General features: G+C 51.0%; 4 protein-coding genes across 7 annotated transcripts; 2 read left to right on the forward strand and 2 right to left on the reverse strand.

Moving 5' to 3' along the window:
- Nucleotides 1-4,219: 4,219 nt before the first annotated feature.
- Nucleotides 4,220-16,398, reverse strand: SHKBP1 (SH3KBP1 binding protein 1). Of its 2 annotated transcripts, none has more exons than XM_043436808.1 (18): nt 16,259-16,398; nt 15,971-16,024; nt 15,809-15,854; nt 15,629-15,702; nt 15,260-15,318; nt 14,952-15,032; nt 13,829-13,990; nt 13,659-13,749; nt 13,372-13,562; nt 12,401-12,516; nt 11,285-11,372; nt 11,050-11,166; nt 8,522-8,692; nt 7,212-7,367; nt 6,697-6,793; nt 5,465-5,643; nt 4,728-4,839; nt 4,220-4,625 (listed from the first exon to the last, which is right to left on the reverse strand). In XM_043436808.1, the coding sequence occupies exons 1-18, from the start codon at nt 16,342-16,344 to the stop codon at nt 4,394-4,396; spliced, it is 2,112 nt and encodes a 703-aa protein (XP_043292743.1). In that variant the 5' UTR covers nt 16,345-16,398; the 3' UTR covers nt 4,220-4,393. The 2 variants fall into 2 exon arrangements, with proteins under 2 accessions (XP_043292743.1, XP_043292742.1); XM_043436807.1 differs by having other exon boundaries at nt 4,728-4,842.
- Nucleotides 16,399-16,768: 370 nt separating this feature from the next.
- On the reverse strand, nt 16,769-95,348 carry SPTBN4 (spectrin beta, non-erythrocytic 4). 2 transcript variants are annotated; one of them, XM_043437226.1, is made up of 36 exons: nt 95,046-95,348; nt 92,390-92,576; nt 82,125-82,276; nt 80,832-81,005; nt 79,602-79,693; nt 78,473-78,553; nt 76,821-76,936; nt 74,033-74,145; nt 73,747-73,934; nt 73,555-73,672; nt 72,947-73,105; nt 71,908-72,210; nt 70,973-71,123; nt 66,316-67,255; nt 64,673-64,810; nt 60,730-61,480; nt 59,310-59,512; nt 55,510-55,600; nt 51,577-51,723; nt 49,751-50,014; nt 35,848-36,072; nt 34,870-34,959; nt 32,503-32,781; nt 32,271-32,401; nt 31,214-31,418; nt 30,051-30,431; nt 28,522-28,766; nt 24,839-24,977; nt 24,663-24,747; nt 24,114-24,310; nt 22,917-23,542; nt 21,792-21,861; nt 20,878-21,170; nt 19,547-19,720; nt 19,350-19,392; nt 16,769-17,790 (listed from the first exon to the last, which is right to left on the reverse strand). In XM_043437226.1, exons 1-36 carry the CDS (start codon nt 95,181-95,183, stop codon nt 17,632-17,634), a joined length of 7,848 nt encoding a protein of 2,615 aa, XP_043293161.1. In that variant the 5' UTR covers nt 95,184-95,348; the 3' UTR covers nt 16,769-17,631. The 2 variants fall into 2 exon arrangements, 1 of the variants encoding a protein (XP_043293161.1); XR_006263480.1 differs by lacking the exon at nt 20,878-21,170 and having other exon boundaries at nt 17,692-17,790; nt 95,046-95,189.
- A 1,210-nt stretch (nt 95,349-96,558) lies between these two features.
- BLVRB (biliverdin reductase B) lies at nt 96,559-112,602 on the forward strand. Its single transcript, XM_043436445.1, has 5 exons — nt 96,559-96,743; nt 106,432-106,596; nt 106,733-106,822; nt 108,084-108,212; nt 112,338-112,602. Exons 1-5 carry the CDS (start codon nt 96,665-96,667, stop codon nt 112,493-112,495), a joined length of 621 nt encoding a protein of 206 aa, XP_043292380.1. The 5' UTR covers nt 96,559-96,664; the 3' UTR covers nt 112,496-112,602.
- A 2,250-nt stretch (nt 112,603-114,852) lies between these two features.
- SERTAD3 (SERTA domain containing 3) lies at nt 114,853-118,741 on the forward strand. Of its 2 annotated transcripts, none has more exons than XM_043436446.1 (2): nt 114,853-115,402; nt 117,486-118,741. In XM_043436446.1, exon 2 carries the CDS (start codon nt 117,492-117,494, stop codon nt 118,086-118,088), a length of 597 nt encoding a protein of 198 aa, XP_043292381.1. In that variant the 5' UTR covers nt 114,853-115,402; nt 117,486-117,491; the 3' UTR covers nt 118,089-118,741. The 2 variants fall into 2 exon arrangements, with proteins under 2 accessions (XP_043292381.1, XP_043292382.1); XM_043436447.1 differs by lacking the exon at nt 114,853-115,402 and adding an exon at nt 115,607-116,023.
- Nucleotides 118,742-123,079: the final 4,338 nt, after the last annotated feature.

Genomic DNA, 123,079 nt, shown 5'->3' on the forward strand with positions numbered 1-123,079 from the left:
TTCAGTGCCGAGGCGGGTAGTGGCTCAGTGAATCCTGCCTTAAAGGAGAGGCCCCAAGTGTGGAGCTGCTGGGGCTCCTCTTAGTCGATGCGTAGGTGGCAGGCGTGAAAGCTTGCTAAGTCGCTTCAGTCGTGTCCGACTCTGTGAGACTTTATGGACTGTAGTCCGCCAGGCTCCTCTGTCCATGGGATTCTCCAGGCAACAATACTGAAGTGGGTTGCCATGCCCTCCTCCAAGGGATCTTCCCCACCCAGGGATAGAACCTGCGTCTCCTGCATTTCCTGGTTTGCAGGCAGATTCTTTACCGTTGAGACACCTGGGAAGCCGGATTCCCTTAAACTAGACTCCCTCTGGAAGACCTCATCTCTCGGCTCACAGTCCTGGGAGAAATCCATCAGAATTTGCTCCCCGATGAGGTTAGATTCCGGAAGACCCCACGGGTGCCCACTTCTTACAAGAGAGACTCAGGATTCTGGGGGCTAATTTTAATGCTGCACTGAGCTCCAGGTCCGCCCCCCGGACAGTACCCCGACTCTACATCCTCCCACAGGATTGGCCCTTTCTCAAGGCCCTGTATTTCAGGGGTTCCAGACTTAACAAACAATAGCTTGTTCCTAGGAAGGTTGTAGCCTCTGCCTCTCACAGGACCATGGCTGGGCCCCTAATTCACAGACTCCGCTTCCCTTCCAGAGGGCTCCCCCTGGCTCTGCTCCCCTATTTGCACCCCTCTCCACTCCCCCCAAGAGGGTACCACACCTGCTTCCCTGATTGAATTTTTAAAAGCTGAGAGCACGCTCCCAGAATTGCAGACTTTTTCTCCTTAAAGGATTCTAGTCCCAGGCCTTCTCTGGTGGCTCAGTGGTAAAGAATTCGCCTGCCAAAGCAGGAGACACAGATTTGATCCCCGATCCAGGAAAATTCCACATGCCTCGGAGCAATGAAGCCTGTGCACCACAACTATTGAGCCTGTGCTCTAGAGTTCGGGAGCTGCAGCTATTGAGTTCACATCCTGCAACTACTGAAGGTCGCGTGCTATAGACCCTGTGCCTCACTAGAGAAAAGCCCATGCAGCAATGGAGACCCAGCACAGTCAAAACTAAATATAATTGAAAGGCAAAAAAAAAAAAAAGAATTCCAGTCCCCTCCCTTTCTAGGGACCTCTACCACTGGGAGCACCAAGCCACAAGGGGCCTTAGTCCCCACCTGCTCCCACTTTAGTGGTTTTAGGGCTCCAAGCCTTGCTCACAACCCTGCAACTCAGAGGGTGTCAAGCCCAGCCCAGTCCTTTCATTATAAATTCAAGGCTCCACTTTTCTTGGAATTAAAAACCCCGTCTCTCTTCTTCCAAAGGCATCAGCACTTTAGAGCCTGAACCCCAGTTCCCCATCCCTTCTTCTCTGAGTTTCAGACCAAATCCTTTCCCACAAGAATTAGGCTGAGGCTCCACACTTAGGGTGCCAAACCCTACCCCCTTCTCGTTCCCCCTCCAGGGGTTCCAAACCCTAAGGTTTCCAGTTCTGTAGGCTTAGCCCCACCCTGAGTAGATCCCAGGCTCCACCCACACAGGGTACCAGGCCTGACCAAAGGGCTGACCTCAGACTAAGAACAGCAATCAATTCAGCTTCGACCTCATCCCCAACTCCTTCTTCCAAGGGGTGTGCAAGGGGGACAGAGGGTCTCTTCACCCTCCCTCCTTACCTTGAGGCATACGGGCTGACTCACACAGCCACACGCACACAATCACCGCCACCCACAGTCTCCACCCAACACTGCCACCCAGAAGTCTGGACTCACACACACTGTCCAGGACACACAGCCTCTTGTAGCAGTAATGATGGCACTCAGGCCCCACTCAGGGACATCCGTGGGCTGTCCCTGCTCAATGATGGAGTGCCCGGCTCTGCCCACTGAATGTGCTGTGTCCCTGTCTTCGTGTGGCTCCCGTGATCCCTGCTAACATGGCCCTGCAGGACGATGTGGCCCTGCTCCCGTTGCCCCCCTCCCCATCTCCTACCCTGTAGCTGGAGCATTTGCTGGGGGCGCTGCCGAAATTTCTCCCTTCTGCTTGGGATTCAGGGCATCTTCAATGCTCGTTGCTAGGCAACAGCCTCTGGCTCACCACTGCAACTTCCGGGGATGGCTTTGGCTTCCCCTCCCCCCAGAATTTGGAGTTCCCAGCTCCCAGTCCCTCCCTATCACTGCTACTATCCCCCAGGGTTGTTTCTATGTCGCTCCTAGATCCTGATCTGATCTCAATCCTTCAGAATCTCTCAGAGTTCTAGAGTCCTGGCATTCCAGAAGCTTCCTCCATTGTATGTGCTCACACACAGGGTTTTACCTTGGTATTAAAAACAAAAACAACAAATCTCCTTTGTATTCTAGATTTTCTGACATTCTCACCCTCAATTCTAGGATCACTAGTATCCCAAAGCAGTGTTCTATGTTCCCTGGCATGGAAAAAACTATCTCAATATTCCAGCTCTACGAGCATCACAAAATACCTGCATATTCTAGAGCACAGACATTCCAGAACACTCGTGTTTTAGACTCACTCACCTTTTAGGGCTCCTCTTAATGTTCTATATTCTCTGGAAATCCAGAGCCCATTGACATTATGGATTTCTTAGAATGCAAACCAATCCTCTAGTGATCTAGAAGGGTTGACATTCCAGAATACCCCTATGCTCTAGATTTCCTAGTAATCCAGATTCTTTTCTGTGTCCTACAATTCTCAGCATTCTAGAATCTCTGGCTTGTAAGACATTCCTACTGGGATAGGCATTCTAGAACACTCTTCTGTTCTAGAATCAAATTTCCTGGTCTTTTTTCAGAAACTTCTGCAGTCTGGATTCTTTGATAGGCAGGGGAAAAGCCTAATATTGTTCATCCACTAACACTATAGAATATTCCTGTGTTCTAGATCCTCTAACATTCTGCCAAGTTACATAAGTTCTGGCATCCCAGAAACTCTGGAATTCTAGAACTAGCACACTCTAAAATCCCTTGTTCTTAGTTGACCCACTTTCTCTTTTTTTCATTGACCCAAGGAAAAGATGCAGAAAACTTTCCTGAGGAGCTGCCAGAGGAATAGGTATTATCTGGAGGGAAACCTCAAGGATGTCAGGCTGGGGCGAGCTGATGCCATCACACCCTCTCTGTTATGAGCAAGAGAGGGGTGAAAAACTGGGAAGCCGGGGATATGGATGGGCAAGGTGTTTGCAGCAGTGAGGTTTGGGGCACAAATGTCACCTAGCTGACAGCTTGTGTTTCTGCCAGCCCGTACTTATTCAACCCCGTTTGTGGTAATAGTATCCTGATTCACCTTTAAGGAACTCTTCCTTCACTCTGTCAGCATGGGGCTGACCTCACTGCCTGGCTTGTGAGGATACATGATCCCTGGAAGGACATAATGATTGCTTCAGGAATGGCCAGCTGATTCAGTTTAAACCAATAAGAATCAATCCTGTGATTTTGCTGCTACAAGGAGACACGACAGTCATCATGTACGGATATGAGAGCTGGATCATAATGAAGGTTGAGTGCTGCAGAATTGAGGCTTTTGAACTGTGGTGCTGGAGAAGACTCTTGAGAGTCCCTTAGACAGCAAGGAGATCAAACCAGTCAATCTTAAAGGAAATCAACCCTGAATACTCATTGGAAGGACTGATGCTGAAGCTGAAACTCCAATACTTTGGCCACTTGATGTGAACAGCTGACTCATTGGAAAAGACCCTGATGCTGGGAAAGATTGAAGACAGAAGGAGAAGAGGGTGACAGAGGATGAGATGGTTGGATAGCATCACCGATTCAATGGACATGAGTTTGGGCAAATTCTGGGAGATGGTGAGGGATAGGGAAGCCTGGCGTCCTGCAGTCCATGGGGTCATGAAGAGCTGGACGCGACTTGGAGACAACAACAACAGAGACAAAAAGTTGCTAAGGAGCTCTGTGGAGTCATCTTGGCACAGAGCGAGGAAAATCTGACTGAGAATGATCTCAGAGGAGACCAAAGTCAAAGGATGGAAAGACATTCCGGATGAGTATTTGAGCCCTGGATCCAGCCATGCCTGAAGCCAGAGTGTAAACCAATTCCCCTTCTTCACTTAAACTGAGAGAGACAGATGTCCCTGAATCTACAGCCAAGGACCTGATGGGGTACTGTGTCTCTCTTGCCCTTTCCCTAGGGGTCCCCAAACCCTCTAAGAATGTAACCAAAGCATTGGCAGTGAGAACTTTATTAAGGAAGGGTGACTTTGGCTCCAGACAAGGGAGATGGTGGGGATCTCGTAACAGTAGGAGGCCCTGGCCCTCAACCCAGGGCTCTGACAGGAAGTGAGAGAGGCACCCGAGTCCCCCAGGACCTGGATATCCCAAGGCACCATGGCAGCTGTGTTCAGAAGGAAGTTTCATTGAGCTTCATCTTGGGGGGCGCAAGGGGAGCTCCGAGACCCGAGGAGGGCCGGGGGGCTGGTGTTGGTGGCCGCCGGGGCTCCGGTCCGCTCCGCACCAGTTCCTGGCAGCGTTCCACAAAGCTGCCTCCCCCGCGGCGCCGGGCCTCAGCCTGTGGGGGGCTTGGGCTCCCCCGACGGCTGGACAGGGAGGTGTTGCTGAAGGCTGAGTGGAGACTGAGGGGGTGATGAGGGTCAATGAAGGGGGTCAGGGTGGAGCTGGCTCCCCCTCCCCTAAGGCCACTGTGTTCTGCCCTCTCCCCCATTGGTCATGCTTACCTGGTGAGAGAGGTCCGGGGTGAAGGGCTGGGGAGAGAGCCCCTGGAGGAAGCCAGCGGGGCTAGGTCACACTGTTCCAGCTGTTCCATCAGCTCTTCCTCTGTCAGGCCCCCTGCTGGGGGGCAAGGAAGCAGGGTCAGGGGCAAGACAGGGGTCATAGGCCAAGGGACAAAGGTCATGTGCAAAGACTGAGGTCGGGATAGGAAAAAAGGTCAAGGAACAAGGGTCAAAAGGTCAAGGAACAAGGGTCAGAAGCTAAGACAGGTTAGAAAGCAAGGGCAAGGGGGCTTCCCTGGTGGCTCAGTGATAAAGAATCCGCCTGCCAACGCAGGAGACACAGGTTCAATCCCTGATCTGGCAAGATCCCACATGCCACGGAGCAACTAAGCCCCCGCACCACAACTATTCAGCCTGAGCTCTAGAGCCCAAGAGGCTCAACGGCTGAAACCAGTACACACTAGAGCCTGTGCTCTGCAACAGGGAGAAGCCACTGCAGTGAGAAGCCCGAGCACCCCAACTGGAGAGCAGGCCCTGCTCATCAAAACTAGAGAAATCCTGCTCGAAGCACCGAAGACCCAGCACAGCCAAAACTAACCAACTAAATAAAAGTGTATTTTAAAAGCAAGGGTAAGGAGGGGTTGAGGGTAAGGGGTCAGAGGGCCAGGGCTTGGGGAGGGCAGTCATGGCAAAGGAGGTTGTGGAGAGGGGTTCAGGGTGAGCCTATGCTGTGGGAGTACCAGGGGCCTGGCCGAGGCCGTCCATGGCGGTGGTCAGGTCCCACATGGCCAGGCTGCCGTTGGCCTGGCCGGTGAGCAGGTAGCGCCGGGGCCGGGAGCCAAGCCTCCGGGAGCCCTCACACTCCAGCACTGTGAAGGCGGTGGTGGGTGAGCCGTCCACGGACCGCACGGAACACACCCTGAGAGGGGAGGGCGCAGCGGTTACCTCGGTCACACCAGAGCCTGGCCTGCTCCCTCCTCTCATCCTTGTTCCCACCCCCAGGCCTCAGGCCCCACCACTGTGACTTCCCCTCCTGCCTCTCCGACGAGCACCCAAGCTTCTCCATTGCTCCCAGGCCTTGGGTTCCAGCCCTGTGGGTCCAGTGGCCTCGTGGATGTCCCCAGCCCCACACACCCATCATGGGGCCTAAATGGGATTCTCCCCCAGACCTGCTGCCCTCCCTGTTCCTGATCCAGGAGAACGGTGCTCCCTCACTTGCCAGCATTACCCACAGTCGGCCCACTCGGCCTCCTGCCTCTCTCCCTTGGCCCTGCCTCCCCTCCCCATCGGGCCCCGGTCAAGCCCTGCCCTCTCCAGCCAGCCGTCTGTCCCAGCCTCCTCCCTGGGCTCTTGGCCTCCTCTCTTCCAACCTCCAGTCCATCCCCCCGAGTGCAGCCTTGGCTCCCAGACCACGCAGGACAGTCTTGTTTCTTCCCTACGATTAGCAAGGCTCCACCCCGCTGCAGCCTCAATGCTCACCTCCAGTTCTGTGCTCCAGGCCCCCAGAGACCACGAGCATGTCTCTGGTTACCCTCTTTGGCCATTCCAGACTTGGCACACGCTGCCCATTCAGCCAGGCACACCTGTCCCCTCCCTCCTTTCTTCTCTTTGCTCCTATTTATCCTCAAGGTCTTTATTCAGAGGCCCCTCTTCAAGAGACCCCCGTTCCCAGGCTGACGCAAGCACTGCCTCTGGGATCCCATGGTTTCCCACCCTTCCCCCATCCCAGCCCTCACCACCCCCGGCCCCCATCCAGGCCACAACTACATAGGTACCTGGGGTTGTTCCAGCTTCACTCCCATTCACACCTGTCACACCGTTGATACCCCCCGGTTCCACACCTAGGGCCAGGCTTGCGCTCCTTCCCAGCCTCAGCTCCTGCTGTGCCCCCTTGGCTGAGATGCCCTTCTGACCTTTGTGCATCCCGCCTTTGGCTCTGACCACCCTCCCTGTTTGACGGGATGGTCCTCACCGCTGACCAGTGGATGAAAGACGCACGAACAGCTGGCTGGCACTTGGCACCACCTTCTGAATGAACACTTGCTGGTCATCTCGCTCGCCGTAGGGGCCTGGGCCAAGTAGATGGGGGCTGTCAGGGCCAGTTGGGGTCTCTGGGACCTCTAGACCCTAAGACTATGCCCCTTTCCCCACAGCTGAATCTCCCAACCCAGGACTAGGTCTCCATCCCCAGGATGCTGGAGCTGGGCCAGGTCAGAGAGGGTCAAGGGTCAGCAAGAGTCAGTGGAGTTCAGGCACATCGGGGGGAGCGTCCTGGGTTGGCAGGGATCAGTGGGGGTAACAGAATCCAACTGTGGGGTGGCTGGGAGTAAGTGGCGGTCAGGAGGGGTCAGGTGGTGGTCGGTGGAGGTCAACTCCATCAGTTGGGTGGGTCAAGAGAGGTCTCCAGGGGTGAGGAAAGGGATCAGTGGAGGCGGGTGGAGGTCAGGCAGGGTCTGTGGGGGTGGGGGGCCAGGGGCTAGGAGGCACCGATGTCATTGCCAGCACTGCAGCCGCCATGCCCGTCGGCCGACTCCAACGCCAGGATCTTGAAGGAAGCGAGTGGGGTGGAACCAGGCTGGGTGGAAATCATGCCGCGGAAGCGAGTCACAGACCATGTCCGCACGTGGTTGCTGTCGGCACAAACTGGACAGCCAGAGGGCAGGAGCTGGTCAGGCCTGGCGGGGGAATGGCCACTGCCCAACCTTCGACCTTCCTGAGCCCCGAGATGACCTCCTTTCCTTTCCAAGGTGTCAGGATTCTGGCCCCTCTGAATTCTTCCCTTTCTTCATCCTCTCTTCCCCAGAATTCTAAAGAGTTACCAATCCTGTTGGCTCTGCCTCCAAGTCATTCCAGAGGCTGATCTTACCTTTCTCTGCCCACTGACCCCAACCCGCCCCCATCCTGGTCATGTCTGCCTCATCTTCTGCCTGGACCATCGCAACAGCCTCCTCCCTGGTCTTCCTGCCCCCCAGCCTGTCCCCATGTGCAGTCAGAGGGACCCTGTGAACACCTGCATTGGGTCACAGCCCTCCTCTCCTGGGAGCCCTCCTGCGGGGCCATCTCACTCAGGCTTAAGGACCAAGTCTTCTGCAGGGGTTACAAGGTCCCCCTGATCTACCCCATCACCTCCACCCTCTTCCTCGCCCACTCTACTCTGGGCTTCCTTAGGTATGTCGATCGTCCTCCCATCTGAGAGCCTTTGCAGTGCCTGTTCCCTCTGCCAGGAATGCTTATCCCCACTGATCTGCGCTGCTCATTTCTGTTCAAAGCGCCTTCATCAGGAAGGCATTCCCGAACCATGCCCTCTCATGACCCTGGTGCTCTCTAGTCTCTCACACAGCCTTGTTTTTATTCGTGGCCCCCATCATTATCAGATAATGATTTATATTTGTATTGATTTATCATCTGCTGCCCCAACTAGGGGGCTTCCCTGGTGGCTTAGAGGGTAAAGCGTCTGCCTGCAATGCAGGAGACCCGGGTTCGATCCCTGGGTCGGGAAGATCCCCTGGAGAAGGAAATGGCAAGCCACTCCAGTACTCTTGCCTGTCAGCTCCACAGGTTAGGGACTTGGCCTGTCTTGCTTATCACGGTATCCTGTGCCTGGCAATAGGGAAGTTGATGAATTCTCCCCTCTCCTGGCAATTCACTCTCCCCCAGACTGCTCCCCTTCTCTGGAGGCCACTCCCCACACCATGTCCCTCCCCAGTGGAGACCCTCATCTGCCTGGCTTCATGCTCCCAGCGGAGCCATCCGTCTTGCAGGGAGAAAGATGCCCGGGGCAGCTGGGTGAGACTCACCCGAGATGAGGTGCTTCTCCGAGAGCATGATCTTGGTGACAGGGCTGCGGTGCACGGTGAAGGTCTGGAAGAGCTGAGGCCCCGAGCCCACTGTCTCGGGGTGCTGCACAATGACCCGCACGCCCCCTGAGCTGGTGCCGTAGGCGATCTCAATCCAGTTCCCACTGTCGCCTGGTGAGGAGCCGGGGAGGAAGAGAGGGACGGGGTCACAGACAGACAGAAACTGGGGCAGACAGAAAGAGTCAGCAAGGAACAGACACGGAGTCAGAAAGTAAAGAGGAGGGGAGAGAACAAGGTGGCAAGACATGGGAAACGGAGGAACAGGAAGGGAGGAGAGGGGGAAGGAGCAGACAAAGAGAACCAGAGACGGAAATGAAGACGGAGACAGAGCTAAGAAGAGTCGGGAGAGAGAGAGAAAAACAGAGAAAGAGGTACAGAAACAGGGAGGGTTATAGAGACAGAGACTGGCAGAGAGAAAGACGGAATTTGAGGAAAACAGAGAAACATGGCAAGGGGCATACAAACAGACAGACAGCAGTGAGAATTCCCTGGCAATGCAGTGGTTAGGACTCAGCACTTTCACTGCCGTGGCCAGGTTTCCATCCTTGGTCAGGGAACTAGGATCCTATAAGCTGCACAGTGGGGAAAAAAGAAAAAAAAAGACAGCAAGACAAGAAAATGCAACCCAGTGTGCCTGAGGGACTCCTCCCCCATCGCCAACTTTCCACAGGGGAAAAGGTATGTTGTAATGTCACAGATTTAATGGGCCATCTTAAGGAATGTGGGTAAAAGGTGGTTTTAATATTTTGTGCAAGAGTTAAAAGCAATGACTTCAGGTGATGCGCAGCAACATGGATGGACATTTAATTTAAGGCAGGATAAGTGAAGTGAAAATCACTCAGTTGTGTCCAACTCTTTGCAACCCCATGGACTATACAGTCCATGGAATTCTCCAGGCCAGAATACTGGAGTGGGTAGCCTTTCCCTTCTCTAGGGGATCTTCCCAATCCAGGGATCAAACCCAGGTCTCCCGCATTGCAGGCGGATTCTTTACCAGCTGAGCCACAAGGGAAGCTAAGGCAGGATGGATCAAAGTAAAATACATAAACTGAGATATATACTCAATACTGTTCATGAAAATTCAAAAACATGTCCATAATATGCATTTTTTAAGTGCACATACAAATGAAAAGATAAATGTTAAACATGCATGACAGAATAGTGGCATGTGGCGAGGAGAAAAGGAGTGAGTCAATGAAATAAGAAAAGGGCCCCTGGGAATTCCCTGGCAGTCTAGTGGCTGGGGCTCCACACGTTCACTGCCAAGGACCTGGGTTTGATCCCTAGTGGGGAATTAAGATCCCACAAGTTGTGAGGCATGGTCAAAAGTAAATAAATAAAGTTTAAAAAGAAAGAAAGGGGATTTATGTGATGCAGGCTGTGAAGTTAAGCGTATTATTAGTTTACTGCTACTAGAGAAAATGTACTGTGACCTCTACCTCACACCGCACATAAAAGTTAATCTGAAGTGGAACAGAGACCTATGTGTAAAAGTGAAATATGCAAAGCTTCTAGAAGAAAATATAGGAAAAAAATCTTTGCAAACTGCGGGGAGGGAAAGACATCTTAAGCTCCAGAAAGCACTAACCATAAAATAAGATTAATCATTATGCAAAGTGAAAAAAGTCAGACACAAAAAGCCACATACTGTATGATTTCCTTTACATGAAACATCTAGAACAGGCAAATCCATAGAGACAGAAAGTGGGTTAGCGGGCAGTCAGGAAGAACTGGGGTGTGACTGCTAATGAGCAGGGGGCTTCTCTTTTGGTGCTAAAAACATTCTGGAATTACATAGTGGTGATGGCGGCACAACTTTGTGAATCTACTAAAAACTACTGAATTGTGGACTTTATGGGATGGAGATTATATCTCAATAAAAACAAATAAGAAACTAATCTATTTCTCTGCATTTGCGATCAAGAAAACAAAACACAAAGACCGTTCCAAGTGAGAGAACTCAGCTTCACCCCGTGTAAGACACATATCCTCTTTTTGTTTGTTTTTATTTTGGATTTTTTTTTTGAGGGGGGGAGTACAGTTTGGCCACACCCTGAGGCTAATGGGATTTTAGTTCCCTGACCAGGAAGTGAACCCAGACCCTCCGCAGTGAGAGCACAGAGTCCTAACAACTGGACGGCTAGGGAATTCCCAAGTGACACATCCTCTGTTTTAGTAGCGTGCAAGCATCATGCCCTAATCACAGAGATGGGAAAGAAACACAAAGAACTACAAGAGGTCGGCTTTGCCCTTGGTGGAGAAGCCTGCCATGGTTAGCACCTAGCACTGTGCTTACATATAAATGGTGCTCAGTAACTGTGGAATGACTGAATGAGCTGAATTTGTCTCCCTCTCAATAAATCTCACTGGCCCATGCTACGCCAAGTGTCAAGCGGTAGGGAGACTGCGTGGGCTGGGGCCGGGGCTGGCTGCTCCTGGCAGAGGGGCGAGGCTGAGCCATAGCTTACTGGTCTTGGGGGTGAGGTAGACGCTCAGGGCTGTGACCCCGTCCTCCGCCGGGTCCCGGTAGAGCTCGCTGACCAGGAGGTCGTTGTCCTTCATGCGCAGGGGGAATTTCTGCACATCTGTGGGCGGTGGGGCACAGAGGATAAACAGGTCAGTTCAAGGCAGCCCAGCCTTTCCTCTCCTCTCCCACCTCTGAGGGGAGGCTCCCGGGTAGCTGGGGTGCTGGCCGCTGCTCACCCACGTAGTAGATGGAGCCGTTGTTGCAGCCCAGGAGGAGGAAGGAGCCTGCAGCATCATAACTGGTGATGGGTTGCACCTCCTGGACCTGGGGGCAGGGAGGGCTGTGGCCAGGGTGGCCCTCCCTGCGGCGCCCCTCCCGGCAGGCCTTCGCCTCTCTGCTCCAGCACCACCCCCAGGCAGGGTTTCTAGGTCCACTCTCCCCCAGCCTTGCCAGATCCAGGTCTGCATTCCTGACGTCTGTCTCTGAACAGCTCTTGCTGGGCACTATCTCTTAGCCTCTCCTTGACTTTGTACTTCTGACATTCCAACATTTCTTTTTTTTTTTTGGCCAGGCTGTGCATTTTGCAGGATCGTAGTTCCCCAACCAGGGATCGAACTTGGACCACAGCCCTGAAGGCTCACAGTCCTAACCCCTGGACCGCCAGGGTATTCCCTGACGTTTCTTTTTCTGTTTAGTTGTTTTTTCTTTTATTTATTACCCCTGGCATTTCTTTATTCATCTCCATCTCTCTGTGGTCCCTTCATCTACCACAATCATTCAGTCCTGGTGTCCCTCCATCCACCCTCTTTCTCGCTCTCTCTCTTGCCTCTGACTTCCTGTTTCTATTTATTTCTCTCCATTTCTGTTTCTTTCTCTCTCATTTCTTTGCTTGTCCATCTCTCTCACCCAACTCACAGTTTAGAAAACAACACTGTAGGTGTATATATATGTTGTACACACACATATACACACACACGCACGCACATTTTACACGCTGGACAGAGCTTGGGGTGAGTGCAAAGAGAATGACAGACGCTTGCACATCTGTCTCTGGGTCTCAGCCTCCTACAGTATCTCCCCTTACCCGCTTGGCCACCCCAGTGCCTGGAGATCCCTCTCTTCCTTTCCAAACCCACCCATCCTTCATGTCAGCTCAGCAGCCCCTCTTCCAGGAAGGCCTCCCAGATCCTCATTAGGCCTTTACCATACTCCACCTCACTGTGATACTGCATCTGGCCCACTACTAGATTCTTTGGTTCTTTGGGTCAGGTGGGCCAGAAAGGAGCCCCTCCTTGGGTCTGACTGGTCTGGACCCCTGGGAAAGAGGCGGCCAGGCTGGCCAGCCCCCTGACCTGCCAGTGCTTGGTGACAGCATTCCACACGCCGATGCGCCCTGTGTGGCTTGTGGCGATGAGCTGGTTCCCAACGAAGAACAAGGCCTCCACAGGCACCCCCAGGTGGAAGACTCCTGCAGAGGGTGAGAAGGGCTCAGCCAGGACCCCCTCTCACGGCGGGAGAAGTGGGGTGGCAGCAAGAACTCGAGAACTTGAGAACTCCGAGGGCCAGAGGATTCAATTCAGTCATAGAGTCTTTACAGACTAGAGGATTCCAGCAGGAATTAGAGAGGATTATGATGGGCTGGATTCCTGCTGGGGTGTGGGACTCTAACAGAGTGTGGAATTCAGCTGAGATTTTCAACAAAGGCAAAAAACCCTATGGGTGGCAGAGGATTCTCACGAGGATTAAGATTGGTCAGGGAACAGATTAGTCTGAGGAGTCAGATTTCTAAGGAGAACAGATTCTAACAGGTTCGGGGATTCTACTGGCATGGAGAATTTGACCAAAGCAAAGAGATTGAACAGGACCATGAATTCTGACAGAGAAGAGAACTGTATGTGGGTGGATTTTTCTACCAGATCAAGGAATGCTAATGGGATACAGAATTTCAAAGGGTTGGCACATTGTAACAACACAAAGTCTTACAGGTATGAGAATTCTGTAGGGTGGCTGTTTCAACAAGCCACAGGTTGGAGCAGGATTATAAAGGGTGAAAGGGTTCTAGAAAAAGCCTGGGGCCATACCTATCTCAGAAAGAAAGTGAAAGTGTTAGTCGCTCAGTTGTGCCCGACTCTTTGGGACCCCATGGACTGCAGCCCGCCAGGCTCCTCTGTTCGTGAAATTCTCCAGGCAAGAATACTGGAGTGGGTTGCCCTTCCCTTCTCTGGGGGATCTTCCCGACCCAAGGATCGAATCCGGGTCTCCTCCATTGCAGGCAGATTCTTTACCGCTGAGCCACCACGGAAGCCCAGGTTCCCTCTCGTACCTATCTCAGAGCCACCGCCTTCCGGCTGCAGAGCCCACAGCAGGATCTCGCTGCCCGTGGCTGCTGCCACCATCTTGTCATGCTCTCCCAAGGCCCCACCAAGCACCCGGGCTGTGAGTGCCAGGCGCTCAATGGGCCAGTCCAGGCGGGGACTGGAGAATACCAGCTGCCAGCCGGAGGCTTCCTTCAGCCTGGAGGATTGGGGGACATCATCAACCTTCACCCTGAGCATCCCCTACCCGCATCAACAGGGCTCAAGGCCTCCTCCCACCACCCTCCCTGAGCACCTATAGCAGACAAGAAACTGGGTATAGGCCACGGCGATCCAGTTGTGGTGTCCACACACCAGGCGCACCATCCCCGGCTCCTCAGGTAGCCCTTAGGGGGAAAGGCAGGGATCAGGGCAGGGTCACAGGGCCCACTGGCTACCCCGATCTCCCATGAGGCAGAAATGTACCCGACGGGGAGGGAGGGGATTTCTCATCCAGCATTCGGCCCAGCAGCCCTGCATTGCCCAGGTTGGGGGGCATCGTGTTGCTCCGTCGGACAGGGGCTGGGCGACCCCCTGCTTGCTGGGGCCCCACCAGGCTGTGCCGGTTCCGCCGCTTCACCGGGAACACTATGGCAGAAAGAAGGGGCAGTGCAACAATCATTGTAATAACTGTAAAAACTGTCACAGAGCAAACACTTAAAATGTGCCAGATATTGATTTTCCCACACAGGTAGCATCATCTCCTAGAGAAAAGATTTTTGGTGGTGCAGGGACGTGGCGTTAAGTGATACTGAATCACATAGTGAGCTGCTCCCTGATCAGTTCCTTTGAGCCCATCACAAAGAATCAGTTTGGGGCTGTGATGATAATGATACCTCTTCAATATTTGCTAATCTTTCTTTTTAAGAAATGGAAGCCTGGCAGGCAACAGCATCTACCCAGAGTTTAATTACACTCTTATATTTCACATCCACTTATTTATGGCATAAAAGACAATGATATAAAGCTTCTATTTAAAATAATAATAAAAAAATATAGGATCAAACTAAGTTAAGAGAACAGTAGGTCTTCATATTTGGTAAACTTCATGAAGGTGACATGTACTGACTGAAGTTAGGGAAATAAAGTCATAAATTGAACTCCCCAACTCTGTTCCTTCTACCAATCAGCAAAGCATAGTAGACTACAGTTCCCAATAACCATTGGGGCATATTTTCCATGACCAGTGGGCTGGCTGCTCCATGGGGATTACAGTCAATAACTCTCCTTTAATATTTCTCCCCTCCATGCAAAGGACACCAGTTCTCCCTAAGACTCTCTACAAGGAAATCAAAACTGGACTACAACTTCCACTGGGCTCCAAGGCAAGCTTGAGCCTCAAGGGGACTAGATTGGCCCACTGCCTCATTGGAAACACAGTTTCCTACTTCCTTTCCAAGCATTAGTCAAAGCATCTGATATAGAACTACAATTCCCACAGTGTCTCAGGGATCACAGCTGAGGCATGCAAGGGCTGCAGCCTTATGGGAAATGTAGTCTTTAATCCCCCACCCTCCATTCCCACCCTATATTCCTTAGTAGTTCCCACCTGGTGGAGGCAGGTAACCATTAAAGAGGACGTTTCCACAAGAAGATCGATCCAACTCTTCAAGAAGCTGTAGACGACGAACTGAGGCAGAAGGACTCACAGGCTGGGACTTGGAGAAGGCTGAGGCAGAACCTTTCCCCCTCCCCGCATCTTTCTCCACAGAATACCGCCCGTCCCCTGATACCCAGGACCACGAAATCCAGTGCTCTCAGCTCTAACCCCACCTTCTTTCAGAAGTGAGGAGAAAGAGGGAGCATCGTTAGAGGGCTGGCTTTCTATGAGGATGCTAAGGGGTTTGGGCCACTTACCCAGAGGAGTCAGCCCATAGAACTGGGCTTCGTGGAGGAGACTGGAACCGTGGACACCCCTAGGTAGTAGAATTGACTAGGTGTCAGGATCTGGGGAGTGGGAGTGGGCAGAGAATTCTGGGGACCAAGTTTTTGAAACTGCAGAGAGAATCTCAAGAGGTAGCAAATGTTGATGGTATCAAGATTCTAAAGAAGAAATGATCTGGGTGGTGAAAATGTGTGTGTGTGTGTGTGTGTGTGTGTGTGTGTGTGTGTGTGTGTGTGTTGGGGAGGGATATTCTAAAGGACTTAAGTGAACATTCTGAGAGGAAGAAGAGACTTCTCAAGGGGTAAAGAAGTGGGGGACTCTCCATTATCTTCCATGCCCACCTAGGGTCCAACTCTTTGGTGCGCAGGAAGTTGAGGATGGGAGCGAAGACGGTGGGGTCCCTGTCGATGAAGATCTGCGGGGAAGGGAGGCAGAGAATAGATGGGGCAAAGAGCGGGGCTGAGTGGGGCTCCTGTTTCTCCTCCTACTAGCCGCCCCGTTTCAGCTCTCGCTCTACTCACGGCTCCGGTCTCATCTTTCAGTGTCGAGATGCGTCCGCTCAGAAGACTGCAGGGAGGGGACGCAGAGCAGGTGTCACGGGCCGGAGTGTGTGTAACGGGGAGATGAGGTCTCCCCATACCCAACCCTCCCGTCCCCTACGCTAAACTCGCTTCCCCAATCACCTGGAGAAGAAGGAGTCTGGGATCCAGGTGAGAGTCTGGCGAGAGGTACTGAATCTGTGTGGGAACGGTGAGCGGACGCGAGATGACGGAGGGAAGATGAAGAATGCGGCCCCCAATCTCAGGACCCGGTAAGTTTCCCTCCCTCCCCCAGCATCCAGCCAGGCTCCCGCGCCTCCAGCAGGGGGCGGAGCAATCCTTGATGGACAGAATTCCCCCCTGGGAGAGGCGGGTACTCCCAGCCCGGTCCCCGGCCCCGAGAGTAGTGACTCAAGAAACTCTTACACTCACCTCTTGCCTCCCACATTCAAATGAATCACCTCTCCAGGAGGCCCTCGACCTGGGACCCCGTCGACTGCAGGGGCCGCGGCCGCCATGGCCCCCGGGCTAGCCGGCCGGCCTGCACCCGCTTCCGGGTGTGCATCCCGCCCCCGCCCCCACCGCGTGCTCATTGGGCTGCAGACTCCCAGAGCAGCTAGCGATTGGGCAAAACGCTCGCCAATTTCGCGGTTCATTTCTCCGCCTCCTTAAAGGGTCCCGCCTTTCCTGTCCTGGACGGGGCGGACCGAGCGGCTCCTTTGGGGAAGTTTAGTTACCACAGATAGCAGACCGTTCCTCCATTCCTCTGGGGTTCCCAATTTAGGAGTGGCATCTAGGTGCTTAATCGGGAACACGAGTTTAGACCTCGAAACTAGTCCACACCAATAGGGACATCTAAATGTCCGCTGTAAAACAGTTTCTTCCTGTCGTTCCACCCAATCCTCCTGGGTGCAGCCCATGAAACGCGAACAAACCCGCATAGACCGTCAAAGCCAAAAGATTTATTATAGGTACATAGAGTGTGCGCCTGCCACACCTCTCCTCACCCCTGGACCAGCGGCTTCTCTAAGTGGCCATGGGGGCTGCCCACAACCCAGTTCCCCCACTCCCCAGGGAGGTGCTCCAGCCAGAAGCATGCAGGGGGGGAGGGCTTCCCCTCCCCCCTCCCCTCACCATGTCGTATTTACAACTGGAGGGGGGAGGAGAGAGGAAGACAGTTTTGAGCTTTGACGCCCCTCCCATTAAAAGCCTTCGCGGATGCGGGGCAGGGGAGGAGGAGGTCGACGTTTTGCAAAAATAAACTAAGGAATTACCGCATGGCTCTGAGACAACGGAGTGCGGAGGCTAGGGCCCCTTTCACGCCCCCTTCCCAGACAGAGATCAAGGCAGCATTGGAAGTGAGGTAAAGGCGGGGAGGGGGCGTCCCCTCCCCACCCCCTAGCACCCTGGATGGTCCAGGGGACCTCACCAGCGCCCCCATGCCCGTCCCTAGGGCGGAGGGTGGGGACGGGAATTATCGCCCCTACCACCCCAGCTTCGTGGGGCAGGGGGCTTGGCTCAGCTGGCCCTTTACCCGCTCCCCGCCCCCCCAAGCTCAGTTATTGCATAAAAATAATAGAGCCCCAGCACCTGGGGTGGGGGTGGCGAGAGGGAAGGGGCCGAGATATGGCTATAGGGGCAGCAATCCCCCCACCATTTCTTGGGGGTGCAGGAGAAGTCCCCTCCTTTCCAGTGCCGGTCATGGCGCATCCTCAGTGTTGGTGGGACTAGGGGCTCCCGCCCCTACGGAAGAGAAAGTGTCTTTGTGCCCACGGTGCGGGGAGGAGGGTCGAGGAGGTGGGAAGTCACTTCCGGCGCCCGCTGGCCCTGCGCTCCCCTGCCTCCCGCTTGGGGTTGCCCTCGTCTGTGGACGACGTGGTGGGTTGTGTCTGGCCCCAGCGGGTGATCTCGGCGTGTTCCCCAACCGAGGCAGCCACAGCCTCCAGCCAGCCGTTCATCTCCTCCTGGAGAGAGAAATAGGGCATATAGACTATATTTGGAAGAGAGGAGACTGAGTAATAGATGAGTCTGGAATCTGACTGCCCACTCTGAACCTCAGCTTCCTCATCTATTAAACGGGGTAATAATAAAAACAACAACAACGATGATGAAGTAAATAGTTACTTAGTACTTATTTTGTGCCTAGCTCTTCCTTAGTGGCTCAGACAGTAAAGAATCCCTCTGCAATGCAGGAGACCTGGGTTCGATCCCTTGGGTTGGGAAGATCCCCTGGAGAAGGGAATGGCAACCCACTCCAATATTTTTGCCTGGAGAATTTCATGGACAGAGCAGCCTAGCAGGGGATAGTCAGTCCGTGGGGTCACAAAAGAGTCGGACACGACTGAGTGATTAACACACACACACACTGTTCTAAGCACTGCTGTGGATCAACTCACTTAATCCAATGCAATTGGATTATATCTAACTCCCACTATAGAGATAAACAACAAGAAGCAATAATATCAGCAGACACTAAATTTCCCAGCTTAGTAAGTATTCTACTTGTATCAACTTATTTAATTCTCACAATAACCCAATGATGGAAAACTATTTCCATTTTAAAGATAAATAAAAGAGAATAAAGGCCTACTTCATAGCCTCTTGGGAAGATGAATGGGTAGCAAGTGTTACTATTTTCAACATCTCTTCAAACCACCTCTGTGCCTGTTCCTCCTCCCCTTGCCTTTCCCCTTAGCCCCAGTCCCAAGGCCCGCTCACATTCCTCTCTCTCACCTGCCTCCTCGACCCCTCCCAGCCTTGTGCTCTCCCGCCCAGGTCCCTGCCCGGCCCACTCCTGTGCCTCACTCCTCCATTCACCCTCTCCAATCTACCCTGCACACTGGTAGCCAAAGGGATCTTTCTTATGCAGCACTGCAGCCTTCCTTTGCTCAAAACTCTGCCACGGCCTCCTCGTGCCCTTAGAATTGTTTTTTTGTTTGTTGTTCTGTTTTTGCTGTGCTGCACAGCTTGTGGGATCTTAGTTCCCTGACCAGGGATTGAACCCCAGCCCTCAGCAGTGAAAGCAGAGTTCTAACCACTTGATTGCCAGGGAAGTCCCTCTCTAGTGTACTTAGAATAAATGCCAGACTTCCCTGAATGACCCACAGTGTCCTTAGAGATCCAGCCTCAGGGAACCTTTCTAATAACCTTCTTCCTTGAACTGTCCTTCAGCACACTTAACCTTTTGCAATTCTGTACCTCTGTTTCCTTGTACTTGCAGTTCCTTTTTTTTTTTTTTTTTAAGCTAATGCCCTCCTAACTTTTCAGTCTCATCTCAGAAGCCAAAGCAAGGAGGTTGGACTTTATCCTGGGGCCTCCAGGCAGCACTTCTGATTCTCCATCTCCCACAGTTAGGCTAGGAACTTCTGAAATCTCGTTGCCATGGGCTTGCCCATTCAGCCCAGGTAACTCTGGCTTGCACTTTCCCTCTTCATAGCCCCATCACTCAGGGCCAGGAGCCAGCCAGCCAGCCAGCCAGCTGGCTCCTGAGGTTGGAATAGGGAGAGAAACGATCGGATCTCACCTCATCTTTAGCCTGGAGCAAAAACTCGCTGCCGTCCTGGGTCCTGTGGGAGAGGACACAAGACTTGGGGGCTCCAGGACTAGGGGCACAGCCCACCCATCCACCCATCTACTGACGGTCCTCCAGGGGAGCAGGGTATTGTTGGGAGGGGGAAGCTGGGTCTGGGACCCTCCCGCTCTCCCATTGACGGGGCTCACTGGAGCTTGAAGACGTGCTTCTTTTTCTTGTAGTCACTAGCCACCTCGCTGGTGGCCTTGTGCAGGCTGAGCAGTGGCTCCCCGCCGTGTGTGCCCCCGGATGCCGGGCCCTTGGCGTCCTTGTAGAAACCCAGCTCCCCCTTGCTGAGCACGCAGTACAGGCTCACCCATGACCTGGGGCAATGAGATGGGGCTCAAGGCAGAGTCAAAGCACTCTGCCTGGGTATTCTTCATTGATACCCTTCGGGGGCTGAATATGCCTGAGTCTTCCTCCCTCTGGGCCTTTGCCCTAGTTGAGCCACACGCCAGGATTACGCTTCCTTATGGCAATTGTGAAGCTGAGAGGAGTGTCCCAGTCTCCGGGAACCAAGCCTTTGCCCAGACTGGCCCCTGCTGGAACTGCTCTTCCTCATCCCCTCCCACACTGAAGTTCCTGAAGGCAACACTTAAGCTGTCTCCTCCACAAGCCTTTGCTTGGGCATGCTCCTTGCTACTCCTCCACCCCTGTTCACCCTCATCCCCAAATCCCCTGAAGGGCTGATCTACTAGCCTATGTCTGAAAAGAGGAATTCTTATCTCCCCATTCAACCAAAGCCCCAACCGAGGAGGAAATCTCCCACAAGCAAAATACCCCCAAGGTGCCCCTTGGTCTCAGCACAAGGAGGAAAGACTAACTCCAGACCCCACAGACAAAACCTCAATCTGTTCTGCCCAACTCATTCTGCTTGTTCAACTCTTCCCTTTTGGGCTCCACCTCTCCCTAGATTCTGACTCCCAGTTGGACAAAAAAGGGTTGAACAGCCCCGAGCTGGACTCCCAAGAGTAGACACATCACTGTCAGGCCCCCCCATCCGGAAGGAAACCTATATGAGGTGCCCCCACTCCTTAGTTTGGGATCAGCCCCTTATCAGACCCTTCCGCAATCTGAACTGAAATAAATTAACCCACCCTACTCATTGGCTGAAGGACCTCTCCAGGCTCCACCTCACAGATCTTGAGAACCCTCTTGACTAGACCCCACATCTAGTTTGCTGTTAGCACTAGTTAACTCTTGGGTTGGTTGATCTGAGACTTGAGTAGCAATAACGTCTTCTTCAGGTCCCGTCCCATCTAAGCTCCGCCGGCTCCCATTGGTCACACTAACCTTAAGCCCCGCTTCTCCGGTTCATTGCTTGACTCTTTGAAGTTAAGGCCCCCTTCTCAGGCCCCACCTACCCCACCACGGGTTGGGCGCCCTAGAGTTTGGCCCCACCCCCTCTCCAGGCCCACCTATTCATTCATTGGACACTGCGCTTGGGACCCGCCTTCCAAAGCCCCGCCCACACGCTCACCGGTTGGACGACTTGCGGTTAGCGTCGAGCTCGCGCTTGCGCAGCAGGAAGCCCTCGTGCTGCACTGTATGAGTGGGCGGTGGTGGAGGCGCGGGGGCGGAGCCGCCCTGGGCCGGGGCGGAGCGCGAGCGCCGGCTTCCCCCGCCCTCACCACCCTCTCGGGGCCGCGGCCGCCGTCTCGGCTTGGGCCGGTCCCGCGCCCGCGGCCGGTCCGGCCGAGGTGTCCGCTCGGGCGGCTCAAGCCCGTTGGGCAGGCGGCCGGGGGGAAGTTCGCGAGGCTGAGGCAGCGAAGGCTGTGTGAAGGGAGGGGGAAGAGGGGTGCTGTCCATAGTGGGGCGTGGGGGGCCATCTGTCTGGGGGAACTCACGGGCCTGGGGGGTCCCATCTGTCTGCAGGGCCATCTGTCTTGGAGGCGAGTCTGGGAGGACCTCAGGGTTGGAGTCCCAACGCTTAAGGGCTCCCCGGATCTTGGGAGTGGGCCTGTCAGGACTCTTATGTTTGGAATCCCTCTAGATCTTGGGGGTAAGGGCTCTGGTCCTATGGAGGTGGGGATACGGGCAGGTGGGTGTCCCATCTATCTATAGAAGGAATCCGGGGCCTTCTTTGTTTGTGTATCGTTGTCAGTAAGGAATATTGAGACTCCTGCTGTGCTTAGAGGAAAGGGTCTAGGACAAATGTGGAAAGTCTGGAATCTGTGTTGTGTAGGGTGGTAGGAATCTCTTAGGTCGGTGGCCTCATCTTTCTAAGGGAGAAAATTTCAGATTGTGGTAGGTGTCTCAGGGCCGCTGTCCATCCCAAGAGTCTCTCTGCACAGTTCAGACAGGGGGCAGGGCTAGGCTCCTGTGTTTCTGGAATCCTAATTCCTGCTCTGAGAGGGGCCCCCATACCCCCACCCATGCCGAGGCTCAACTTACCCCAACAGGGAGCCCTGGGCCTGCCTCTTTCTCCTGCAGTTGCTCCACAATGTCAGCCAGGGTGGCCTTCCTGGGGGCAGGGTGCAGAAAGATTCACTGGGACTGGGATGCCTTCTCCCAGAGACCAGCCTGGCTGGCTGGAGGAGCCTCCACATCTTAGCCTGAGAGGCCAGGTCCCTGTCCACTTCCGCAGCTGCCTGTCTTGGCTGTCTGCCTTACATACCATGGGTGCTCAGCACTGTGTCTGTGAGGTGGACGAAGGAACCTCTCTGCCCTCTTGAGTTTTAAGCAACACAAAGACCAAAATGCAAACCGGTGCCTTCAAGCCTTTGAACACACTGTTGCCTTTTTCCACCCATCCCCTAAGCTTTCAGGCTCCCTGGATTTGCCCCCTCCCAGCCCCTGGTCACTCTGCGTCATACTCTCTGGTGACAAATCTGTTTCTCCCACTGGACTGTGAGCCACATGAAAGCAGGGCTAGAGCTGGTTGGGTCATTGCTCTCCCTAGCACATACCACACACAGAGTGGGCGCTTGGCCAGTGTTCATGAAATACAGAATTTAAAAGGGGTCTGGAAATCACTGTCACTGAAACGTCTTTGACCAAAGGCCTCTTTCTGGGGACACAGCTGATTGAAGTGATCCACATGACACATTCTCATTAATTCTGGATTCTGAAAGCTCTGGGTTCTGGTCCTGTTTCACCCAAACTGAGTGAATTGCCCTCTCTGAGCCTCAATTGCTCCATCCATAAAATCTCCCAGTTTATAAGGTGGAGATGGTGATGAAGGATCTTAACTCCAATCAGAGAGGTGATGGTTCCACCGTTAGCCCCGTGGAGAAACTGAGATGCAGAGAGGATGAAATCCTTGCTCAGGGTCACCCAGGGGATTTGATGCAGGGGTCAGGACCCGGTACCTGACAACCTGCACCTGAAGGAAGCCACTGCCACTGTGGGTTGTTAGGCAGGACTCCTACCCTCTTTCAGCCTCTTTCAGTTTACATCTCTGTTCAATGGGTACCACGAATGTATCCAGGGAGCTAGGCAATTCTGAACCCTCGCCTCTGGGCCTGCGCGACTCCAGGAGCTCTCCTTGTCCCCCTTCCTTCACTCCCTAGGCCTCACCCCTTGGCCAGGTCTCCTCTGATGGGCATCTCCTGTTCGCTAGACTCCTGCCGCTCCAGCCGCCGCTCCCGCCGCTCCCGCCGCCTCTCCATCTGCTCGTAGCGGCCCAGGGTAAGGCTGTGTGCCACCTCATGCTCCGTTGACTCCTGCCGCTCTGGCCGCCGCCTCCGCGCAGCCTCCTCAGCTTGATCGGCCGATTCCTGCCGGTCGGGCCGCCGCCTCCTGGGCAGCTCCTCCGCGCGATCAGCTGACTCCTGCCGCTCGGGCCGCGGCCGGACCTGCTCCGCTGCGACTACCGCAGGGGTCCCGGGGGTCTCAGCGGCGTCCTCTGGTGCCACCGGCTGGGCCGTAGGCTCCACCCTCCCCGGGACCTCGGGCAGCCTGTCGATGCGCGGCTGGAGGCGCTCCGGCTTGAGCTCCTGCCGCACGTACCCCACCCGGGTCCGCACCTCGGCGGAGAGCGTGTCCGACGCCCGGCGGGCCAGGGGCTCCAAGCCCCTCTCATAGCCCCCTGGCCGCAGCAGGGGCGCGGCCTTGGCCGCCAGTTCCGTAGGGTCTCCAAAGAACTTGCGCCCCAGGAGTGGGGTGGGCGGTTGCTTGCTCTGTTCTGCCTTGAGTTTCTCAATCTGGGGACAGAGGGGCCAGGCTCCAGTGGAGGGGCAGGGTGGAGGTGGGGACTGGGAAGGTGGCTCTGGGTCGTCTGCCTCACCGCCCAGTTTATTGGTTCTTATCAGTGAAAAAGCAGGGTTGGCTAGAAGCTTAATTCCTATTTTCTCCAGCAAGCACCTAGCGCTCATTTAATAACTGATTAAATCATCGCTTTCTGTAGGTGCCTTTTCGCTCCCACCCACTGCCTCCTTCCTTCAGGATCTTGAGACTTTTATTACAATGATCTCGTCATTCTTCAAGTATCAGATCAGACTCCTCCCAGGCCAGGACAAGTGCTTCTGGGCTCTCAAGTTCCCCTGTGCTTCCCCCATCCTAGCCCCGGACTGTCACTGGGACAGGTGACAGTCTGTCCCCTCTCCCTTCAAAGCTCCCCTCACCCCCAGGACTGGAAACACGGTGATGGTCTGTCTCAGCCCTCATTCAACACAGCGTGGAGGCCGTGTATTGGCCCATGTGTTTCTCTCATATAGAGAGATGGATGTGGGACCGTGCGGGGGTGGGGTCCGGGGCAGGAAATGGGGTGCTGACCGTGGTCAGGCGCCGCAGAGAGCTGAACCTTTCTTCCCAGGCTGCGGCCGCTTTGCGGAAGGCCTCGTGTCGCCGGATAAGCTGTTCCACTTCGTCCACGCTGCTGCCCAGCTCCCGGCTCTGCAAAAGCGGCTCCTGGGCCGTCAGCCAGGCATCGGCCACCACTGCCTCTTGGGCAAACTGGTGCACTTCCAGCACTGAGGAGAGACATTCAGGGGAAGGGTGCTGGGGGCACCCGGGGGCCCTACCTGGGGGCTGTTTTCTCTGGCCTTCCACACCCGCTCTGGCTTCCTCCATCCCAGCCCTGGCCACTTTGGGCTTTGCAGGAAGGTGAAGGGCTGGGCTATTTCTGAGGACACCAGCTTCTCCCCTAGGTGTTGGGAGTCAGTGCCAGGGCAGCCCCCTTGTCCACTCGCCCAGGCCTTCATGTTTGCCGCTGGGGACCCATGGGGTATGCAAGCATGACTGTCACCCTCTGGGCATTTCCTGACACGCTGGGGCATGATGTCCTTGTGCCCTTGAGCCCCGTGTGTCTGGGCCCACACTCACTCTGCTGCAGCCACTCCCAGTGGCGGTCCCACTTATCCGACACTTCCTCCTTCCTGGTCGCCAGCTTGTCCAGCTGCGCCTGGATCTGGGAGTGGCAGGTGGTTGGGAGAGGCATCAGGGTTGGCCTGCCACCCTGATGGGCACAGAGGACAAAGGGGAAGCCCCGCCCCTCCCACCTCGTCAGCCACGGCACTCTTGTTGAGCAGCAGAGAGCGCCCCAGCTCCTGACACGCTGTCAGCTCTGGCATCCGGGCCTCCAGTTCAGTCTTCAGGCCCTGGTGGTAGTTCATGAGCACCTCCACCGATGACACGTCCCTACAGTGGGTGGCGGGTAAGGATCTGAGCCACGGGCCACCTCCCTCAGCCCACCCCACATACACTTCTTGTGATGAGCCCAGATCCCCCAGGCTGGTGCTCCCCCCGCCCACCTCCCACAACCAGGTTCTGAGGGGCCAACCTTCTTCACTGATTCAATGATTCCGACTTCTCCCAGAGTGCTAAAATGTCCCACTTTGGTGATTCTGAGAATTTCAAGATCCAATTTTTCTAATCCTCTAAAGCTATACTTCTGAAGCTTCCACTAGCCCGTGATTCTAAGTCTGTGCTGTCCCAGAGGGTAACCACTAGACATATGGCAGTCAAGCACTTGAAATGTGGCTACTCTGACTTGAGATGTGTTCAAGAGTCAAGCAGACACCATACTTTGAAGATTTAGTATAAAAAATGAAGGAAAAATATCTCAATAATTTTAATATTCACTTCATGCTCAAGTAATCATATTTAGAGTATCCTTGGTTAAGTAAAGGGCTTCCCAGGTGGCGCTAGTGGTGAAGAATCTGCGTGTTAATGCAGGAAACTTAAACACGGGCGATCCCTGGGTTGGGAAGATCCCCTGGAGGAGGGCATGGCAACCCACTCCAGTATTCTTGCCTGGAGAATCCCACAGACAGAGGAGGCTGGCAGGCTACAGTCCATAGCATCTCAAAGAGTCGGACATGACTGAAGCAACTTAGCACACATGCACGCATAAACGGGTTAAATAAAATGAATTACTAAAATGAATTTTCACTTGCTTCTTTTTACTTTTTCTAACGTGGTTACAATAAAATCTTAAATTATATATGTGGATCATATTTGTGGCGTGTGTTGTATAATTATTGACCATTCTAAACTGTTATATGGCCAAAACAAATTCCAAATTTCTGAAGGTTCCATCAGTCAACAAGTATAGCCCTAGAAGGCTTAATACGTCCAGGGACTTTCCTGGCAGCCCAGTGGTTAGGATTCCACACTCTCACTGCTGAGGACCTGTGTTCAATCCCTGGTCAGGGAACTAGGATCCCAGAAGCCATGCAGTGTGACCAAAAAAAAAAAAAAAAGATTTAATGTTGAATATGTTCAAATTTATTTCTGATCATCCACATTGTAACAATTCCTACCTAAGACTTAGTATGCCTAGAAGAGTCTCCCTGATTCTCCCGTCTCCTGAATGTACCCTCCCCGAAATTCTCTACCTCAATAAATTCACCCATTATTCATCTATAACTCCTCTTTTTCCCCTCAGCTCCAGAACCTAATCCATCAGTCAAGACTGGACATTTATAACTTTAAAACATACTCTGTGAAATGGACTTCCCTGATGGTCCAGTGATGAAGAATCTGCCTGCCAATGCAGGGGATACAGGTTCAATCCTCAGTCCAGGAAGATCTCACATGCCTTCAGGCAAATAAGCCTGTGTGCCACAACTACAGAGCTAGATTTCTAGAGCCCATGAGCTGCAGCTACTGAACCATGCGCCTAGAGCCCATGCTCTGCAACAAGAGAAGCCCCTGCAATGAGAAGCCTGCACACTGCAGCTAGAGAGTAGCCCCTGCTCGCTACAATTAGAGAAAGCCTGCAGTAACGAAGACCCAGTGCAGCCATAAATAAATTTTCTAAAAAATCTTTAAAAAATGTTTTAAAATATACTCTGTGAAATGATACGAAATCTGGTATTTGTTTTAAAATAGCTTAGGGTGGAGGGGGCGGAGGGGAGTACATAGACGAAGACTGGCTGGGTATTCACTGTACACCCGTGGGTTCCCTCTGTTACTGTTACTTCAGTGGAGAGTTGAAATTTCTCATAATAAAAAGTTTTTCCATTTTTTCCTAAAATCGATCACTTCTTCCCATTTCTTCAGCCGCCACCCTGGGTCAAGCCAACGTCACCTTGTGCCCTGGATGATGGCAGAAGCCTCCTGAGCAGCCTGCCTGCTTCGATCCTGGCTCTCCACACTCTCACTTCCCACAAGCACCTGGATTGATCGTTCTCAAATATACACCATATCACATCACCCTCTCCTCCTGCTCTAAACTCTCCGGTGGCTCCCATTTCACTCCAAAAAAAGGCAAACTCCTCACCACGCCCAGCACTCAGTCATGTCTCTTTGAGGCCCCATGGACTGCAGTCTGCCAGGCTCCTCTGCCCACGGAATTTTCCAGGCCAGAATACTGGAATGGGGTGCCAGCTCCTACTCCGGGGATCTTCCTGACCCAGGGATCCAGCCCATGTCTCCTGCGTCTCCTGCACTGGCAGGTGGATGCTTTAGCACTAACCGCCATATGGGAAGCCCGCACCATGCTACTGTCCCTCTAAGCTCATTTCCTACCACCTTCCACTCTCCCGCTCACTCACTCTGTCCAGCCACAATGATCATCTAGCTTTTCTGCAAACATATCTAACTACAACCTACCTCAGGGCCTTTGCCCTTGCTGATCCTTTCACCAGGAAGACCCTTCCCCCAAAACTTTACCCGACTCACCACCACTGCACTCAGGTCCCCTTACTTTGCTTTATTTTTCTTTTATTACTATCTGGAATAATATTAAGTGTTTGTTTATTGACTTATCTGTTTCTTGATTCCTCCCTCAGAACGTAAGCTGCACTGGTCAGGGGCTTAAGCTTGCATGCATACAGTGCGTGCGTGCATGTGCGCTAAGTCGCTTCTGTCGTGTCTGACTCAGCGACCCTATGGACTGTAGCCCACCTGGCTCCTCTGTCCGTGGGATTCTCCAGGCAAGAATACTGGAGTGGGTCGCCATGCCCTCCTCCAGGGGATCTTCCTAGCCCAGGGATCAAACCCACATCTCTTATGTCTCCAGAGTTGGCAGGCGGGCTCTTTCACCACTAGCACTGCCTGGGAAGCCCTCTGGCATACGGTAGGCATCAATAAATATTTGCTGAGTAAATGAATGCAGACTCCAGTCCTCACAGTCACAGAAACAATGCTATGTATCCACTACTCTCTACAACCTTGTTTTCCTGGACACACTGCTGGACTGCTTTTCTCAGAGCCCCTAGCAGACAGGTTTGGACCACTGAGCCAAAGGGATGTGAGTGCAGGTTTAGTCTCTAAAACCTCTGGTTGTATTCTCAGCTCTCTTTTCCTCATTTGTAGCTTGATGCAGAAGGCCCAGCAACTCATGTCAGGGCTGATGACAGAAGGACACTGGTTCCCAACCACTGTGGGAGAGGCTTCTGCTGCATACTCACATCAAGCCATGATGTGAGCAGTAAGTCAGTGCCTACTAGGTCAAGCCCCACATACACCTCCCCATCCCTATCCTGGCTTTAATCCATCCCATGCTGTGACACCCCTACAGAAGCAGAGGAGGCCCTGTGCTCTGAGCTCCATGGCAGGCGTGACAAGGGGTCTTCACACATGAGGAGCCTGTAGAACAATGCATGGCAGGTAGAGAAGCCACGCAGGTATTGGCTATGGTGATTTTTTTTTTTTTTTTTATGGGAAGGGGACTGTGGAGGGGCTGAGGGTGGCTGCCCGGAGGCAGGGAGGAAACCCGAGGTGGGAAGAGGGGCACCTGGGCTTGTCAGCTGCCCCAATCTGGCCGGCGATGCCATCCATCCAGGAGAGCAGGTCTCGGGCCTGGCTGTGGAATCGCAGGGTGTCGGCCGTGGAGCTCACGTGCAGGCGGGCGTCCTCGCAGGCTGCCAGCAGCTCCTTCCAGCCTTGCAGCACCTCCTGCTCCCGGCTGGCGATGGCCTCCGCGTGCTCGCCCGCGTACACCGTCCGCAGCTGGGCTGCCCCCTCCTGCAGCTGCCGTACCTGACGAGCACATGGACCAGACCTCCATGGGGATCCAGGCTCCACCCTCGCCCCCACCCCCCGTCTGCGGACTGGGTGCAGAGCCTGAAGAAGTAAGGAGCCTGCACCCTTGAGATTCCAGTGGGTTCCATTCCTAGACACTGCCCGCTTTCTTTTTGACCTTCACACTCTCTGACTTCTTTTTGACCCACTACCGTATTTCTCTCATGTCTGCTGCCTAATGTTTCTGTGACTGACCTGCATTCTGACTTCTTTTACAGCTACCGTCAGGTTTCTTTCAGTCCACTGTCTGAATTCTAACCTGAGAGCTCTATTTCTATTGGGTCTGCCACCTCGCTTTTTCAGGTCCCCCCTCTGTCTTGTTTCAGACCCATGCAATTTCTTTCGGGAAACCCTTCCTCACCCTGACATCTATTAGACGTGCTGTCCAATTTTTTCAGACCACTCCCTATCACCCAATGTCCTTCAGGATCGCTGTTCAATTACTAGCAGGTCTCCCATCCAATTTCCACTAGCTCTGCTGTGTGAGTTAGTCACTGCTCACTCTCCATGGTTTCAGCCACTTGACTTCTTTCAGAGGACCATCATATTTGTGTCAGATCCACCACATAATGACTATCAATCTCTGCTTGACTTCTAACAATCTTTCATATCATATATATAAAACAATTGTCCAATTTCTACCTTCCACTAGACCTACAACCCTATTTCCTTCAGTTCTGTGGCTTGTGTCCTGTGAGGCCCACAGCTTCCTTTTCACCTGGTTTCTCAGATCTACCTCCTAATTCTTATCAAATCCACTCCCTGATTCCTATTAGCCCTGATTTCCATTCATGAGATCCAACCCCATCAAATTTCTTCAGGGAAAATCATGTGATTTCTATCAGAGACCTGCGGTCTAATTTCTATTTGCTTTGCAACCAAATTTCTCTCAACTTCCTTGCAATTCGTTTTAGATTCTCCATCGGGCTTTGGGTAAGATTCACTCTGCAGTTTTCACAAGAACCCCTGCCCAACCTCCCTTGGAAACACTGTCTGATTTCTATCAGGCATACTATACTGCTTTTTTCTTGTCATTGTTTGATTCTGCGCCCCATGCAATCAGTCCATTTTCTACCTGCCCCATCATATAACTTCTCCCTGTTCTGTGGTCTGTTTTCTGTCTATTCCACCGTCTAATTTCAACGTGGTCCACAGCCCGATTTTTGCCAGGACTGCTGCCCCCGTCCTTTGGCCATGCTGCCAGGCCCTCCCACCAGCCCCTCCTGGCCACCAGCCCCCGACCTGGGACACAAGGAGCTGCAGGTCATGTTCAAAGGCGCGCAGGGTCCGCTGCATGGAGCTGGCACTGGGTCTCGGCTCCGGCGGGGTGGTCAGGCGAGGCAGTCGCCTCCGCTTCTCCTCAATCTGTCCTTGGAGTTCTCGGGCATCACTGAAGAACTTATGCAGCTCCCGAGAGGCAGCCAGCAGTTGGGCCCGCGTGCCCATAAGCTCCAGCAGCTCGGCCCAGGCCTCGTTCAGCCCGTCCTTCCACTCGGCCATGGTGGCCGCCGCCGTGTGGCCACACTCGATCAGCTCATCCACCATCTGGTTCACGGCTGCCAGCCGCTCCCGCCCTGCCGTGCCAGTCTCGCTGGCGAACTCTGAGAATTTCTCCTGCAGCACCTGCCACCAGGGAGTGGGGGGCGGGGGGTGCCAGCATGGGCAAAGTGCCGTAGACACGAGCCCCCTCCAACCCACCATCTTGTGGCAGAATAACAACACTAATGGTGACCATCAGAACAAAATACAACATCCCACACTTACTGAGAACTCACTCTGTAGCAACAATAGTAACAATAATAAAATAAGGTAGCTCAGATGGTAAAGAATCTGCCTGCAATGCAGGAGATCCAGGTTCAATCCCTGGGTCAGGCAGACTCCTTGGAGAAGGAAATGGCAATCCACTCCAGTATTCTTGCCTGGGAAATCCCATGGATGGAGGAGCCTGGCAGGCTACAGTCCATGGGGTCGTAAACAGTGGGACCTGACTGAGCAACTAACAAGACCCTAAGAATAGTAACTAACACTGTGTTAGGCTCTGTGGGTATTCAGTACTGTCCTAAGTGCTTTTTTGGGGTCCTCAACCTCTGGAATCTAACGATGATCTGAGGTGTATCTGATGCAATAAAAATAAAGTACACGATAAATGTAATGTGCTTGAAACATCCTGAAACCATCCCCTCTTCCTCATCCGTGGAAAAATCGTCTCTCATGCAACTGAACCCTGGTGCCAAAAAGGGTGAGGACCGCGGCTTCAAGTTATATTAATCCATCAGTGACTCAGCAGAGCCATGAGGTGGTGCTATTACAATCGCCCTATTATGGATGGGGAAACTGAGACCCCGAGAACCTTAGTAGCAGACACAGTGGACCCTGGATCGCTGTTTATTCCTAATGCTGCTCACCGTGACATGCTCAAAGTCCTGGCCGAGCTCAGGGGAGCCGGCCACCACCTCCTTCTCGGCGATCCAGTGCTCGAGCTCATCCACCTGGCGGCTCAGCTGGTACAGCCAGTACTGCTGCTCCAGGCCCACCCGGCGCTCCTCGCCCAGCTCCTTGAGTGCCACATACAGGCGGTCCACCTGAGACTGCCGCCGGCTGATCTGCTCGCTGAAGGCGACAGGGAGGGGACAGGGAAGGGCAGAGACTTCCAGGACCGAGCTCTGAGCCCCTGCCACCCCCTCCCCTCAGGGCAGGGCTGTGTTTCCTCTGAACCTTCAGGCAGAACTGAGTCCCCCCCCAAACTCCTTCATGCACGACTCTCTCTTCTGCAAGTCTTGAATGCAGCCAACTCAGCACTTGCTTCTCAGGGCTCAAGGAAAATTCTGCTTCCCTAAGCTTGATAAGCTCATCACTCCCTCTCATCCCCTCGCGTGTGCCCAGCCTTCCAGGCTGCGGTCACACACCTGGCCCTTCTAGCGACTTCGGGGGGGACTCCAGACCCCTTACTTGGTTCCCCAGCCAACCCACCTCACCTCCAGTCAGGATCTCCAGGCTCAGGAGGACAGAGGTTGAGCCTTGCGCCTCTGTCTCAGACTTCACCCCTGGGCCAAGGCTCCTAGATGTGGCCCCTACACTTAACCTCAGAGAGGCCACATGACCCGCAGTCCAGGAGGTCTCAGGCCACACCCACTCACTGTGCTCCAGGCTCTTCTATCCTCCCAGACACTGGATAGGAACAGAACCCTTCCTGCCCTGAGCTCTTACTTCTCCCCTCAGTTCTAGACAACTCCCCTTACACACTCAAATCTTAGTGCTCCTGGCCCCATACCTTCAAACGTCCTTTCACAGCGCTCCTCCATGAGGGGACCCCAACCACTTGCCAAAGTCCTAAAGCACCAGCACGGGGCCAAAAGGGACCCACCCCTCCCACCCCAACGTCCAGTCCTGACCCTGCCCCAATTTCCAACCGCGAAGCTCCAGATCCTGCCGGACCATTCCCTAAGAACTGGCCCCGCCCACCTGTCCGGGTGCCCCATCTCCAGCAGCGCCCGGCACTGGCGCGACAGCTGCGCGATGCTTTCCTCGTAGTTCTCCACGCCCTGCTCCAGCTGCAGGTGCTTCTTGAGCAGCTGCAGGGTGCTCTGTTCGTCCTGGGGACACACGGCGCCCGCGATGAGCGGCAGCGGCCGACCCCGGGCTCCAGCGCACCGCCCCCCACCCCCGACCCCCCGCACCGCCAGCCCGGGCGCACCTTGCCCTTGTCCTCACTCATCATGAGCAGCTCCTGCTCCCCCAGCCACGCCTCCACCTCGGCCACGTCGAAGTAGTACTGTTCCACCTGGAAGGCGGCGTCGAGCACCTGCTGCCGCCGCTCGGCCGCCTCCCGCAGCCCGGCCCAGGCGCCCTGCAGCTGCTCCTGGCCGCGGCGCACGGCCTCAGCCTCGGGGCTGCGCAGCGACGCCAGGGCGCCCGCGCGCTCCAGCACCTCCTCCAGGCGCGGCCCGTGCGCCTGGATCTCCCGCCGCAGGCCCTGCGGGTGGGAGAGGAGAGGGGGTTCAGAGGCCCGGTGCCTGCACGGCTGGCACCAACCAGGAGAGAGTGACAAACAGCCCCAGATCGCCGGCCACGGGCCGGATACCACATTTCGCGATTCCTCCTCACTCATCCTCCCCTTGTTGCAGGTGGGAAAATAGGCAGCAGAGGTGAAGTACGTTGGGAGAACAAGCAGCTGGTAAGGGCTGACAGGATTTGAACACAAGAAGCTGGATCCAGAGACTCTGCTTTCAAACAAGATCCTTGGTGATCCATGATACCCGCCTAATGATCCCAACAAAGGCCTAAACACAGGTTGGGGTATAATTTACCCCAACAGTGCACACATCTTAGGAATACAGCTGGACACATTTTACACATTATTACGCCTGTGTACCCAGATCGGGATACAGAATACTTCCATCACCCCCAGAAGGTTCTCTCAACCAGCTCTGTACTTGCTGAGTTCTTTAGCTAACCTCTCCTTTGCCTCTGTTTCCCCAACTGGTAAATGGAGATATTAAATAATAACAAAATAACAACAGTCAACACCCAGTGCCTGCCAGGCACTTTGCTAAGTCAGGGCTTTGCATAATGTAGTCACTTTCTTTTTCTTTTTGCCACACTGTGTGGCATGTGGGACCTTAGTTCCCCAACTAGGGATGGAACCCGTGCCCCCTGCAGTGGAAGGGCAGTGTCCTAACCACTGGACCGCCAAGGAAATCCCTGTAGTCACTCATTTAGTCCTCACTCCAACTCCAGGAGCCAAGCATCATTCTCATGTTACAGATGGGGAAACTGAGGCAACGGGAGGTGGAAGAACTTGCCAAAGGCACATGGCTAGTGGTGGCCCCCGAATATTTACCTTGTGGGGTTGCTGTACCGTGGAGCACTGACAACTGTGCCTGGCGTGCAGTAGGTGCTCAATCAACATTAGCCGCTATTATTTGTTTCACAGCCCCTGTGTATCTAGCAATCTCTCACACACACAGCTCCAGCATCTCCAATTTTAAATATTAAATGCGCTTGACTGATTTCCTCAACTGTGAAAATGATGGGCCGGTTTGTTTGTTCCTAGCATGGTCCACCACCAGCAGTATTTTCATCAAGATAGAAAAACAAAATCGAAGAAAACCGCCAGCCTCTTAAAGAACTTCCCCTAGTAGAGCACGATCACGAATCTTTCCAAAATAATTTGTGTGCCCACCTCCCTACCATTCTTCAGTGCCCTATTCTCCCAAACTATACATATATTTTTATAAAAGGAGGTAATGACAATATCTACATCATAGGGTTATTGCAGAGATTAAATATCTGACATAACCCCCAGGACAGTATTTGATACACAGTAAATCTTTAATCAATGTATTATTATTATTACTATTATATTATTATTTTCCAGCTGCACTGCATGCAGTATCTTAGTTCCCTAACCAGGGATCAAACCCATGACCCCTGTAGTGCAAGTGTGGAGTTTTAACCATCAGACCACCAGGGGAGTCCCTGGAGTTCTTGTTTGTCTGTTGTTTTCTTTTTTCATGGCCCAATAGCCATTTTCCTTACTTCCAGTCACAGGACCCTGATTTTCTTTTGGGGAACCGCCTTGCCTCCATCTCAGCCCAGATAATTAAGGCTGATCTCACCGCAGGTTCCAAGGCTGAGCCCTCAGCCCAGACCAGCCCATTCAGAGCAGTCTAAATCCCTGGCCATCATGATTAGTTCAGAGTGGACACGTGGCTCAAGTTGAGCCAAAAAGAGTTATTCCTGGGACTACTACTGAAATTACTGAGAGCGAGTCTCTTTAGTTTTCCTGGTGGGATATAAACTTGAATCTGTTGCGAGTTCTTTTACCAGCAGAAGAAAAGAGCTGGCCTGAGAACAAAGCTAATAGGAAGGAAAAAAAAAATGGAAATGAGAGATTCATGACCTCTTGGAAGCACCTGGACACCTCTGTATCTGCTGTTCACGGTCTCCTCAGTTACAAGAGCCTATACATTCTCCTCTTCTGCTTTAACCACCTTGAGCATCTTCTGTCATTTGTATCCAAATGTGTCCAGACCCACTCCCTTGCCCTGGCTCTGCTCACCTGGTTCTTTTTGATGTACTGCTGGACGGCCTGCAAACCACTGCCTCGCTCTGTCTGCATGGCCAGTGGCAGTCTCTCCTGGACCCATGCCTGGAAAGGAATCAGGGAACAGGTCAAGGGAAGGACACAGTGAGCAGGGCAAGGACCCCTCCGTCTCAACTAAACTGCAAGAATCCAAGCCTCCAAAGCAACCAAGGGCCTCCCTCAACTAAATGCCTGCTCCTGTCTTCCACCTCCTCCCTAGACACGCTCTAACTGGCTCTCTGCACTTGAGTCAGGTTCCTGCTTACCTCTGGTCTCTGCATAGGCAGGTCGTGCTTCCTGGAATTCCCCTCCCACCCCGTCAGCAGGCTCAGCTCTTGTTTGACGTCTCAGCTTAGGGATTCCCTCCTCCAGGGAAGTCTCTCTGACTTCAAAACTTGGCCAGTTGCCTCCTCTGGGCTCCCACAGTCCCCTAGCTTCCCCCATCACATTCCTAACCATCTTGACTTAGGATAAGTCTGTTTTCCCCTTTGGAGAAACGGAATTTGCTGTGGTAACTCCTGTGACCCTAGCGTCATGTAAGAAAGGGCCGGGCCCAGAACGATCAAGTGAATGAGCAAATTAGTGAATGACTGAATGAGGAACTGAATGGATGAGTGATAAATGAAAAATAAATGCATGATGGAAGGAATAAAGGATGAGGGGATGAATAAATCAATGACTTTATGAATAAATCAACGAGTCAAGTGTTAATGAAATGTGAGAGTGAATGAATGAATGAGTTGATAAGCGAGCGAGTAATGAAAAACTTAAGGGTCTAATGACTGAGTCTATCAGTGGATAGGTCCCTCCGCCATCTCCACCTTTGAACCCTTCTCAGAGCCACGGCCCCGCCCCCACCCAGTCTCCACCCTCTTTGCCCGCTGGCCCCGCCCCACCTCCGCTTGCCCCTCCTCTCATCCGGGCCCCGCCCCAGATCCCCGCGCGGATCCTCACCAGCTCGTCCTCGAGGTCGTGCGCCACCTGGTGCAGCTCCTTGGAGGCGAGCAGCAGGCGGCGGCGCTCCTGCAGCGGCTCGAGCAGGCGCACCAGGCGCTCGCCCACCGCGTTCTGCCGCTCGCCCACCAGCTCCTTGCTCGCCGGCTCCAGGGGCAGCGCTGCCGTCTGCGCCTGCAACTCCCCCACCTCGCGGTACCACTCCTCCACCTGCGACTCCATCGACTGAAGGAAGAAGAGCAGGGTCAGCAGGCCCCGGCCTCCCTCCCGATCCCGCTGTGGCTCCCCAGTACCTTTATGATGACAGCCAACCCCCTGGTCGAGGCCCACTATTCCACTTTCCCCTTGCTCAATTCCTTCCAGAAGCGCTGTCCTCCTTTCTGATCCCTGCAACCCACTAAGCTAGTTCCCGCCTCAGGGCCTCTGCTGTTGCTATTTCCTCTGCCAGACATGCTCTTCCCCGTCAATCAGATTTCAGTTCAACTACTTATTACCTTTTCAATGAGGCTTGCTTGAGTCCCTGGACTAAAGCAGCCCATCAGTTCTCCCAAAAACCCTTCAAGGTTGGTGGTATCCCTGTTTTGTAGAGGAGCAAACTGACGCCCAGAAAAGTTAGGTAATTTATCCAAAGAGTCAATCTTTTCAAATATCAAAAATATATACAGGGACTTTCCTGGTGGTCCAGTGGCTAAGACCAAGCGCCCAATGCAGGGGGCCGGGATTCAATCCCTGGTCGGGGAACTAAATCCCACATGCCGCAACTCAAGAGTTGGCATGCCACAAATAAAGATCCCACATGTACAACTAAGACCTGGAGAAGCCAAATAAATAAATAATTTAAATAATTTTAAATAAATACAGATATAGTGACTTAAATGGTTGATGGCCCACAGGGACAGAAAAGCAGACCCAAATACACAGGAGAATTCATACAGTTTATAGATGCCATTTCCAATCTCCAAGGAGATGGATTATTCAATGAATGGTCATGGGCCAAGTTGCTGACCAATTTCACTGGATCCCTTCCTCACTCTTTATGCTGAAAACAATTCCAGATGGATTAAAGACTTAAGTAGAATAAGTAAATCCATAAGGCATACCAAGAAAATCTGGGCAAATGTTTTTACAGTCTTGGGATGGAGAAAATGTTTCCAAGCATATAAACCGTAAAGGGAAAGATTTATAAACTTGGCCACAAAGAATAGTTTTGTGTCAACCAAAGTTTCTAGATTTGAAGGCAAATGACAAACTGGAAAAACATTTAAAATGTGTTAGAGCAAGGAACTAGTTTCTTTAACAGTAAAAGAATTCCCTTTTATCCAGCTCCCTTTGTCTCGTCAGCACTTAAACACCATCGGATAACTGTCTTTACTCATGAGACTTTTGTTTTTGGTCTGCTTCTAGACTATAAGCTTCATGAGGGCAGAGGCTGTGTCTCTCTTCACCTATGTATTCCCCTGTGCCTAGAACCATGTCTGGCAAGTAATAGGCCTTCTACTGTGGTTTGCCCAATGCACAAATGAATGACATCAGCAAAGAGAGATTGCCCGAAAGAGAAATGGGCAACAGATGTGAACAGGCAACACAAAGAAGAAAAAATGAGCACAGGAAATGATGCCCAATCTAACTAATCATTGGGATAATACAGATTAAAACAAGGTATTCTTTTCTATTCATCACACTGGCAAAATTGTGAAAGATGGATAACATCTAGTGTTGGCAAAGATACAGGGAGATGAGCACACTCAGCCTCTGTCAGTGGTGGTGTAAATTAGTAACAGCCTTTTTGGAAGGCAGTTTGGCAGGTACTATCAAAATGCAGTATGTGTCAAAATGCTTTGACCCAGCACTTGCACTTCCAGGAACGTATTTAAAGAAACAGTGGCATGTATGCACAAAGATGTTTGTACAAGGATTTTCATCATAGCAGAGATGTTTGTCCAGAGATCTCATCATGGGGACTTCCCTGGTGGTCCAGTGGTTAAGAATCTACCTTGCAAGGCAGCAGACATGGTTCAATCCCTGATCGGGGAACTAAGATCCCACGTGCAACTAAGCCCTCATGCCACTACTAGAGAGCCCTTGAGCCGCAAGAAAAGATCCCACATGGTGTAACAAAGATGCCATGTGCCACAACTAAGACTGAACACTGCCAAATAAATAAATAAAACAAAGATCTCATCATAGCAGAGCTTATAATGGGAAAAAATGGAAAAACTAACCTCCATGTCCATCAAGAGTGAAATGATTAAACAAATCCTCATCAATATGGAATAATACTCAAGACTTACTGTTAAGAGGAAAAAAAATTAGAACATACTTATGAATAGATATTTGTACTTATGAATACTATATGAATACTATGAATAGATATTTGTGGTGAATTGCAAATGTATAAAACTTCCCTGGAATAAAGAAGAAATTAATCACAGATGTTACCTACTGGGGGCATGAGAATTTAGTGAATGGGGACAGGGATGAAGGCGAGACTTTTCACATAAGATTTTTTATACAGTTTTTGATGTCTGAATCATTATATTTATTTATTCAAGAATCTCAATTAGGACTTCCCTGGTGGTCCAGTGGTTAAGAATCTGCCTGCCAATGCAGGGGACATGGTTTGATTCCACATGCTGGGGGCAATTAAGCCCATGCGTCACAACTGCTGAGCCATGTGCTGCAACTACTGAAGCCGGAGCCCCTTAGAACCCATGCTCTGCAATAACAGAATGAGAAGCCCATGCACCACAACTAGAGAATAGCCCCCCCGCTCATAGTAATGAAGATCCAGTGCAGCCAATAAATTAATTAATTAAAAAAGAATTGAAGCATGAAAAAAATAAAACCATTAGTAATCCATATAGGTACCTCTATTAACACATAAAGAGAGGTCTAGAAGGATGCATACCAAATAATAATTGAGGTTCTCTCTGGATTGTGGGATCAGGAGGCATGTTGAAGGGAGACTTTATGTTTTACTGAATATTTCTAAGATAGCAGTAGCTTTTAACAAAAGAATATATTTATGTATTACTTGTGTGATTCTAAACAGATGGGGGAAATATAGAAAACAAAATAACAGGAATGAAATTAAGTGGTAACAGATTAAAGCAAAAGACTGCAACCCAAAGCTGGAATCTTAAGAACAAAGTCAAGACTTTTGTTGCAAGGTTCTGTAGTGCGGAGTTGTTGCTTTTGCCTGCCCCAGACTGGTCCTTTCTTTCCTAGCATCTCAAATCCCACTCTCAGATCCTCAACTTCTTGTTGTTGTGTAGTAGCTAAGTCCAGTCCAACTCTTTGTGACCCCGAGGACTGTAGCCCTCCAGGCTTCTCTGTCCATGGAATTTTCCAGGCAAGAATACTGGAATGGGTTGCCATTTCCTTCTCCAGGGGATCTTCCCTATCCAGGGATCAAACCTGCATCTCTTATGTCTCTGGCATTGGTAGGCAGATTCTTTACCGCTGAGCCACCAGAGAGCTTCTTGACCAGCCTTCTACTAAAACCTAGAGGGCCTAAGGGGGCCACAACCTGGCCAATCAAAATACTGAAACCACTGTGGCCACGAGGACTGATCAAGGACGGCCTTATTACCTAAGCTGGGTGGATGAAAACTCTTTCAGCTTCCTGAGGGGATGATGAAAGCCATCAGTCCAAGAAAGGCCATGTGACTCAGGCTTGGCCAATAAGAACACTGAATCACCCTGGCCACAAGGATTGGGTAGGAGATGCCATGTGACCTAAGATCAGCCAATGAAAACTCTTTTTTTTTTTTTCAATGAAAACTCTTCATACTTTTTCTGGAAAAGCCTGTGAGCTGAAAAGAGGTGGTCTCCTCCTCAACCTGTTTCTAAAGCTGGAAGAACACAGGCCTGAGATAATAGGGACAATTTTGCCACCAAGAGAGAACAGGTTCCCCAATGATGAGACCAACACAGAGGAAAGCAGGATGCAGAAACAAAGAGAAACTCCAAAGGACAGAATTTGTGGGACTGATCCAGCCATGCCCCAAGCTCCTACCCCAGGCCCCTACCCCTGGTTCTTCCAGCTATATGAGCCAACAACTTTCAGCTCCTTTTAGCCTAAGTCCTAGGAACCGCACCTTAAGGAGTCCCAGCTGATACAGTTCACAATCTGTAGGAGTCAGAAAAATGGGTAAAAAATCAAACCTTATGACAAATCAAAGTCATATCCAATGGACATTTTTTAAAGACACACAAGTGGCAGAAATCAAAGAAAAATGAAATAGTCATTCCCCAAAACTTTTTTATTAACAAAATCATTGTAGTGATATGTAGAAAATAAAAATACATTAGAATTGAGGAAACTTTTGAATATAGTCTGAAATTTTAAGGTTATAAGTTCCAGTTCCCCATGAAATGAAAACCCCTTCATCCCTCTGCAGCAAGTGGCCATGTAGCCTGAGATGGAATTATTCCAGGGACGGCCATGTTTCTACTTCTAGAAAAATGCCAAGTATTTCAAACACCTATTTAATATGTAACCTTTCTTGCAAACATGGGCAAAGGATACAGAAGTACCTGGTCATTAAACACGAGAAAAGGTATTCGGTCTCCTTCAGCGTCATCTTGTCGTTTAGTTGCTCAGTCGTGTCTGACTCTTTGCCACCCCAAGGACTGTAGCCCACCAGGCTCCTCTGTCCATGGAATTTTCCAGGCAAGAATACTGGAGTGGGTTGCCATTTCCTTCTCCAGAGGATCTTCCCAACCCAGGAATTGAACTTGTGTCTCCTGCACTGGCAGGAGGATCCTTTACCACTGGGCCACCTAGGAAGTCCCCTCTTCAATGTTTAGGAAAATGCAAATTAACATAGCACAAACCAATTATCTTTCACTTCTCAGGTTAGCAGAGGTAAAAGACTTGCTAACAGCTGATGAAGGTGGCCATGTGGGGAGATGGATGGCTGTCATTCTGCAAGTGTGTCCACTGCCTTTTCAGGAGGATATTTGGTAATATTTGTCAAAAAGTTTAGAGAATTCTCTGGAGGTCCAATGGTTAGGACTCTTCATTTTCACTATAGAGGGCACAGGTTGGGGAACTAAGATTTCGTAAGCTGCATGGCCAAAAAAAGGGAAAGAAACAAAGAAATGAGGGGGAAAGTTTAATGCATAAATCTTCTGGTACCAAAATTTTACTTTGATAATTCTTTTCTAATATATATTTCTTATAATATACACATACATATACATATATAAGAAAAGGATACATATTCTCTATATATTATATACATATATAATATAAATATGTATATATAAAACCATCCATCTCCTCACATGGCCACCATCATTAGGCATTTGCAAACCTTTTATCTCCACTAATCTGAGAAGTGAGAGATACTGTTTTGTAGTTATTTTATTTGCATTTTCCTAAACACTGAAGGGGGGCTGCCCAGGTGGTTCAGTGGTAAACATAAATACCTTTGTCTGGCTGTGCCATGTCTTACTTGCAGCATGACAGAGCTTTACTTTTCGGCATGTAGGATCTTTAGTTGTGGCATGCAGGATCTAGCTCCCTTAGCAGGGACTCAACCCAGGCACCCTGCATTGGGAGCATGGAGTCTTAGCCACTGGACCACCAGGGAAGTCCTGAGGATTATTTCTCAAATATTTGTACACAGGCTTAAATACACACAGACGGGGATGTCTGTTGTGACATTATTTATACTAGCAGAAGTTCAAAAACGGCCTTAAAGGTTTCGCAACAGAAGACTGGTCAATGACACTGTCAAACTATCCCCTGGAATATCACGCAACAGTTTAAAAGGACAGGGTATGTCCTACAAGGAGGGATGCCTAGGGTGTTCGGCCAAGGGAAAAGGCAAGCTTCACTGTGGTCTGTATGTCATGTGTACATGTGGGAGTATGCATAGAATATTTCTAGAAGAATAGAGAAGAAACAGTTGAGAGCACTTACACCCCTGGGGAGTGGGACTTGCATGTGGAGGAGAAAGGTTTTTTACTTTTCACATCATACCCTTCTGTCTGAACTTCTTACCATAACAGCAATAATGGGTAACACACCCATGTTTGCTCTCAGCACTTGACAAGAATGAATTAAGTTAATCCTCACAACAGCCCATGAGGTCAGGGAAGATGGGGATGTTCATATTGCTCACAACTGGAGCCCAGCTCCTGGCTCCATGCCTGGCACAGAGTAAATCTCCATAAACATGTGTTGCTTTTGCTTGTTGGATTGGTCGCCATGTTCTTCTGCTTCTCTTGGTATTAAAGGTTAACATTAAAAAAAAAAATTAAACCAGCTTGAAATGTTAAAACCAAAGGAACGACATGGATGACTCTTGAAAACTTTAAGTGAAAGAAGCCAGGAAACAAAGAGAGCCATATATTGTATGATTCCATTTATATGAAATGTCTAAAATGGGCAAATCTGTAGAGACAGAAAGCAGACTAGTACAGAGAGTGACTAAGTATGGGGTTTCTCTTTGCGTGCTCAATCGCTTGGTCATGTCCAACTCTTTTGTGACCCCATGGCCTGTAGCTCACCAGGCTCCTCTGTCCCTGGGATTTCCCAAGCAAGAATACTGGAGTGGGTCACCATTTCCTCCTCCAGGGGATCTTCCTAACCCAAGGATCCATCCCGCATCTTTTACGTCTCCTGCACTGGCAGGCAGATTTATACCAATGAGCCACTTGGGAAGCCCCGCAGGGTTTCTCTTCAGGGTGATGAAACTGTGCAGGAATTAGTGGTGAGAGTTGCTCGACTTTGCAAATACACTAAAAACCACTGAACTATACACTTTAAAAAAGTATATTTTGTGGTATGGAATCATATCTCATTTTTAAAAAGACATTCAAATTCAAGGCAAAAACCAAACCAAATCAACAAAACACAGAGGCACCTATTTCCAAAAGAACCTCAGGTGCTTTGCCACCTGGTGACATGCAAACCCAGATCCCCTATATCAGCCTGATTCCTACTCAGACCCGCCTGCTGCCTTGAAAGTGAAAGTGACAGTCACGTCTAACTCTTTGTGACCACATGGACTACACAGTCCATGGGATTCTCCAGGCCAGAATACTGGAGTGGGTAGTCTTTCCCTTCTCCAGGGGATCTTCTCAACCCAGGGATCGAACCCAGGTTTCCCGCATTGCAGGCAGATTCTTTACCAGCTAAGCCACAAGGGAAGCCCAAGAATACTGGAGTGGGTAGCCTATCCCTTCTCCAATGGATCTTTCCAACCCAGGAATCGAACCCAAATCTCCTGCATTGCAGGCGGATTCTTTACCAACAGAGCTATCAGGGAAGCCCTGCCTGCCGCCTTCCCATACTCCAAATGGGGAAACTGAGGCTCAGAGAAGATTAGTGCCTGGTCTAGAGTAAAAACTGCCAGGACCAGAGTTTGAAGCCAGGATCATGTGACCACAAAACCCTCGTAGCCCTGGGCCACTCTGCTTCTCTGCAATCCGGGATGATGAGGTCCAGAAAGGTGGTGTTAGTCACCCTCAGTCACACAGTAGACAGTAGTAGAATGGGGGTTCAAACCCTGGATGGTGTGGCTCCCGACTCTGGGCCATGCTGAGCTAGATGAAGAAATGGGGGACAAAGACTGAAAAGGGGCAAAGAGGGTGTTTTCTTTCTTTTTTCAATTAATTGGAGGATAATTACTTTACAATATTGTGATTTTTTTTGCCAGACATCAACATGAATTAGCCACAGGTATACATATGTCTGTGCCCCCCATCCTAAACCCCCCTCCCACCTCCCTCCCCACTCTATCCCTCTCGGTTAAAGAGGGTGTTTCCTTGGCCAGAGTGTTTTCTGGCTCAGGGTGGGGTGGGTAAGGAGTCTCTGGGGACTCAGCCCAGCAGCTGCAAAGCCTCCAGTGCCTTTTGCCCTGTCGGGTCCCCCTGAGATGGCAGGAGACCAGCTCCCCCCTTCCCTCCTGGAAGAGCCCGAGGCTGAGCCAGACCAGCTGGCCTGGCCCCTGGGGACTGGGAAAGCAGGGGTTTGGGACTCCAACATATGGCCCCTCAGTTGGGAAGGACAGTTGGAGGAGGCCCCAAAGGAGGACTGGGGGGAGGGTGCCATGTGGCCTTGACCTGGGAGCTGGGGTTCCAGAAAGGCTGCTGCAGAGGCTGGGATGGAGGGACAAGGGGAAGGAGGCGAGGAGGACGCAGGGATGAGGAGCGGTCAAGGGAGAGGGGCAGAGAGGGAGAAAGGAAGTGAAGAGAGAGAGAGCAAGATGGAGAAACTGAGAAAGACAGGTGAGAGAGACAGATGAGAGAGGGAAAAACTAAGAGAAACAGAGACACAGAGGAACTGGGGGAGCAGGACTGGGATTCAGGCCCAGAGCGAGGCAGAGAGGGGAGATGGGGAACTCACGGATCCACACCCCTCAGACCCGGGGCCCCACCTCCCCCAGCCAGCCTGGGTCGGGTGCCCTGAGGGGTGGGGCAGCCGGGAAATGTGCCCCATTGGACCGCCCCCTCTCTGCTGCACAAGCCCAGTGTCTGGGATCTCAGGCAGGCCCCAGGGGTCAGCGGGGGCCTCGGGAGTTCCCTCCCCCAGGGGCAGCTCCTGAGGCCCAGCTGGACTCCGTCTGGAGGCCTCGGCCCACTGAGTCACTCCCCGCCTCGGGCGCCCTCTGCTGAAGAAAGGGCCCAGGAGTCCTGCGCTGGATCCTGCTCATCGCCATGTGACCGCCCCCCCCCCCCAGCCGGGCCCTCATCCCCGCCAGGTCTCAGTCTCTCCCTTAAACAATGGGAACCCCATATCATGCTCTCCAGGGTGTGGGGGGCTGAACCCGCCGCCCTGTGAACCCACCACCCTGTGGAGGGTCGAGCCAAGTCCTCACCTGTCCTGGGCAGAGGGCCCCAAACCCTCCCTCTGAAACCTAAATGGCCAGAAAGGGAGACAGGGGTGGAGTCAAGGTCGCCAGTTCCCCCCTCTAATTGCAAACGCAAATCCCACAGTGAGAAATGCTTCCCATCCCCCAGACTGGGGAAAAATCAGAACATCTGACAACACCAAGTGCTGGCAAGTATGGCTGGAAAAAGGAGCTCTCATTTAATGCATCAAACGGCATCAGGACTTAGGCAAGCTATCTGTCACAACCGGGTGAACTGCAAATGCCTCTGACTTCTCACACTATATTAATGTTTCATATAGTACGTCCCCATCCAAAGACATTATTTTTCTAACTGAATTTTCTTTTTTGGATGCACTGCCCGGCTTGTGAGGTCTTAGTTCCCCGACCAGGGATTGAACCCAGGCCCTCGGCAATGAAAGCCTGGAATCCTAGCTACTGGACCACCAGGAAGTAACCCCCGCCTGACCCCTGTCAAATACATTTTTTAAAAGCTACATGATGGGGGAGGGGGGAAATGCCAAAATGGACTATAATCAGAAACAAATGAAACAACTATTTCACATAGTCAACATCATCTATGGAAGACAGAGAAATAACCCAACTTTCTAACACAGTAGAGTGATGATGTACTCTTTGGTTGAAGACAATTAAAAATTTAAAACCTGTATACAAGTACTGTCTCTTAGATTTGCTGGGTCAGCAATTCTGAAACTACATTATGCATCATTTTTTAATCTTTACATTGTTCACATGAAGTCGCTAATATTATTATGTCCATTTTACTGAAGAAGAAACTGATGCACAAAAAGAGAAATAATTCCAGATGATGCACTTAATAAATCACAGAGCTGGGATTGACCCCAGGCAGCCAGACTCCAGCATACACGGCCTCGACCTTGGCATGTACTGTCTCTCGTAGCCCTGTTGCCACTGAGTGGCTTAGTATTAGGGTCCTCTTCGTTGGACAGAAGAGGCACCAGAGGCTCAGACCAGAGGGAAAGCCATGCATCTAACATCACACACCTAGTAAGTGGCAGAGCTCTGATTCAAACCCATACCATTGAGAGTCGAGTCTGCTTTTATTCACTGCAGTAAGCTGCCAGGAAAGAGTTAGCCAACATTGTAAGACAATGAATAATCCTAGCTGTAGTTGTTACTGAGCTGGAGGTCTTGGTTTGCCCCTCCTGACCACAGTCTAAGCTTCTCCATCCTGCTCTGTGCCCTGGGTGGGTGAAGTGCCCTGTAAGGACCACAGCAATTGGTTCCCCTGCCTTCTGGCTTCCAGCTGGGCTGGGCTTAGGACCAGATACATAATTTGCAGGGCCCAGTGCAAAATTAAAATGCAGGTCCTTTGATTCAAATGTTAAGAATTTCAAAATCAGTAGAGGTTAAGATTCTGTGCTTCCACTGCAAGGGGCGAGGGTTCGATCCCTGGTCGGGGAACTAAGATCTGACATGCCCTGAAGCATGGCCAAAAAAAAATTAATTTCAAAACTAAGGGGGGTAGATGTATTATTTCCCAGCTCCTCCCTGCAGTAGCAGCCATTTTGTGTGTGTTTTTGATTTTCTTTTTTGTAGTCATTCTTAGAAATATATATATGCACATATGTGTATAATTTTATTTATTGATTTTTATTTTTGACTGTGCCAGGTTTTCATTGCTACATGGGCTTTTCTATAGTTGTGGTGAGCAGGGGTTAGTCTCTAGTTGGGGGCACGGGCTCCCGGGCTCCAGAGCACAGGCTCAACAGTTGTGGCACATAGGCTGAGTTGCTCCTCGGCACATGGAATCTTCCCAGATCAGGGATCGAACCTGGGTCACCTGGAAAGCCCCTGTAGCCATTCTTGACTAAGGGTTCCTGCTCTTGTCTGGAGACTCCATGCCGCCCCTCACCCTCCCCCCCGGAAGTGAAGGTTCCCTGCTGCTGGCCTCAAGGCTTCCCCATCGCCTGCTCACACCTTGGACAATACTCTCAATAAGCCCTCTTCAAACTGTCCTCAGTGGAGGATATCTTCTGTTTTCGGTTGGGACCCTGACAGTCACAGATCCCCATCTGTTGGGAACTCACCACACCCTGGTGCACGACTTTCACTTGGGGCCCTAGAGGGCCTGTGTTGAGGCAGGGATGGGATGACAGAAGCTCAGAGCAGGACTACACTTAGGCCCTGGCTGGGATTTGAACCCAGGTCTATCTGCCTCCCCTGCCCAAGATTTCATCTTGCTCTCTCTTCTGTCTGACCATCCAGGCCACCACTTGTCTCTGCCAGTACTCTGGGCGATCCCTCAGAGCAGACCTGGGGCCAGGCCATCGCCACCTGCCCACTGCCTGCCCAGCCAACGCAGTGTGGACCTCAGACAGTGATGGATTTTTCAGAGACCAGTGAGGGGGTCACCTTCCCCCACTGTGTCCTGGGAGTATCAGGGAGGAAGGCGATTGGGAACTAAACGTGGCCCTGAATGGCCACGGTGTGGCTGTGTGGCTTCAGGAGAGTCACAGACCCTGTCTGTGCTGTGGGCTCCTCCCATGTCCAGTGACTATGAGCAGGGCCCCTCCTGGTAGGCCTGCTGGAGAGGAGGGCTGGGTTATCTGTGGCGGGCACAGAGCACAGATCGGTGGTTCTCAAAGTGTGGTCTGGGGACTCTTGGGGATTCCCAAGATATTTTCAAGGCGTCTGCAAGGTTTCAACTATTTTTAAAAAATATTTATTTGTTTATTTGGCTGTGCCAAGTCTTAGTCGCGGCACGTGTGATCTTCAGTCTTCATTACGGCATGCAGAATCTCTAATTGTGGCATGCAAACTCTTAGTTGCAGCATGTGGGATCTAGTTCCCTGACCAGGGATGGAATCCGGGCCCCCTACATTGGGAGCATGACGTCTTAGCCACTGGCCCACCAGGGAAGTCCCTAGGTTACAACTATCATTTTAAAAAAAATATTAAGGTGTTATTTGCCTTCCTCACTCTCATTCTCTCCCAGGTGCACAGCGGGGTTCTGCAAGGACCGTAGGACCTGTGTTATTGGAAGAGATGGAATGCAGAAGCAGTGAGAATCCAGTGCCTTTTTCATGGCATGCAAGATCTCAGTTCTCCACCCAGGGATCAAACCCATGCCCCCTGCAGTGGAAGCATAGAGCCACTGGACGGCCAGAGAAGTCCCTCCAGTGCTCTTTTAAGCCAGGCATGAAACACTGAGAATGAAGACAACCTTCTGCCTCCATTGTTTTGGAAATTATAGCTATTCTTCGAAAAAGAATGCTTTGGGGATAACATGTGATTGACTGATTCCTTACTGTTGTTTTAAAACAAACCGATCATTTAAATATGTCTCAGTTTTAGGGACTTAGCTCAGCTGGTAAAGAACCTGCCTCCAATGCAGGAGACCCTGACTTGATTCCTGGGTCAGGAAGATCTCTTGGAGAAGGAAAGAGTTACCGACTCCAGTATTCTGGCCTGAAGAATTCCATGGACAGAGGAGCCTAGTGGGCTACAGTCCTGCTAGGGGTCACAGAGAGTCGGACATGACTGAGCGGCTTTCACTTTCACTGGTGGTCCAGTAGCTAAGATTCTGTGCTCCCAGTGCAGGGGGCCCAGGTTCGATCCCTGTTCAGGGAACTAGATCCCATATGTTGCAACTAAGAGCCTGCATGCCACAACTAAAGATGCTGCGTGCTGCAACTAACACCTGTACAGCCAAATAAATAAAAATATATTTTAAAAATATGTCTCAGTTTTAATTTTTAATATAGTAAACATCAGCAGACATAACCCACACAAACCAGTTCTTTGGGATTCTCAGGGATTTTTAAGAGGTAAAAGGATCCTGGAGACAAGGCAATGGAGAACCACTGGGGTGGAGAAACCGATAACGACCCTGGCATCTCATGCAGGTCTGTGTTTCTCTTTGCTCCTTTGCCCATCTCTCCACCAGAATGGGAGCCCCACGGGGGCTGCGATTTTTCATGTTTTGCTTACTGCTGTATTCTAGAAAAGTGCCTGGCGTGCTGACATAAGTGCTCCATAAAGATTTGCTGCATAGATAACTGAATAAATACTAACCAGTGTCATGGGCTTTTATTATCAGTTGACTTTTTTTTGCCAGACACCACGTCAAGCACTCTAGAAGCATAATTATGCAGGAGCAGTGAAGAGTTGAGGGACCTGGATTTGAATCCAGGCTCAGCCACTTGCTACCCTGGGCCGTAAGTTCACCCCCCAGAGCCTCCGGCATTGTTCCTAAGATGTACGGGCAGGAGTTGTCACACCTTGGGAGGTGAGACGGACTCAACACCTATATTCGCACCTTCAGTCAGCACATCAGTCAGATAATGAACATCTACTGGCTGCCAGGCTAGAAGCAGAGATAAAGCAGACGTGGTCTGTCTTCTAAGAGCCCCTGCTTTGCGATGGAGACGCTGACTGGCTGTGTGTCCCTGGGCCAGGCGCTCTACCTTCTGTGTCTGTTTCCTTGCTGGTCCAATTGGAGATAACAATAGTACCGATCTTTCAGGATTGTTGGCGGGAGTCAGTGAGAATTCAGCAAGAAGGCTTCCTCAGTAAGGGGAAGTGCTCCATGAACGCCGTTTGTTCTTGTTGTTGTTCGTTTGCCACATGGCATGGCATGAAGGATCTTAGTTCCATGACCAGGAATCAAACCCATGCCCTCTGCACTGGGAGCACGGAGCTGTGACCACTGGACCGCCAGGCAAGTCCCATGAGTGCTGTTATTATTCTGTGTAAAGCCATCCCCCTACCCCGGGCCTTGGTTTCTCTATCCAGGGAAACAGATGTCAGGGTTCTGAGAAACCCTCAGGTGTGCCTGTAATCCACCTTCTTGGCTCTAAATCTTTCCTCTCCCTTTCCTCTCCTTCCCTAGGGGTGGCGGCTGCTTCCCGTAACTAACTAGCTGGACTGCCTCATGTTCCCTTTCTGCTTCCAGCCCTTCTAACACATAACCCCTATCTTAGCCTCTGTCTGAAATACCTCCAGTGGGATCTGACTCTGACTGGGGCCCTACCGTGTTTAGAAAGCCCCCATCCGCATCCGCCAGGCCATACCTGCAGCTTCTTCAGCTGGCTGTTGACAGTGGCCAGGTCCCCACCAGGGTCCACGTCTTGCAGCTGGCTTTCCATGTGAAGGAGCTTCTTGTCCAGCTCCGCGAAGCTCTGCACCAGCTGGTCGGCCTTGCTGGCCTCAAAGAGCTGCCTCGCCTTGGCCTGGGTGGTGCTCTCCAGCTCCGCCCAGCACTGCCGGATCTCGCCCAGCTTCTTCCGCACCGAGGCCGCCAGCTCTGGTTTCTCCTGCATCAGTTGCTGGCCCTCCTGCCCCAGACGATGGGAGGTAGGAAATCAGAGCGAGGGAGTGGATGGTGGGGAGGGACAGAGAAATACGAGGGCAGCAGATCACAGCGAGAGATACGGAGAGAGAGACGGAAGCAAGGAGTTGAGGGCACACAGAGAGACAAAGACACGGGGGTCGATGCAGAGAAAGCACCAGGCGTATATGAAGAGAGACGGACAGACAGACAGAGGTGTGGGGAGGAGACAGACAGAGACACAGAGGCATGGGAAGGAGACAGGGAGAAAATAAAGTGATGGACACAGAGATATGTACCAAGTTACAAACATGGCAAGAGGACCACAAGACAGAGAGAGGCAGAAGGAAGAAAGAGAGGGGGAGAGAGGCAGAGAGAACAAACCTCTGTTAAATTGAAAGTCAAGGAGCGTGGCTTTGCCTCGTGCCACCATTTATGGGGCACCAGTGACCATTTAAGGGTTTAAGACCCACCTGGGTGTTTGAGTTAGAACGGTGGGGGGATACAGGGCTGCAGGTCTAGGGGCAGTTTTGGGGGTTGATGTTTACAGCAAAAATCTTCCTGGGTCCCCCCAAGACTGAAGTCAAGCTCTCATATATGTTGGCCTAGAGCCACATATATCATATTACATATTAAAAATAGTAACACCAAAAAAAAAAAAAAAAGGTAACACCATAGCAATGACAGCTCTTAGGTGCCTGGCCTTGTGTTAAGTACTTTACGTATACAAGAGCCCAGGGAAGTAGTTACAGTTATTATTTCCTTAATTTTAAAGTAGAGCATAATATATATGGCTGAGCCCCTTCACTGTTCATCTGAAACTATCACAATATTGTTAATTGGCTACACCCCAATACAAAATGTTTTTGGTGTTAAAAAAAATAAAATTAAAAAAATAAAATAGAGCAAGGTCTATTGGAGAGAACAGGGTACTATATTCAATATCCCACAATAAACTATAAGAAAAAATATATATACATCTATAATGTATATACATACACATAACTGAATCACCTTGCTGTATACCAGAAACTAAGACACTACTGTAAATCAATCATACTTCAGTAAAAAATTAAAAGTAAAAAATAATAAAAAATTAAAATACAGCAGAGCAAACTGAGGCTCAAAGATGTTAACACAATTCCCTCAAGGCCCCAGAGCTGGTAACAGGCATAGACAGAATGAGAACCCTGGGTTGTCCCTGGAAGTCCAATGTTCACTTTAACCCTAGCTTCCTGGGGCTGCCTCACCCCGACTACCTGACGTCTTATTGCAAATGCTCCAAATGGTGTGGAAGGAAGCCTGGAGAAGAGATTATAGGAAGGGGTGAAATATTTAACAGTCATTCATAAGAGATGCTGGCCATTTTACAGACGGGGGAACTAAGGCTCAAAGAGGTTACATGAATTACTCAAGGCCACAGAGCTAGGAATGGGCATGGAAATGATCTGAAGCAGTTCACAGGTATGAGAAATGCAGGCTGGCAGTGGAGTGTGAAGGAGATGAGACGTGAGTTCCCTGGAGGCCCCTGACCCTGGGTGGGGGCAGAGAGGCTTTCTGCATCCTCACCCTCTCAATCTTCTCCAGCCACTCCTTATTCTGAGCCAGCTCGGCCATGAATGCCTGGTGCCGGAGCCATCTCTTATGCAGCTTGTGGCCGTCCTCCCGTGTGCCGTCCCGCGCCATCAGCATCTTCTCATGGATCCAGCCATCCAGCTGTGCGGGACAGGGGGAGGGGCTCAGCCAATTCTCCACAACCTAGCATAGCCCCCCATCCCCTCCATGATGTCCCCAGTTTGGGGCCTAGGCTTCCAGGACTGGGGAGGGAGAAAACGGTGGGATGGAAGAACCTTTGCAAGTAAGGCCTTCATGGGTGGGGAGGCGGTGGTGAGGACAGCTTAAGCCCTCTTCTAGGAAGTAGAGGATGGATGAAAGGCTCTCCAGAATGCCTCATCTCTTAGCCCCTGTCCTCAGGACAGCCCTTCTCAACTCCCCATAAGCCCTAAGCTCCAAGGCAGGGTTCCTGGACCAGTCTTCCTACCCATAGCCAAATCAAACCTCCAAACAAGCCCTCCAACCTAATTCAGTTCATTCCCAATTCATCCTTGCACCCCACCCCCAGAAATACTTAGATCCTTTGATTCCTCTCACTACCTCTAATAAGGACCAATTCAAGATATCCAAATCATTCCCAAAGGTATCAAGTGAAGGCCCCATATCTAAACCCAGACTCCCGATATGGCTAGATGAACCCCTAAAAAAACTTCCAACTAGTGCCAAGTCTGCGTGCTTGTGTTCAGTTGTGTCTGACTCTTTATGGCCCCCACAGACTGTAGCCCGCCAGGTTCCTCTGCCCATGGGATTTCCCAGGCGAAAATACTGGAGTTGCCACTTCCTGCTCCAGGGGATCTTCCCAATCCAGAGATGGAACCTGCGTCTCTTGCATCTCCTGCACTGGCAGGCGGATTCTTTACCAGTAGCACCACCTGGGCAGCCCCAGTGCCAAGTCTAGTTCCCTCCAAACCATCCCTCCCATCTGGAGTAGAGCTGTGCCCTGCAACCCTGATCCAGCCTCACTAATGAGCCCACAGGACTCCCCAGATCCAGCCTTGAGGATTCGGGCCAAGACTACAGTTTCCCAAGACCATGATGAGTTCTAGCCCCCAACCAAAGCCAACCCCCCAAATGCAAGCATCAGGGCTACCTTCTGGCTCCCGAAATGAGTCTGCCCCAAAGGAGATATTCCAAATCTAGGATCAGACTCTCCAACACGGACCAGAGAGAACTTCTGTAGCCAACCCCCATCCCAAACCAAAGCCAGTTCTAGTGCCCCCAGTCCCCAACAAAATCAGTCATCCAAACGCAAGCAACAGGAGTGGGCCCTTCTCACTACCCTCAGCAGGACCAATCACAAGGCTGCTTTCTGAGCCACCCTTCCCTTCCAATAAGACTTGTCCCTCAAGCAGGAACCTCCCCACTCATGACCAAACCTGGCACCTGGACAGTTTGCTCCTCCCCTTTCTCCTCCCCCCTCAGTCACAAGATCCTCCTCCTCCCTCTTGGAAAAAAAGAAAAAAACAACCCATGGACTCTAGCTTGCAGTCATAGCCAAGGACAAATTCCCAGTCGGCCAAACACCACTCTGTCCCCTGGGCATGTGCTCCCCAGGGGTCCAGGACAGTTTCAGACTCCTTCATACATACACATACACACACACACACACACACACACGCGCACGCGCGCGCACACACACACACACACACACACACACACAAGCCAAGTCAAATGCTGAATCCTCCAACGCTATTCACAGATTCCCGACATAAGCAGGGAAGAGTTTGCCAATGGCAGTCAGCTCACAGGGAAAGCAAAGACCCTGAAGGAGAGGTACTCCGTCATCAAAGTAAAGCCCCCCAAAAGTGACTAACCCCCCATCACTGAAGGCAAAGCCAGAGTCCCAAATAACCTGGGGGGAAAGCCCCCAAAGTCGGAGCACTCCAAACCCAGAGCAAGTCCAAGACCCTCACTGCCCAAGGCAGATCCCGGCAAAAGTGACTCGCCCCCATCATCTAAGGCTAATTCAGACTCCGCAAGAACCAGGGAAGAATCCCTTCAAAGGTTGAGAGTCCCCCAACCTCAGCGCAAATCTCAGATGCCCCACTACCCAGAGAAGAGGCCCCTAGAGAGGTTGGGACCCCCTTAATCCCCAGGGCAAACCCACACTACCCCAGGAGTAGCCTTAGAAGTCCCCTGTCTCCGATACTATCCCTTGGGACCCGTCCCCTCAGTCCCACCCGCAGCAGCACCGCGGACAGCTCCCGGCATCTGGGCCCCTCCCCGGGGCTGGGGTCCCAGAGCCCAGCCGACCCACCCCCGCGCCGCCGACGCCCCTCGCTCCCTCCCGCGGCGGGCGGGCGGGCACGCGCCCAAGCCCCCTCCCCTCCGCCCGCCTCAGCGGGGGCGCGCATCAGCCCCCACCCCTGGGCGCCCCCGAGACCTGAAGTGGCGGAGGCGTTGATGGGGCGTCCCTGCGGCGGGCGGGCGGATTCTCGCCCCTCCACTGCGACGGCGGCGGCAGCTGTGGTGACGGCTGAGTCTCCGGCGGACGCGCGCCCCCTCTCCCGCCCCCGCGCCGCGGCAGCGCGCCCGCCCGCGCGCGCCCCCTGCCTGCCTCGGTGCCCGCCTCCCTGCCGGGCCCCAGATGCGGGTGGAGAAGAAATCATCACCCTCCCTAAAGTGTGGGGTGGGGGGCGGGGGTTCTGCGCCATCTCAGATGATTGGGCTTGGTCCAGAACAATCTAACGAGAGGGGGAAGGGACTCCAGGACCAAATAGCTGCGGAGAGGTTCTGGGGGCTAGGCTGAAGCCTGGCCTACCCCAGCGATGTGAGGGGGGTGAGGTGGGGTGGGCTTCTGAATCATCTCTGATGGGAAGGGGCTCAGATTCCTGGCTACCTCAGCTATACAGGAGTGGAAAATGTGGGAGGGGGCCTGGACTCTTCAGTCCAGAAGAATCTGCCTGTGGGAAAAAGGCAGGGACAGGGGGTTCCTGAACCTGTCTCTAGTGGGTTCGAGTCCCAGACCCATCTCTAATGAACTTGAGTTGGGAGGAGAGGATGGAAGCCCTTAACCATTTTATGGGGGGTGGGAGCGGGGAGTTCCACGGGGGTTCACCATGGGGGAATCAAATCATCTTTAACTGGGGGGACTGGGACCTGGTTTCTGAACCATCTTTGGTTGCAGGAAACTTGTTCTGTGTCTTCGTGGAGGGGTTGCTAATTATCCCGGGTCAGGTAGATAGGTGAGGCCAGGATCATTTCTGTTTGGGATTAGGAAAATGTTTACTCGGCCATCTCTCATGGGGCCATCTCTTATGGGGTCAGAGTCCAGCATAGTTTCTATGGAATTCGAGGGAAGGAGAGAAAGGCAACATTATCTCCTGAGTCGTCTCTAATGAAGAAGGGGATCTAGACCACCTCTGTTTTGGGGAGATCCTAACGGGTGTGCAGATCATCTCCAAAGGGGCAGAGTTTGATTCCTGGACGCTTTAAAGGGGTGAAGTCTTGGTCCTGGACCATCTCTGACCGAAGCTGCGCTCTGGATTTCTGGTCCACCCGCGCCTCCCCGCATACCCCTCTCCTTGTCTCTGGTCCCCCTCCCCAGCAAAGCACTTCTCACGAATCTCCTGCAAGAAAGGTGAGATCAGCGCGCGTCCCCGCGGGACCCTTAGGCGCGGACGCGCGTCGTTGCCAGGGGCGCCCAAGGCCCCTCCCTCCACCACCACGCCCCCCCCTCGCCGCGCCCGCGTGGGCGGAGGGAGCTGAGGAGCATGCGCACTGAGGCCAGGATGCGCACGCCTCCTGCCGGTGCCAGGTGAACATCGCTCCGCGACCCACTTAGACGGGGCGTCCCTGCCCCCACCGCGCCTCTGCCCTGGAGCACTTCCCTCCCTAGCGAAGAAGTCCCCGTGCCCAGCACAGCTGGAGTTCAGCTAGAGTTCCTACCTCGTGGCAGTCTCGGAGGAAATGCTGCAGCTCAAGCTGGTCGTGTAGCTTCTGCATCCATTGCTGGGCCCGTAGTTGATTTTCTTGGCTCCTGGGGATGAGGAGATAAGAGTTGGGGGAAGCCTGAGTTTGGGGGCGCTAGCAGCGGGGCTGTGAGGGCATCGAACTTGGCAGGGCTAGGAACTTGGGGCATATGTACGAGCGAGGAAGAGGAGAGAGCAAAGTGGGGATGTGAGGAAAGGCAAAGAAACGTCAGTGGGGGCAAAGCCAGAGACAGCTAGAGAGGACAGAGGGGAGGGAGAGAGGGACAGAGACAGGTAGATATCTGGAAAGAAAGAAAGAGAGACACTTAGAGAGACACAAACGCAGCCCCATAGAGAGAGATAACAGAGATCTACAGAGTAGGAAATACCGAGGGAGACAAAAACTTAGAGAACAAGAGACACCTAGAGAGAAAGACAGATCAGGAGGAAGAGGTAGATTGACTCAGAGAGACAGAGAAGGATGCAAGGACCTAGAGAGATAAACAGAAACACACACAAGACCAGAGACATAGAGTGATTTCTTGAGAAAGAGTGATTGACAGAGACTCAGGAAAGAATGAGAAAGAGGCCCAGAGATAGAGAAAATAAGAAAAGATAGAGAAAAAGGAAACAAATGAAGCAGGGGTAGTGCCAGAGAGACAGAGAGGAAGAGAACACCATAGACAAGGAAGCAGAGGGAAAGAAAGTGGCTGAGGGAGTCTTGGGAGGGAGAGCCCAGAAAGGGACAGGTAGAGAAGTGGCAAGATGCCACCAGTAAGGTACAGCCAGCCAGCCAGAAGGCTGCAACAGAGCTGGAAAGAGGGATGAAAGCAGAGCATGGATAGAACAGGGCTGGAGCCATAGGGAGGCAAAGTGAGGCAGGCCCTTGGTCTAAGTGAACTGGCCAGGCTGGACCCAGGCCCCGCCAACCCGGAGCCAGCAGGCATCACAGCCCCAGGCAGCCTGGCCTCCAGCCTGCACTGCAGGCAAAGCGCCCAAGAGGCCTGGCAGAGAGGCCTGAAAGGGTCCCACTTTGCTGTGCCTTGAACAAACAACTCCCAGCTCAGAGCGTTGGCTGGCATTGGCTGTTTCCTCTGACTGGAATGCTCTTCCCCTCAAAGTGTACTTAAATGTCACTTTCTTAGCAAGACCCCTCCTGACCGCTGCCCAACACTTTCTGGCTTTCTTTTCTTCTTTAACATTCTCCTTTGCACTTAACACTATCCAACACACTGTATATATCCCCTATTTATCTTGTGTGTCTCCCCCATAGGACGTCATTCCACGAGGGCAGGAATTTTTATCTGTTTTGCTCACCCCTGTATTCCCCAATACCTAAAAAAGGGGCCTGGCACACAGTAGGTGCTCAATACATATTTGATGAGTGAAAGAAAGCAAGAGAGACATAGAGGGGACTTCTCTGGTGGCCCAGTGGTTAAGAATCGGCCTGCTAATGCAGGGGACACAGCTTTGATCCCTGGGCCGGAAAGATCCCACATACCACGGAGCAGCTAAGCCCATGCGTCGAAACTACTGAGCCCTCTATCTAGAGCTCCTGCTCTGCAACAAGAGAAGCCCATGAGCAGCAATGAAGACCCGGCACAGCCAAAAATTAATTGATTTTAAAAGACAGAGAAAGAGAGACAGGCAGAGAGAAAGAGAGAGGGCAGAAACAGAAGTAAAATGTCTGAGAAAAAGAGAGAGGCAGCAGAAAAGACAGATGTAGACGTAAGTAGGAAAAACAGGGAGAGAGACGGAAACAGAGATACATAGACGTACAGAGAGATGGAGGCAAAGAGATGGAGAGTGTGAGGAAGTTACAAAGAGATTCAAGCACAGAGCTGAATGGAGGAACATGAAGGGCCAGAGACAAGCAGAATATGGACTCCCTCCTGCCCAGATTCAGCTCAGGAAACAGGAAATGCCTCTGAAATGGAACTGAATTCAGTCCCTCCAGGCCTTCACCAGCCAGCTTGTCCCAGGGATGAGAGAAACCCTTTGTCTCCTGGAGGGTGAGAAAACAGCTGTGACCTCTGGCCAGTCTGTTCCCCTCTCTGAGCCTCATGTGCCAAATGCAGACAAAACGCAAGAACATCTTTTCACGCAGGGCAGGGCCAGGTTCCAGGCGAGGTGAGCCCCATGGGGAGAAAGAAGTGACTTGCCCTGAATCTCACAGGTTGAGAGGCAGAGCTGGGACTGGGACCCGGCCCTGTCTGACCCCAGGGCTCCCTCAGACCTCTGCACCTCTTCCACCCCAGACCTGCCCATTCTGCCTATGCTTCTCCCAGCCCGGCCCTGACCATTCTTGGTCATCCTTGCCAGATGGCATGAGAGCTCTGTGAGGGATGGAATTGTGTTCTGACCCGGTTACCAGGGCATGCCCAGCACTGCCCCACATGGAGCCAGGAACACAGCATGGACTCAGTCCCTGTTTAGTTGGCTGAGGAATAAATGAATAAACAATAGAATGAAAGGAGCAAGTAATGACTGCGAAGGAAGAAAGGCGTGACTCAAAAGAACAGCCCTCCAGGTTCCTCCTCCTCCTGATTCTGCAGAGCCTGGCAGAGAGTAGATACTCAAGAAATGTGAAGGACTTCCCTGGTGGTCCAGCAGTTAAGAGTCTGCCCTGCAATGCAGGGGATTTGAGTTTGATCCGTGGTTAGGGAACTAAGATTCCCACATGCCTTGGAGCAACTAAGCCTGTGTGCCACAACTAGAGTCCGTGCCACGCAGTGAAGATCCTGTGTGTGGCAACTAAGACCCGATACAGCCAAATAAATAAATAAAACCAATACAATTTTTTTTTAAAGGAAACATGGAATAAAAGAAAGAAGGTGCCAGGCCTGGAGTTGGGGACACTAGATCATGAATTCGCTTCCTCAGGATGAGAATCCCCATACAAGTTTCCTTTAGGAAACTCCACCATCCATTTCCCAAAGGGATTTAGGGGAAAAGGATGCCAGAGCCAGAGAGATGAGGGGCGGGGGTCTCAGGACTCTGGATGGTGGTGGAGGGATGGGTTATGATTTCCATCAGGAGACAGAAGACAGGGCAGTATTAGGCTCTCCTCCTGTCTCATTCATGCCAGAGAGGAGAAAGCTGGGGTCACGAGGATGAGTAGAAACAGCGAGGACAGACAGAAGGAAGCAGGCCTGAAGGAAATCCTATAAAGGACTCTGCTTGGTGCTGTTGTTGTTCAGCCGCTAAGTGGTGTCCCATTCTTTGCGACCCCATAGTGACTCTTCGACTCCATGGACTGCAGCATGGCCAGGCTTCCCTGTCACTGCTTGCAGGGCTAGAATATTCCTTGGGAAAGGGAGGGGTTGCTGTTTTGCCCAGGTCCTAGAATAGTGCTTGACACACAGTAGATGTTAACATTGTAACAACCAGTCCTCCTATTCCAGGCTGAGGGCAGGCTTGGGAGAGAAACTTTTCATTGTATATACTTCTGAAGCTTTGGGGTTATCAACCGCAAGTTACCTTTTCACCAATATCAATTTAAATCAGATCTAAGGCAATATGGAATTAAGTCGAAATCGGAGAGAGACACAGAGAGAACTCCCTGGAGGTCTAGTGGTTAGGACTCAGTTCTTCCATTGCAGGGAGCATGGGTTCGATCCCTGGTCAGGGAACCAAGATCCCACAAGCCTCATGGCTCAGCCAAAAAAAAAAAACAAAGAAGCAGAAATGTGATGGAAGGAAAGGGAATCCTGGCCTGGTCACCCCTCCTCTGTGCTGAATCCCAGCCCCTGGGCCCCTGGGGTCTGAGGGACCTACTTCTCCAGCAGCCGAGTCACAGCCTCCTGGGCCTGCTCCCCGTAGGCGTTGCCCTGTCTCAGCAGGCCCTCGGCAGCCTGCACGGCCAGCTGCATCTTCTGCTGGTTCAGCTCCATCGTGGTGAGGAAATCGCGGTGCCGTTTCAGCGCCTCCTCCACCGACTCCACGGTGCCCGGCAGCTCCTGACCCGACAATGCCATCTCCTGGGGACGGAGGACGGGGAGGCTCCAGTCGGCCCTGCTCCATCCAGGACCTGGGGGGGCTGCCAGCCTGCCCAGCTACCACTTTGCTCTCGCCTGCTCACTAGGTTCTAGCATTGAACGTGCCAGGCGTGACCCCACATCAGGTCCTTGGCCCATGCTGTTCCCTCCAGATATCCCCATGGCTGGCTCTTTCACTTTCCTCGGGTCTCTGACCTCTCCACCCCCCCTAGGTATCCCTTTACCCTGCCTTATTATTTTTCACAGCATATTTGTTGTTGTTCTTTAATCCCTAAATTGTGTCTGACTCTTTGTGACCCCATGGACTGTAGCCCACCAGGCTCCTCTGTCCATGGGATTTCCCAGACAAGAATACTGGAGTGGGTTGCCATTTCCTCCTCCAGGAGATCTTCCCAACCCAGGGATTGAACTCGTGTCTCGAATCTCCTGCGTTGGCAGGCAGACTCTTCACCAGTAGCACCGCCTGGGAAGCCCCTGTTATCTAAAATGATTCCTAAAAGCTGGAATCTACTCTTGGACTATCTGAAAACCAGGTGTTTTATCTTGTCCAAATCCTCAAACTTGGTCCCCATCTCAGAAAGATCCTTGAATTGATCAGCTGTTCCCAGATAACCATGGCACTTGATTCCTCAAGCCATAATAAACGCAGTGACGCTCTGCAGACAATCTGCCATTCCCAAGAAGAAGACAGTCTGCTAATTTAGGCCCCTACAGCCACATAATCCACAATCATTTACTGACCACAAGAATCCCTCAGCCTGAACTACCTCCTGCCATAAACTTCATCCTCTGTTATCCACCCCAAGAGCTTCTTTAAACCCCATTAACCATCACCAATCAAACTCATACTCTTCCTTCCTTCCAGATAACCCACAAACTCGGGAAGTCACTCCAAAGAACCTCCAAGTGCATTACTCACTCAGAACAGTCCACAAACTTAGTCACCTCTAAGAGACTAAGACACCTCCCCCATCGTAATACTCAAATTCTGTTACACACACACCCACACTTGTTCACACCGGATTATTCACAAACCCAGTTATTCATACCAGATACCCGTGCCCCCCCCCACCCCCGCAGCATGAGATACGCCAGGAACCCAGTGGTCCCCGCAAACACACTCCTCCATACAGTTTTCTGTTCCCAAAATCCCCTGCGTCCTCAGACCCCCACCCGTGCCAACCCCCCGAAGCGGGCACCTGGTTGCGTAGCACCGCACGCGCCTGGCGTAGGTCGCGCAGAAAGAGCTGGTAGACGTGCGCCTGGACCAGCGCCTCCCTGCGCGCCTCCCACAAGCCGAGCAGCTTGTGCCAACCAAGTTCGAGGTGTGGCAGCCACTCGTCGAGCGCCAGGCCCGGGCCCAGCTCCGCGCCGTCGCCCGCCAGCAGCGCCTCGCTGGCGGCCACGATGCGCGCGTAGTCCTCCTCTCGCTGGTCCACTTCCTCCTTGAGCGCCGCGTGGCGCGCCAACAGCGCATCTGCCTCTTCCAGGCTGCGGGGCAGGGGCCCCTCGCCGCCGCCCGCTGTCTCCTGGGCGCGCACCAGCCAGTCCAGGAAGGCGTCTAGGTCGTGCAGGAAGCGCTGCAGGCGTCCGGCCGCCGCCACCGCCTCGCCACAGGCCTGAGCCGCGCTGGCCAGCGCGCCCCACTCGGCGCCCAGTTCCTCCGCACCCTGGTGCAGCCGCGCAGCCTGCGCCGGGAAGCGCACAGCCAGCAGGGCCGCCTCCTCCAGGAGGGCCGCCTGGCGCGGCTCTAGAGCTTGCAGAGCCGCCTCCAGGCCGCTAAGGCGCCACTGCAGGGCGCCGCCCGCCCGGGGCGCGCTCTCCACAGCCCTCCGCTTCTCGCGCACCTGGGCGCGCACCTCCGCCACCTCCAGCACGTGGTTCTCCACCAGCAGCACCGCGCTCATCTCTTCTTTGCGCTGTTCCACCAGCTCCACGATGCGGTTCCACCTGCCCAGGAGAAGCAGGGCGGCGTAAGGAAGAGAGACACTCCCTTGGGTGCAGAGGGCCCATCGACCCTGGGAGGAACCCAGCCACTGTGTGACCTTGGAATGTCATCCTTATCTTCCCGAGCCCCAGTTCCTGCCTGTGTAAAATGGACTCTGCCAGGCACATTTGCTTAGAACAGCGGTTCTCAAAATGTAACCTGAGCGAGGGCAAAGCTATCTTCATCAAAATGCTAAGACGCTATTTGCCTTTTCACTTTCATTCTGTGCCGAGTGTACTGTGGAGATTTCCAGAAGCTACAGGAAAAAGACTGATTGCAGAAGCAGACATGAGTACTCAGCTGCCTTCTCTTAAACCAGACATTAACGAGATGTGCAAAAATGCAAAACAGGGGCTTCCCTGCTGGTCCAATGGATAAGACCCCCAGCCCCCAATGCAGGGGGCCAGGTTCCATGCCTGGTGGGGGAATGAAGATCCCACATAGGCAACTAGAAAACCTCTCACCTTAACAAAGACTCAGCACAGCCAAAGTAAATAATTTTTTTAAATGCAAAACAACATCATTCTTCTTGCTACATTTTTTTTGTTTGTTTTGAAAAATAGTCACTTTTTCATTTAAAAAGTTATGTTACCATAGTAAGTTTATTATTGTTATTTTAACGACTTGCTATTTTACATTACTTAGTATTAATTTCTAATATGGTAAATATTGACAGACATAACCCATTAAAACAAGCTCTTTGGGGGTCCTTAATTGCTTTTAAGCATGCAAAGGGTTCTGGAACCAAAGAGTGTGAAACCTGTTGGCTTGTGATGTCAGATAATATGTTGGATGCAATAAATAGTAGTTGAGCATGTACTATAAGCCACGTGCTGAGTCAAACCTATTTTATCCTAAAATAAATTTATGGGACTTCCCTGGTGGTCCAGTAGTTAAGACCACACTGCCAATGCAGTAGGCACAGGTTTGATCCCTGGTCAGGGAACTAAGATCTGTAGGCACCATCAAAAGATTTCTTTTTTTTTAAATTTGTTCTGTGCCCTCAAGCAAGTGATGATACTGCCTGACAGTGTCAAGCTCAGAGTCAGGTCTGAGCTATGTACCCTTTGGTTGGCAACATTCTCTGTGCCTCATTTCCCCACCAGCAAAATGCACACAGTCATAGCACAGTACCAACCTCACAGGCGTGCAGTGAGTCAAATGAGTTATTAATATGATTCGTGAAGCACTTCAAACAGTACCTGCCAGCGAGGAGTGGGGATACACTTCAGGACCACATCAAGCCCCTTTGTGCCTCAGGGCCTTTGCCTTGGCTGTGCTCATGGCCTGGAATGCTTTGTACCCTCCCTCCCCTCCCCCATATATACTCTTGGCTAGATCTTTTTCATCCCCTTTGAGGGCCCAGTTCATGTCATGGTGCACACCAGCCCAAGACAAGATCTAAAATCACCCCCAAGCCCCAGTTATGCCCTACCAGATCACTCTTATTTCCTGCATTGTTTTGTTGTTCAGTCGCTAAGTTGTCTGACTCTTTGTGACCCCCTGGACTGCAGGGGGTCACAAAGAGGGACAGGCTTCCCTGTCCTTCACCATCTCCCAGAGTTTGTTCAAACTCATGTTCATTGGGTCGGTGACGCCATCCAACCATCTCATCCTCTGTCGTCCCCTTCTCCTCCTGCCCTCAATCTTTCCCAGCCTCAGGGTCTTTTCCATTGAGTCGGCTCTTTGCATCAGGTGGCCAAAGCATTGGAGCTTCAGCTTCAGCATCAGTCCTTCCAATGAATACTCAAGGTTGACTTCCTTTGGGTTTGACTGGTTTGGTTTCCTTGCATGAATCTTTACAACTCTCCAAATATCTTGTTCTTTTATTGTTTATTTCTTTACTCTCTCTCTGACCCCTCTAGAATGGACACAGCATAAGGGCAGAGATTAGGACTCTGAAATCAGAAGGGCTCAAGTTCAAATTCTGCTCTGGCTAGATTCACCATGTGAACTTGGGCAAATAATTTTCGTCTCTGTTTTCTCATTTGAAAAAAGGCAGATAATTATGTCCATTTCACTGGGTGTTTAATGAGTCTTGTGGCTAAAGTACTTGGCACATCATCTCACTAACTGCCATAAATCACTAGCTGTCATTATCTTTTTAGGACCTGGTACCCTGGGATTGTTGAGGATACAGAGGCTTGGAAATCACTGGATATTGGGATCTCACAGCACAGCAGTTAAAGGCACAAATTCAACTTTAAATTCAGGCTTGATCCCCACCTAATTTCCCATGGGACCTTAGACCACCTTTACCTCTCTGAGTTCCTGTTTCCTCCTTTCTTATATGGGTATTTACACCCCTACAGAGTTGCTGGGAAGACTGCATATATGTGGTCAAGGGCCTCAGCTCTAGATTCAGGCAGAACTGGGTTTGACTCCTGCTTACTCGATTGAGTAATCCTGGATAAGGAATTCACCTCTCTGGATCTGTGTGTTCATATAAGACTCCTACCTTGCAAGAACTACTTGTAGTATTCTAGGGGGAAAGATTTAATCGGTTACTATTCTTAAAGAGTTCTGAATGCTGGAAACTTTACTATGGCAATTGGGATATTGGGAGATTTAAAAAAGTGCTTGAAAAATTCCTGGCAGCTATTGGATTCTCAATAAATCATTTCTGAACAAGTAAATTAAGAGCCCATTGAAATGTACTCTGTTCTCATTTTACCACATCATAACTAACACTAGGTATTATCATTTTTTTTTCAAGATTTTGCGAATTTACTAGGCAGCCTGAAGCCTTTATTTACTAGAAGGACTGATGCTGAAGCCAAAGTTCCAACACTTTGGTCACCTGATTCGAAGAGCTGACTCATTGGAAAAAGACTCTGATACTGGGAAAGATGGAGGGCAGGAAAGGAAGGGGGCAGCAGAGGATGAGATGGTTGGATGGCATCACCAACTCAATGGACATGAGTTTGAACAAACTCTGGGAGATAGTGAAGGACAGGGAAGCCTAGTGTGCTGTGGTCCAGGGGATCGCAAAGAGTTGGACACAACTTAGTGACTGAACAACAATAACAACCTTATCATCTCAGGAATTTGAAAGGGCACATTCTTGTCCTCTATAGTTGAGTGACTGAGGAAAAGAATGATAGGAAGAACTGGTCTGGGACCCAGAAGGACTTCTAGCCCCAGGCTTCACTTACCTGCTGTTGAGGTGGTCCTGGCAGGAGCGCACCTCATCCGAGCTGGGGTGACCTCCTTCCACTAGTTCCTGAACTGTGTGGTTCACATCCAGGACACGGCCCATCAGACTGTTCATCTCCTGGTCCAGACTCTCAAATCTGCGGAAGAAGATAGACACGATCAGTGGGGCCTGGACCCTGGGGACCTGTTCATTGGCTTCTGTGAAACTGCCTACTCCTGGTTCTCCTCTGAACTCTCAACCTCATCTCTTCAGGCTCCTCTGCTGGCTTCTCTTCTTCTCCCTGTCACTTAAGCATTAGGTCCCTCAGGGCTCTGCCCTGGGCCCTCTCAGCTTTGCCTCACATCCTGCCTCATCCATCTCACCCACCCCCACAGCTTCCGCCCTGGCCCCCGAGCCCGTCAGTCCCACATCTGTCTTCAGCCTCAACATTATCCCTTTCGAGCCTATCCCCCACCTTAAAGCCCATTGTGCTCTTTCTCTGGGCTCTTTGCTGTGACTCACACTCGCTTCAACATCTCCTGCAGTTTGTTCTTCCTCTGGGTCTCCATCCCAGGGACAGCTCCCCTCCCTTCCCCCTCCCCAACCCCAGCCAATCCCTAGGCCAGAGCCCTGGGCTCTGTTTTGGACAAATACTCCCCCCAAGTCTGTCTGCCCCCCATAGCCTGTCCACTTGGGTTCCTGCACTGGTCCAGTCCTGTCATCTCCTACCTGAGCCCCCACCCTAGCTGCCTCTCTTCTCACCCACTTCAGTCCACCCTCTACATGGCAGCCAGGGAGAACAGTTTTAAGCTGGCTATGGTCTTCCCTAGTTTAAAACAATGCCCAAGGCCATGACTTGGGTAACTGTGGGCACAGCAACAATGGGGACCAGGCCTGTGTTTCCAGCAATGCCCAGCCCAAGGCCTGGAACAGAGCAGGGGCTCAATAAGTATCCACTGAATGAGCGGATGGATGAACATGCTCAGAGAGAGAGATGCAGAGGGTCTATCCACTAACTTAATGACCCATCTCTAAGTCTGCCAACAGATAAATCAGTATCTAGTATGTCCCAGGGTGGTAACTGCTATGAAGAAATGTAAAGTGGGGTGAGAAGAGAAAGTGACAAGGGTCAGAACGGTTTTATTAGTTGGGGAAGTAACATCTATGCAAGGGGTAACATCCTTCCCATCTAGGGATGGGAGTCCCGGGGGAGGCATCGTGCTGGGCCATCTCTGGAGGTTAATTTCTGGAGGTTAATATAGCCAGGTGACTATACGTCTCACAGGAATAGCAGGAAACGCCCCTGGAATGCTCCCTGGACCCAGGCATTTGCTAACTACTTTGCACATATGAATTCATTTACTGTTCTCCAGGAGCCCATGAGGTTGGGACCAGTAAGTATCATTCCCATTTTGCTGGGAAGATCCCCTGGAGAAGGTAATTGCAATCCCACTCCAGTATTCCTGCCTGGGAAACCCCGTGGACAGAGGAGCCTGGTGGGCTGTACAGTCCAATGCGGTTGCAAAGAGTCGGACCGGACTGAGCGACTAAGCTCACACACGCTGGTTCCGAGTGAGTGAACATGGGAAAATTGTTGAATCAAGGAAATCGAGACTGCGTGCGGGACGAAGGGGACCGGGAGTCCCACCGGTGCGCGCTCACCGGTGCTGCACCACCTCGACGTCGTCCAGTGAATCGGGCACGCGCATGGCCAGCAGCCACTGCTCCTTCTCCCCGATCCACAGCTCGCACGCGTGCACCTCGCCGAACATGCGGTAGACAGCGAGGGCATCGCGCAGCCACTGGCGCCGCAGCGCAGCCACCTCGGTCACCTCGGCGAACAGCTGCTCGGCCTCCACCACGCGCACCTGCAGTGCCACCACCAGGGGCCCGGCGCCGCTGGCGCCCCCCAGTGTCGCCAGCTGACGCCGCAGGCCGCCCACGGGCCCGCGATGCGCCTCCACCTCCCCAGTGAGCGCGCGGTGCTGGCGGGCCAGGCGGCGGCTGGACGCTTCGTCGTGGCCGAAGTCGCCCGCGGCTGCCAGGCGGTAGGCGTCGCGAAGCCAGTCCAGGAGCCCGTCCAGGTCCGCGCCGAACTGGTGCAGCGCCCGCGCCTCCTGCAGCCGCCGCTCGCGCCTCGCCGCCGCCTCCTCCAGCCGCTGCCAGCGCCGCCGCGCGCTTGCCGCGCGCTCCGCCAGGCCCGCCAGGTGCACCGTCTCGGCGCCCGGACCCACGGCGCCACCGGCCGCGACCAGCTCCTCGCCCCGCCGCAGGGCCTGCTGCAGCAGCGCCCTGCGCCCGCCCAGCTCGCCTTGCAGGATCTTGTGCTGCGCCAAGAGGCGCGCGGTGCTGGACAGGTCGTGTGCGCCGCCCGCCGCGCCCGCTGCGCCAGCCGCGCCGCCGCCGCCCGCCGCCTCCAGGAGGCGCTCCTTGTCGCGGGCCCAGCTCTCGGCTTCCTCCAGCTCCTGCAGCAGCGCCCACAGGCTCCGCGAGGCCTCCAGCTCCGCGCGCCGCCTGGCCGCCTGCTCCTGCAGCTCCGCCAGACAGCCGTGCACGTGGTTCACGCGGTTGCAGATGACCTGCGGATCGCAGGGCTGGTAGCCTGGGCCACAGAAAGGGGAAGATCCCAGGTTGGGCACGGACCAGGAGCCGCCCAAGAGAGGGTGGTACAGGCTATCTGCCGAGTCCTTGGCCCGACTTCATCAGATGTCAGGTTATGCGTCCCCTCCTCCTGGCAGCTTTCCCCAACACCTCAAATCTGGAGCAGGCACCTTACCAGGCTCGCCCAGGCTTGTTTCCCCTATCCCAGCGCGGGCCACTCTGCCTGTGACTCCCTCATCCTACCTCTGACCCCTCTGGGCTGTGGCAAACAGTCTGTCTCTCCCATTGGAGTGGGAGCCCCATAAGGACAAGACCTGGGGCTGTCTCCATCAGACCATGTTCGCACCACTGCCCAGAACATGGTGGAGCCCAGAGCAGTAGCTTAGTGAAAATGGTGCCTTACTGACTGAATGAAGGATGCAAATGGAGACTCAGAGAATCCTAGAATCTTTATATTTTAGTGTAAGTGCCCAGTGTCTTTCCTTCGGAAATTGACAAAATGAAGCCTCTCTATTCTTAACCTATGTATTTGACTCCCCTTTCTCATCCTCTGTCATCTTATCTCTTAACCCAGTGATGACCTAAACTCCTCTTTATCTTCAAATATTTCCTCCTGGACCTCTTAAAGAACCTGCCTGCAATGGAGGAGCAGCAGGAGATGTGGTTTCAATCCCTGGGTTGGCAAGATCTGCTGGAGGAGGAAATAGAAACCCACTCCAGTATTCTTACCTGGAGAATCCCACGGACAGAGGAGCCTGGCAGGCTACAGTCCATGGGGTTGTAAAGAATCGGACAGTACTGAAGTGACTTAGCACACATGCACACACCTGGATCTCTAGTTTGAGAACTGTGAGATTAACTTAATGGGTGGCAGTCAGCATTTCTTTAATGGAATAGAGTAGAAGGAATAGAAAATATGAGAAGTAAGGGGAAGCATTGTTTTCCAAAGGCTTTGTGTCTCTGTGTGTCTGCACATGTGCCTGTGAACTGTGGGTCATGAGGTAAATGTATTTCTTACTGGGTCAAAACAGTGGGCGAGACACTGCCCTAGATGGCATGTGGGGTTTATGCATTGCTGGACATTCACTGAAATTGACCCAAATTCCAAGGCACCCAACTGGTAAAAATCAATGGCATCCATGTATCCAGCCCTTACTCTGACCCAATGTCACTGAGTTCTCACAACCATCCTATGAGGCCAGTATCCTCCTTAGCTCCATCTTGCTGATGAAGAAACTCACACTCAGGGAGGAAAGCTGCTTGCTCAGGATCAGCTAAGAAGTGGTACATCAGGAGGCCAACTCTGGACCACTTCGCAGGCAGAGCTGCCTCCCATCACCATGACAACACACACACTGCTGCCTTCCGTCACCATGACAACACACACCCCATACTAGCCTCTTTGCTGTTTCCACGGCGCTGCTGGCGCATTATCATTGGGCCCTGAGATCTCACAAGGAAAAGACAGGGGGAGCCTCCTGGACAAACATCCATAAGAACAAAGCGTGAAGGATGACAAATGAATGATGTCTCTTGGGGTTGTGAGGTTGGTGATGGACTGAGCTAGGATGGGGATGCCTGCACCGGGGCTTGGAAGGAGACCTCAACATTTGCTCTTAGGACATGACCCAGCCCATGAGAGTGAGAAACTCCCTTGACCATCCTGCAAGCTGGAGTGTGTGTGCACGCTGGGCTCCTCTGTCTGTGGAAATTTCCAAGCAAGAATATTGGAGTGGGTTGCCATTTCCTCCTCCAGGGGATCTTCCCAACCCAGGGATCGAACCCACATCTCCTGCAGTGGCAGGAGGATTCCTAACCACTATACCACCTGGGTAGCCCCTGAAAGCTGGAGAGCCTCTTCATAGTCTAACAATGCACCAGGATTCCCAAGGGCCTTAGCTCCTGATAAAGGAATGAGATAGATCAGCCTTCAAACCCTCTTATCAGTTCTGCACCTCTGAACCTCAGTTTCCTCATCAGTGAGAAAGAAAAAAGCAGTATTGATGCTGTCAGCACTCATACACAGTTGCACAAGACAAAACACCAGATAAGACCACTCAGCAGGGCTTCCCCGGTGGCTCAGTGGTAGAGAATCCACCTGCCAATCCAGGAGACACAGGTTCGATCCCTGCTCCAGGAAGATCCCACATGCCACAAAACAGCTAAGTCCATGGGCCACAACTATTGAGCCTATGCTCTAGAGCCAGGGAACTACAACTAATGAAGCCCATGTGCCCTAGAGCCCATGCTCAGCAACAAGAGAAGCCACCACAATGAGAAGCTCATGCACCACAACGAGAGAGTTGCCCCCATTCACCACAACTAAAGAAAAGCCCGCACAGCAACCCAATACAACCAAAAAATAAATAGATAAAATCATTTTTTTTAAAAAAAAGACCACTCCACAATCATGATGGAGACAAGACCATTCCACAATCATGTCTGAGTGCACACAAAACAAGGTCACTGTGCAAACCACAAAACAGTCACCTGCCTGCCCACCCACGCCTGGCCAAGGTGAACCACTCCTGCCAATCATGTTCCTCCCACCACCTGGTTAAAAATGATTAAGATGCACAATCATCTAATTACTCAACTTCCTGACAGCATCCAACCTGCAGCAAAATACACTACGTTAAATCATCCCAAATCACCTAACACAAGCCCACGTCCTACAATAAGCCCCTCTTAACATCCTCTTACTAAGATGCCCCATGGTCCCCATACTCCCATGCATGCAAATTAAGCTTGATTTGACTACAGCAGGGTTCCTAGTGGTCTTTAGCTGGAGGGTGTTGACATTACTAAAATGAGAAACTTTCTAGAGTCAGTCTAAGTTTTTCCCTATTGGCACACATGGCCCTGCTTCTGCTAATGGCATCCCATCCCTGCCCCCTTCTCAGTTCATGTTTTTGGAGGGAGCTGATCCCACTCTTAGCCCTGGGTGAGCATGTCACATAGATGTGGCCAATTAGATGATGTATATAGCCCTGGGCCATAATGCTTGGCTGAGTGGTGGGAATGGAACCCACCATGGGCTAATGAAAGCTTTCCTTGGGCTTTTTGCCAGAATATTGGGAGAAAGGGGCCTGTCTCTTGCTGGATCTATGAAGCTGCTGGGATGTAAATGTGGGCTGGATGGTCCCAGATTTACACCACAAGGGGAGGGACTGTCCAATAGTGACACAAACATAAACACTAGAGTTGGAGAGAGGTGGAGTCTTAAAAGCATCATTGAACTATCCCTGGATCCAGCCATACCTGAAGCAAAACTCAACCCTTCTTACACATTTAGTTACATCAGCCAATACCTTCCCTTGTTCTCCTTAAGTTAATTGAAATTGAGTTTCTATCGCCTAATGCTGAGCAGGCCTTGACAATAACTGCCTTACCCAGTCTTTTTATGGTATTCACTGAGACCCCGCTGTGAAAGGCTTAGCACATAACAAATGCTCAAAAAATGTGAACTATTATTGCAGAATCTCGAAGCAGGAAGAAGTCATGTGGGCCAGCCTTACACCCAAGGCACTAATTTCCCATGTGATGTCCCTGATGGAGTGTGATCCTAGTTGGTGTTTGGATGCTTCCAAAGATGGGGAGCTCACTTCTTCATCTGTATCTCAGGAGACATTCTGCTTCTTTTTTATTTTTTTGACATTCTGCTTCTATTAGCACAAGCCCTGAAAGTCTCCACCCCAGTCCTCAACCCCAGACTCACCCTGCAGCTGTGAGAAACGCAGGGCAGCGGCATTGAGGGCCTCCACCCGCTCACTCTGGGCCGCGATGTCCCCCTCCAGCAGTCCATGCTTCTGCAACAGGTCCTCCGCCTCCACCAGGTGATGCCCACACTCCCGGGACAGCAGCTGAGCCTACAAGTAAGAGCTGCCCTGAGTGTGGCTTTGGCACCAGCCCGCAGGCCACTCTCCCTTCCACCCACCGCCCACGCCAGCCTTCGCTCCTCTACTCCATCACTTGAACTCTGATCTCTGTCTCAGACTCCTTGTCTCTGTCATCACCTCTCTCCATCTCTGTCTCTCTGGATGTTCCGTCTCTCATCGTCTCCATAGTTCTGGGCTCCATCTCTCTCTCTGCCTTCATCCCTTTCTTGTTTATATTTCTCTACCTCCATCTCGATTCCTATCTCTTTCTCCCCATGTCTTGTGTCTGTATCTCTCTCTCTGCTTCCATCATCTTATCTGCATCTCGCTCTGTATCCATCTATCTCTCTCTCATAGGTCTCTCTCTTTTTCACAAATGGATTCCATCTTCCTGTGTGTCCTTCTCTGTAGCCATTTTTTAATAGATTTCTGGCGATACCTTTGGGTCTGCTTCTCCAGGTCTTTTTCTGATTTCTTTCTCTGAAACCATCTGAATCTTCCTCTGACTTAACCTCCGTCTCTGTCTGTCCCTGCCTGTCTCTGTACGACTGTGTCTTTTTTCTATTTCTCCAGAGATTTTTCTGTCTCTCATACATTCTTCCTCTGCCTCTGTGTCTCTCTCTGTATCTTTCACTCTTTTTGTCTCCCTTTCTCTTTATCTCTTTCTGTCTCTCTCCTCTTCTCTCTCCATCTTTGACAACTCTTTCAGGGTAAAGATCCCTCCCTCCCCTCCAGGTAGGCCACCCCCAGCACTGGTCCCCGATCTGGCCCCTACCTGCATCTCCTCCATCCAGTCCACCATGTACACCATCTCCTGGAAGACCTTCTGCAGAGCCAGGTTCTGCTCGAGCCGTGTTCGCCGGGCACCTACCAGCCCAGTCAGCAGGGCCCACTGGCGCAGGACACTGTCGCGCTGGGCTGCCACCCGGCGGGCATCATAGTAGCCTTCAGTTGCCAAGGCCTGGGCCAGCTCTGCCACGCCCTGCACCCGCTCCTCATAGGCTGCTATGTCTGCCTCAATGGCTTCGTGCTTCTTCATGGCTGCCTCCACCGCCGGCAGCTCATACCCAAAGTTGTCCTGGGGCAGGGCAGGCCACGGATGCTCATCCATAATGACTCAGCAGTTAACCTGTTACCTTGACACTGTGTGACCCTGGAAACTCCCCTACCTGCTCTTGTTACCCTGGAGACCAGTCCCATCCTTCCCTGTTACCCTGGAGATCAACCCCATCACCCCAAGTTACCCTGGAGACCATCTCCAATCTTCCCTGTCACCCTGGAGACCAGCCCCACCATCCCCAGTTACCCTAGAGACCAGTCTCATCATCCCCCAGTTACCCTGGAGACCAGCCCCACCATTCCCTGTTACATCTCTAACCCTAAATTTGTTACCCAGGAAACAAGCCCCATCCTTCCATTTCCTTAGAGATTGGTGACCAGGCCTACCCTGTCCTGTTGCTTAGGAGACCAATTCTAGCCTTCTGAGTTACACTGGACACCTGATAACAACCTCCTTTGTCACTTAAGAGATAATTAACTACTCTCCCTATTTCTGAAGAGACTAATTCTGTCCTGTCTAGTTAACTCTGGAGACCTGCCTCACTCTCCTATTACCCTGGAGAGCAGGCCCACATCCCTCCCCCACCAGTCACTTAGGAAGCCAATTCTCCCATCCCACCTTCATTTGTCACCTAGGAGACTAATCCAACACTTCTCTGTTGCTTAGGAAATCAAGAAGTCTCCCTTTCTGGTCCCAGGGCCGTCAGCCCCACCCTTTCTCCCTTTCCCCCGGAGCCAAGCCCTTCGCCCCATACCTGGGAGACCAGGCGCTGGTTCTCATTCAGCCAGCTCTCCCGCATGGCCACCTTGTGGTCAAACCTCTGGGCCAGCAGTTCCAGCTTCTCCTGCCGGATCAGCTCGGCCCGGAGGGCAGCCTCTCGCTCATGTTCTGCCTTCTCCAGTTGTCCCCACGCCTAGAGAGGCAGTCAGATTCCAACAACTCAGAACTTCCCTGGTAGTCCAGTGACTGAGACTGTGTCCTCCCAATGCAGGGACCCTGGGTTCCATCCCTGGTCAGGCAACTAGATCCCACATACCAAAACTGAGTTCACATGCCACAAGTAAGATCCCACATGCTGCCATGAAGACCTGGGGCAGCCAAATAAATAAATAAGATTCCAATAATTCCCCACAGTTTAATGGCCTTGGCTTCTCTGTCTGAGGTCATGCTCAGCACTTGTGGCACCTTTGCACACACTGGAAAAAAAAATCTTGCTTCCTTGTGACCCTTTACTGCTGGAAAAACCATTAGAATGGATGTCAGATCCATGACATCTACAATGAGAAGGGCTCCCTTGAGCAGTGCACAACCTATACAACCTCACAGGGCAACCCTTCCTCTGCCCTACATCCTCAGCCTCACCTTGTCAATATCCCAGATGCCACAGCCCTCCCGGGGCACGTAGAGACGACGGTTGCAGGCCCGCAGTTTGCTCTGGATGCTGAAGAGCAGCACCTCCAGGTTTCCCTTCTCCTGAAACCTGAAGGGGCCTGAGCTCAGGAACCCTGCCTCCACACCTCCATCTGCCACCCTCCCTGTTGAACCAGGCCTCACTTGACAGGCTTCTCCAGCGTGCAGTAGGCCGTGAAAGCCTGAAGCTGCTGCTGCACCCCACTTAATGAGTTGGCAAACTTCTGGTTGCTGATGAGGCCCACGGTGCGGTGGATCCAGGCCAGCAGCTCGGTCGCCAGCTCCTCGTAGCGCTCAATGATCTTCCCCACTTCCAGCACCTGGTCCAGGACCTGACCCGGCAGAGGAAGGGAGGGGGGTCAGTCTTATTCCAGATACACCCCCGTATGGTTCCCAGGCTCCCACCCACCCCATTCCTGGGCTCCTGTACCTTTCCAATCCGTTTCCCCTCCACAGCCAGAGCCTTCATCTTGGAGAAATAATGGTAGAAAGAGACCACATAGGTGATAATGGACTTCTCATCTGGAGCCTCCATGTTCACATCTGAGGGGTAAAGGAGAGAGCATGATGATGAGCACTCTGACAGAGAGATCAAACATACCGAGGAGAGGTTGGGAGAACTCAGTCTTCCTAGCTGTGCGACCTTGGACAAGATAACTAACCTCTCTGTTCCTTAGTTTGTCTTTTTTTTTTTTTGGACCACACCAAGCAGCATGTGGGATCTTAGTTCCCTGACCAGGGGTCAAACCTGTAATCCTGCAGCAGAAGTGTGCAGTCCTAACCACTGGACCACCAGGGAAGTCTGCTGTTGTTCCTCAGTTTTTTTATCTGCCCAGTGAGGTTCCATTTCATGGATTAAACAGTGCCTGACACATATACACCACCATGGAGAAATTATATATAGTGATTTCTTGGACACACCATTCATTCTACTATCCACCTCAGGACCTTTGCACATGCTGTTCTCACTGTCTGGAACACTGTTCCCTTTCCCATGTGCCAAACTCCCACTCACCCTTCAGGGCTCCACTCAAGTTTCCTCCTGTTCATCCTGTCTAGACCTGATCTCCTCCTGTTATTCTTCCTCGTGGCCTCTTATCATTTCCTCCTAGAATATATCACAATTTATAATTGTGCATGTGTGTGTTAGTAGCTCAGTTGTGTCTGACTCTTTGCAACCCACTAAGCTCCTCTGTCCATGAAATTCTCCAGGCAAGAATACTGGAGTGAGTTCCCTTCCTTAGAGGATCGAACCCGGGTCTCCCGCATTGCGGGCAGATTCTTTACCATCTGAACCATGAGGGAAGCCCAATTTCTAATTACACATTGCCTTATGTGATTGTGTCTTTATCAAGTTTGAGCTCCATGAGGACAAGGGCTATGCCTGTCTTTTACCACTGTCCCTGCCATGCCCAGCACACAGCAGAAGCTCAATAAGTACATAAACTAAGTGTATGAATGGTATATGAAGTTTGAGGTCAAGAACATGGGCTTTGAAGGCAGCCTGAGCTTGAATCCTAACTCAACCACTTACTCACTCAATATCCTAATAAAATAGATTGAACTGCTCTGAGTTCAGTTTCCGCATTGTTACAGTAAGGACAGTCACAGTGCCTGCCACCTAAGAACACTGTGAGTATGAGAGAGAATACTCATAGTGGAGAATACTCATAGTGGCATAAAGGAGAAACTCAATAAATCCTGATTATCATTTCAATTTACCCACTGAATGCATAGCATCATACTTGGCCCTTATTCTTCTTCACCTCATAAAACTGACATCCAATAAACACCCACTATGTGCCAGGCACTGTAAGAGGCAGGGCAGAGGAATGACTAAGTCCATGAATTCTGGAATCAGAAAGTACTGTTTACTGGGTTTTCAGTGTGATGCTAGATGAGTGACTCCACATCTCTGAGCCTTCCTTTCCATCAGTTTAAGACAGGATTGATGACTTCTTTCCAACTGAATCAGTGTGAGCGTGAAAGGGAACAGTGTTGATACAACTTCCAGCCATGTGCCTGGCACACCATAGGTGTTCGGAAAAAGGAAGCAACCATTACTCCAGATACAGAGAATTGGTGGGGTGTGATCATGGCCATTACCCTAGAGATGGGGGGCTGGTATTGGGTGTGACCATGAATTTGGAATGAGGTTGAAGTCAGGGGTGGGGTTGGGGACAGACTGAAAATGGGAAGGGGTTGGGAATGAGGGCAGAGCTGTGCATGCGGGCAGAAATATGGATGGGCTGGGGATGGGAATGAAGATGGTGTTGGAGATTGGGTTGGGGGTGGTGTTGGCTTTAGGGATGGGGCTGGGGTTGGGGGGTTTGGGTTTGGCAGGGAGGTGATTATGGATGGGGTTGAAAGTGAAAGTTGCTCAGTCATGTCCAGTCAAGTCCAACTCTTTGGGATCCCATGGACTATACAGTCCATGGAATTCTCCAGGCCAGAATACTGAAGTGGAGAGCCTTTTCCTTCTCCAGGGGATCTCCCCAGCTCAGAGATCAAACCCAGGTCTCCCACATTGCAGGTGGATTCTTTACCAGCTGAGCCACAAGGGAAGCCCAAGGATGGGGTTGGGATTGCTATATTTAAAATAGATAACCAACAAAGACCTACTGTATAGCACATGGGACCCCACTCAATGTTTGTGGCAGCCTGGATGGGAGCGGAGGATGGGAGCGGAGTTTGGGGGAGAAGGGATACATGTATTTGTATGGCTGAGTCCCTTTCCTGTTCAAATGAAACTATTACTATCACAGCATTGTTAATCGCCTATACCCCAATACAAAAGTAAAAAGTTTAAAAAAAAAAAAAGGATGGAGTTGGGGAAGGAGGGGTAAGTTGAACATAGGAATGGAGATAGGGTTGGGTTTGAGACAGAGATGAACAGGAGTTCCTTGGCAGTCCAGTGGTTAGGACTACAGGCTTTCACTGCCAAGGGCACAGGTTCAATCCCTGACTGGGGAACTAAGATCCAGCCAGGCCCACAGCATGGCCAAAAAAAAAAAAAAAACAAGTAGAGATGGAGAAAGTAGAAGATATGGGGCCCGGAAGGGGGTAGCATTGGTGATGAGGAAGAGGTGGGGACTGGGAGGGAGTTGAATTAGAAATGATCTTGGGCTTTGGGCGGGTGTTGCAGTTGAGTTTGGGGGCAGCACTGGATTTGGGAGTCCCCCAGGAGGAAACCCAGGCTGGGGCCGTGCAGGGCTCACCCTCAGGGTCCAGGAGACGTGCCAGCCCCAAGTGCTGCTCAGCCGTGCGGAAGGCTCTCTGCAGGTTGTAGTTGGCGTTGGACTTGGTGAGCTTGCTGAAGTCCACGAGATCGGGCCTGGGCAGGGGCACAGAGCGGGCAGGCAGCAGGCAGGCTCCAAAGCCGGTGGGCAAACGGGTGAAAAGACATCCTTGTCTGAGTCCCACCCAGGGCGAGGGCAGGAGGAGCACAACCCGGCCAAGGGGAAAGCCGTGTGCGCTGGTGCGTGTCTGTGCGCCATGTAGCTGTGGGGCGAGCGCTGCGTGAGGGCACGTGTAAAGAAAAGTGAAGTCGCTCAGTCGTGTCCGACTCTTGGCGACCCCATGGACTGTAGCCTACCAGGCTCCTTTGTCCATGGAATTTTCCAGGCAAGAGTACTGGAGTGGGTTGCCATTTCCTTCTCCAGGGGTCTTCCCGACCCAAGGATCGAACCTGGGTCTCCCACATTGCAGGCAGACGTTTTCCCTTCTGAGCCACCAGGAAGCCCACGTGTACGTCTGACTTTATGACTCACATGTACCTATGTGGATGGGTTCTGTACTGTATTGTGTAGCGCTTGGAAATGTGAGGTCCAGAGCCCGCCCTCTTGACTCAAACCCCAGCCCAGCCTTCTCCTGGCTGTCACTCCGAGTGAGCTACTGTCTTGCTCTGTGCCTCCGTTTCCTCATTTGTAAAAAGCGGAGAATAACAGGCTCTGCCTATAGGCTCACTGAATATTAAATGACTTACTGGAAAGCACTTAGAACATGCCGGGGACACTCAGTGATGTTCCCCTTGTTAGCAGGACTCCAGTTAGAGCTTGTGGGTTGATGGGCATGTAGGTGGGGCTGGGTCTCCCCATATACATGAGTGTGTACATGTGGGTTCTGGCTTCCTTCACACCGGAAGCAAGTCCTTTCCAGTCTCAGGCCTCAGTTTCCCCCATCTGTCATATGAACAGACCCGTTATTATGGATCACGTGTGTGTGTGCTCAGTCTGTGTGTGCACGTGTGTGCTCGTGTCTGACTCTTTGCAACCCCATGGACTGTAGCTGGCCAGGCTTCTCTGTCCATGGAGATTCTCCAGGCAAAAATACTGGAGTGGGTTGCCATGCCCTCCTCCAGGTTATCAATCATGATGTGGGTGTAATTTACCTGGGAACCCTTCCTCAGTCAGCTCAGCACCAGACCCTAAAGCAGGAATAGGTGGGTGAGCAGGGAGCCAGAAGGAGGACTTGGGGGCTCACTGTGAGGAAGAACTTTCTAATAGGAGGAGGTGCTGTGGACACACCAGAGTGGACCATCCATAGTAAGTGAGCTGCCCGTCCTGGGAGCATCCAAGCAGCAGGTCCATGTAGAAGTTGTATATGTGCATGAGTGTATGCAGGTGTGCACACATCTATGGGTGGGCACATGGGTCTCCATGAGTGCACAGGGTCTCTGTGTGTGTGCATCTCTGTGTAAATGTGTAAGAGCATGTGTGTGACTGGAAATGTGTATGTAAGCAGAGAGGTGAAGGGAGTGGGTCCTGTGTCCGTGAGTGGCATCTATACACATCCGTGTACAGGTGAGCACCCGAGGGACAGGGTGGGGGTAGGGTGCAGGGCCGAGCTGCCCCAGGAGGCCAGGTGGTACCTGTGTCGGTGAATGAGGGCATTGAAGGCCAAGCCATCACGCCAGCTGGTGGTGAAATTCTGGATGTTTACTTCAGGGTAACTGGCAGCGTGGAAAGGAGAGACAGAGGCAGAGACGGAGAAAGTCCAGAGAAAGAGGGAGGGAGGAAGAGAAACAGAGATGGATAGATAGATGATAAAAGATAGATGATAGAAAAGTAGGTAGGTAGACAGATGGGTAGATAGACACAGATGATACATAGATATATGGGAAAAGAAAGGAAGGAAGGAGGGAACAGAGAGATGGAGAGAGCATGGGGAGAAGGAGGGAGAGAGATTGAGAGAGATGGGAGATGAGCAAGAGAGAGAAACAAAGGGAAGAAGGAAAAGGGAGGGACAGAGCGAGAGAGATACAGGCAGAGGTGGGGAAAGGAAGAAGGAAGAAGAGAGAAGGGCGGGGGGAGGCAGAGATCAGAACAAGGAAAAGCAGATATAGAGGTAAAAACAGACACACGGAAGAACAAATAGCACTGCAAGACAGAGAGGCAGCCCCAGGAGGACAAGAGACAGAGAACGTCCAGTCTCCATCCATGCCTGCCCCTACCTCCTTCCTCCCCAGGCTGTTCTCCAGAGGGCACTTGAGTTTCAGGCCAGGCCTTTCCCAGCAGAGCAGAGAGCTGGGGGACCAGGGGGCATGCCCAGCGGTGTCTGTGTGCCCCTCTTCTCAAACCCACTGAAGATACCAGGACCCTGAACTTCCCATCCCAGCTGCCTGAGCCCTGGGTGTGCCCTCCTAGGTTGAGCGGGTTACTCTCAAGGGTGTGGGGTGGGGGAGAGATCAGGAATAGGGCCCAGGGGTCCACACAGGTGCACCTGAGGCCTCTAGAGGTGCAGGACCAGGTGGAAGGAAAGAAGGGGGCAGGCTGGGGACAGCCCCCCACCTCCCGGCATTGTTCCCCTGAGGAGTCTGAGTTCTTCCAGATTGTGATACGGGTTACACTGTGATACGGGATTGTGATACACCAAGGTTGGAAGAGTTTGGTAACTTAAGATGCAACTTTTGACACTGAGGACTTGAGCTGACCCTTGCACCTGTCCCGGGGGGAAGCCCAGAGGTGAGGGCCTGGCTCCCCTGAGAACGGAGGACTTACCCAGCTGTCTTCATCTGACACCACAGGAGCAGCGCGTCCTTGGCTGAGCGTGTCTCTCTGTTGTCCTCAGTCTCAATTTTGATGACTTGAATCTGTGAGGATACAAAACATGGCTGCTGGGGTCTGGAGGGCTTGAGGCTGGGAGACACCCCCCCACACACACCCTGGGGCGACAGAGGAGATGGGAGAGCAGCTTCAGGCTTGGGGTGGGGGCACCAACTCTCTCCCCCTCCCCTTCCCCTATGGCATGTCCACTCCCCCCTACCGAGTCTTTCCCACCTGGCCCCTTCTTCACCTGCCTGTGCCCCACCCCAGTCCAGCTCCAGCCTCTTCCTTGGGCTTCCAGCTCCCAATCTTGTTGATGACCCCCAACCCAGAGGGACAGTTCTAAGTCTGATGATGCCTTTTCTCTTGATAAAACTCTAATTTCTCCCCATCTCAGACAGAATAAGATTAAATTGTTAATCACAGATCACCTAGGCCCTGCCGACACTTCTGACTCATCTCCTCCCTGTCTCCCCCTTGCTCCCTAGTCTAATCATACTGGTCTTTCTGTTCCTGCAAACTGCCAAGTTCATTCCCACCCCAGGGACTTTGCATCTGCTGTGCCCTCTGCCTGGAATGCTCTTCCCTTTCATCTTCATAATCATTCAGCCATCAGCCTCTCTCAGAGTCCTTCTCTGGTCCATATGATCAACTAGCTATTTTATATCCCTATTACTGCTTTATCATAATCTATTCTTTTCTACATAGCTCTTTTTTTTCTTCTCTGCTTAGAATTGGTCCTTTCCCCACATGTCTTGTTTGCATATTGATGGGTTTATTTATTATCTGTCTACTGCTGCCCCCCATGTCTTGCTCCATAAAGACAGAAAATTTGTCTATTTTGTTTCTGAACTGGAGAAAGACTGCCTGGATGCCCATTCCAGCTCCACTACTCAGCTGTGTGACCTTCAGCATATTACTTCACCTCTCGGGGCTTCAGTTTCCTTGTTGGTAAAATGCGATAATGGATAATATCGAATTTATGGGGTTATTGTGCATATTAAATGCCAAGTGCTTAGAGCAGAGTAAAATCTATATGCATGATGATTGTAATGATGGTGTTGTTTCCTGGAGCCTGTTAGGAATATTTCTGGAATGACTGGATGAGTGGGTGAGGGACAGCCTCTTAAGGCCTCTCTCGGCGCGGGGGGTGGGCTGGGCTGGGCTGGGGTCACTTGGGATCACCTGGAAGCGCAGGATGATGGTCCAGACCAGCCCCAAGGTCAATCGGTGGTTCCCATCCACGATGTCATGTGAGCCCACGTTCTCCAGGTGCACACGCTGCTCCTTCAGGAACTGCAGGGCCTTGTCCACGTTTTCCAGTGAGTGGATCCTCATGCGACCACGCGTGGGCCTCGGCTAGGGCGGCAGGGTAATTAGGAGAGCCAGGGCCTGGCCAAGAGCACGTGCCCTCGATCCCATCTCTACCAAAGAAGGTCATCTGCATAAATATGCCCCTCTACCCCTGGCCCAGGCCACGCCCCCTCAGCCTTATCAAAGCCCCAGGATGCAATCCTTCTAAAGAAGATCTGCCCCACTCATAGCCAGACCCTTTGTAAGCCTTGTCCTTTCAGGGCTTATTCTAGTTCCTGGCCCCGCCCCCTTCAAGTTAAGCTCCACCTCTAAACTGATAGCCACACCTTTTATCATGAAGCCCTGCCCCCTGCCCATAGTCTTACTCCCGCCCCTTCCATTGGCTCTCTGTTCCAGGGCCACCACTGTTTTGCCACTAGTCCCATGACCACACCCCTTACTTCCTCCTCTTAAGATTGCTGCCTAGAGCCATGCCCACTCCTTTCAAGCCCCGCCCCACTCCAGGATTCTCCTCTTGTTTATGTTGCTGTTCAGTTGCTTTATTCCTTCCAAGGGTGCTCCTGCTCTATACCTTGTGCCCTTCACGACTTCCAGAGCTCTGGTCCTTTCATCAATCTCTAGCTCCATCAGAACCCTACCCTTTGCAACGAAGTCCCATCCAAGCCCAGAAATATAACTGCAAACCATACAATATGCCATATACATACAAGAGTTCCATTTAATCCCCAGACTCCCAGGACCTCGGCCTCACTTTTCAGATGACAACCACGCCCTCTACCATAGACCCCTGAAACAGAGTTCCGCCCCAATTTTATAGCCATGCCTCCTGCTACTGCATATCCAAGCCAAGCCCTTCTAATAAAGCTCCATCGTTCTCCATTAGTCCCCGCCCCACTTCCAACAGAGCCCCACCCAAGCCCAGAGTCCCTCCCCTAAGGACAGCCTGCTCCTTAGACAGAATCCCACCTCTGTTCCAAGCCAGACCCCCTAGGCTCTCCCCAGCTAAGCTCCACCCTGTGCCATGGCCCCGCCCACCCGAATGAGGCGTCTTTAACCCACTCAGCCTTTCTAGTAAGCTCCATCCATCCATTAGCCTGGCCCTGTAGTAGCCCAGCCCGAGACCCCAGGGCGGCCCCCTTTCCCCAGCCCTTCTGGCCCCCTCACCAGCTGCTCCCCGGACAGCACTTCCAGCAGCCGCGTGAGCACGAAGCCGTCCCTGAGGTCCGTATAGAGGTCCCCGATGTGGCAGCCAACGCGGGCGAGGTGCGAGTTCACCCACTTGGTGAAGGTTTTCTTCTGCACGGCCTCCCGCTCATCTGAAGGACAGGTCCTGATGAGCCCCCAACTCCTCCAGGAACTCCACCTTCCAGTTTCACCCCAGCCCTCCAAGGCCCAGTTCTTGCCCAGGCCCAGCTCTCTGCAACTATCAAGTCTGTGCAGGTGCTTCCTCCTATCTGGGACGCCCTTCCCTCACCGCCCTGTCCTTTAAATTTTCCTGAGCTATCAGTTCCACAGGAAAGCTGTCTTGTTTCTTACTCTACTCAGCTCTGTTCATTCGTTCAGTAAGTATTCGAGCGCCCACTATGCGCCTGGCACTGTTCTAGGCTCTGAATTCAGCCAGAGCCCTTTTCTGGCAGAGCTCAGCTTAGTGGGGGCACAGATAATAAGCTGGGGCTTCCCCGGTGGTTCCGCTGTAGAGAATCCGCCTGCCAATGCAGGAGAAGCATGTTCGATCCCTGGGTAGAGAAGATCCCGTGGAGGAGGAAATGGCAACCCACTCCAGTATTCTTGCCTGGGAAAATCCCATGAACAGAGGCGCCTGGTGGGCTACAGTCCTAGCGTTGCAAAGAGTCGGACACGACTGAGTGCCTATGCACACAGATAATAGTCTAGGGAGCCATTGAGGGTTAAGGAGGGAGGAGAGGATGAGAGTTGGGTCTTAGGACTATCCCTGGCTGCTGTGGGGAGGGTACATCCGAGAGGGCAAGAATGGCAGCCTGAAGCCCAGGGAGGAGATTAGGGAAAGGACTCAGGAGAGACAGGAAGAGGCTGGACCAGGGCCGACACTGAGGGGATGGGAGAGGGGGTATCTTGGAGTTCTTTAGAGATGAAAAAGTAAGAGCTAGCCACTGACAGGCTGTGGGGGAACGAAGAGGAAGGACTGTGCTAGACTGCATGCTCCCTGAGGGCAGGAACCACATCTTCCCCTCTGTGGTAGCTAGATTGCCAGGTTTCCCCCATCCCTGGGGCAAGGAGTAAGGCTTGGGATGACATAAGGGGGAGGTGCAAGGTGGGGAGGATGTGTGCAACTTCTCCTTGCTGCTTACAAAGAAATTGTTTGGGACCTCTCTTCCTGTCATTTCTTTTTTAAATATCAGATTTAGTATGAGCTATAATTCCCATACTATAGAATTTGTCCTTTTAAGTTGTAAATTCAGTAGTTTTTAGCATATTCACACAGTTATACGACCATCACCTCTATCTAATATCAGAACACTTTTAACACCCCAGAAAAGACACCCCATACCTGTTAACAGTCACTCCCCATTCCACCTTTTCCTAACTCTAGGCAACCATTCATCCATTTTCTGTCTCCAAGGATTTTCCTACTCTGGACACTTCACATAAATGGGATCATACAACATGTGGCCTTTTGTGTACGACTTCTTTCACTCAGCATAACGTTTTCAAGGTTCATCCATGTTGTGGTATGTAGCAGTTTTTTATTCCTTTTTACAGCTAAGTAATATTCCATTGTGCATGCGTGGGTGCTAAGTCACTCAGCTGTGTCCCATTCTGTGTGACCCTACAGATTGTAGCTCCCCAGGATCCTCTGTTCATGGAGATTCTCCAGGCAAGAATCCTGGAGTGGGTTGCCTTGCCTTCCTCCAGCTGATCTTCCTGACCCAGGGATCGAACCCACGTCTCTTATGCCTCCTGCATTGGCAGGTGGGTTCTTTACCATTAGCACCACCTGGGAAGCCCCAGTAGTCCATTGTATGGATATGCCATATCCTACCCGGTCAGGGAACTAGATCCCACATAACTAAGACCAAGCTCAGCCAAATAGATAATAGATAAAATTTAAAAATAAATGTTTTCTGAATATACAGAAACAACCCAGTGAATCCAAATGGCAAACCTTGTTTGTTTAAATGTGGGTTGTGTACTTTTGGATGGGATGGGGGACCTGTGTGAACACATGATCACTGATCACACATAAGGAAGTGATGACGGAAAATATGTAAATGGGGTGTTTGCTTATCCTGCTTTCTGACAGCCAATGCCCATAGCAGATTACGGTTCATGCTGAGGCCCGAGTGGAACTTGAGAGCATCCCCTGAGAGGGGCAGAATGAGGGCAACTGGATTCAGCTCTGCCTTTACTAACGACAGGCTATGTTGGGAAAAGCCCAAAGCCCATCCCTCCTCTTTGGGCCTCCGTTTTCCCATTTCCAAAATGAGGGGTTTAGACTAGGTCAGGGTTACTTCAGTGGGCTCTGGGGGACCCTGGGTGTTTGGGAATGCATGCTTGGAAAACAAGGACTCAGGAGAATAGTTTTTAATTTTGTAACTTCATTTCCGTGATCTGCAAAGAAAATTAACAATAACACATCCTGGATGGACTTCCCTGGTAGTCCAACAGAGGTGACACGGGTTCGATCCTTGGTCCAAGAAGTTTCCACATGCTGCAGGGCACCTAAGCCCACGAGCTGCCACTAGGGGAGCCCCCTCTCCCAGAGCCTGTGCTGCGCAACAAGAGAGGCCACTGCAGTGAGAAGCCTGTGCACCAAAGTAGCCTCCGCTCACCGCAACTAGAGAAAGCCTGAACTCAGCAACGAAGACACAGCAGTGCAGCCAATAAATACATACTCTTTTAAAAAAGAAGGAGAAGAAACACATCCTGGACTGTCTGTGATGATGACTTTATAGAGAACGATGCAGTGAGATTTGGGAGTTTGTGATTACAGTCTCGTTAGCATGGAGCTGGGGTCCAGAACTGAAATGCCCACCTCGGCCAGGCAGGCTCCACAAGGGAGAAAGAGGCCCTGGTAAAAGGGAGCAGCAGCCACACAGCCCCGCACGACTGGAGCCTCACGGGAGTGAAGGCCCGGTGCTGCCGTACCACGGGATAGCCCACGAGGTGCCAGAAATCTGGAGACAAGAATCTCCCTATTTTTAAATGCTGGCAACTGATTTACGTTTTTACAAAACACAGTGGGGTTGAAACCAAATGTGTCCTAGAGTGCCAGTTCTGGCCTAAGTTGACATTGAACGTTGACTGTGCCGGTGAGCGCGTGCGGCTACCTCGCCGGGTGCCTTCCATCTGCCCCTCTGGTGCCACCTCCTCTGGTGCACCTGCTCTGAGCCCAGGGAGGCTGGCCAGGGTGGACCGTGGGAATGGGCTCTCGGGTCATTAGAGGCCTCAGGCTTTTGGTTGGGTTTGGCTAGCAGGAGATGAGAGGAGAGAGGGATTTGTTTCCTCCCCAGGGTTTCCTAGTGGTAAAGAACCCGCCTGCCAATGCAGGAGATGTAAGACACACAGGTTCGATCCCTGGATCAGGAAGATCTCCTGGAGGAGGGCATGGCTTCCCTGGTAGCTCAGAGGGTAAAGAATCTACCTGCAATGCAGGAGACCTGGGTTCGATCCCCAGGTCGAGAAGATCCCTTGGAAGAGGAAATGGCAACCCACTCCAGTATTCTTGCCTGGGAAATCCCATGGACAGAGGAGCCTGGTGGGCTACAGTCCATGGAGTTGCAAAGAGTTGGACATGACTGAACAATGACTAACACTTTCACTTTCTTTGCTTGACTAGGCTTCCCCCAGGGCCTGGTGGCGCTTCCTACAGCCCCCACTCCTGCTGGAGGTGCCTCTCTCCCCTCTCAACACTCCCCGGGATCTCTCCCAGTCCCTGGAATCTCCACACATCTGTAAATAGTCCCTTCATTGAATTCTCCTCAATTTTACCCTTTTGAGGGGCCCATCTGCTTCCTCCTGGTCCTCTAGCTGCCATACACATCTTTGGGTTGTCAAGACTCTAAGTCAAATTACAATTGTTCTTTGTCTGCCATTGTGCTCATACTATTTTGCCATTTACATATTCTTCCCCACTGTGGTAGTCACCAATCTCAAGTGAAATGCAAGCCTGGGACTTCCCTGACAGTCTCGTGGTTAAGACTCTGCATTTCCAGTGCAGGGGGTGAGGGTTCCGACCCTGGTCAGGGAACCAGGTCCCACATGCTGTGCAGTGTGACCAAAAAAATTTTTTTTAAGTGAAATGCATGTCCTTAGAATAAGAGTTTAATTTTTTCACATATTTAATACATCAAGATTTTCATAGAGCAGGGACTAACTACTCCCTTAACTATACTGGTTTCCAAGAAAGGATAGAGACAATATGTAAACGATACACTGGATATTAGTCTGGGAAAAGTGAGGAAGCCGGAGATACCAGGTATTGATGGAAATGTGGGAACATCATAATCCTCATGCCAGCTGGTGGGGCAACCGTTGTGTTAGTCACTCAGCCGTGTCTGACTCTTTGGGACCCCAGGGGTTTTAACCAACAGGCTCCTCTGTGCATGGAATTCTCCAGGCAAGAATACTAGAGTGGGTAGCCATTCCCTTCTCCGGGGGAATCTTCCAGACCCAGGAATCAAACCTAGGTCTCCTGCATCGCAGGCAGATTCTTTACCATCTCAGCCACCAGGGAAGCCCACTCTGAAGACAATCTGAGTCAAATTAAATTAGTGCGTTCCCTCTGTGGGCCAATAATTCTTTCCCTAGGTATATGTCCTGTAAACTTTCCCACATGGGTTGTTGTTTTTTTTTTAATGCTTATTATTTATTTATTTGGCTTCACCAGGTCTTAGTTGCAGCATGTGGCATCTAGTTTCCTGACCAGGGACTGAACCCAGGTCCCCTGCATTGGGAGGGCAGGGTCTCAGCCACTGGACCACCAGGGAAGTCCCTCCACACTGGTTTATAAGGAGCACACATGACGATGCCTCAGCTCCGTGCTGTTTGGCGGGAGGGGGCAGGGACAGGCTGAGGGCTGGAGACAGCCTGGTTGTCCATCACTGGGAACGTGGAGCATGACGGATACACACCATCAGCTCCCCGCAGCAGTGAGACTAGAGGCACACAGAGCCACATGGATGAGTCTTGAGGCTCTACGGCATAGCGCTGAATGAGAACATGATGCCAAAAATGCAATTGAGACCATGATAAAACACGCATTGATTAGCCATACCTGTATGTACAAACCCACACATACAGGGCTCCCAGATTTACAACAGAGTGAAATGGCAGTTCAGTAGGGAAAGGAAAATCTCTTCAATAAGTGGAGCTGAGTCAACTGGACATTCATGGCGGGGGGGGGGGGGGGGGGGGGGGGGGGGAGAAAAGAACTTTGACCCACACTGTATATAATAATAAACATACTAAATACCATTTGGCTTAGAAATCTCGATGTGAAATGAATGCAATAATGCTTTCAGAGGAAAACATCAAAGAATATCTCCATGACCTTGGTGCAGGCAAAGGCTTCTTACACAAGACACAGAGTGTGAGCCATATAGGAAATCATGATTAAATAATTACCAAATTAAACTACCTTTAAATTAAGAAACACTATTCACCAAAAGGCAACATTACGGGCTTCCCTGGTGGCTCAGTGGTAAAGAATCCACCTGCCAATATAGGAGACACAGGCTTGACCCTTGATCTGGGGAGATCCCAGAGCTGTGGAGCAACGAAGCACCACAACTACTGAGCCCATGCGCGCTGGAGTCCAGGCTCCACAATAAGAAAAGCCATCGCAGCGAGAAGCCCGAGCACTGCAAGGAAGAGAAGCCCCTGTTCACCACAACTAGAGAAAGCCCGTGAAGCAACGAAGACCCAGCACAGCCAAAAACAATAAATAAAATTATTTTTTTAAAGGCAACATTAAGAGAATGAAAAGACAAGCCACATAGTGGGAGAAAATACTCAGAAGACATATATCAAACAAAGGATTTGTACCCAAAGTATATAAGAACATCCACAAAACAGAAAAAAGGCAGGAAGGGGTTTCTGTGGCCGTCAAGTGGTTAGAACTCTGCGCTTTGAATGAAGGAGGTGTGGGTTTGATCCCTGGTTGGGGAATTAAGCTTTCATACACAGCCTGCAGTGCAGCCAAAAAAAAAGAAAAAAAGAAAAAAAAAAGGCAAGAAAATTAATAAGAAAGTAGATAAAAGACTTGAATGGGCACTTCACAGGAGCATATCCACAGAGTAAATCTTTGAAGAGGCGCTCCACTTCATTAGTTGCTTTTAGTCATCAGGGAAATGCAAATTAAAACCACAATAGAATGCACATCCATCAGAATGGTTAAAATTACAAAGACTGACCACACCAAGGGTTGGATGTACAGCAACTGAATCATTCATACACTGCTGGTGGGAATGTAAAATTATCCAAAGCAGAAGTTTCTTCTAAAGTTTAGATATACACATACCAAATGGCACAACAATTTCACTCCTGGGTGGGTATAAGCTGTCAGACATGAGTGCTTGTATACTACACAGTTTAGAGCAGCAATAATCTGTAATCGCTTGTGATACCACTAGTCTCTAGTTTGTAATCATCTGGTTTGTGATAGTCCCAAAGTAGAAGCAACTCAAATGCTCATCAACAGATGAACGGATAAGCTATGCCATAATCACATTGTGGAATACTATACAACAATGAAAAGGAACAGCCTACAAGTATAGGTAGACATGGATGAATCTCATGAGCCGAGTGCTGAGTGAATCAAACCAAACACAGAAGGGTACCCACTACATGATCCTATTTATATAAAGTTCAAGTGCCAGCAAACTGAATGTACAGTGTTAGAAGCTAAGACAGTGTTTACTCTCAGGATGATATAGAGGCAGCCTGAGGGGGGCTTCTCTGGGGCTGTCAGAGTCTGGTTCCCAATCTAGTTATAAGGGGGTACTCGTTGTGGAAATGCTGGCCACACAATATATCTGTCTTTCTCTGTTCATGTGATATTTTAATAAAGAGTTTAAAAATATGGATGCATACAAAGGAATTAGCAATACATGTTGCAAAGTTATCCACATGCAGAGAAAAAGATTTGCATTAAAACAATCACAATGATTGCCTATAAGAGAGAAGGCATTGATGTGAGATTTGGGAATAAAAGAGAATAAAAGAGTAGATCAAGAGAATAGGGGCCCCTGGGCCTTCCCTGGCAATCCAGTGGCTAAGACTCTGAGCTCCCAATGCAGGGGGCCCCGGTTCCATCCCTGGTCAGGGAACTAGATCCCACACGTTGCAACTAGGAGTTCAAATGCTGCAACTAAAAGATCCTGCATGCTGCAACTAAGACCCAAAGCAGAAAAATAAATAATTTTTTTTTTTAAGAGAGAGAGAGAATGGGGCCTCAAACAGACACATGAGACCAGTGAACCACAAATTCTCTGAGCACGGGATCCAGACAATTTTTTAAATAAATTCATGCAAAAACATTTACAGAGGACTCTGCTCAAAGATTTAGCTTTAGTTTGAATAAAGAAAACCATGAGAGAAGTGGGCAAAGAGATGCAAAAGAAAATGCACAGTAGCTGTCTATGTCATAATAGCATTTTGCGCAGTAGGAGAGCAGCATCTTGACGTCATTGTTAAGCTGAAGTTACTGGTTTGTGGTTTGAGTCTCAATCCAACTTATGTGTTTTAGTTCCAGAACAAGCATAAGAGATATAAACAGAGCTGTGTGTTTTTGTACATTTAAGAAAACCATAGTTCAATGATAATAGTTATATGTGGAATCTAAAATATCACACAAATGAAGCAGAAACAGACTCACAGACACAGAGAATGCGGGGGTGGGAGAGGGATGGATTGGGAGTTTGGGATTAGCAGATGCCAACTATTATAAATGTATAGAATGGATAAACAACAAGGTCCTCCTGTATAGCACAAGGAGCTATATTCAATATCCTATAATAAACCATAATGGAAAAGAAAAAAGACAACAGAAAACCACAGTTGTAATAATTTAAGTAGACACAGGGAGTGTATGAGAAAGCTTTTTTCCTTAAAGGAGGTCCCTACATTTCTCTGGACTGGATGCTATCTGAAGTGTCTGGGGCGGTGTTTTCGAATCAGTGGTTCTTAAAGTTGTAGAGTCCTTGATCCACACATAGACACATGCCACCTCTGCATAAAATCTCCCCATAGTCCCAGGTGCCCTCAGACTCTTCAGAATGGCCAACAAGGCTCCTCAAGATCTGGCTGCCACTGCCTCCTCTCCCATCATCATTCACTCACCACCCCGCTCCAGCCACTCTCAACTTCTGGCGGTCTTGCCTATGCTGTTCCCTCCCTCTGGAATATTCTTCCACTCTCTTCCCCAGGATTCACTCCTGTTCGTCCTTTGGAGCTCAGCTTAGCCATCTTCTCCTCCATGAAGCACTCTGATCCTCTCTCCTGAATCAGGCCCCTCATCTGGGTTCTTACAGCTCTGAGCTTCCCCGTCTGGCCTCTGCCCATGCCTCCCCCATCTCAGCTCTGATCCCTGTGGCTCATCACAGCCAGGCTGGATCTAACTTTCCCACTGGACTGGGAGCCCTGGAGAAGCAGGACCTGGGCTGCCTCAGTCACCACTACGTCCCTCCTATTGTCCAAGCACAGAGCAGGCCAAGCACAGAGCAGGCACTGCCTAAATATTTTGTGGACGAAATAATAAATTCTAGAATTCTAAGAGGATACATGCCCAAGGTTTTAAATCTAAGAGTCTAAAAATACATTTTTGGGATGTCCCTGGTGGTCCTGTGGTTAAGACTCTACACTCCAATACGGGGGGCATGGGTTTGATCCCTGATTGGAGACCTAAGATCCTACATGCTGTATGGTACGACCAAAAAAATGAAAAAATAAAGTGCAGTTTTAAGTTTTCATGAGTATATGTTTATATCCTTCTAGGTGTCGAAACCAGAGGAGGCCAGCAATCCATGGGTTGAATCTGGTTCAGACTTTGTGCACTTACTTACAGTTTCTTTTTTTAATTGGGAAACGGCAGATAAACATCAGAGCTAGCAGCTCTGGGCCCACATTTCCTAGGGTTTAGAGCTGGTGACCAGTTGACCAGAGCACCCAGTTGACCATTCATTTGTGTATGTCACCTGCTTCCCCAGAGGCCCATGAATTTAATGAGATGCTTAACATCTTATAAAGTTCCAAGAATCTCAGTATTGTAGATCCCACGATTGTCAAATGTTGAGTTACTAACATTCTGAGATTCTGAGGGAACTGATACTGACTTTGGGATTTTAGGATTTCATGACTCTGACAATATATATTTTATGTGTAGAACATGCCACATTTCTGAGATATTAACATTCCAAGGGTCAACATGCTAAGGGTCTAATGTTTTAAAGGCTTACAATTATGGAATTGTGTGTCTGAGAAGGGTCTTTGCTCATAAAACTTTAGTAATGAGGGTTAAACACTTTTGAGGTTCTAAAACTCCATGAATACAAAGTCCAAAGGTTCAAGAACTTAAAGTTCCAAAGGTCTAAGGTCCTAAGATTCTATACAGTTCTCTGGTTTTTGCTTATATTGTCCTAAAACATCAAAGTAGTGTGACAAACCATTCTAGTTGTCCCAAGACTGAGGGTTTCAGTGCAAAAAAACATGAAGGTGTGGTCATTCTTTCTCAAAGTGCTCAGTATCCATGTTTCTAATCTGAAATCCTAAAGCTTTAGGATTATAAAGCCCTAAGGACCTATGTGTATTAGAGTCTAGATTTCTGAGGCTTTAAGATTCTAAGACCCAACAATTAAAATGTCTAAGATCGGTGATTACAAAGTTTTGTTTACAAGAGTCGCCATTTCTAAAGGTCTTGGATTCAAAGAATCTCTGAGTATGACATTCCATGGTCCTAAGATGCTAGATGTCAGCATTTTGGGATTCTAAGGAAGCACACTTGGAAAGTCCCACATTTCTGGGATTGTACATTTCTAAGGTTCTATGAGAGGTTTCCCAGGTGGCTCAGTGGTAAGAATCTGCCTGCCAATGCAGAAGACATGGGTTCGATCCCAGGTCCAGGAAGATCCCCTGGAGAAGGAAATGGCAACCCACTCTAGTATTTTTGCCTGAAGAACCCCATGGACAGAGGAGCCTGGTGGGCTAATAGTCCATGGGGCACAAAGGAGTTGGACGTGCTTAGCAACTAAACAACAATACTGGACATCACAGATAGAGAACAATTTTCCATTATCATGGAAAGTTCTACTGGAGAGTGCTGGTCTAAAGACTCCAGTTCCAAGTGTCTGTAACCCTCTTCCCATCCTCCAGGTCATCAAGGTATACACACACCACCCCAGCAGTGCCTTCCCTTCCTTCTCTCCCACCCCCAACCCCAGCCCTCTTCCAGGTACCTGCCAAGGCCTTGATCCGGGAGCACTCAAAGAGTGAGGCTGCTGCAGTGGAGGCAGCTGGTTGCTCCCGCTCCCAGCCCCGATCGGGACTGTCCCAGCGGGCTGCAGGATTGTTGTTATTGGGGGCTGGCAGCCCCTCCATGTTGTCCACTTCCCCTGGTACCTGCGCCATTGGGGGAGATGAGGCCTGGGGATGAGGAGAGGCAGGTTAGGGACAGGGGCTGAGTTCAGAAGTCCCACTTCTTTTCAAAAAATTCATTTATTTGGCTGTGTCAGGTCTTAGATGCAGCATGCAGGATCTTCAGTCTTCATTGTGGCATGCAGGATATTTACTTGTGGCACATGGGCTCTGTTTCCCTGACCAGGGATCGAACCCAGGCCCCCTGCATCGGGAGCATGGAGTCTTAGCCACTGGACCACCAGTAAAGTCTAGAGATCCCACCTCTAACAGGGACTGACTATGAGTTCTGTCCCTTCTCTCACTTTCAGTTTCTCTGTCTTTAGAAGGGAGGGACATGCTAATAATGACAATAGTTTTCACCCTAACCACATCACAGGGATGTGGTCAAACACCCACCTTAACACCTAGCAGAGGGTAAGGGCTCAGCAAATTGTCACTGTTAGGACTCCATGGTGGTCCAGTGGTTAAGACTCGGCACTTCCACTGCAGGGGTCATAAGTTCAATTTCTAGTTGGGGAACAAGAGATTGAACCTATAAGATCCTGCATGCCACATGGCCTCCCCCCTAAAAAACTGTCACTGTTATTGTTAGAATTATAGCATTGTTATCAATAGAACTCTATAAGGCAGTAACAACAATAATTAATATTTATTGAGCACTTACACTGTGCTCAGTACTTTATATGCATTATATCTTATTTAATTCCCACAAATTTAACACTCTAAAGAAAGGTATTATTAGGCCTGTTTTACAGAGGAGGAAGCTGAGGCACAGAGGGGTTAATTCACTGCCCAAAGTCACACAGCTAGTGAGTAACCAGGATTGAAACTTAGTCACTGTGATTGAATAACTGCATTAACTGTCTCAATTCTTCATCCGTATAGCCACGTCCTCTGCCACATAGCTCCTCAGTGCTCTCCCACTCTGGGGACGGGAGGAATGAAAGAGTGGGGTTGAGTTGGGGGAAGCCCTACCCCCTGACTCTGGGCTTGGCCACACGACTTGCTGTGACCAACAGAATTAGGTAGAAGCTCTAGTGAGTTCTGAGCCCAGGACTCAGGAGATCTTGCATGTTTTTGCTTGTGTTTGACTGTGGCCATGAGAAAAACATTGCTGGGCTAGTCCAAGTCCAAGGCCCTCATCACAGCCAAGGCCAGCCTCAGCAACCAACAGTCAACATCCCCCTACCCATCCTAACTGGGAAATAAGCTCAGATGAGCCCAAGTGACTGACCTCAGATTAACTCAAGGCTAAATAAATGCCTAGTGTTTTAAGACACTGAGTCTGGAGGTGGTTTCTTATGTAGCATTTTTGTGGCACTAGCTGACTGACATACTGTCTGACTCTAGAGTGATGTTCTAGAACACTGCCAGATTGTAAATATGAAATTTAAGGGTGTGGGAGATGTTAGATACATCTCCTTCATTCTCTAGAACCCCAAGCCTGGTTCTAAGACTAAGAAAAGAGGGAGCTGCGAGGAGCTCAATGTCCCCATTCTCAAAGTATTCAGACAGTAGCCCACAAATCAGATTTTAGGAAGGCAGGGTCTAAGTCTTGGTCAATGTAGTAGAGACTGTCCCTTTCCATAGACACTCAAAAATCCATGATTATCTTTCCCTTCTTCCATGGAAAGCTTTAAGTGGGCACCTGTGTGACCTTGGCCAAGTCACCTTTTCTAGGGCTCAGTTTGTTCATCTGTAAAATGGTAACAATAATAATAGTACCCATTTCCCAGGGGTGTTTGAAGATGAGAGAATTAATGATGTGGGGAACATGGTATCTAGTACACCGTAAGCCCTCAATACATGGGCCTTGCTATTACTATTCACCCTCCAGTCACATATCTTAGAAAATCAAAGTGCCTGTGCTGAAGTCAGACAAAAATGAGTTCAAGTCCTGCTTTATTCTTGCTCTATCTTTAAACCCGATTATCTTTAACTTGGCTTCTCCGTGCCTCAGTGTCCCTCCCTGTTAAACGATGAACACAACTGTTTCCTCAATGGAGGATACTTGGAGATGGAAAGGCACTTAGCACTTGGTGAGCTCTCGGTCAGGCTGGAGGTGGAACAGCCCTGTCTATTACGTGATTCAACGGGGAAGGGAGAAGGCGGTGGGGGAGGTGAAAAGGGGTGTCCTGAGGGCCCCAGGAAAGGTTGGTCGGGCGAGGCTGGGGATACGAGCTGAGAGCCGATGCTTTAACCCTTCCAAGGCCGCGCCTCTCTCTCCCTACAGTCTAGTCACCGTTCCCAAGGAAGGGGGCCTGGGAAGGACAAGGCTTGGGTGGAAGACTCACGTATGGCGCCGAGGTTGGACTGGGGTGAGGGACTGGGGACTCATTCTGCCCTCGACCCTCTGCCTCCCACAGCCGGGGAGACCCTCGGGGCTCAGGCCATGCCCACGGGGCGCGGGGGAGGGATGCTCAGGCAGGTGGGAAGATGCTGGAGGGAGGGGCTATCCGCCCCCACGCCGCTCACCTGGGCCCGCGGCCGCCGGTGCCGCTGTCCCCGCTGCTCGCCGTGGCCGACCGCCCTCCCTGTCGGTGTCCTCGGCCCGGCCCGGCCCAGCCGGCTCGGCTCGGCCCCACCGGCCCCGCCGCTCGGCCAGATCCGCATGCGCCGCTGCCGCCGGCGCGCCTCCTCCCGCTCGCGCGGCCGCCGCGCTCGGCGCGCCCCCGGGACCCTCTCCCGCCCGCGGGTCCCCCGCCAACCCCGGCCGCCTGCAGCGCCTGCCCACGCGCGGCCACACACCCGGCCAAAGCGTGCGATACACAGCTGCAGGGGCCGGAGGCAGCGTCACACACAGTGCACACTCCCACGGGGTCACACACTCCCGCACTGCCACACACACACACGCGGGGTCGCATACAGCGTCACAAGGACTATCCACATACACACGCTCACACTGTCGCCCCCTCATACGGGGTCACGCAGGGTCAGATATTCAAAGTGTGTCCCGCAGTCACAAGCTTGCACGAGGTCCCGCGCTGAAACGGTGCCCGACAGCGTCACACACCGTAAAACACTCAAATTGTGTCACCACCATTCACGTGGAGTCATATACGAGCACACATGTGCCACACACCGTTGTACACTTCCGTGGGATCACAGAGTGTCATCGACTCACATATCACACACGGCTTCACCATCACACAGCTCACACACTTTTACACACTCAAACTTGTTACACACTCACATCGGAGTCACACGTCCTGCACCGTCACACACACGTTACACAGTCACAGGTCACAAATAACCTCACAACAGTAACACCCACAGCCACACTCAAATGATGTCACAGAGTCACACACGAAGAGTCACACACTCCCGTATATCACAACTCACACATGTCCCACACTCACACCGTATCCCCCAGCGTCATGGATGCATGTAGTATCACAAACGGTCACACTATCCACCGGCGTCACCACAAGGTCAAAGAGGAAGAGCATCAGTGCCTTCCACACGTGGTGTCACACATAGTCTCACACCGTAATACGGTGTTTTACACAGAGGGCACCAGTGTCTTCCACGATCATGCTCTCCCTTGGGGTTATTCGCAGAGACACACGGGGTCAACACGGGCACATAGACACGCAGCTAGTGTCACCCTCACGCACCCACATTGTCCTGCCTCACTTTCTTCCCCTGTCGCCTCGGGAAGGCTGTGGGGCGTTCTGTGAGCCCCAGATCAGACTCACGGCCGTGAGAAAGGAGGCGTGAACGAGCAGAGAACTGTGGGCGAGGCCCGCGCTCGCCCCGCCCCACCCCGGGAGGCTAGAGAGCGGAGGCGGTGCTCTGCGTCCACCTTCGCGGACCGCCAGATATGCCTTCCGGGCTAAGTGGCGGGCGGAGGGGGCGGTGCTGGGCCTCAGGAGAGCTGTCTCCAGCTCCGCCCTCTCTGTCCTCAGCTGGAGGCGTGGCCTTTGGCCCCTCCCCTCGGCCGCGCTGTGGGGCAGGAGGCGGGCTGAGGGTTGGTCTTCTAGGCGGCCCCGCCCCGTCCCTCCCTCTAGGAAAGGACGCGAGGGGAACAGGCAGCCAGTCGGTTCCCGCGTGTCCTGCGACTCCGCGGCCTCGCGCCCCCACGATCCCGCAGCATGGTCGTCAAGAAGATTGCCCTTTTCGGCGCCACCGGCAACACCGGGCTCACCACGCTGGCGCAGGCGGTGCAAGCAGGCATGAGCTGGGACGGGCAGGGAATGTCGCGGGGTGCACAGCTGGAACTTTAGGCATCGTGGGATTGGGCCCAGGGAGGTTGGAGCCATCGTGCCTTGGTGTGCGAGGACCTAGAGGGCAAAGCTGGTGGCCACGGGGGCAGAAATGGGGGACGCTATGACGTCCAGTTTTATCTTGAGTCCCAAGGGAAACGAAATGGCCCTGGGAGGCTGGGGGACTGTTTTACAGTGACAGATTTACATCCATTGCTCTTATGAAAGGCAGTTGGTGTGCTGGTGGTAGTGGTGGTGGTGATGGTGGTGGGTGGTTGCACACCCAGCAAGGGCGTCGCTAAGCCAGGCATGAGGCATCTTCCCTGCACTGCCCTCTCGCCATACGTGTTGAATACTCATAGCACTCATGTGAGGTGGGAACTAGTATCACCCCACCTGACAAATGAGAGAAAACCGAGTCTCCCTGAGTGACTTGCCCAGTGTCACATACTGGAAAGGGACAGTGCTGGAATTTGTTACCTGACACTTGCTCTTAACCGCTGAGAGCCCTCCAGCACTTGGTTTGAGCACCAAGGATTTCAAAACTGAAAAACTGAGGAGTGGGTTGCTATGAGTACCTAATGGAAAGAAGATCATGGAGACAAGGGTGAAGACTTGGGGAAACGAGCCCCAGGAAAGTCAATGAGGGCTGAAAATTCAGAGTTGCCCCACAGGAAAGGGGATAAGTATCATGCAGCAGGACCCAGCCCCCACCATCCCAACTTCACCAACCCCCAGCAGAGTCTGGCCTGTCCAGATATACAGCCCCACCCTTGCTGGCCTGAGTGACTCTGAAGATATTGACTATCTGGGTGCCCCCAAAGGGTGGAGGCCGCCAGGATCCCACTCTCAGCTGCCTCCTATCCCAACTTTGCCTGAGAGGGATTGTGACTCAAAAGTTCCCCATTAGCCCCACTTCTCTCCACCTCCTCAGGGAAGATCTAGTGAGGATGTTGACTTGTGGGAACAGGAGAAACAAATTTGCTGATAAACATTTCTCGGGGAGGAAGTAAGAGGGAGAATTTGAGAGATGCTGAGTCACTGTGAGTTTTGGATTCCCAGATTACTACTACCTTTCTCTTAATCTTGGATTCTGTAAAATTTCACTTAGCCTCCCTGCTGGTTACAGCTGGGACTGCACCAGGAAGTATGGGCTGTACCTGAGGCCTAGGGGAGCCCTTGCCTTCTTACAGTGGCTCTGAGAGGTCTCTTCAGAGCCACAGTGAGCCTGAGCCTCCCTGTCCCCATCAGAAAAAGGAAATGCTTGAATGAACTAGGCTTTTACTGACCTCAGTGGTTCTGTAGGACTGAGTCCTGAAGGCACAGACTCTGGTGCCCATGTGGTGTGCAGTGCTTAGTCGCTCAGTAGTGTCTGACGCTTTGCGACCCCATGGACTGTAGTCCGCCAGGGTCCTCTGACCATAGGATTTCCCAGATGAGAATACTGGAGTGGGTTGCTATTTCCTTCTCCAGGGATCTTCGCTACCCAGGGATTGAACCCGAATCTCCTGCATTAGCAGGCAGATTCTTTATCTCTGAGCCACCTGGGAAGCCCGTCCAGCATAGAGCTGGTGCTCAGTAGACACTCCTTGGCTGAGTGAATATAGATTATAGCTGTGTGATCCTGGCCCAGTTACCTAAACTTGCCTTACTTTCCCCAGCCTCCAAATGGGCATATGATACAACCTACTTTGTGAGGTTTTTGGAATCTGAGGGCTGTTTTCAAACTGCGGATCATAGAGGGTTCTGAAATATATTTAATGGGTAATAACAGTGTCGGAATGGATCACATGTTAAATACTGGTTTTATGAAACTATTGTCTCAGTTATACATGTATAAGTTTGTGTTTTTCGGGGTTAGTGAAATCTACTTTGAATGGAGGGCTGAGATCAAAAAAAGCTTAAAAGGGGCATGATTTCTGCAACTTACTCTCACATAGTTAGGAAAAAACTTTATACATATACATATAATTATACATGTTACATGTATGTGTTGTGTATACATGCAGAGAGAAAGATAAAGCAAATATGAGAATCTAGATCTTGCAACTTTCCTCTAGGTCTGGATTTATTTCAAAATAAAATTTAATGGAAAAAAATAAAGAGATTTGTTTTAATCAAAAAAGGAAGAAAGAAAAAAATTTTTTTTAAGTTTGGAAATAACCTTACAAATGCTTGTGTTCTTTGTAAAGGGCAAAATCTGTGAATTCTAAAACTACAGTTTGACATAGTAGCCATTAGCCACTTGTGGCTATTTAAATTTAAATGTGAGTTGTGTTAAAAAAAAATTTTTTTTAAGTCACTCGTCAGTGGAAGGAGCTTAGCACAGCCCTTGGCACATACAAAGCTTTTTTTTTTTTTTGGCTGGGCCCTGCAGCTTGTGGGATCTTAGTTCCCCAACCAGGGGTTGAATCTGTGCCTTCGGCAGTGAGAACATGCAGTCTGAACCACTGGACCGCCAGGGAATTCTCTAGGAGGCTCTCAGTAAATGTCTCTAATCACCAGTAAGGCTTCCCAGGTGGCTCTAGTGATAAAGAACCCACTTGCAACGCAGGAAACATAAGAGACACCCGGTCGATCCCTGGGTTGGGAAGATCCACTGGAGGGAGGGCATGGCAACCCACTTCAGTATTCTTGCCTAGAGAATCCATGGACAGGGGAGCCTGGCAGAGTACCATCCATAGGGTCACAGAGAGTCGGATACGACTGAAGCGACTTGGCACTAGCACAATTACCAATAATGTCCCACTGATGGGCACTCTCGTGCTGAGCCTGCGTCAGAGCTCTCATGTTGGTGAGAACGTTTCTCCTCCAAAATGCCCACAATTTACTAGGATCCGTTTTACTAATACGGTGGTAGTTAACCAGTGACTCCATTGACACCCTGAAAGCCCCCGTTGCTCCCCAATGTGTCTGAGACCAGCATTCCATATGAAAGGAATGGGCATGCTAGAGACTATCATCTTCATTTTAGTTTTTTTAGTTTAGTTTTTTTTTTTTTTTTTTAGTTTTTTAATATTAGTTTTTTATTTAGTTTTTTAAAAAATTATTTATTTATTTTTGACTGCACTGGGTCTTCATGGCTGCTTTCTCTAATTGCGGCCAGCAGGGGCTACTCTCTAGTTTCAGGGCATGCGCTTCTCATTGCGGTGGCTTATCTTGTTGTGGAACACAGGCTCTAGGGCGCTCCGGCTTCAGTAGCTACGACACTTGGGCTCAGTTATTGGGGTTCCCGGGCTCTAGAGTGCAAGCTCAACAGTTGTGGCTTGAGGCCTTAGCTGCTCTGAGGCATGTGGGGGTCTTCCCAGACCAGGGATCGAACCCGTGTCTCCTGCATTAGCAGTCGGATTCTTTACCACTGAGCCACCAGGAGAGCCCTGATCTTCACTTTAGAGAAGAGACTGGGGACCAATCAGGAAAGGTGTTTTCTGAGGTTCCTCCGCCGGTAAGAGGTGGAGAGAGGAATGCCCTGGGAGTCCAGTGGTTAAAAGTCCAAGCTTCTACTGTAAGTGGCTTGAGGTTCCCCCTGGTCAGGGAACTAAAATCCTGTAGGCCATGCGGTGCAGTCAAAAAAAAAAAAAAGGAGAGGTGGAGCTGCAGTCCGAACTCAGGTCCCTGGGGCAGTATAGCCTGTGCTTTTGTGTTGATTTAATAGTCAGGGGAGGGACTTCCCTGATGATCCACTGGTTAAGGCTCCGCGCTTCCACTGCCAAGGGCACAAGTTCAATTCCTGGTTGGGGAACTAACATCCCACATGTTACCTGGCAGGGCCATTAAAAAATAATAATAAAATCCAGGAGATGGTGTTGAGTATGTCACAGCCCCTGCACCCACAGGGCGGTTGGTTGGTCAGCATAAATAGGGCCATGACAGAGGAAGCACAGCTGGCTGGAGAAAGAGGGTAAGGGTGCTTCAGGCAGAGGAGCATGTGCGAAGGCCAGGAGGCAGGAGACAGCATGGTGCGTTTGAGGAACTGAAAGACATGCAGTGAGTGAAGAGGGCTTTGGCTCCCGTACAGTCTGGAGAGGAGAGGTCACATGGAGGGGGCCTGTAGAGGGGAGGCTTGAAGGCTATCATAAGGAACATGACTATCTTAAGGCACTGGGGTGGGGGGTGGATAAGGAGAGATCTGAGCCAAGGGCACTTTGTTTTTGGTTTTTTTTTTTTTTAATTAATTAATTTATTTATGTTGGCTGCACCGGGACTTAATTGCAACAGGCAGGATCTTGTGGTACAGCGTGTGGGATCTAATTCCCTGAACAGGGATCAAACCTGGGCCCCTTGCCCTGGGAGTATGGAGTCTTAGCTACTGGACCCCCAGGGCAGTTGTAGGGCACTTTGATATAACTGTGGAAAGCTCTATCTGGCTACCATGTGCAGTGTGGGTTGGAGGGGTTGAGACATGCCAGGATCCCAGGCAGGACTAGACCAGGCCAGGAAATACAATTGTGAGATGATGGAAAGGCCTGGTCACAGCCAACACTCATAGAGCCCTCTTTTCTGTGCCAGACACTCCTCTAAGCTTTTCATTTATTTTCATTTTGCATCTTTTCAATAGCTACTTTAAGTTATCATTCACATACAATACCATTCACCCATTTAAAGAATGTAATTCAATGGGTTTTAGCATATTCACAGACTCATGCAAACATCATCACAATCAATTTAGAACATTTCATCACTACAAAAAGAAACCCCTAGAAGTCACTCCCCATTTTCCTGCTCAACCACTTCCCCAGCCCTAGGCAATCATTCATCTACTTTTTGTTTATATGGATTTGCCTGTTCCAGACCTTTCTTATAAATGGAAACATACATCATGTGACTCTTTATGACTGGCTTCTTTCACTTAGCAAAAAGAATTTTTCCAAAGTTCATCTATATTGTAGCATATGTGTCATTTCTTTTTATTGTTGAATACCCTTGTGTTGGGCTTCTCTGGTAGCTTAGATGGTAAAGAATCTGCCTGCAATGCAGGAGACCCCGGTTCGATTCCTGGGTTGGGAAGATCTCCTGGAGAAGGGATAGGCCACCCACACCAGTATTCATGGGCTTCCCTGGTGGCTCAGACGGTAAAGAATTTGCCTGCAATGCGGGAGATCTGGGCTCGATTCCTGGGAAGATCCTCTGGAGGAGGGCATGCATGGAAACCCACTCCAGTTTTCTTGCCTGGAGAATCCCCATGGACAAAAGATCCTGGTGGGCCATGGGGTTGCAGAGAGTCGGACACGACTGAGCGACTAAGCACAGAACACCACCATTACATTATTTGCCTACACCACTTTTCTTTCTTTCTTTTTTACTTTTTGGCTGTGTCGTGTGGCATATGGGATCCTAGTTCCCTGACCAGGGATCAAACCTGCACCCTCTGCACTGGAAGTGTGAAGTCTTAACCACTGGACTGCCAAGAAGTCCCTATACCACTTTAAAAAAAAATTTTTTTTTTTTAAATTTCTTTGGCTGTGCTGGGTCTTAGCTGAGGCATGTGGGATCTAATTCCCTGACTAGAATCAAACCCAGGCCCCTTGCACTGGGATCACGGAGTCTTAGCCGCTGGACCACCAGAGAAGTTCCTCCCTATACCACTTTTATTTATCCATTCCATTGATGGGAACTTGGGTTGTTTCCACTTTGGGGCTATGATGAGTGATGGCTCTATAAACATTCATGTACAGGTTTTGTGTGAACACATGTTTTCATTTCTCTTGGCGTATACCTAGGAGTCAAATTGCTGGGTTGTTGGGGTAACAATTGCTTCCCAGGTGGTGTGGTAGTAAAGAATCCGTCTGCCAACGCATGAGACACGCAAGGGGTGTGGGTTCCGTCCCTGGGTTGGGAAGATCCCTTGGGAAAGGGATGGCAACCCACTTCACTAGTCTTACTTGGAAAATCCCATGGACAGAGGAGCCTGGTGGGCTACAGTCCATGGGGTCACAAAGAGTTGGACACAACTGATCACAGGGGTAACAATACGTTTAACCTGAGGAACTGCCAGATTGTCTTCCAAAGCAACTGCATCATTCAACATCATCAGCAGTGTATGAAGGTTCCAATTTCCCTACAGGCCCGCGGACAGTCATTGTGTCTTTTTGATTATAGTCCTCCTGGTGGGTATGAAATAGTATCTCACTATGGTTTTGATTTGTATGACATTGAGTATCTTTTCATACGTTTATTGGCCATTTGTCTATCTTCTTTGGAGAAATGTCTATTCAGATCTTTTGCTCAGTTTTTAATATTCATCTTTTACTATCAAGTTGTAAGAGTTCTTTATGTATTCTAAATACAAGTCTCTCATCAGATATATGATTTGCAAAAGTTTTCTCCCATTCTGTGGGTTGTCTTTTCACTTTCTTGATAGTGTCCTTGGAAGCTTTTTTTTTTTTTCCATTTCATTTTTCATTTTTTCACCAGTTTTTATTTTTCATTTTGATGATGTCCAGTGAATCTGTTTTCCCTTTTGTCACTTGTGGTTTTGGTGTCACTGCTGGGAAACCACTGCCTAATCAAATGGCACAGAGATTTATGGTTATGTTTCCTTCTAGGAAAAGGAAAAGGAAATGGCAACCCACTCCAGTACTCTTGCCTAGAAAATTCCATGGATGGAGGAGCCTGATGGGCTACAGTCCATGGGGTCACAAAGAGTCCAACATGACTGAGCAATTTCACTTTCCTTCTAGGATTTTTATAGTTTTCAGTTCAGTTCAGTCACTCAGTCCTGTCCGACTCTTCGCGACCCCATGGACTGCAGTTTTAGCTCCTACCTTTAGATCTTTGATAATTTTGAGCTAATTTTCATATATGATGTGAGGTAGGGATCCAACTTTATTCTTTTACACATGGATATCCAGTTGTCCCTGCACCATTTGCTGAAAAGACTCTTCATTTCCCATTGAATTAATTGTCTTGGCACCCTTGTCAAAAATCAACCAACCACTTTAAACTTTTAGGAATACTATTTAAACCTACATCAACCCTATAAGGCAGAGACTATTATTGGTGTCATTTTACAAATGAAGGCTCTAAGGCCAGACAGGTTAAGTGGCCTGCCCAGTGTCATGCAGCTAGCTAGCGGTAGGGACAGATAGAATTCAAAATCCGGGTTGCTTTGACAATTAGATAAGCTGATAAATATAAAGTACTTGGCACCTGGCATATAGTGAGTGCTCTATAAATATTATGTATCTTTATTTTTAAATTTTATTTATTTCTGACTGTACTGGATCTTCGTTGCTCCAACGACTTCTTTTTCCCCTCTCGTTGTGGCAAGAGGGTGCTACTCTCTAGTTGCTGTGAGTGGGCTTCTCATGGAGGCGGTTTCTCTTGTTGCAGAGCATGGGCTCCAGAGCGCGCAGGCTTCAGTCATTGCGGCGCTGGGGCTCAGCAGTTGTGGCTACCTGACTCTAGAGCACAGGCTCAATAGTTGTGGCACATGGACTTGCTTGCTTCAGAGCATGTGGGATCTTCCCAGATCAGGGATCAAACCCATGTCTTCTGCATTGGCAGGCGGATTCTTTACCACTGAGCCACCAAGGGAAGCCACTAAGTATCACTATTATCATCGTTGCCCCAGAGTATACAGATTTTTAATTATTTGTTTTTTAAATATATGATGACAAGTATCAAGGAAACTGGGACAATTTTGTGGTTTTGCTTTTCCTTTATCATTTTCAGAACAATAGATTAATCCTCTGATAGCTACCAGTGATGACCAATGAACTTTCTTAGTTATCGTTATGAATTCACATATTTTTATATATTTGATGTGCTTCCATTCTTTGCCATCTGTATTCTCTGGGACAAATCAAATTGCCCCTGATTGGTCCTGAGAACCCCTTCAAATGGCTTCTGTGTCCTCTTGACTTCACTTCACCATTCTTTAAACTTCACATAGCTGGTGGTACAGATGTTCCAGGCTCGTCTTGTCTTCTCCCTGCCCGGGCCCAGCAAGCAGCCATTTCTTCAAGGAGCTCTGGTTCATTTTTCACGAGAATGCTGTTTAGAGGCTGTGTTAATCAGCTCAGGCTGCTATAACAAAAATACCACAGACCAAGTGGCTTAATCAACACTCATTTCTCAGAGTTCCAGAGACTGGGAAGGTCAAGATCAAGGTACCAACTGGTTTGGTTTCTAGTGAGGGCCTGCTTCCTGGCTTGCAGATGGCTGCCTTCATGCTGTGTCCTCACACTGTAGAGACAGAGTACCTTGGTCTTCCTCTTCTTGCGTGCAAGCATGCTAAGTTGCTTCAGTCATCTCTGACTCTGTGCGACCCCATGGACTGCAGCTTGCCAGGCTCCTCTGTCCACGGGATTCTCCAGGCGAGAATACTGGAGGGGGTTGCCATGCCCTCCTCCTGAAGATCTTCCTGACCCAGGGATGGAACCTGTCGCTCCTGCCTTGCAGGCAGATTCTTTACCACTGAGCCACCACGGAAGCCCCTTCCTCTTCTTAGGACACTAATCTCATTATGGGGACCCTACTCTCTATCTACCTTCATGACCTCATCTAAACCTAATTACCTCCCAAAGGCTGCATCTCCAAATACCATTCCATTGGGAGTTAGGGTTTCAGCATATGACACAAGCATTCAGCCCATGACAGAGACTACAACTACTGTTTTTTTTTTTCAATATGCATAAACATTAATATATTTTGCCATTGTCTAAAACAAAGAAAGAAATATGTTGCTGGTAAACTTGATTAAAAAAAAAAAACTTATTTATTTATTTGATTGTACCAGGTCTTAGTTGGGGCATGTGAACTCTTAGCTGTCTCACCTGGGATCTAGTTCCTTGACCAGGAACTGAATCCAGGTGCCTGCAGTGGGAGCACGGAGTCTTAGCCACTGGACCACTAGGCAAGTCCCTGTTGGTTATAAACTTTAAAAAGGAGTATTTGTGTGTGTGATGGTGGGGCCAAGGAACACGGAGTTATCCAAAATTCCTTTGGGAGGTGACATGCCAAAACAATATTCAAAATAAATGACTACTAAGACAGGACCCAGGGCTTCCCAGTTGGCACTAGTTGTAAAAAACTTACCTGCCAATGCAGGAGATGTAAGAGATGCGGGTTCGATCCCTAGGTCGGGAAGATCCCCTGGAGGAGGGCATGGCAACCCACTCCAGTATTATTGCCTGAAGAATCCCATGGACAGAGGAGCCTGGTGGGCTACAGTCCATGGGGTCACAAAGAGTTGGACACGACTTAACGACTTAGCACGCACATGTGCATGCAAGACAGGACCCAGCCCTTCAGAAGTGAGGCCTGGAGGACCAAACCCAATGATGAACATACTTGGAGGTGCCTCAGCTTCCTCCAGGACCATGGACGGGGGACACAGACCAGTGTGATGATGAGTATTAACCCTTTAGTTGTGGGGGGAGAAGGGAGTGGAGAAGTCAAGGAGATGAGAGGCAGAGAAAGGCATTAGAGCAGATTATTTATGAACTGGCAGGAGGTATCACCCTATTTTAACAATCAACTGTATGTATATCAACTGTGAGTATGCCAGCAAAAATGTTTGAAGATCGTGGTCTCAGAACAGGGGACCTGGGGGATGGATTTGGGGGTTCATGGCACCCTCCAGGACCAGCCCCTGGAGCCTAGGAGTGCCAGCCTGCAAGCCGACTGACCTGCCTCTCTGCCCTTCTTTGCAGGCTATGAGGTGACGGTGCTGGTGCGGGACCCCTCCAGGCTGCCCTCAGATGGGCCCCAGCCGGCCCACGTGGTGGTGGGTGACGTCCGGGAGCCGGCAGACGTGGACAAGACTGTGGCTGGGCAAGATGCTGTCGTCGTGCTGCTGGGCACCCGCAATGACCTCAGTACTGAGCCCCCGCTCTGCCCGCGGCCCACCCCTGCACCTCGGCCCCCAGCGCCGCCCCCGCCCCCAGCCCCTCCCTTGCCACCCCTGCCACCGCCGCCGCCCACCAGTGACAGCCACTCTCTGTCTCCTCTAAGGTCCTACCACAATGATGTCCGAGGGTGCCCAGAACATCGTGGCGGCCATGAAGGCCCATGGCGTGGACAAGGTCGTGGCCTGCACCTCGGGTGGGTGGCAGGATCGTAGGGGTTGGGGCTGAGGAGTGGGAGCTGGGTACTGCACAGGCAGCCCCGGGGTTTCTACAAGGTGGCATTGGAGCTACTGCAAGTTGCTGTGCATTTATTGAGCACCAGTTCTGCATCTGAACCTTGCTGAATGGTACCTGGGCCCTGCACTCATGGGTCTCATGAATAGAAGGGAAGTGGTAACAGCGTGATCATCAAACCGCGACAGGCCAGAGTAGTCAGGGCCAGGATGGGGGTCGGGGCACAGGCAGAGGGGTCAAGGCCAGGACCTGGGGGGAGCATGGGGAAAGGGATCAGAGCTGGGATGGGGGAAGCCTAGAGGACGCTGGGGGTTCAGAGGAGGTGTCTGACCCAGCCTAAGAAGGGGTCAGGGAGAGCATGGAAGAGGAAGTGACAGAGCCTTAGATACATGGGCCAGGTCTTTACTCTCAAAGAGCTCCCAATTTACAAAGAGATGCCCTTCCTGAATAATCTGAAAAGAAGGCTGCAGGGTGTGTAACAGGAGCAGTTAATGCTAGCAATGTTTGTTGAGCACTTACTCTGTGCTTGGCACCATATGAGCACCTTACAGACGAATGCCACTTAATCCTCTCAGAATTCCTTTGATAGTGCTTCCATTCATGGCAGCACATCGTAGGTGCTCAGTGAATTGCAGCTGTTCTTACCGCCTCCCGTCTATAGTCAAGGGAGTGGAGGCCCAGAGAGGCCCATCGCCTTACCCGAGATCACACAGCCTGCAGCTGGCAGAGCTGGGGTGTGGAGCCAGGCTGTCTGTCTCCATCGCCCACACTCCTCACCTCTGTCCCATCATACCTGTTGTCTCCCAGGGAAGGGAGACGGCATGAGGGGGCAGTGAGGAGAGGAAGGGACTGTGAGGCAGGGGCATGGCTGCAACAGAGCAAGTGATGGGGAGAGTGTTGGGCGGTGAGGCCAGGGGGCTGATGCTATCAGATCAAGTGGGGCCCCGGGGCCCTGATGGGGCCTCTGCTCTCTCTCTGAGTGAGGTGGGGTCGGGGTAGGGTCCCAGATGTGCAGGGGTAGGGTCAGGAGAACAGGGAGGAGGCTCTGCCATGGTCTAGGCAGGAGGTAACAGCGGACAGGAGCAGGTGGGGTGAGAAGCCTGGAACAACTGAAGGGCAGTAATGAGTTCCTGCAGGGAGATGTTCTGGCAGGAGACCTGCGGGGTATGGGCCTGGCCAGGCTGTCCTCAAGTCTTGTCTGATCTTGCCCTGTGTCCCCCCAGCCTTCCTACTGTGGGACCCTTCCAAGGTGCCCCCAAGACTGCAGGATGTGACTGATGACCATGTCCGGATGCACAAGGTACTCCAGCAGTCGGGCCTGAAGTACGTGGCCGTGATGCCACCACATATAGGTGAGTGGACAGAGAGCCAACTGCAGGGTCAGCACCAGCCTGCCCCCTCCAGTCCTCTGGGGACATTCGCTGGGCCTTCCCTGTTGTTGTTCAGTCGCTCAGTTGTGACCCCATGTACTGCAGCACACCAGGCTTCCCTGTCCTTCAAACTCATTTGCTCAAGCTCATGTGATGTTATCCAACCATCTCATCCTCATCCCTTCTCCTCCAGCCTTCAATCTTTCCCAGCATCAGGGTCTTTTCCATGAGTCGGCTCTTCACATCAGGTGGCCAAAGTATTGGAGCTTCAGCTTCAGCATCAGTCCTTCCAGTGAATATTCAGGGCTGATTTCCTTTAGGATTGACTGGTTTGATCTCCTTGCAGTCCAAGAGACTCTCAAGAGTCTTCTCCAGCACCAGAGTTCAAAAGCATCAATCAATTCTTTGGCGCTCAGCCTTCTTTAAGGTCCAACTCTCACATCTGTACATGACTAATGGTAAAACCATAGCTTTGACTATACAGCTTTGTAGACAAACTGATGTCTCTGCTTTTTAATACGCTGTCTAGGTTTGTTGAAATTGCAATCTCTCAGGACTTCTTCCACTGTACTCTCTTTATTAGAAGGAAGTTATACTGAGGCTGCCCCACATTCAAGGGATGGGAAGTTATACTTCACGTCGGTTCTTTCTTTTTAAAACCCATGTATTAATTTGGCTGTGCCGCACGTCTTGTGGGATCTTAGTTACTCTGAAAGTGAAAGAAATTGTTAATGCTCAGTCATGTCCGACTCTGCGACCCCATGGACTGTAGCCTGCCAGGCTCTCCTGTCCATGGAATTCTCCAGGCAGGAATGCTGGAGTAAGTTGCCATTCCCTTCTCCAGGGGGTCTTCCTGATCCAGGGATCGAAACCAGGTCTCCTGCATTGCAGGCAGATTTTTTACTGTTTGAGCCTCTACCAGATATCAAACCCCTGCCCTATGCAGTGGAAGTGCGAAGTGGTCACCGTGGACCACCAGGGAATTCCCTTGTTTTTTAATCTTATTTAGTGTGTGTCTCCCTCACTAGAATTGTGAAGTATGAAGCTTTGTTTGAAGGCACGGATTTTGTCTTGTTTTGATTACTGCTGTGCTCCTAGGGCCTAGAAAGGGCTTGGCACACACATTGTAAAACAATGTGCATGCTCAGTCGCTCAGTCCTGTCCTACTCTTGGCTCAGTCCTGTCCTACTCTTGGCTCAGACCCCATGGACTGTAGCCCGCCAGTCTCTCTGTCCATGAGATTCTCTAGTCAAGAATACTGGAGTGGGTTGCCATGCTCTCCTCCAGGGGATCTTTCCAACCCAGGGGTTGAACCCACATCTCCTGCGTTTCTGGCATTGCAGGCGGATTCTTTTCCACTGAGCCATTGGTTTGTAATAAGTGCTCAGTAAATATTTGTGAAATGAACTAATACCAGGGAAGATGCCTTGCCTCCAGGTGGTGCTGTGGAGGGAACCACACCCTCTTTACCCCTCCCTGGTCTGGAATTCACATTGAGAGACCCAAAGTCAGAGGGAGAGATTTGTTCACTTACAAATGTCTCTTGCACAGGAGGTGTGCACCTGGCCACCATTACAAGTACCAATGGGAATTCTCGGGGAGTCCAGTGGTTAGGACTCCAAGCTTTCACTGGCTTTGACTACCCAGGGCCCAGTTTGATCCCTGGTTGGGGAACAGAGATCCCACAAGCTGCGTGATGAGGCCAAAAAAATAAAGCAAGTATCACTGACATAGTCTCTGATCTCACAAAGCTTACATTTCTAGCGGGGGAGACAAAACAAAGATGTGAAAGAGCAAGTTAATAGTTGTCTTTGGAACCCATGGACTGTAGCCCACCAGGCTTCTCTGTCCATGGAATTCTCCAGGCAAGAATACTGGAGTGGGTAGCCCTTCCCTTCTTCAGGGGATCTTCTCAACCCCAGGACTGAACCCAGGTCTCCTGCATTGCAAGCAGATTCTTTACCATCTGAGCCACCAGGGAAGCCCAAACGAAAGATAGATGGATGGTGCTATGCTGAATGAAGAAACATACGTTAATAGTTCAGTGAAGAGAGTAATGGGGTGCTGCTTAGAGCAGAGGCTTTCTAAGGACACGGCTGCATGCCCTGAGGGAGGGAAGCAGGTGAGTGTCTGGGGGAAGGGAGGACATTCTGGGATGAGGGAACAGCAGTGCCCAGGCCTGAGTCAGGAACTGTTATCTCCTTCCTCTGTGCCTGCCTGTGTGCCTTCTGCCTGGAGGAGGAGGTGGCTCGTATACCACCCTCCAGATGTTCAGGTAAGCTTCGATGCTGAGGTTCAGTTCAGGGACCCTGTTGAGATGAGAATCCTGAGCTGTGAATCAGCGGTGAGGCTGCATGGTGGAGAAGCCAAGGAGAGCTCCAGCCCCAGCGCTGTGTAGACTTCAGGCCTGTGACCTCTGAGCCTCAGTTTCCTCATCTCGAAACAGGGCTCATATTACTTCTTGACCTCCCAGGTTTAAAGTGAATATTCAGAGAGATTAAGCCTAAAAATTATTTAACATGAAGTTGTGGGGGTTTTTTTTTAGTTCTTTTTTTGTGTGAGTATGAAAACTTTGAAACCTCCAGAAAAGTTAAAGAAATTCAAGGTTTAAGAATTACCCATAAACCCTTCATCTGGGTTCACTTGTTAACATTTTGGCTTGTTTCTTTTCCCCATCTATCTGTTTATCATTTATGCGTGCAGCTAATGTGTATGTGTGTTTGTGTGAATACATGTGTAGGGGCTTCCCAGGTGGCGCCAGTCATAAAGAATCCACCTGCCAATGCAGGCAGATGTAGAGACACGAGTTTGACCCCTGGGTTGGGAAGATTCCCCTGAAAGAGGGTATGGCAACCCACTCCAGCATTCTTGCCTGGAGAATCCCATGAGCAGAGGAGTCTGGGCTACAATCCATGGGGCTGCAAAGAATTGGACATGACTTAAATGACTTAGCACACAATGTACATGTGTGATTATGTGAATATATATGTAGTGTATATACATACATTTTTTAAAATGTGTGTGTCTACATTGGCACACTCTACTCCTAGAACCTCTTGGTAGGCATCTTCCAAGAAGAAGTATTTGGAAACAAACCCCAGTACGGTTATTGCACTAAGGGAATTGACATTTACTCTATCACATCATTTAGTATCCACTCTGTACTCAGACATACCCAATTGCCAAAAAATATCTCCCAACCTTCCCCTCCCCTCAAAATCAGGATCCAATCCAGGATCATGTGTTGTGTTTAGTTGGCATGTCACCTTCAATCTAGAACAATCCTCCATATCATTTTTTTAAATTATTTTTTAACATGAAACATAACAGGCAAGGTGTCTTTTCTTTTTACATATATATCCATTCTTTAAATTTATTTTTAATTGAAGGATAACTGCTTTAAAATATTGGTTTGATTTCTGCCGTACATCAACATGAATTAGCCATAGGTGTGCATGTGTCCCCTCCCTCTTGAATCCATTCTTTTTAATATTATTTTCTATTATGGTTTATCCCAGGACATTGAATGTAGTTCCCTATGCTAAATAGTAGGATTTTGTTGTCCCAGATATCTTTTAAAATATTCCACATTCTGGATTTCTGTCATTACAGAAATTCCTGTCTTACGGGCTCAGATTAAATATTTTTGGCAGGAATGCCACATGGGTGACAGTGTATGTTTCTTTCCTCTTTTTTTTTCCTTTCCAATTTATTTATTTGGTTGCTCTGGGTCTTCCTTTCTGTGACCTGGCTTTCTCTAGTTGCAGCAAGCTGGAAGTACTCTTCGGTGCTTGCGCTTCTCATTGCAGTGGCTTCTCTTGTTGTGGAGCATGGGCTCTAGGCTTTTGGGCTCCATAACTGTGACCACAGGCTTAGTAGCTCTGAGATATGTGGGATCTTCCCGGACCAGGGATTGAACCTGAGTCCCCTGCATTGACAAGCAGATTCTGAACCACCAGACAACCAGGGAAGCCCAGCTCTTATACCATCTTCTACCATCTGAGCTAGGCACTCTGTAGACACCCTGGGATGTCACTGGAGTGATCACAAGTTGGGGGAGAGGAAAGGTCATCTGCTTTACCTGGCCCCTCTGTCTTTACCTTGCAGGAGACCACCCATTGACTGGGGCCTACACAGTGACCCTGGATGGACGAGGGCCCTCGAGGGTCATCTCCAAACACGACCTGGGCCACTTCATGCTGCGCTGCCTCACCACTGATGAGTACGACGGGCACAGCACCTACCCCTCCCATGTGTATGAATAGGGCTCTGGCCCTGTCCGGGAGGACAGTATCCTGTGAAACAGAGAACAAAGAAAGGGGGCAATAAAACTAGAGCCAAGAGCTTCAGATTACTCTAGAGGATCCACATCTATCTGAGTGTCTCAGTGTCTCTGTCTGCCTCTGTGAGACTTTTCCTGGGTATTCATTCATTCACTTCCTCTCTTGGTTCTGTGCCAGGGACCCAGGGGTGACTATGTGGACCTAGCAGTGACACTGCCCTCATAGATCTCACAGTCCAGGGGGGAAGACAGTCCTGCCCCTGCCAGTGACAACAGAGTGGCCAGAACTCTGATGGAGGAAGCACAGAGGGCTGAGGGACCCAGCTTGAGGTGCAGACAGGGTTCTGTGGAAGAGCAGATGTCCCATCTGAAACCTGATTTAGTGAGAATGAGCCGGGAGAAGGTTCTAAGACATTATGACATTCTAGGCAGAAGATACCACTTGAGCCAGGCGACTGGAGAGCACCTGGTGCCTTTGAAGAACTCAAATCTATCCCCTACAGTTACTAACACTTTGCTTGGAGGAGAGGGCTTCCCTGGTGCCTCAAATGATAAAGAATCCACCTGGAATGCAGGAGACCCAGGTTCTATCCCTGGGTTGGGAAGATCCCCTGGAGAAGGGAATGGCAACCCTCTCCAGTATTGCCTGGAGAATCCCATGGACAGAGGAGCCTGGTGAGCTACAGTCCATGGGCTTGCAAAGAGTTGGACACCACTGAGTAACAGACACTTTCACTTTCGCTTGGAGGAGAAGAGCGATCAGTCCCAAGAGAGCCTGTTCAAAGGACACGAAACTATTCAGAATCATTGTAAAAAGTCTAAACTTCAGTCTAAGGTGTTGTGCAAGGAGTGGAGCAGGGGAGACACAGGGAGGGGGCTCAGTCAGATTTGTATTTTATAAAGCTTCCCTTGGCAACTGTGTGAAGATGGATCAGAGGATGAAAGAGCAGAGGCTGGGAACCCAGGTGCCCAGAGGTAGAGAAGGGAGAGTGGGTGGGAGAGAGTCTTGAGTGGACAGTTCTCTGGTGAGGGGAAGGAGGCATCTAGGAAGAAGCCTGGGGTTATATCCTGGAGATGGGGTTCTAGTGTCACCCTGTGAAGGGAACCCTGGAGGGGCAAGTTTGAGAGGAGGAAGGTGAAGAATTGCCCCCCCTCCTTTCCTAAACATGTCCCTCTTTGGAATCTACTCTCCCCAACCTTTGTTCCCCAGAGACACCTCTCCCAGGCCTGAGCAAGACACTCCTCTCTCCCTACCTCCAGCCTCCTCCCACCTAACTCCCAAATCTCTCTCCCGTCCATACCCCACCCTCAATCCATTCCAATTCTGCACTTCTGCAAGCAGCTGGACAACTTGGTTAACAAATTCCAGCCAGTGAGAACTGGCCTGAGGAAACTTAAACCTTCCTTCCCAGGGGTGGCCTGGAGAAAACTGCCTTCTTCCCTTGGCGAGAACGTGTAGGGGTGGGACAAGGCTGGTTCAGGCTTTCCCGGCACTAGCACTGTTATGTTTCTGCCCTCTTATTTCTTTCAATCACATTGGGCATTTTACAAACTTTCACTGTGTCCAGCCTTGTGGGAGGTGATGCTGTGGCCCAAGCAGTGGGAGCCTGAGATAACCTTGGTATATGTCATCAGAGGGTCCACAGTCTAGATAGTGACAGCCCAGGGCCAAGATGCAGTGGCAGGGGCAGAAGAGTCAGAGCCGGGATGGGGAAAAACACAGGACACCATGGGAGCCCAGAAAGGGCCCCAACCCATCCTGGAGCTTCAATGGGGGGCTTCTGAGAGAAGGAATCCTTTGGAATGAGTTTCTAATGAGAATTTTGGGTTCTGGGGAATGAGGGTGTGTTTTCAGGATGGGGATGCAAGTTTAAAGATCCAGAGGCCTTTTTTTCCCCCCTTCCAATTCTGAGTACTTGCTATGTATCTGGGATTGTTGTAGGCGCTGAGGATAAAGCAGGGAAGAAAACAGAATCTCTGTGTTCTTGGTGGTGGAGTGCACTTGAAGCCATTTTAGAAATACAGAAAGTCAAAGGGTGTGGCAGGATTTTAGCGAGCAAGCAGGAGATTGTATCTGGCCAGACCTGAAGGGCTTTGAGACAAAAATGAGATTGAACTTTGTCCCCATGACAGTGGGGAGCCATAAACCAGTCTCCAGCAGCAGACGTGCCACCCTGAGAGCGGAAAGACGGGGCATTAGGAAGACGCACGAGGCAGCACCAGAAGACAGGCCGGAGAAGTCCTTATAAGAAGAAGGCTTCGGTTAAAGTGTGAGGGGCAGAACACGGGAGGCGAGGGGCGGGGCTGCGATCGCCCCGGCAACATAGGCCGCGCCAAACTATTGGCTGATCGTCAATGCGTCATCCTCCCCGCTGCGTCCGCCCTCTGAATCCAATGGGCGCGGCCTCAGCGAGAGGTTCAGCCCCTCCCGCCCCGAAAGCGGGGTGGAGTGGGGAGTGCCAGCCAGTTCTTGCTTTGCAACGCGGTCCTGGCCTGGTATAAAGGGATCGCAGAGAGCAAAGATGACAATCTTGGAGTGAAGATAGTAGCTAAGTTAAAGGAAAGAGCGTTGATGTGCCCTCCACTCTGTAGAGACGTGGCCCCGGCAGGCTAGTCGAAATCCTTTAATTGGTCCGCGAAGCAAGGGAGGGGAGGGCGGGTGGGGCGTCTCCTGGCGACAAGCGGGTGGCCCCGCCCAGCCAATCCGCGCCCCGCGGCCGGCAAGACTCCAGCCAATCGTGACTCGCGGCTCGGCTCCCGGGCGGAGCTGGGTGGGCCTGAGACCAGGGTGAGAGGCCCGGGGGAGGTGAACGGGGCCCCTACCTAACGCTGGAGGGTCGCTAAGCCGCGGGCGTTCCCGGAGGTGGTTGTTGCGAACCTGGCAGCTGAGGTGAGGTGTGGCTACCTGGCTTAGGATCTGCCTTGAGTTGAGGGAAGTGGAGGCGCTCCCTCGAGAGTTGTGGAGGCGCTCCCTCGAGAGCTGTGGAGGCGGGGTATGAGCGAGAGTAGGGGGCGCAGATTCAGGGTGATAATAGGGGTTGGAGAGAGGGTTTAGGGACTGGGGTTTCGAGATCCTTGCACGGAAGACAGAGTTTTGGGGGTGGGGGGCAAAATCTTCAAGTGTAGGAAGTTTGAAGCTGGGACATAGGGTGTTTGGAGAAGCGAGAAAACTAGAGAAGGAAATTTTGGGGTAGGAAACTAAAAATTAGGACAGTTTGGGTCTCTGGGACAGGTTGAATTCGGGCCTCTAGTGTTTAGGGAAAGGTGTGAGGGATTGGGCTGGGATCCTGGACATTTGGAGAAGCGAGAGAAGTAGGGGCAAGGACTCTTGATCTCCCAGACGCAGTGTAGGAGAGCGGGCTCTGGGGAGAGTTCCCTGGCGGGTCTTGGAAGTCACAGTGGGAGACTGGAGGTGAAGTCGAAAAGACGGGAGAATAGAGGAACGTTGACGGGAGACGGTCTCGTAACTGAGATACTTAGTGTCCCGAACGGAGTGAATCGGAGCGCATTTGTAAGTCTTTGAGCGTCGTGCTGGGGGCCTGGGTCTCTGGGCCCGAGAGCAGCCTGAGCGAAGAATCCAGGACCTTCTGCGGTTCCAAAGGGCCGGGAGAAAGCAGTTTTAGAGCCAAAGTCTGGAGTGGGGGAGGGGTGTTCAGGGCGTGGAGCTCAGACCCGCAGCCCAGGAGGCAGCGGAGGGCGGGGCTTGGCAATCGCCAGGCAGCTGGACGTCCGGGTTCCCTTCCCCCACGTACCCTGGGCCCCTGTGCGCATGCCCCGGGGGGGTAGGGCGGGGAAGGCTAGTCCCTGCGGCGTGCGGAGCCCTCCGGGGGTTGTAGTGCTTGCTCTACGTCAGTTCGTGTACCTGGTGGCTATTGGCCCACATTTCCCAGAAGCCCCTGGGCCAAATTGGGGCGTGTCTGAAGGCTGAAAGGGGAACCGTAGAGGGGGCGGGGCCTGTAGAGGGCCGAGATCTGGTTGGATGGACTGGTGGGGGCGGGGCTTGGCGTGAGTCAGTTCTAGCAAGTTTTCCTCTGGGGCTCTCCCGGGGGGAACCTGAAGGCCTCAACAGAGGGAATGAGGGAGGCCCCATACCTTGTCGTTGGGCGCGCTCCCAGTTAGGATGAGGGCATGGACAGAAATATCTTCCATGTGAAAGAAGTGTCTTCACAGATAGGTGCCTTAACAGGGCTCCAGGTGGTTGGAATGTAGCAGGCACTCAAAAATATTTCATAATAGCAGTTAACTCTCGTTCATTAAAGTGCGTGATGTCACATTACTTCCCAAGATCACACAACTGAGCAGTGTGAAAAAGCAGAATTCAAACCCAGGATTCTCTGCTTCAGGGCCATATCTCTGTGCTCAGCACCTGTCTTGTATTTGTCACACTTGAAGAAAAGAGTATTGTGGAAAGAACAGCTTTAAGATTTAGGGGGACTTGAGTTAGGATCCTCATCTCGCAGATGAGGAAATTTGAGTCTCAAGGAGTTAAACTCACTGAGGCAACATGGGCAAGTAAGTGGGATTCAAACCCAGCTGTATTTAAGTCCAGATTTTGGAGGGGTTTGTATTTTTGTGTTTTTTTATCTGCTTATTTGGCTGCACTGGGTCTTGGTTGAAGCATGTGAATCTTCTCTCTTCCATGCGGCATGCAAACTTTTAGTTGCGGCATTGGGATGTAGTTGCCTGACCAGGGGTCAAACCTGGGCCCCCTACGTTGGGAATGTGAAGTCTTAGCCACTGGACCACCAGGGAAGTCCTAGGATCTAATTTTCTTTTTTTTTTTGGGGGGGGGTGTCTAATTTTCTTAATCACATACATTGACGACTCTTCTTAGCCTTGTGGGACTCGTACTATCTTCATTTTTAGATGCAGAAGCTGAAGTTTGGATCATTACAAATCAACAACAGTCATACTAGAGATTCGGGATTTGAATTAGCCCTGCTGTGTCTTATTTGCCCCTCTTCTCTCCCTAGGGCATCATGGTAGGAGGCTTGAAGAGGAAGCACTCAGATCTGGAGGAGGAAGAAGAGGATGAGAAGTGGGATTGGAGTCCAGCAGGCCTGCGGAGCTACCAGCAAGCCCTGCTCCGCATCTCCCTAGACAAAGTCCAGCGAAGCCTGGGCCCCCGAGCACCCAGCCTTCGCAGGCACGTCCTCATCCACAACACCCTCCAGCAGCTCCAAGCAGCACTTTGCCTGACTCCTGCACCTGCCCTGCCCCCAGAGCCCCTCTTCCTGGGCGAGGAGGACTTCTCGCTGTCGGCAACCATTGGCTCTATTCTCCGGGAGCTGGAGACCTCCATGGATGAGACTGAGCCACCTCAGAATCCAGCAGCTCCCCCAAGCCCCCAGAATGAAGTGCTTCCCCAGCCCGATCCAGTCTTTTTAGAAGCTCTGAGCTCCCGGTACCTGGGGGACTCAGGCCTGGATGACTTCTTCCTGGACATCGACACATCCGCAGTGGAAAAGGAGCCTGCAATGGTCCCACCAGAACCTCCTCACAACCTTTTCTGCGCCCCAGGGTCCTGGGAATGGAATGAACTAGATCACATCATGGAAATCATTCTGGGATCCTAAAACTTTGATGGGGGGCGGGGGAGGGCTCCTTCCTCATCCCAGCCTTGGTGGGCTGACTCCCTGGATGCAATTCTGTGTGTGTGTGTGTGTGTGTTGATGGGGCCTCTGAGCAGTGGCCTCCTCTCCTCCCACTTCAGGGTTCCACAAATTGTCTTGCATGTGTGTGTGTGTCTGGTTATCGCAGCCTTCTGTGAAGGTGGGTCTTCCTGAATTAATTTATCTGTTCCAAATGCCTTAATGAGACTCTGTTTCCGGGAGTCTGATTTCCCACTTCCACATTTCTTCTGCCTTTCCCTCTAGTTCCGACTCCCCTTGTGTCCACTGGGGCCTCAGGGAAGATAAGCTGGGCCTGTCAAAGGATGACAGGGATGTGCTACCTGGTTGCTATGGAAACCCAGCCTCTGCCTCGTGGCACCTCCAGGTAGTGGGAGAGGCTGGCCTCCTCCCCCAGGCTGAACCCCACCTCCTTCGCAGGACCCCATTCCCAGCAGCCTCCTGATTCATGACCAGGCCGGACCACGTGCAATAGGGTGGAAACCAAACTGCTCCATGCCGCATTATTTAAAAGAAAAGCGGGTTTTGTGGTGTTTTTGTTTGTTTTGGTTGTTTGTAATGATTTTTTTTTTTTTTTAATAAAAGTATTTTGGAAGGGGTGATGCCTAAAGCTTCTTCAGTAGGTCAGTGGGAGGGACCTCATATCCCTTAGGGGCATGTACCCCTTCCCAGTCAAAGTTGGGGCAGGTATATTATTAGATACAATATTTATTGAATGTTAAGACCACTAACATTGAATGCTAAGAGCACTGTTCTACCTACTTTATTTGAATTAAGTCATCTCATCCTCATGATTATACTGAAATAGATACTGTTACTGTGTTTTACATAGGAAGAGCCTCAGGTTCAGAGAGGCCAAGTCACTTGCTCAGGAAGAGTAAGGACCAAGGAGCTAGAACTCAGATTCAGGCTACCTCCAGAGCCTTCTTGACTATTATATTCATTGCTTCTTTGTAGATTTAGACTCCCCAGACACATGGTGGACACAGGAAGGAGAAAGTGGGTCACATGAATTACATGTCAAAGGATAGGGCTGTCTGGCACTTAAAAGTCAACCCTTTGAGATTTCCCTGGCTGTCGAGTGGCTAAAACTCTGTGCTCGAAAGGCAGGGGACTCAGGTTCAAGCCTGAGTCAGAGAACTAGATTCCACATACCACAACTAAGAGTTTAATGCTGTAACTACAGATCCTGCATGCTACAACTAACACTTGGCACAGCCAGATAGATAAATATTTTTAAACGAAAAAAATAATAAAAGTCAGCCCTTTTATTGTAGGAAATGTGCTACAGAGGCCCAGAGGAGAAAGAAAATGCTCAGAGATCCCCAGCGCTAACAGCAGATCTTTCTACAAAACTTGGCTAGGAAGTACAGTCCAGGCTAAAGTTAATGGTTCCAATGATTTATTTAGGAGGTGCAAGTCCAGGCTGGCAAGAGTAGGGGAAAAGAAGGGAGGCCAGGGAAGATGTGATATATATACTGCTGCACTGGCTAGGCTTCCACAGAGACCTTTGAAAACATGGCAACAGGTAAGTTTATGCTGCATATAGGGACTTTTCTGAAAAGGATAAGAGGAGGAACCACTTGTGGGTGTAACATGCAGGGAAAGGAAGGGGATTTTGCTTTTGCTTTCTGGCTCAAAGCCAGATTTCCACCCTGAGAGAGGCATTGCATCTAACTCTGAAAACAGCTGGGTAACTGACAGGTGGGTGCCAATCCAGAGAAAGAAAGGAGGTGGTCAAGGGGATCTCCAGAAGGCACACGAGGTCCACATCTTAATGTGGATGCCCGTGTCTAACTCCTACTTAAATCTCTAGGTGACTTCTTGCTCACTCAGTCGTGTCTGACTCTGCCACCCCATGGACGTAGTCCTTCAGGCTGCTCTCTGTCCATGGGATTATCCCGGCAAGAATACTGGAGTGGGTTGCCATTTCCTCTTCCAGGGGATCTTCCCGACCCAGGGATCAAACACAACTCTGCGTCTCCCACGTTGGCAGCCAGGTTCTTTACCACTAAGCCATCGGGGAAACCCATGCTTGAAACAAAACCCCAACCCATGTAAGGCCTGACAATCTTGCACCTAGATTCCCCAGTTTGAGCTCTGATTCTCCCCTCCTCACACAACTCCAGTTGACCCCAGGGCTTTTGCATCTGCTGTTAACTGCCCAGAGGACACTTCCTGCATAAGTTCACTCATACAAATGTCTCCTTCTCAGAAAGGTCTTCCCCACCCTTCCTAGCTCAACATGTCCAGGTGCTCCCCCACCCCAACCCCACTTCACATTATTTGACTTTGTTAGTAGTACCTTGTGCTCAGTCACTCAGTCGTGTCTGACTCTTTGTGACCCTTTGGACTGTAGCCTGCCAGGCTCCTCTGTCCAGGATCCTGCCTCTTTCCAGGCAAGGATACTAGAGTGGGTTGCCATTTTCTCCTCCAGGGGATCTTCCCAACCCAGGGATGGAAGCAGAGCCTTTTGCATCTCCTGCATTGCAGACAAATTCTTTACCACTGAGCCATCAAGGAACCCCTAGTAGTACCTATCCAAGCTCAAGTTATTTATGACTTCTTTATGGTTAGGCTCCTGGTCTGTTGGAGAAATCTCTCAGAGGAAGGGGTTGGATACTGCACAGAACTACCCTTGGCACAGGCGGGCAGTCAAATTTTTTCTTTTTTTTCTTTTTGCTGTTGTTGAGAAGATGAACTCCCAATCTTGAGATAGCCATACGTCCCTGCCATCTCTCTCAACTCACCCTCCACACATCATTTTCTGATGCTCTTCAAACACACCATGTCCCACCCTCAACACCTGGAGTAGTATCTGCCTCACTGAGCGATCATGCAAAGTGTGTAAGAGGGCACTTGCTGCACACCAAAGATTCCACTAATTGCTCAAATTTACTGAGTGCCTATGTGGACCTGGCACTCTTCCAAAAACATGAACAAAATAGAGTTCCTGCTCTCATAAAACATCATCGTGGGAGAGGCTGAAATATACACTGAAATAAACAGTAAAATGTAGTCTGTCAAAAAAAAAAAGTTGTCAAGTGGTGGCAAATGTTACAAAGACAAAGAAAGAAAGTGATGGGGATGTTGCTATTTTGATGGGAGACCAAAGAAGGCCTCACTGACAAGATGAAATTTGAGAGGGACCTGAAAGACGTTGAGACATGATCTTTGTGAATCTGTGGGGATACAATCCCAGTAACAGGAACAGCCAGTGCAAAGGCCCTGTGGTCAGAGCAAAAGTTGAGTGTTTGAAGGACCATTTGAAGGTCAGTGGGGCTTCCCAGGTGGAGCTAGTGGTAAAGAACCCATCTGCCAATGCAGGAGATGTAAGAGACTCAGATTCAATCCCTGGGTTGGGAAGATCCCCTGGAGAAGGGCATGGCAACCCACTCCAGTATTCTTGCCTGGAGAATCCTATGGACAGAGGAGCCTGGTAGGTTACAGTGCATGGGGTAGCAAAGAGTCAGACACGACTGAATAACTTAGCAAGCATTCATGTGACTGGAGTAGAGACAGCAAGGAGGAGCGTATTAGGAGATGAGATGATAGAGTTTGAGGGGGCAAGTCCTGTAGGGTGTTGTGGAGTCCCATAGGGAGGGCTAGAGCTTTACCCTGAGTGAGATGGAAGGCATGGCAGGGTGTGGGGCTGTGCAGGGAGGAGACCTGCACACTCCCCCCCCCCCAATATTTATTTATTTTATTTATTTGGCTGTGCGTGTAGAATCTTTAGTTGTGACACACCAGATCTTTTTAGCTGCAGCATGGGAATTCTTGATTCCGGCATTTTGGATCTAACTCCCTGACCAGAGTTCGAACCCTGCCCACCTGCATTGCGAGCAGGCTGTCTTAGCTAGGAACCACCAGGAAGTCCCCTGACTCACTTTTACATGGACTCTGTTTGCCCTAAACATACAGGTGTACGCTTAGTCGCTCAGTCGTGTCTGACTCTGCGTGTCTGACTGTTGCCCGCCAGGCTCCTCTGTCCATGAGATTCTCCAGGCAAGAATACTGGAGTGGGTTGCTATACCCTTTTCCAGAGGATCTTCCCAAACCAGGGATCGATCCCAGGTCTCCCGCATTGCGGGCGGATTCTTTATCGTCTGAGCCACCAGGGAAGCCCAAAAACACAGGAGTGATGAGGCATCATGGAGTTTGTTAGGACCACGGTGAGGCCAGTATGAGGAGCACGTCCACTTTCCAGATGACCAAACTGAGGCTCAGAGAGGCCCAGCTACAGCCGTCAGAAGACTGGCGAGAGAAGTGGAAGGGCTGGCCCCTCAGAGGGAATCGGGTCCCCGAGGGCAGAGTCCGCGTTCCGCAATCTGCCCTCTCGCCTTGGTCCCGCGTTGGGGGAAGGGCCTCGGCCACCTTGGTCCCTCCCACCTGCCCACTCGGCCCGGGAGCCGGGCGGGCGCCTCCTCTCTCCCCAGGGCCGGGGTGGGGCGGCGGGCTGGAGGCGGGGCGTTCCGCCGAATGCCGCCGCCCCGCTCCCTCCGCTGCTCCCTCCGCTGCTGGCGGAGGCTCCTCCCCAGGCCTGCCCGGACGGTGGCTCCGCTCTGGTTTCATTTCTCGAGGCCCGGACTCTCTGTTTCCCTCTCCCTAGCCCTTTGAATTTCTTCTCCACTTTCTGATTTCAGCTCTTAAGTCATCTCCTCAGGGAGGCTCTCCCGGACCATCCCGGCTGCAGGTACCTCTCCCCTAGCCTCTGTATTATCCCGTCCTATTTGTTTGTGTTTGTTTTTTTTTAAGTCACTGAACAGAAGCAGAAAGTATCTTCCTCATTTAGTCATTTTCCAGGGTCTTCTCATCCCACTCAATAAAAAACAAAGGTCCGCAGAGTGCTCTGAAGGGCCTGAAAACTCTGACTTCCTCCCTGGCCGCATAGACGGTATCTCCCCAGCTCAGGGCCTTTGCACTGGCCCTTTGCTCTG

The sequence above is a fragment of the Cervus canadensis genome, chromosome 18 (genome assembly GCF_019320065.1).
Source record: "Cervus canadensis isolate Bull #8, Minnesota chromosome 18, ASM1932006v1, whole genome shotgun sequence".
NCBI lineage: Eukaryota > Metazoa > Chordata > Mammalia > Artiodactyla > Cervidae > Cervus > Cervus canadensis.

Coding starts and splice junctions, on each gene's coding strand:
- SPTBN4 (XM_043437226.1), bottom strand. CDS start 95,183: ATGCGGATCTGGCCGAGCGGCGGGGCCGGTGGGGCCGAGCCGAGCCGG. Junction 73,106..73,554: donor GCATCTGGGATATTGACAAG/GTGAGGCTGAGG, acceptor CTGCCTCTCTAG/GCGTGGGGACAACTGGAGAA. Junction 30,432..31,213: donor AGGACTTTGAGCATGTCACG/GTGAGCAGCATT, acceptor CCCTGGTGGCAG/GTGCTGCAGGAGAAATTCTC.
- SHKBP1 (XM_043436807.1), bottom strand. CDS start 16,344: ATGGCGGCCGCGGCCCCTGCAGTCGACGGGGTCCCAGGTCGAGGGCCT. Junction 15,319..15,628: donor ACCAAAGAGTTGGACCCTAG/GTGGGCATGGAA, acceptor TCTACTACCTAG/GGGTGTCCACGGTTCCAGTC. Junction 13,991..14,951: donor TGGTTACCTGCCTCCACCAG/GTGGGAACTACT, acceptor TTTCTGCCATAG/TGTTCCCGGTGAAGCGGCGG.
- BLVRB (XM_043436445.1), top strand. CDS start 96,665: ATGGTCGTCAAGAAGATTGCCCTTTTCGGCGCCACCGGCAACACCGGG. Junction 96,744..106,431: donor GGCGCAGGCGGTGCAAGCAG/GCATGAGCTGGG, acceptor CCTTCTTTGCAG/GCTATGAGGTGACGGTGCTG. Junction 108,213..112,337: donor CGTGATGCCACCACATATAG/GTGAGTGGACAG, acceptor TTTACCTTGCAG/GAGACCACCCATTGACTGGG.
- SERTAD3 (XM_043436446.1), top strand. CDS start 117,492: ATGGTAGGAGGCTTGAAGAGGAAGCACTCAGATCTGGAGGAGGAAGAA.